The 140,202-nt window shown below is 54.7% G+C and overlaps 1 protein-coding gene and 1 long non-coding RNA gene across 2 annotated transcripts; one reads left to right on the top strand and one right to left on the bottom strand.

Annotated features, from left to right (window-relative positions):
* Positions 1 to 21,141: 21,141 nt before the first annotated feature.
* WLS (Wnt ligand secretion mediator) lies at positions 21,142 to 115,448 on the top strand. Its single transcript, XM_055339667.1, has 12 exons — positions 21,142 to 21,353; positions 63,138 to 63,410; positions 84,791 to 84,915; positions 89,260 to 89,421; positions 90,549 to 90,685; positions 93,762 to 93,930; positions 95,779 to 95,876; positions 96,129 to 96,192; positions 97,904 to 98,047; positions 99,281 to 99,364; positions 105,754 to 105,907; positions 114,493 to 115,448. The coding sequence occupies exons 1-12, from the start codon at positions 21,248 to 21,250 to the stop codon at positions 114,600 to 114,602; spliced, it is 1,626 nt and encodes a 541-aa protein (XP_055195642.1). The 5' UTR covers positions 21,142 to 21,247; the 3' UTR covers positions 114,603 to 115,448.
* A 20,805-nt stretch (positions 115,449 to 136,253) lies between these two features.
* On the bottom strand, positions 136,254 to 140,202 carry LOC129519128 (uncharacterized). The gene is made up of 3 exons (XR_008666354.1): positions 139,549 to 140,202; positions 138,712 to 139,026; positions 136,254 to 138,208 (listed from the first exon to the last, which is right to left on the bottom strand). It is a non-coding gene; the product is annotated as an uncharacterized LOC129519128 (long non-coding RNA).

Raw genomic sequence — 140,202 nt, 5'->3', positions numbered from 1 at the left:
GGCCAACAGTCGAGCACTGGAATCCGGGTGTTGTTTATTAGGATGAACTGAAACCGTACAAAACAAAGAGTCATGTATTGGCTCATTTAACTGAAAAATTCCTGGGTAGGGCTGGATCCAGAGGCCGAGACAAATGCGCCCCGACCCGGCGTCTCCCTCCGAGCGAGCTCTGCTGCACTGGGTGGGCTCTGTTCCCAGGAGGCCTCTCCACGGCTGGGAGCGGGACGTGGCTGGCAGCTGCACGACAGAACCCCGACCAAATGGAAGTCTTTCTTCGCCCACCCTTGAAAACCTTGGAGGAATTGCTTCTGATGGACCTGGCCCTGTCGGCTGCTCATCGCCCACCTAAACGCTGCAGCCACCGGCCTAGTTGACCAGCTGGGAGGCACCGGCCCCAATCGGGAGGACCAGAGCCAGAAGTCGGGGTTCTTGCCCTACTTCACTCACCACGACATCTCTCACGGGAGCATTGACTGCACGTTTACTCGGCGAACATTTGCAATACGCCGGACTCGGCGGGATGCTCTCGTGGAGAAAAAGACGAGCAAGACACGCGCCTTCGCTCTACCCCCAGTCGTGTGGGTCTCGTCAAACAAGTGCACAAACAGGCAGCTGGCCCCCGACCCACGGTCTGAACAAGCTGACTGGGAGGCACGGGGAGGATGTGCCTGGGGCCCGCGGCTGTGAGTTCTTGCTGTGGGGCCACATGTTCAAGTCCGCGGGGAGTCGCTGTCACCAGAAGGAGTAGACACAGGTAAGCCGAGGAGTAAAAGAGCAAACTGAACCGCAGCTGGACAAGGCAGGAAGGACCTGGACGTCCCTTGCGCTTCCCAACCCCACCCGACCCGCCGACCCAAACGGGCAGCTTATGGGAAGCAACTTAGGATGGAAGCGCGTTCGTCTCCCATGAGACGTCCTGCTGACAAGGGGAGAGCGGGCAGCTTCTTAGCCGGAGGCCGCAGGTTCTTGCCGCCTCGGGTTCGATGCTGCTGCTCTCCTCCCACGGATGACGAGGAAGCGCTGCTGCACCCCGAGGCGGCGTCCGAGCGAGCAGAAGGGGGCGAGATGCAGGGAAAGACGTGTTCTTGCCTCCAGAGTTACCCCCAGAGGCTGGGAACACCAGCCCCGCTCCCGGCACATTGGCCCCTCGGGGGCCTGGGGAGCAGCTTTCGGGGCTGGGGCTCCAGTGAGGGGCCTCCTGTGGGCTCAGCGGGGCCGGGGCCCGAGGGGGTCGGCCTGTTCGGGGGGAGCGAGGCCAGAGGGGCCAGCGCCCTGCCTGGGTCACGTCGTGGCCCCGCTCGGCAGCGTCACCCCGGGCCGCCCTTCAAAGCACCTTTGACACACCTCCGTGGAGACGACAGTAACAGGCACCAGCGAGAGCTTCTAGAAGAAACGTCCAAAGGCAAAGGGACTGCTGGCTGTCACCGCGCGGCTCATAGAGCTCATGTAGATTTTAAAGTGTTTAGTCGTGTTCGTTGACGCAAACTCCGATGCCATCCAAAGAAACGTAAATGCTACAGAAGTCGTTCAAAGTGCAAATCTTCCTCTTCCCAGGAGTAACCGCTCTTAACAGCTGGTGCAGATCTTCTCATAGGGATTGCAGAGGTTCTTCTGTCTAACCCCAAAGTGATAGGGTGCCCAGCAATATTTTTTAGCAGGACCAAGGGAGAAGGAATGGCCCGCGGCTCGGCAGAACCCTTCTCGGTCGTTGCAAAGTGACGTGGCTCTTAGGTCGGGAAACTCTGGGGGCAGCCGAGGCCAGGCAGCAGGGGACGAGTTCCAGCACTGGGTAAGCAACGGGGTGCATTGGGCGCCCGGGGGGCTCACTCGGGTAAGCACGTGCCTTCGGCTCGGGTCACGATCCCAGGCTGGAGACCCAGGCCCAAGGCGGGCTCCCCGCGCAGTGGGGGGCCTGCTTCTCCCTCTCTTTCTGCCCCTCCCCTGCTTGTGCACAGCTGCACGCCATCTGTCTCAAATAAATAAAATCTTTCAAAACAACAACACAAAAGGAGAGAGAGATGTGGTGCACCTGTACCCGTCATCCTGCCAACACCTGGCCTGGCTCCTCCGCACCAATTCTTTCCTCCCCTCCACCGCCCAGCTCCCCACACCCAAGCCGCTACGTTCCCAAGGACGCTGCTTCTTTCTGTGTCGTTTCCTGACCATTCAGCAGTGCCGGCCCCGGGCGTTCCTCTACATTCCCAGGGGACTCTGCCCCCCGGTGAGGACAGTGTATGCTGAAGGGCGGGCTCACGTGCACCAGCAGGACCATACGTGTGCCCTATAACCAGTGTCTTTATGGAGACTGGGGACAATCTCAGTGTGTTAAGAAAATCAGTGAGATGCTGTGTAGGAACACTACTGTCTTATAAGCCTTTGTGGAGCAGACGCTTTAGGGCCCTGCTAGCAATGGCCTAGACCACTGGGTTGGTTTTTTGTTTGTTTGTTTGTTTGTTTGTTGGGTTTTTCTTTTTTTTAATTCAAGTCATTCCTAGTATCAAAAAAGAGTAAACAAACTCATACACCATTGACATTAGTGTTAGTGGATCCATAAATTGTGATTTATAAAAAGATCTTGAGGAACGAGGACATAGCAACAAAAAATATTAGACCGAAACCTAACACTCCTAATTCTTTAGAGACTTAGCAAGCCTCAGAGTACAGACCTGAAGTGCCCTGGAAATTTTTAGCATCAATAACAGGATGCTTCGCGATGAATAAGCAAGAATTCTTTTTTTTTTTTAATAAGCAAGAATTCTACAATGTTTTTCTTGATCTCAGAGGGGCTAGTCCTTCCCCCTCCTCCCCCCTTTTTTTGTTTTTATTAAAATGATGTCTATTGTTTTTATTTTTAGTTCTGAAGTTTTATGAAGATATTTCTGGACAAAAAGAGAAATGCATTGAGGAAGCCCCCCCGGGGAGGGCTGCCGGCCAGCAGGTACCATGGATTCCACGGAGGCTGGCCTCTCTTCCCATTAATCCCTCCCCGACCAATGGTAATAGCCAGCTTTGTGTTTAAAAAGCGAATGTCAATTTGAAAACCAATTCTTAGGGAGAGTAGGGTAAACTTAAAGTTTCTTCATTTTCTTGTGATCAAAAGTTTTAAATCAAAGGCAGCTATGGGGATGCCTGGGTGGCTCAGCGGGGAGCGTCTGCCTTGGGCTCCCTGCATGGAGCCTGCTTCTCCGTCTGCCTGTGTCTCTGCCTCTCTCTCTGGGTCTCTCATGAATAAATGGATAAAATCTTTTTAAAAAGGCATATATGTTTTTCAACTCCCCAAACAAGTATCATTTACAAGTTAACTGAAGAGAGTTGCCCTTGAGTTCTGATGCTCTTTTAGTCATGGTTTGGAATCACTTACAAAATAAACAAATGAACCCACCTCTTCCACTGCTCCCCTCCCTGCAAAGAAACCCAAGGAACAAAACCAGTGGGTGTCATTAAGGCACTAACCCTTGCATATTTGTCTTCCTCAGAACACAAACACTTGATCCTTTTCATTCCCTCTGAGCTATTCCTGAATCTCCATTTTCTGTTCAGATTCGAAAAGCTCTACATACAGATGATGTGTGTATATTGATTCCTGGTACTTAAAAAAAAAGGGGATTTGTGAATTGGTATATTAGGTTTGTTGTTGTTGTTATCGGATAAACATTCTAAGCTAGTGACCAATAAAACAAAGATTCCCCAGCTTTTTCAACCAAAATTGGAGACTCTGACCATTTCCTGGCCTTTAATAATGTGTCTTCTATTCATAGGACACCAAGATGGCGTGGGGAATCAGTGAATTCAGAAATTACTTCTCCGTCATTCAAACATATAGAAACCAGATTTATAGACATGTAGAAGCCAAATGATGAGGAAAACAAACTCGAGAAACTCAATCATTTCTATCATGAGGGAATAAAAAAAATAAATTATTTAAGCCACTACACCTTACAAGTCTAGGCATAGCTTAAATAAACGACAAGTATGAGTTTATTTTAAACTGTGAGTTATTCTCCCATTGATAGTTTTCCACAATACACTGAAATAGTCACTTGTTATGTTTTAGATGTGAAATAGTAGGTGACCAACTGCTTCCTCTTTACTTCAAAATTTTTTGACTTACGTATACTATTAAAATTGGAGGGGATCCCTGGGTGGCTCAGCGGGTTGGCGCCTGCCTTTGGCCCAGGGCGCGATCCTGGAGTCCCGGGATCGAGTCCCACGTCGGGCTCCCCGCGTGGAGCCTGCTTCTCCCTCTGCCTGTGTCTCTGCCTCTCTCTATGTCTATCATGAATAAATAAATAAAAATTTAAAAAAATAAAAAAATAAAAAATAAATGAAATAAAATTAGAATTTTTTAATTAGAAGAATAATAAAACATTATAAAGTCAAATGACTTTAGTATTACTAGAATGCTAATTTGGGTACTAAAATGTTGATTCCACTGCTTTGCAAAGTTCCAAAGAAATCTGAAATGTAAGACTTAAGTTGTTCATTTTGCTGTTGTCCTCTACAGTTCAATTAATCTTAGAAATTTTTTGATGAAATCTGTGTTGGCAAAATAATTTTGAAGTCAGCCTAGTTTCATAAAACTGAATATTTCTCTTATGCTGTAAGTCTCAAGGAAGTAACATGAGCCAAATTATTCAACCTAGAAAGAGCCTGAATCACTTCTAGTGGAAGTTAAAATTCATACTTTGGTTCAATTTGGGGTTATACTCATTTTATGAACTTTAGTTCCACCTAAAGAAGGACTGGGTACCTGATTCTGACCAGGCAATGAAGCAAACACTTGGGCAAATTTCCTTAACCAGGGTGAAGTCTCAAATTTCTGACAGTGATACAACCATTAATGCAATTAATTGCAATTAATGCAATTTGTTTAAATGTTTTTTAATGTTTTAAATGTTTTTTTATATTTAAATATAAATGTTTTTTTATATTTATGTTAATGTTTTTAAATGTTAAATGTTTTTTTAAATGCTTTAAATGTTTTAAATGTTTTTTTATATTTATCAACCAGATAATTTCTTTAAAAAAGATGGACTAATGAGTGACATTAATCAGAGGAACTCTACTAGTCAATGAAAATCCCCAAAAGAAAATATCATGACAATCTTCCTCGGTTTAATTTCTGAAATCAGTCAATGAGACTGAAGGCAACATTTGCCTTCATGGCAGAGATGAGTGGTTTATCGTGAACTCTGAATATTCGCAGTCGGTTACAGCAACATTAGACAAAGAATGATCAAAACATGCTACCTTTCAGGGATTTGATTAATTTCTACCTTTAAAATGATTATTTCAGACTAGCATCCCTCCTAATACCCCAATCTCTTAGGGGAAAAGCCTCTGTTGACTTCCTCAACAAATGCAAAATGTATATGACTTTTCCCCTGAGAATTGAGCTAAAAGTTATTAGAAATCTTTTAACAGTAAAAATAATAGGTGTTACTGCAATAAAATCATTCTGTGCGTGTGCTCTACTTTTCACCATTAAAACATAAACATTGGGCAACCCGGGTGGCTCAGCGGTTTAGCACCTCCTTTGGTCTAGGGTGTGATCCTGGGGTCCCGGGATCGAGTCCCATGTTGGGCTCCCTGCATGGAGCCTGCTTCTCCCTCTGCCTGTGCCTCTGCCTCTCTCCCTCTCTCTGTGTCTCTCATGAATAAATAAATAAAATCTTTAAAAAAATAAAAATAAAACATTTTACATAAACATTTTTTTTAAATGTTTACAAAAATGTTTGGCACGAGGTGAGCAGAACAAGCAGCTCACAGTTTCTCAACAAGGAACTGAAGACCTACTGTGGATTTTTTAAAAACTCCCTGTTTACACACGACTCCGGGACTCCTCCAGCTGCCTTTCAAGATCTAGAACACCTAGTCACCGCTTTACTTTGTGTCAATGCCACTTATTTACCTGTGAGCTCCCAATGGTCAGCAAACCAGGCGAGAGACGTGCTCCAGGCTTTGGGCACCAGGCCCGGCCCGACGGCACCGAGTCTACACCCGTTGAACCCGAGGAGCGGCCGAGTAGTGAGCCACACGTGCGTGGCTCACGCATCCCACACCCGAGCCCTGAAGCCAGCAGCCTAGACCTCCCAACAAGTCGCAGACTTCTTCCCCTCCTGTCCTTCCACCTGACACTCGGGCTGGGCCGGGGAGGCCTCCTCTCCTCTCCGCCCGCCGCCTGATGTCTAGTTGCCCACGGGCCTGGAGGTTCAGATTCCACCCGTCTCCGCAGCCCTCGGGGGGCCCAGAGGAGGCGCCTAGGAAACTACCTCACTCAACTGGATGCCAATGTCCCTGAGCCGGTGGCCCCAGGTAGGGGGACCTGCGCCAGGAGGAAGGCCCAGGGACACTCCTGGCCCTGTGACGACACCCTACCTGCTCCTACTCTCTTAGCTCTGCTGGCAGGACGTCCGAGCAGTTTCGGGGTGTTCACTAACCTCACGCTCCCCCACTGACTCACCGACGCCTACCTCCGTGTTTATCACGAGAGTGGGACAGTTACCTACTTCGGTGGCCTCTAAGATAGAGGCGTGGGCGCTGGAGTTCTACTGAAGCCAACCGATAATGAGCGACTGTACCATTTTTTCTATTTCCTCCATTATCCTAGGATCGTGTTTGTGAGGCGATACGAAGTAGGGCTGTGGACTTGTGTTTAAAGTGGAATATTGCCCAATAATAGTGCCGTCTACCATATACTTATCCCCAGCCCTTCTCGCCTAGATTATAATTAAAAGCGAGGGCTGTTACCACTGCATGGTTATTACTTGTTTCATGTTACGGTAGGTTGGTTGATGTCTTCTTGAAAAATAAAGAACTCGACTTCAAGCAGAGGGATTTTTCTAAATACTCCAAAGCAATCCTTGTGTGCTCAAAATTATGATTCCCAAGTTTTGGGGAGAACATTAAATAAATCCAAATGTTCGTGAAAGAAAAATAATGGAAAACAATACTGCTGGGTTACTCTCAATTGAACCAGACCTGAATCAAAATGAATTGCATTTCTTTTTTTTCTTTTTTTCTTTTTTTTGCGTTTATTTTTCAAGCTAGATCGTGAAGAAATAGCAAATCAAAAATAAGTAAAATGCGAGACGATTTTATGCTCTCAACTATTTCTCAGTGAATTTCTGGGCCTTTAAAAACTGACACACACACACACACACAAACATACAAAATTGACACAAATTTCCCTTTGCTTTAGGAAATTATTTTATTACAAAAATAATATAGGTTCAATATTTTTAAAATTAACAGAATAGAAAGGTAAAAAGTAAAATAAAATTCCCCCCTTTCGATCCTCTCTACTCTAGTCCTACTTTCTGGAGATAACCACTGGTAACATTTTTTTTCCTTTTATAGACATTTAAAATATTTCACTTTTACTGTTTGTATTATTTTTGCTAGATTTGCCATAACACAATATCAAACTGGGTGGCTTAAACAACAGAAATTCATTTTCCCAGAGTACTGGGGCCAGAAGCCCAAAATTAAGGTGTTCACAAGGTTAATTTCTTGAGGCCACTGTCCTTGGGTTCCCATCGTCCCGTGGTCTTTCCTCTGTTCTAATCTCTTATCTGGACATCAGTCAGATTGGATTAAAATAGCCTTGTCTCAATATAACCACCTCTTTAAAACGTGATCTCCAAATACAATCACATTCTGGGATTCCGGGCTTCAACACATGAATTCTGGGGAGACACGATTCAGCCCATAACACTACGAAAAGCAATACTACAAGAAAACTGGAATTCCTGTACATATATTCGAAAACTTTTGCAGGTATATGAGAAAGATAAATTTCAAGATAGACATCAAAGGATATGCTCATTAGTAATTTGGAAAGATACTGATACATTTTCTATAAAAGTTTTGTATGATTTCTGTTGTTTAAGCCACCCAGTTTGGTTATCTCCAGAAAGTAGGACTACAGGACTATTTTACTTTTTACCTTTCTATTCTGTTAATTTTAAAAACATTGAACCTATATTATTATTGTAATAAAATAATTTCTTAAAGCAATGGGAAATTTGTGTCAATTTTATATGTGTATGTATTCCATATTTTCTTCTAGACATTTTATGATGTTTGTTTTTCACATTTTAGAATAGAAGGAAAAGAGGAAAATTTAGCTTTATGTTCCTTAAGCATTTGGCCAGTCTTACTGGCATCGTTTATTCAATAGCTCACATTGCCTCATTTACTAAAGTGCAAATCTTATCATTTATTAAATTCTGATAATAAGGATGATTTATGGACTTTCTCATTTGTCTCATTGATGTGTTTGTCTAGTTCAAGGTTAGGGAATCACAATTTTAAATATATTATCTATTATTGCCCTTGTGAATCTTCTCTTTCAGAAATTTTCTTATGTGTATTTTTCAATATGGATTTTAGTATCATTTAGTTCAAGTTTCAAGAAAACTCCAAAATCCTTGCTCATATTTTTGATTTATTGAAAGATAACTGCTGTCTTTTAAAATATTGGATCCTATATCCAAATTAAAGGCATCTTTACATCTATTTAAGTTTTTTATGTACCTCTGAGAATTTTTAAATTTCTGTGCTTTCTTATTCATTCCTTTTTTATTTTTAATTTCAACTTTTTTTTTAAATAGGCTCCACACCCAGTGTGGAGCCCAACACAGGTCTTGAACACACAACCCTGAGATCAAGACCTGAGCTGAGATCAAGAGTTGGGTGCTTAATCAACTGAGCCCCCCCGAGAGCCCCAAATTTCAACTCTTCATAGTAATTGTGAATGAGACATTTCCTTCCATTCTGTTTTCTGAGAGATAATCATCATTCTCAAGTATTTGACTTGACTTTTATATTAAATTTGTGATTACCAAAAATCACATGGGGGGGGCGGGTGTAAAGTTATTATGACCTTGTTATTTTGGACACTTCAGTGAGCTGCAAACTATTGGTGGATAATCTAGATCCACCAACAACGTTTTGAGCAACCCTGGATTTCTGCCTTCCTCTCCTTGTACTTCTACTTTCCCATATGAAAAATGGTGATAATTATAATTGGACAGACCTCCAAGGTTGTGAAGATTACCGAGATATTATCTTAAAATTGCACAGAATTGGTCCTATACAAACACAGGATAAGGTGTTATTATTCTCCATCTGGTAATAAACGTGGTTGCAAATGATAGCTCTTAAAGATCTGTAATCATAATAAGAACATCGCTTCTCCACCTTGTTATGTCCCTATCTCCCATGGCCACAGGTCTCCGAAGCGACAAGCTGAAGACAGACGGACCAATCACCCCTTCGCCGGGTATATCAGCTTTAGAAGTTATGGTTCCTTGATTTTAACCTTGCCCGTCTGTATTTTCCTGTTCGTCTACCGAGAGAATACCTACTCATCTTCTAAAACTCATCTAGAGCTATGTTTTTCTCTAAAGACTTATCTGAACTCCTTTTTTGCAAGGTAAAAAGTCAGCCTCTCTTTTTCAAGCGGCCCAATGCCAGGGTACCCTCATGCGGCAGCACCACTGACTACTACTACTACTACTACTACTACTACTACCACTACTACTACTACTACTACTATTCCTCACTATGGCCGCCCTTAGTGTTGCTGTGTTTGAAGCACTGATCAGATTTCTTTATGTGATTAAAACTTAAAGTCTTGGCATATGAGGTAGGTACTCTGAGAAAGTATAAAGCACAGGCAGTTTATTTTTTTTATTTTTTTTAATAAATTAATTTTTTATTGGTGTTCAATTTACCAACATACAGAATAACACCCAGTGCTCATCCCGTCAAGTGCCCCCCCCCCAGTGCCCGCCACCCATTCACCCCCACCCCCCGGCCTCCTCCCCTTCCACCACCCCTAGTTCATTTCCCAGAGTTAGGAGTCTTCATGTTCTGTCTCCCTTTCTGATATTTCCCACACATTTCTTCTCCTTTCCCCTTTATTCCCTTTCACTATTTTTTATATGTCCCAAATGAATGAGAACATACAATGTTTGTCCTTCTCCGACTGACTTACTTCACTCAGCATAATACCCTCCAGGTCCATCCATGTTGAAGCAAATGGTGGGTATTTGTCGTTTCTGATGGCTGAGGAATATTCCATGGTGTACATAGACCACATCTTCTTTATCCATCATCTTTCGATGGGCACTGAGGCTCCTTCCACAGTTGGGCTACTGTGGACATGGCTGCTAGAAACATCGGGGTGCAGGTGCCCCGGCGTTTCACTGCATCTGAATCTCTGGGGTAAATCCCCAAGAGTGTAATTGCTGGGTCGTAGGGCAGGTCTATTTTTAACTCTTTGAGGAACCTCCACACAGTCCTCCAGAGTGGCTGCACCAGGTCACATTCCCACCAACAGTGCAGGAGGGTTCCCTTTTCTCCGCATCCTCTCCAACATTTGTGGTTTCCTGCCTTGTTAATTTTCCCCATTCTCACTGGTGTGAGGTGGGATCTCATTGTGGTTTGGATTTGTATTTCCCTGATGGAAAGTGATGCGGAGCATTTTCGCATGTGCATGTTGGCCATGTCTATGTCCTCCTCTGAAGCACAGGCAGTTTAAATGAATTTCCTAAAGTCACACAGGAAGTAAGTGGCGAGACTAGGCTTTGAACAGTCTGTCTAGCGCTTGGGTCTATTCGCTTAACTTCTCTGCAATCCTACCTGTCACACTTTATTGTATTTGTTGGCATTAATGTCCTTAATGTCTAGCTTTTTATTTTCTTGAGAAAAGAAACATTTTTTTGAAGTATTTACTCTCTTAAATACAGTAGGTGTTCAATAAATGTTTGCCGAGTGGGTGGAAGGTTGAATGAGTAAGGAGATCTTAACTATCATCCTGGCAAGGTACCTCCTTGTTGATTATCTGGGAAATCTAAAAAGGAATTCCAGAACGAGGCTTTTAGGAGAGTAAATGCCTACTTTTTTTTTTTTAAACGGGTTTTTTTTTTCTAAAGATTTAATTTATTTATTCATGAGAGACACACACACACACACACACAGAGAGAGAGAGAGAGAGAGAGAGAGAGGCAGAGACACAGGCAGAGGGAGAAGCAGGCTCCATACAGGGACCCCGACATGGGACTGGATCCCGGGTCTCCAGGATCATGCCCTGGGCCGAAAGCAGACACTAAACCACTGAGCCACCCAGGGATCCCCCCCCCTTTTTAAATTGCCTACTTTTTTGAAGTGAGTATTCACTTCCAGATTTTTCTGGGTTTCCAGTTGGAATTTTTATTTGACTCTCTTTAAGCCAAGTTTATTTGCCACGTAATCATGGAGAAAAATAGCACGTACCTCACAGAAGGTGTTGTGAGGATTGAATGAAGTAATATCCACAATATATTCAGAGCAGCGCCTGATGCCTAGGAAAGCCGAGGGACGTTGCTGACTGCTGTTTGAACCAAAGGCGGAAGAGAGGAACTGCTAAGTGCATGGACTTTGGTACCACATTGATTGGGTTCAAAGTACAGCCCCAGTGTTTACTAGCTCTGTGATTTTGAGTAAATCACTAATCCTATCTAAACCACAGCTTCCACAGTGTCTAAAATGGAATAATAGTTTGTATCTCAACGGCAGTGAGGATAAAATGTTGTAAGTGGTATGTGCAAGAGCACACTCAACACTTTAATCCTCGCCATAGTCATTTGAGGCATATACTTTTATTTTACTATTTTAGTTCTACACTTGTATACTCATCTATCCATCCATCTCTCTCTTTTTTTAAAGATTTTATTTATTTATTCATGAGAGAGAGAGAGAGAGAGAGAGAGGCAGAGACACAGGCAGAGGGAGAAGCAGGCTCCATGCAGGGACCCCGATGCGGGACTCGATCCCAAGTCTCCAGGATCATGCCCTGGGCTGAAGGTGGCGCTAAACCGCTGAGCCACCCAGGCTGCCCCTATCCATCCATCTCATGGCAAACAACGCTCATTACGTTGTAAATATAAGTGTTTGGTATTATTATGACAACGTATTATTTACGTGGGTTGGCAGATGATATGCTCAGTATCTGTTTATTACACTTATAAAACTGAAGTCTAGGATGATTTCTTGGTTTTCATTTGGGTCTTAGGACAGCCAGTACCTTGAAATAGGTCATACGAGAAGAGGAATGCACCGAATCATAGCTTGTGACACCACCGTAAGGTCGACTGCTCTATCCCTGAGATTGTTATAAGGAGAGGGACAAGAGCTCCCCTGTGAGTTATGGGCAGTGATGTAAGGAGACATGTCTTGGGAGCCTGGGATAATCCAAAGTAGCTAGACCTTAGAGTACTCAGTGAGGTTGTACTAGATACAGGCTTTCTTTGTAGGCAGTGGGGAGATATTGCAGAGTCATATTCAGAAAGTGAGGAAAACAGATCTGTATTTTATAATGATCACACTTTGGAAACTGTACACAGACTGTGTTATCTGTGGTAAGAAGCTAGCGGTGGGAGATTTGATGGGGAAGATCTTTAATCGTCCAAGTAGGCAGGTGGAGAGGATGGGGAGGAGAGGCCCGCCCGGTTAGCAGGGGGTAGGATCTGGTCTGGCTAACGACTGGAGGACGGCCTTGAGATATGTAACTTGTGGGACTGGTTGCAGAGCTGGGCCATTCACTCGGGGAAGGCATCTGGTTGATTTGGACGTGCACGTAGTCTGTCTGGGCAGAGACATCTAGGAAGTGATTGGCTCCGTGAATCTAAAGTTCCGGCAAAAAGTCAAAGCCTGAAGGTACATTTGTTCTCAGAACCCATGGAAAGAGATGAGGTTAAGGAGAGATTGGTTAAGGATATTATTGACTTTCAGGGACAGGACGGAAGAAACAGCTGATGAGTGAGTGAAGGGGATGTTAGAGAAGTAGGAGAACTGAGAAAGCAGAGTTATTGCAGCTGAGGAGGTGAGTTTTTTTTTTTTCCCAAAAGAATGAGTGTTAAATTTCAGAGGCATCAAGGAAGGTGGACACCAAAGAGGCAACCAGTGGGCTTTGTCACAGCAGAGTCAATGGAATGCTGAATCTGGAATCTGGATGGTCTGCAGGGGGTCCGCGAGGAATGGGAAGGGAGATTCTAAAGCCAGTGAGTGTGAACTGTCCTTTTCAGAAGTGTGATTTACAGCTAAAGCAAAGAAGCCGGGGAAGGTTACGGATTAAGGAGGAGGCAGGGCTGAGAAGGATATTTTTTAGGGCAGAGAAGATGTGGGCGGAAGATTGAGGAAAGACACGAAAGAAGATGATTGACGAAGCGAGTCATAGAAGGTGATGGAAGATAATTAAGAATAAAAGCTAACATTTACTGAGCGCGGCGCTGTGCTCAGCACCTTCTCTAGTAAGCACTTGCCATGTGCTAACTCAGTAAACAAAGCACAGGCTCTTAACTGGGAGGCTACGCTGGGCGGCTCTCTAATAGGTCCGAGCGTGGGTGCAGGCGGATGTGCCCACCTGAAGGTGCGTGCTGTGTGCAGGACGTGGGTCACTGTTTCTTCAGGGAGCAGCCGTGGGAAAACGGTCATCAGGGTGCAGTACCTGCACCCTCGCATCAGGCTGCGAGTTTATGCCTGATGGCTCCTTCTTGCCACCTCCCCAGTAGGACAGAACATCTGTTTTGAGACGGAGGTGAAAAGGCAAAAGTCTGCAAGTAGCAAAGCTCTGAGAGAATTGTTACAAAGCCTAAGGTTCTACTAGAATTAAAAAAAAAAAAAGACTTTAGGGGCAGCCCGGGTGGCTCAGCGGTTTAGTGCCGCCTTCAGCCCAGGGCCTGATCCTGGAGACCCGGGTCGAGTCTCACGTGGAGTCCCAAATCGAGTCCATGTCGAGTCCATGTCGAGTCCCCGTCGGACTCCCTGCAGGGAGCCTGCTTCTCCCTCTGCCTGTGTCTCTGCCTCTCTCTCTGGGTGTGTATGTGTCTCTCATGAATAAATTAAAAAATCTTTAAAAACAAAAATAAAAAAAGACTATGTTTCAGGCACTGTTTTCAATACTTGAACAGATCATCCCATTCAATCCATATAACAATCATATATGGGGAGCATATTTTATCTTATTTTCTAAAACTTACTTTTATATTTTTTTAGTAAGTCCTACACCCAACGTGGGGCTTGAACTCACCCCTGTGAGATCAAGAGTTGCACGCTCTAGCGATGGAGCCAGCCAGCCAGGCGCCCCCTGGGGAGGGTAGGATTATTCCCAATTTACAGTCAAGGGCACAGAGCAACAAGAACTGCACCCGAGCTGGCCAGGGCGCGCTCCAAGGGCCGCAGCCAGGATCAGACCCCAGGAAGTCTGGCTCCAGAGCCCGGCAAGCTCTTCCTGCCACGGAGCGCCGGCCCCAGAGCGGGCAGGCCTGTGCCAAGCCCAGCAGAGCGCCTCGCGTCCTCTCCGTTCTCCACCTGAGCTCTCCCCCATGCCACTGGTGCCCGGGCCTCCCGAGGACCCACTCGCGGCTGAGGGTGCTGCTGCTTCCCGCCTTGGCGCACCCGACTCGCTAAGTGCTGCGAGAGCCAGGGCATATCTGGGCTTTTCTATTTGTGTCTCAGCACTTGCCGGACACCTGGCATGTGGGAAACATGAATTTTTACGGAAGAAATGGAAGAAAACATCATCAAGTCACTCAGGCTTCAGATTTCTCGGAAACGTAAGGACGTATGTCAGAAATTGGGCACTTTCAGCCTCATAAATTCTTACCTGACAATCGGTGACATCGATCAAGCAATTGAAGTCTTTGGAGAGGAGGGTCTTTATTAGGGGTTCACACCATGGCAACAAAGGAAGTGAGCAAACAGAAGTACTTTAGGAATCCATTTGCAGGTGAGCTAAGCCCAACCTGATTTTGTGCCCGGGACCGTCTGGCAGCGTGGATGCCTCAAGAAGGTCCTCAAAACACCGAAATTATGCTTAATTACTTCATGAGTCATTTGACTTGAAAATTGATCTTCAGCTTGGAAAAGCCTTAATGGCAAATACTACCACAGAATGAATTGCAGAGATTTAAGGCTTAATTGGTGGGAGTTTGCTCTGAAGTGGGGTGAGGAGATGAGGAGGAAATGGAGCGGACCCTGAACAAAAGAAGGGCCAAAGCCTGTCTCGGATCTGGCAGGAAAGGGGCTTTCTGCGTGAGCGTGTCCCCAGGGAAACGCGGAGGGGGGGCCGGCTGCAGACCAGGGCTGGCCTCCTGCGACCGCCACCCTGCAGGGCTCTTTCCTCTGCCCGGTTCAGGGCCTGTGACCCAAGGGAGGCCGGATGCAGGCTCCCCGGTGTGCTCAGCCGAGGTCTAGGACGCGTGGGCTGCAGCTCCTCCCCTGTGTCCACCCCGTGGGCCGCGGCTCCTCCCGTGTGTCAGGGTCCAGGCTCCTCCCCTGAGTCTGGGCCAGCGGGCAGGGGCTCCTCCCGTGGGGGTGGTCTGCAGGGGAGGGTACGGGCTTTCACAGCAGCGTGGTGGGACTGGGCATGTGTTCGGGGGCTCGGCCCAGGGGGACAGCCCTCTTCCCTCTCTCTCGGGGTCCTCCCCTTTGCCAGGGGCACCTGCCCGCTTGCTTGGATGTGCCGGGAGTCTGCGTGACGTCCTGGCCTAATAACAAGGCCGCTTGCACTTCCGAGGGCAGAGCCCCAGGTCCCCAGAGGGCCACAGAGAAGCCCCGGGCCGCGGGCAGGGCAGGTTCACGGTGTCCCTCGTTTGGGTTCATCTCCGCAGAAGCGCCTTGGGTAGGAGAATAGGGAAAATCTGTCCTTCTTGAAGTGCAGTCTTATTTTCTCTGCCTTTAAGTGTCCCACGGACGTGTTTGTAGTTTGTTTTTTTTTTCCATTTTCTTCCGAAGAATTTATTTGGCAGAGAGAGAGAACATAGGCAGGGGGAGCAGCAGAGGGAGAGAGAGAAACAGACTCCCCGCTGGGCATGGGGCCCGATCCCAGGACCCTGGGATCAAGACCTGAGCCAAAGGCAGATGCTCAACTATTAAGCCACCCAGGAGTCCCTGTGGTTTGATGTTTATTCATTTAAAAAATAAATAAATAAATAAATAAAAAAGAGTGGGCCGCGGCCCCTCCCCTGCGTCCGTCCCCGTGGGACGTGGCTCCTCCCCTGTGTCCGTCCAGTGGGCCGCAGCCCCTCCCCTGCCTCCCTCCCTGTGGGCCGTGGCTCCTCTCCTGCTCCTCTCCTGCGTCTGACCCATGGGCCGCGGCTCTTCCCCTGTGTCCCTCCCCGTGGGCCGTGGCTCCTCTCCTGCGTCCGACTCGTGGGCCGCGGCCCCTCCCCTGCGTCCGTCCAGTGGGCCGCGGCCCCTCCCCTGCGTCCGTCCCCGTGGGCCGTGGCCCCTCCCCTGCGTCCGTCCCCGTGGGCCGTGGCCCCTCCCCTGCGTCCGTCCCCGTGGGCCGTGGCTCCTCCCCAGCGTCCGTCCCCGTGAGCCGCGGCCCCTCCCCTGCGTCCGTCCCCGTGGGCCGTGGCTCCTCCCCTGCGTCCGTCCCCGTGGGCCGTGGCCCCTCCCCTGCGTCCCTCCCCGTGGGCCGTGGCTCCTCTCCTGCGTCCAACTCGTGGGCCGTGACCCCTCCCCTGCATCCGTCCCCGTGGGCCGTGGCTCCTCTCCTGCGTCCGTCCCCGTGGGCCGCGGCCCCTCCCCTGCGTCCGTCCAGTGGGCCGTGGCTCCTCTCCTGCGTCCGTCCCCGTGGGCCGTGGCTCCTCCCCTGCATCTGTCCCTGTGGGCCACGGCCCCTTCCCTGTGTCCGTCCCCGTGGGCCGTGACCCCTCCCCTGCATCCGTCCCCGTGGGCCGTGGCTCCTCTCCTGCGTCCGACCCGTGGGCCATGGCCCCTCCCCTGCGTCCGTCCAGTGGGCCGTGGCTCCTCCCCTGCGTCCGTCCCCGTGGGCCGCGGCCCCTCCCCTGCATCTGTCCCTGTGGGCCACGGCCCCTCCCCTGCGTCTGACCCGTGGGCCGCGGCCCCTCCCCTGTGTCCGTCCCCGTGGGCCGCGGCCCCTCCCAAGCATCTAGGCCGCGTGGGCACTCGCAGAGTTCAGTGCTCACTTGCTCAATGGGTGGTTGACCGAGGCTGCCATGCCGCCGCTGCCCTAGGGTCGCAGCTCCCCGGGGGACGACCGGGCCCTCTGGCCACTTCCTCCTGGTGAAATAACAAACATGCGGGTGCTGGGGGATGGATGGGGTGTGTTGGCCGCTCGGCCTCTGCTGAGCTCAGCGTCTCAGGGTGGTGAGATCGAGCCCACCGGGGCTCTGTGCTTGATGACCAGTCGGCTTGGAACGAGCTCTGGCTCTCCCTCTGCTCCTCCCCTTCATGCTCTCTCTCTTCTCCCTCTGTCTCAAATAAATAAATATTTTAAAAAAACAAAATAAAATGATAAAACAGTACGTACTTCACAGAACTGTGGTGTGGATTAATGGTAGTGGAGGCCCGTCCCTCCCATGCTCCGGGTAGAGGCCCGTCCCCACGCGTGCTCCAGGAGGAGGCCCTCGCCATCCTAGCCCCCTGCCGCAGCCCCTGTCAGGCCCAGGAAACCACAGGGGCCCGGCTGCTCCTTCAGGTGTCAGCTGCCCCCCTGCAGGTCTTGGAACCCCATAAAGCTTTTTACCTGCCCCTTCCAAGTTGCCCTGGTTCAAAAAGCAATTTCATAAGAGACAATAATTAGGGGTTTTATAGTTCTTTTTTCTTCGTCTCGCTCTATTTGGGAACAGAAACCTCCTCCTTTATAACATGTAAAATGTTTGTTGAGTGCCCACCTCATGTCAGACTCCCTGCTAGGCCTGGTGATGTCTGTTTAATGCTCATCAAGACTGTGAAAGTGCTACTAGCATTTTTTTTAAGATTAATTTATTTATTAATGAGAGACACACAGAGAGAGGCAGAGACCCAGGCAGAGGGAGAAGCAGGCTCCATGCAGGGAGCCCGATGCGGGACTCGATCCCGGGTCTCTAGGATCACACCCTGGGCTGAAGGTGGCGCTAAACCGCTGAGCCACCCAGGGGTCCCCCTTAAGGATTCTAAAATACTCTTAAACACAATCACCGTCACCGCCCTCTCTTACAAGAATACCCAGAGGCAGGTAGAGTCACCGAGTCCGGTTTCCAGGTGACAAAGCCCAGCGCCAGAGCGCCCGCAGCCCAGCGCCGACCCAGGGCCCAGCCGGCTGCACGCTGCAGCCCAAACCCGGAAAACCCTTGTGTGGCTATTTGTCTGTGTTGTTCCCTTGGGAAATACAGATCGGAGTCACTTTTAATTTCAATTTTTTAAAAAGATTTTATGTATTTATTCATGAGAGACACACACAGAGAGGCAGAGACCCAGGCAGAGGGAGAAGCAGACTCCCCGCGGGGGACCTGATACGGGACTTGATCCCGGGACCCCGGGGTCATGCCCTGGGCCGGAGGCAGGTGCTCAACCGCTGAGCCCCCCAGGTGTCCCTCACTTTTAATTTTTAAAGAGATCTGATAGAAACTGGGTTTTCCTTAAAGCCGGTGGGGTGGCGACCACGGTGGCACATGTCGCACCCTCAGGTCTGCAACTGCAGGCCCGCTCCCTCATGGCCGACTCTGGATTGCTCTCAGGCCCCGGGCGCAGGCTGCGAGGAGGAGCCGGGCCTGGAGCCCGCCTCAGGCTCTCTGTCCCTCCGCCCCTGCGGCCCCTCATGTGCCTTGTCCCTGTGTCTCTCGTGCTCTCCTCTCAAAAAGACATTGTCCTGTATGGACCTCTTTTTAATTAAGTGCCCTTGGAGCAAAGGGGACCGCATGGGTGGGCGCACAGTATTTTATCTCCAGCCTGTCACTTCCAGATGGGGAACCTGGAGCCCAGGAACTGAGGCCAGTTCCTCCGAGGGGACCCTCGGGGCTGGGGGAGGCAGTGTGTGGCTGTCGCCCACAGGAAAGGGAGCCCAGGAGCTGGGGCTGTCACCTGTGGGAGGTGCGTGCCAGGACTGCTGGATGCCTGAGACTCACCGGGGCACCGCGTGTTTCCCGCTGTGAGCCCCCCATGGGCCGTGGGTGCCGGGAGAGGTTCGCAGCAGGACCTGAAGAGGGGACACAGCAGGCAGGTCAAGCTGCGTGCCGTGGTCTGGCCCTCCAGATGCCTCCCTGTGCCGCATGCCACCTCCCCGCATGCCCGAGACACCTGCGAGCCGAACCAGGTGCGTGAGCGAGGAATCACTGTGCCAGAGCCTCAGGCTGCTCACCGACCTCCTGACCAGAAGGCACGAGAATCACCTGCTGCTGACGACAGGTAAGTGAAACCCCAGAAAACCAAGCGAGGATCAGGGGCAGACGACTAAACACATTCTTGTGGATCCAGTTCACATTTCAAGTGCATAGAAACACCACCTCTTTCTTCTCCTTTTTCTTTTTAAGATTTTATTTACTTGTTCATGAGAAACACAGAGGGAGAGGCAGAGACACAGGCAGAGGGAGGAGCAGGCTCCACGCAGGGAGCCCGACGCGGGACTCGATCCGGGGTCTCCAGGATCAGGCCCTGGGCTGAAGGCAGCGCTAAACTGCTCAGCCACCCGGGGTTCCCTCTTGTCCTTTTTCTTTAAGATTTTATTTATTATTTATTTGAGAGACAGAGCAAGCAGGAGCAGGAGACAGGGAGAGGCGGACTCCTCGCTGGGCAGGGAGCCCTGACGCAGGCTGATGGGATCCAGGACCCCGAGATCTCGCCCTGAGCCCAAGGCAGGCGCTCAACCCACGGAGCCCCCCCTCCACCCCCGGGCGCCCCTCCTTTCTTTCTTAAATAGCCAAACATAGGATCAAGCGGAGGGTGACTCTTGATGTTGCGCCCTATCAGCCTTCACTTAAATTCCTTGGTATTAAGAGGAAAGTCTCACCTAGAGGCATCACTACTATTCCAAGGGGCGGAAGCCGGCAGCCTGCCGAGCCGAGCGCGCAGCCCGTGGAGGGGGCTGGCACGCGGGTGGGAAGGGCATTCGCACCCTTGACGATGCCCCGGAACCTGCTCTCTCTCGTCCAGGGAGACAGAAATGAGGCAAGCTTGCGAGAAGATAATGAAGAGCGGCGAATCGCCGCCGCGGGGTGCGGGTGCTGGGGTGGTGGCACTTGGGACCCCTGCTTGGCCGCCTTCCGCTCGCCCCTCCACCGGGCCTGGGGCATCCGGGGTGAAGGGTGCCGTCACTGCTGGGTGGGTGGGAGCTGGACCCGGCTCCTGCAGGGCGCTGCGGCGTCTTCACATCCTGCCCTGGTCGGGGCTGAGGGGACACAGCCTGGGGCATGCGTCGGGCTCGGTTTGTGAGCCAGCTGCCCGTGAGGAGGGGGTGATTAAGCAGCACCCATGTCCCCCAAACTCTCAAGGCCTGTTAGGCTCCCAGGAGAGGCTCTGCACGCAGGGGGCTGGTGTGTGTCCCCGAGGAGCGTGTGGCCGGGCGGGAGCCTGGAGACGAGTCCTTGCATCCCGGGTCCTCTGCGGCACCTTCCATCCGGGCGGCCTACGTTCAGGAATAGGGGAGAGGAGGGGGGACTGGGGGTGCTCGCGGGGCGCGAGGGGTGCAGGCGCAGGGAGGCGCGAGGGGCCCGGCGTCTAGGCGGTGGCAGGTGGTGGCAGCCTCGTGTGTGTGTGTGTGTGTGTGTGTGTGTGTGTGTGACCGAGCCCAGGCAGGTCGTGCCGCTCCGGCTGCCGGTCTGCGGATGGAGCAGGCACGACCAGGCCCGGGAGGTCGCGCGCGCCTCGGGGGGGACTCGAGCCGTCGGAGGCGGCCGCGCCGCCCTCCTTCCCCTCTCGGAAGTTCCCGGTGCGCGCACGTGCACCCCCGCAGGGCGGCCCGCGCGTGGCCAGGACGCGCGCGTGCAGACGCGTGGCCCCCCCCGCGCAAGTTTGCGGAGGAGCGAGAGGGGCCGGAGTCTCGAGGGGGGCGCGGGGCCCCGCTGGGACGCGGCCCCCGGGCGCCCTCCCGCCCCCGCCCCCGCGGCTCTCCGGGGCTCTCCGGGGCTCTCCGGGGCTCGGCGGGGCTCGGCGGGGACGAGCGGGCGCGCAGAGGTGGCGCGGGGGCGCGGGGGCGCGGGGGCGCGGGGCGCGGGGGGGCGGGGGGCGGGGCGGGGCGGGGCGGGGCCGCGGGGGGAGCGGAGGGCGGAGGCGCGGGGGGCGGGGGCGGGGGCGGGGGCGGGCGCGCGCGGCGTCATGTGATCCGCTCCCGCTCCCGCTCCCGCTCCTTAAGCGGCGGCCGGCGGCGGGGCGGCCCAGTCTCGGCGCCGGCCCCGGGAGCGCCCCGGCCGCGCAGCCCGGAGTCGGGGCGCCCGAGGGCGCGGCGGGGCGAGCGCGCGCGGCGAGGGGCGCAGCCATGGCCGGGGCCATCATAGAGAACATGAGCACCAGGAAGCTGTGCGTCGTCGGGGGCGCCCTGCTGGCGCTGCAGGCCGCCGCCTTCCTGGTGGGAGGCCTGGTCGGTGAGTGCGCGCCCCGCAAACTTTGCCCTGCGGCCCGGCCCGCGCGGCCGCCTCGCGGCGCCTGGCCGCAGAGTCGGCGCCGCCTCCATGAGCTAATTAGCGCCGCTATTGTGCGGCGGGAGCGCGGCCGCCGGCCCCGTGGGGCACCCTCCAGTCTAGTGGCTCGCAAGGAGGCGGCGGAAAAGTTTTGGCCTAGTTTCAGCGCCCACTTGAGCGGCGGCGGCGGCGGGGGCGGCGGGGGCGGCGGGGGCGGCGGGGGCGGGACCCGGACCCGGACCCCCCGCACCCCCGCACCCCCGCGCGCCGCCCGGGGAGCCAGGGCAGGGCCCGGGGCGCGCGGCCGTCTCCGCCCGGGGGGGGGGTGCGCTCACGGTGACCCCCCGCGCCCCGCGGTCGCGCCCCGACACCCGGCGGGAGGCGGCGGGGGGGGGGGACCCGCCCCGGGAGGTGCTGCCCCGTCCCCCGACCCCCCCGGGCCCTCCCCCCGCGCCCCGAGACCCTGCGGGAGGCGGGAGGCGGCGGCGGTCCTGGGGGAGTCCGCGGAGGGCGCCGGGGCCGGGAGGGGGGACCCGCCCCCCAGGTGTTACCGCGCCCCCGGAGCCCCCGGAGCCCCCGGACCCCTTGCCCCGGCTCCCGCGCTCCGCGGTCGGGCCCCGAGACCCGGCGGGAGGCGGGAGGCGGCGGGGGGGGGAGGCCGCGGAGGGCGCCGGGAGGGGGGACCGCCCCGGAGCTGCTGCCCCGCCCCCGGGACCCCCGCCCCCCCCCAAGGCCCCCGCGCCCCGCGGTCGGCTCCAGACCCCGGCGGGACGCGGGAGGCGGAGGCGGCGAACGGGGGAGGAGTCCGGGGCGGGCGCCGGGGCCTGCAGGGGGGACCCGCCCCCGGAGGTGCCGCCCGCCCCGCCCCCGCGACCCCCCCCCCCGGACCGCCCCCTGCGCCCCGCGGTCGGGCTCCGAGACCCGGGCGGGGAGGCGGGATGCGGCGGGGCGAGGGGGGAGGAGAGGGAGAGGGACCCGCCCCCCGAGATGCCGCCCCGCCCCCGCCCGAGCGCGCCCCGGACCCCATCCCCCATCCCCCACCCCCACCCCCACCCGGTCCCCGCCGGGCCCCCCCCGGTGGCCGCTCCCCGCCGGCCGGCGCCTCCGCGCCCGGGGGGTGGGGGGGCCCAGCGGGCTTCCTGGAGGAGGCGTCCCGCCCCGCCGTGGCGCCGCCGCCCCTGCCCGCGGGTCCCGGCCGCACGCGCGCCCTCGCCCCCTCGCCCGGACCCCGACACCTCGGACCGCGCGGCGCAAACTTCGGCGCCAACTCGGCGGCGGGCGCGGGGGCGGGGAGGTGCGGGGAGCCCGGGCGGGGCGCCCTGTGCGGAGCCCGCGCCCCCCGCCCCCGCCCCCGCGCCCCGGGGCACCCACGCCAGGCGCTCACACAAAGGGAGGGGCGGAGCGTCACCCAGGCCCCCGCCCGCCGCAGCCCTGCAGCCCCCCGCGCCCCCGCGCCCCCCGCGCCCCCCGCGCCCCCGCGCGCCCTGGCCCTGGCCGGAGCCGACGCGGCCTCCCCGGTGCCCTCGCCCCCGCCCCCGCGGCGATCGCGCGGCGGTCACACCTGCACCCCTCGTCTGTCTCCCTGATGAGCCGATGCAGGAGGTGCCATCGGCCCCGGTGTGATCTCAGTGGCAGCCCGTAATTAAAATTTCTCGCACCTTGTGCTTTCAGAATTAAATTGGCCTATTATCCCCGCCTGACCTTCATCCCTTTGAGGTCTCTGCACCAGCAGCGAACCATTACACGCCGTGGCCTGCTGTTGGCCGGGGCGTGCGTGTCTTTTCCTTCCCCGTGAAGCTGGTCCCCCGGCCTCGGGGGGCCCATGCCCCGCTGCGGGGCCACCCTCCCAGGGCGCTTGCTGGACCGGGCGCGGCCGCCAGCATCTTCGTGCCGTGGACAGAGGTGCCAGGGCAGCGAGCGGCCGCTGGACGCCCCGGTTGCCATGGGATCGCAGCCGTCCTGTCCTGTGTTCAGAGAGGGGTTTGTCTGGAGGAAGTGGTGCCAAGGGTTGTCTTTCCCACAGAGCTCGGCTGGCCACGGCCATCACCGGCTCAGAAAGTTAGCGCTGGGCCCGCACTGTGGGTTCCTCTCCCCGGGAGAGGGCTGCAGCCCCAGCTTCCCGTAGAAAGAAGGGCCTCGAGTGGGACACTGGTTGGGGGCAGCTGTGCGGGTTCACCCCCCGGGCCCCCTCCCTCCCTCCTTCCCTCGGTGCGGGGCCTGTGCCCCCGCTTGCCCGAGGCTGCGAGACCAGATCCAGTTCACTTCAAGCCCTGCCTGGTGGCTTGGTCAGCTCGGCCCCACCAGCTAGAGCCTGTCTCTCTGTCCAGCCCATCTGAACGGGGGTGCAGGGGGGGCTGGGGGAAATAGGGGCAGAGGCCAGGGGGATGCTTCCCCACAGGACGTCCCTAACATGGGCAGCGGGTGAAGCTGGGCCAGGGCGAGGGCGAGGACCGGAGCTGAGCACTGGGCCGCTGGGACCGGTGCTTGAAGACGCGGTTCCCAGGCTGCCAAGTCGCAGCTCCGCAGAGAAACCTCCTGCTCCACTGTCCCCAGTGGGAAGAGCAGCCGTCACCACTCAGTGCCCCTGCTGAGTAGGAAGCCAGGGTGTGTGTGTGTGTGTGTGTGTGTGTGTGTGTGTGTGTGTGTGTGTGTGTGAAGTGTCTTTTCACCTCAGCTGCAGAGGCCAAGTGAGAAAGGAAAATCCTTGCTTTGAATCGGCCCTAATATTTGTTTCTTTTTCATCACCGTTGTCCCCCACCAAAGGGAAACACACGGCAGCCTAGGAAGGGGGGGATCTGAAGGGCAAAGCCCGGTCCGTGAGAGCCCAAGGCCCCCGCGTGTGGACCTACCAAAAACAGCAACCAGCCACCCCCTCGGTCGCGGCACACTGTGCGCCCCAAAGCCACCAAGCACTGAGCCAACAAGTTTCATTTCCCTCTTTGGTGGAGTTTCATAGCTAGACTGGTATCTGGCTGCAGCCTTCTAGAGTGGGTGGGAAAATGGAAACGTTAGATAAAAGCAAATAGGAGGGATTGGGTTTTCCTTTAGCCGGCTTAAATACTTCCCAGGGGCCTTCTCTGAACCAAGTTTTTGTCTCGGTTTCTGCTTGTTTTGGTCGTCAGCTCTGCTCTTGCCAGTTCTTTATGCTGCAGACCTTTCCCGGTATTTTGTAAAGAGGCTCTAGAAACCAGTACCTTATATGATAGCATTTGGGGTATTCAGAAATTCACAGAGTTATGCCATGCTTCTGTAAAAACTTTGAGCCGCTGTAAAATCCGGCATCTGATTGTTTTCCTACGTGTTGAGAAGGGTTCTTAAGTGGCTGGCTTCTTTAGTATTTAGAATGTATTTAAAAACTGTAAGAACCCCTAAAGGAAAATAAGATATTTTTAAGGATGTAGCCTGATCTTTATCCTCCTTAAAAAGAAGCCTGCAGAAAATGTGAAAAAAATAATTTCCCTTTGATTTCATGCACGGAGAGGCAGCTGCAGGGGTGGTAGGAAGGGGGAGGGGAAGGGGGGGGCCATGTGCCCTGAAACAAGAGTGCAGCCTACTAAAAATCAGGAACTTGAATCCCTGGCCCATTATGTGCAATTTGCTCAGCTTCAAATTAGTCATGTCTGGGGGATATAATGGTTGCAGAAGCAGGTCACCGTCCCCACCTGTTCTAACACTGCGAGGAAGAGTATGGAGATCAGAGCTGAATGAATAAAACATGATTGCATTGTCCTGAGCATGCCGGAAACGAGGCTATTCCAGACTGAAACTCCAGATAAGTATCAACAAATCGCCAACTATTTTATCTTCCGGGAGGATTGCCTTCTTTCCAAAGCTTACCATGAGTAGCCGCCTTTGTGCCTTGATGCCGAGAATATCCCGTATTTATAATCAATATAGAATCAGTTTTCTCAGTTGGTACATGGACTTATTTACTGCTTTTCAGTGATACAGCCCGTGTTACGCTGCTATTGTTATTTAAATGGGAACTATTGATAGTCTTGATTGTGGTCCATTCATGTGGATTTTTGTTTCTGCTACTGTTGTTTACTTGGCAGTTGCAGGATTTTAAGAAACCAAATAAAATGAGAGCTGTGCAGAGTATGTAAAGGTTTGCTTCCCCACGACATTAGGTTTTGAGCTTGCTGTGGTGTATATTTCCGCATATGTTAATAATGGACCGTCTGTAACCCTGCAGTGTTTGGGTATCCGGTGAGAATCTCAAAAAGAACTGATTAGTTGGCATTTGGTGGATGTCAGCCTACATTTTTTTCTGTATTGGAGTCTCCTTTTTGTTTTGCAAAATTTCATACCTGGCTAAACCATGTAATTTTTTTCTCTTTGTTAGACCACTGGAGTACCTGGTGTGGTTTGTAGCACTACTGTGCGATCTCAGAAATTCTGCTTGTAAAAGGTGGGAGATTTTTTTTTTCCCCCAGTGGGAATTACATTATTTGACTTTTAAAAAAAAACTTCATTATCCTCTTGGTTATTGCAACAAAACCATGCTTGTTCTCACAATCTCTCATCACGCTTTCATCTAATCGCTAGCCGCCTGTCTAGCCTTCTACTGGAACTTTCCCTTTTCCTTATTCAAGGTGAGAAACATTTCCTTGAGATAATCATGTCGTGTAGGGCTTTGGAAGGCTTTTCAGATCTCCCGCCTGAACCCAGATCTAGACTCAAAGCCTTTCCTAGCTAGTTGACATTTTGCGATAATTTGGCCTTTGCATTTTTTTTAAGTTCATATAGAATGAGGAAAGATTCTTATCATCCTGGTAAAGGTGTTTCTATGGAGATTTAGAATTCGAGATTCTGTGAAAGTCCTTAGCTCAGACCTCATGTGGGTCTCCTGCCTCATACGCCAACTATTGATGAGAGCCGGCCGTGTGCCCAGGACGGGGCTGCAGTGCCTCCTGGGGGTTAGGAAATTGGAGACTTGAAGCCCGGGTAGCCCAGGAGAAGCAGAGGTAGAAGGGAGTGCTTCTTAACCCAAGTGCACTGGCAGAAGAAGATTTCCTACGATGAAGTTCTAGCATCAAGATAATTCTCGCTTATTTACCGAGAATCTGAGAACGTGTCAACTGCGAGGCCCTGTCAGTTACGCTATCAAATGATCAATCTTTCATCTTGAAAGAAATGTATTGCTAAAGTAACACAGCGGACGTTTAGCATGTTAGTTAGACGTGCGCCGTGAGCCAGACTTTGCCTGGTTCGGTCCATGCAAAGCCTTGGCGGATTGGTAGCCCCGAACCTACCTTACGTGTAAGTAAACCGAGATGACCCAGTGAGTCAAGACTACCCAGCTGGTCGGGGCCAGAGCTCCGCATGGACTCTAGTCGGTCTGACAGCAGAGCCACAGTCCTCAACCATCGGGTTATCCTGCCCCCGCCTTCCAAAGCCTTGAAGATCAAACGAATGCGGTCTAAATCCAGAAGGAGACGATGAGTAACGCTGTGAACGCAGCTGCCTTCTCATTTTACTCATTAGGTGACATATCAAATGGGAAAAATCCGATACGATGATGAGTGAAACGGAGCTCGGCTTTTTATGACTGCAGTGCCTGACCACGGCTAAGGGGAGGACACCTTTCGAGAAGTTCTGCATGTGCCTCTCTGACCGACTTCTTACAGGTTCTAGCTAGTTCCTGTAATTGTCTGAATCATCCAGTTGGCTGAGCAGCCAAGTTCATTATCCATAAAAGCGTGGTTTGGGCTCTACTTTAAGAAAGATTACCCGATTTTATCTTCCCAGGTCGGTGGTTTTAGCGTATTTACACAGTTTATATACATCAGGGCTTTTTCAAAGGAAGAGGAGAGAAGGGATCCACTGGGTGGAGAGGCTTTTAGAGGGTGTGGATTGGCAGCGATGGGAGAGCCTTGAAAGAAGAGCCTTTAACTCAAAAGTTGAAAGTTCTCTTCTCCAAAGGGAAATCTCTGTTTGTACACACGCCCGTGCATAATAACGAGAGAGCATGTCGGACCGGAGGCTTCCATGCTGACACCATGAATAGGTACATTTTGTTCTTTGGGAAAAATGCTGACGGGCTTTCTCTATTCAAAGATGTACCGTCCTCCGTCCTGATGGAGACTCTGGGAGACGGTGGGAGACGGGACACCGAGAGGTGAAATGATTGTGTCTGTTTCATTCACGCCTGTTGTGGTCAGGGCGGCCTAACACACACGTGCGCCCAAGGTGGACGCTTCTGAAAGTGCCAGGATGGGGAGCAGGTGGCAGTGGAGGGGACCTCGACGTGTTGATGATTTCAAACTTTTTTTTTTTTAATGGCTTTTTTGAAAAAAAAAAAAACAATTTTTTTTAAAGATTTTATTGTATTTCTTTGGGAGAGAGAGGGAGCACAAGCAGGGGGAGAGGGAGGGGCCGAGGGGAGGGGGAGAGGCAGGCTCGCTACCGAGCAGGGAGCCTGGGTGTGATGCAAGGCTCCAGCCCGGGACCCCGGGATCGTGACCCGAGCCAAAGGCGGTTGCTTAACTGACTGAGCCACCCGGCGCCCCGATGATTTCAGAATTGATGATGAAATGTTTTGCAATCACTCATTTTCATAATAGGGCTAATGTAAAGGGATTGCTAAATACCAGAAAGGAGCAGCCCTGTGTTTGAGAATACAGAAATACTTGGTTCACCTCTTTGCCTTTTACTGCTACCTCTTCTCCCCTGCGTCCACCATGTTCCACCTCTAATTAAATTTTATAGGGGAGCAAAAGCAGTAATCAGATTGTCATCAGACCAGTAGTGAGGGATCTGCCTACTTGTGATTTGTTGCTTTTTGAGGATTCATTGGGAGGCTACGGAACGTATTTTACACGTTACACGTGTGGATTCCTTTAACCATCATGACGACCTGGAGAAGCAGGTGCTTTCTCCAGTTTTCAGATGAACCAGATGCTCATTTAAGGAGCGTTTCAGAGGTGACCGAGACCGGAAACGAGAAGGCAGGCACGCGAGTGCGTGATTCTCTCCACTGCCTCCTAAGTCGTGCTCTAAGTCCAACGCCGCCCTCCTATTGTTCCTTCAGGTTCTACGGGGACCAGGTGTTGAGCGTGGTAAGATTGGTTCCGCGCAGATTCGGCGCAGGCTGGAAGTCCAGCCTCCCCCTTTTGTGTTTCTGCCTCTTTCCCAAACCACGTGCCCTCGTCGCTGCGTGGGTACTAATCATTGACCTAGTTACTTCCTAAACCAATGATCCTGATTTGAGTGCAGCGGCCGTTGGAAATGCTGACCAGCGCTTGCAGGCCGAGCTGGAGAGAGTGGACCTGAGAAAGTACCACCCCAGCTCCCTCCAGAGAGAAATTCTCCCACACAGCGGACGGGAACTGAGAGTTGTCGTTGAAGATGAGTCAAGATAACCGCAAAGTCCCGGACGCCCGGGATGCCTCCTGGACCCAGCTCGCAGGAGAGGTCCTGAGTATAGCCCCTGAGCGCGGGGGAGGCGAGGGGGGGGGAGGATATGGACGCAGGGAGGGAAACTCCAGGCCCTCTCTTTGGGACACGACTTGTACCTGGGTTTCCGAAACCGATCTCCGATGCCGTCCGCCGCCTCCAACCTGAGCTGTTTCCGTCTCCTGTGTTTTTTAAACCCCGGTCCTCCTTGGGATCCCTGGGTGGCGCAGCGGTTTGGCGCCTGCCTTTGGCTCAGGGCGCGATCCTGGAGACCCGGGATCGAATCCCACGTCGGGCTCCCGGTGCATGGAGCCTGCTTCTCCCTCTGCCTGTGTCTCTGCGCCTCTCTTTCTCTCTCTCTCTCTCTCTGTGACTATCATAAATAAATAAAACATTTAAAAAAAATTAAAAAATAAATAAACCCCGGTCCTCAAGGGCGATTTCCTGCTCCCTCTTTCTCCTTCCTCCCCCACCCGGTTAGACAGGTGTTCCTCCTTCCCTGGACCCTGGGAGTCCTAGGGCCTTCTGAAACGCCCGGGAGTGCCCTGGGTTAACTCAGAGGCTTTATCCGCAACTACACATTTCCAGAGCCGAAGTAACTAAAGAAGAGGCCAAGTTCTTACATTTGCTCTGCAAGCTCAGTTATGATTTTCGTTAGAAGGAAGGTCATGGAGCTGTAAGTGGTTGGTTCTTCTTCTTCTTCCGTTTCTTTTTTCTTTTTTTCTCCCCAAAGCCCAGATTAATAAGCTAAGCTCACAAGGCCTGGTTGGGGCCCAGTTGACTGCTGCCTTAGTCCTGGCTGAGCTCCTCCCAAAGAGGGAGGGAGGAGCTCCCCATGGTGGAGGGAAACCTGGCTTGACCTCGGCAAACCTCCTGTGGTCTCAAGGGTCTCAAGTCACAAAAGCCTCTTGGCCTCCCCCCTCGACTCTGTGGGACGGGGCCCTCCTGCGTCGTGGCGATGGCCGTGAGGAGCCACCCTCTCCGGGACATGGCACCTGTTGGGCTGTCTCACCGGAGCAGGCCCAGCGAAGATGCGATTCCCAGAGGACTTCCTCCGAAGCCGTCTGCCTAACCTCACGTCCTTCTCCGTTCCTGGATCTGGGGCAACTTCCCTATGATATCGTTTATTTCCTATTCCTCGTCTTCCTTGAGTCAGCACCACTTTGTCCAACACCTCCAGATTCGGGAGGTATGGGAATGGCCCAAAACATAGCTGCTTTGGGCTCGAGAGTGCGCAGAGAGGTCATCTTGCTTCCAAACTGTAGTTCCCGTTACCACCTGGGGTCTCGTAGTGAGCCTTCCCCAGATGGTGATGACGTTGTAGATCGTCAGTAAGTCAGAACGCAGGTCTACGTGGTCGTCTGAGGCAAGCGCATTTTATTCCCAGGAGAATTCCTCATGCTTTTATTTGAGGCCTGTTCAGTACTTTTGCTTCATACACGATTAAAAGACATTTACTTAAGTAACTTGTCTACCCGACGTGGGGCTCAAACTCCAAGATCAAGAGTCACACGCCCCACCCACCGGCCCAGCCAGGCGCCCCTGCTTTCTACACCATTTTAATAGCGCTCAGGTGTGCCATCTCCTAAGTCTATGGTCGTTGGGGTGATTCGCCACCCGAATTCACTGGCGGCAGGGAGATGTGGACGTGTAGCAGGTAACACGAGGACGAAGGAAGCAGGCCCAGGATCCTGGGGTCTCTGGGATACAGGCGAGTCGTCTCGCACCTCGGTGGCCCCCGGGCGGCGTCATTGCAGGCCGCCGTGACAACTGTTCTCTCCAGCCGTGGGTCTTGTGACCTGCAGGAGTGCAGCTCGTCGGGTCCACCGAGTCTGTGCACGTGGTGGTGTTTGGCCTGAGTGGAGGCTGTGGGTCTGCTATCAGACTGTAAAGGGGCCTTGGGGACCATCTTGCTTGACCTCTGTCGAGGAGGCATCAGAGTCCCAGGAAGGGGAGGGGCCTCGGCATACACAGTTGGAGGCAGGGCCATGGCTTGGACTGTGCGTAGGGCCAGTCGGCCCCGCAAGCTCGTATCTGCCGAGCTTCAGCGTGAGGCTCACCTGGAAGGCCCTGTGGTTTGTGTGCAGAAACCGCCGCGTGTGGTTCCTAGAGCTCCGTTGACTTTGCTGTTACTTGAAAATGTAATAGGCCCCTGGGGGGCTCGAGGTGCCTGGGGGCTCAGTCGGTTGAGCATCTGCCTCTCGTTTTTGGGTGAGGTCATGGTCTGGGGGTGGTGAGGTCGAGCCCGGCGTCAGGCTCTGAGCAGGGCCTAGAGCCTGCTTGAAATGCTCTCTCGCCCTTTCCCCCGGCCCTGCCCCCTCCCTCTCTTAAAAAAAAAAAAAAGGAAAGAACAACAACGTGAATGTCTTCTCACTCTTGCCTTCGTACACTTGGTATTCTTGGCAGTAGAATTACACCCAGTGCTGCGCTGTTCTACGCGGATTTTATTTATTTTTTTTTAAAAATTTTTTTTTATTTTATTTATCTATGATAGGCACACAGTGAGAGAGAGAGAGAGGCAGAGACATAGGCAGAGGGAGAAGCAGGCTCCATGCACCGGGAGCCCGACGTAGGACTCGATCCCAGGTCTCCAGGATCGCGCCCTGGGCCAAAGGCAGGCGCCAAACCGCTACGCCACCCAGGGATCCCTCTACGCGGATTTTAAAGAAACTACAGAACTTGACAACAACTAAATTCCTTCCCTGCGTGCAGAGTGTGGCCCGGGCCCTGCGTCCTGCTTGAGAACCTGCGGATTTAAAACTTAATGATGAAAGAGAAACCCCACAACCCTGGTCCTTCCTCCTGCCACCTGGAGTTCCGTCCTTGTGCTGAGTCTTAGGACTTCCCCAGTCGCAGGCGTCCTTGTCTGAGAGTCTGTGACTCGCTCTTCTACTTTCAGGGATGTCTGGGGCAGGGATAGATCTGAAGTCGCAGTGGGTCTGGGGGCGTCCACATGCCCTATATTCTTTTGGTCTGCACTTGCTCATTCTTCATCTCCACCACCTCTTTGCCCTGCCAGTAGTCGCAAGCAGAACGTTCCAGTTGGCCCAGTAGGACTTAGAGTGGAGCGCTCCGTGCCTTGAGGGCTGCTGTGCATGTTTGTGATTCCACAGGGCCACGCAGGGTACCGTGCATTCTCCGTCCTCCGCCTGCCCCTTGGTTGGAAGGAGGCAGTCACAAAGACGAGTTTTCCCCGCGTCCTCTGATTTAGCAGGAGAGTACGGACTTCGTAAGTGACGTCTGATGAGCCTGGACCATAAGCGTCCGGCGTGCAGCCTGACGCCTGGGTGCTTGTCCCGCGAAGTGGTCACCATGGAAGTCTGCCTACCATCGGTCACCACGCAAACGTACACGGTGGATTTTCTGGCGATGAGAACTTTTAAGATCTCCTGTTTGAGCAACTTCCGGCTAAGCGCTGCAGTGTGGAGGCTGCGGCCCCTGCCGTACCCTGCACACACCCCCGTGACTGACTGACTTCATCACTGGGGGGTTAGTGCCCCTTGACCGCATTCACCAAGTTTGCCTGACCCCAACCCCCTCCCCTCTGTTAACTACCAGTCGGCTCCCTGTAGCTCTTAGTTTGGTTTTGTGTCTTCATCTGGTTTGTTTTTCAGGTTTAGATACAAGTGACATCATAGGGTATTTGTCTTCGGGTTATTTCATTTAATAGCGTGATGTATTGAGCGGCCGTCTGTGTTGCTGCAGATGGCAAGACCTCACCCTTTTTCATGGCTCAGGACTATTCCGTTGCGTAGAGGCCTCCACATCCGCACCCGTTCATCTGCCGACGACACTTGGGATGTGTCCGTAGCCTGTTGTAAAGAATGTTGCAGTGAACAAGGGGATGCATGTGTTTTTTTGAATGAGTGTTTTCACTTTCCTTGGCTAAATACCCAGGAGTGGAATTGCTGGATCACACGGTCATCCTATTTTTAATATTTGGAGGAAGCTCCACGGGTTTCCCACTGTTTACGTAGTGGCTGCGCTGGCTTCCATCCCGGCCCTGCACAAGGGTCCCTTTTACTCCACGTCTTTGCCAACACTGGTTATTTCTTGTCGTTTTGGTAGTAGCCATTCTAAGGGGTGAGGTGATATCTTTCTGTGGGTTTTGGTTTGCGTTTCCATGCGGATTAGTTCTGCTGAGCATCTTCTCGTGTCTGTTGGCCATCTGTATGTCTTCTTTGGAAAAATGCCTATTCAGGTTCTCTGCCCGTATTTAAATCAGACTGTTTGTTGTTGTTGCTGTCGTTATTCGGCTGTGTGATGTGGCTTTTGTTTTTGTTTTTTAAATATTTTATTTATTTATTCATGAGAAACACAGAGAGACAGGCAGAGACCCAGGCAGAGGGAGAAGCAGGCTCCTTGCAAGGAACTCGACTTGGAACTCGATCCCGGGACTTCAGGACCAGGCCCTGGGCTGAAGGCAGGCCCTAAACCTGCTGAGCCACCCAGACATCCCTGTTTTTCTTGTCTTCTTTTCTTTCTTCTTTCTTTCTTTCTTTCTTTCTTTCTTTCTTTCTCTTCTTCTTCTTCCTTTCTTTCTTTCTTTTTTAAGATTTTTAAGTAGTCTCAACATCTAACTCAGGGCTCAAACTCAGGACCCTGTGATCAGAGTTGCGTGCTCTGCTGACCGAGCCAACCAGGCACCCCAAGTTCTTTATGTATTTTGGGTATTAGCCCCTTTGGGGATCTGTGTTTTGCAGATATTTTCTCCCATTCAGTAGATTTCCTTTTCATTTTGCTGATGGTTTCCTTTGCTGTGCAGAAGCTTTTAAGTTTGACGTAGCCTTGCTTGTTTATTTTTGCTTTTGTCGCCCTTGCCTTTGAAGTCCGATCCAAAAAATCATCGCCAAGACCAGTGTCAGGGAGCCTACCAACTATGTTTTCTTCTAGGAGTTCTGTGGTTTTAGGTCATACATTCAAGTCTTTAATCCGTTTTGAGTTCGTTTTTGTGCGTGGTGGAAGAGAGCAATCTGATTTCCTTCTTTTGTTCAGTTTTCCCATTTATTGGCGAGACCGTCCCTTCCCCCTTGTACATACATTCTTTGCCTCAAATCTTGGCTTTCGAGTCCCTGTTTCACATGCTTGCCTTTAGGTGATCACAACCAAAAGTTGGGTTCCATATTTTATTAAATCCAGCCCTTTCTCAAGGCAAACCGGGTCTTTTTGAAGCCCTGTTCTTTTTACTCTGGGTTCTTAGAGATTTTATCTGCTCTCATTTAGGTTGTAACTTGCCCGAGAATGGAATGCCTTCAATGTGGAAAAGACATGTCCCCACATTCCTTTCTTTTCTCTGTTCTGTTAAGCTCGTTCTGGCTTGTGTGAAATGGGCTCCAGCCTCAGCCCCAGCCTGCCTGGGCGAAGGGAAGGTGTAGATAAGATTTTTACTGAGCCTTTGAAAAGGCTGAACCGCGTGGGGCCAGGCTGCCACTCACAGAACACACCTCTCTAAGCTTAGAAAGGCTCAGCTTCTGGATTCTAAGTAGGGCGTGGGGTGGGGCTCGCCTGCGACTGCGACGGGAATCCGGGACCTTAGGCATCGTTTTGCTCACCCTTCCTCCTCATTTACCCAGTTTGCAGGTCCATGAGCCAGCCAGGGTCACATCCCCAGCATCATCCTTTGAACATGCCTAAACACAAAAGAGTTTTGTACTGAGAACATGACGTTTCTGGACAATCGTTGATGAAAGAGAAACAGGATAATTTGTACACAAGATCTGTAACCTCAAAGGACACTTAAGGTCACTTTTCAATTAGTATGTTTTCTTTCTTTCTTTCTTTCTTTCTTTCTTTCTTTCTTTCTTTCTTTCTTTCTTTTTCTTCTTTCTTTCTTTCTTTCTTTCTTTCTTTCTTTCTTTCTTTCTTTCTTTCTTCTTTCTTTCAATAGGTATCAGAAGAATCCTCCCATTCCCCTCCTCCCTGCTTCACCCACCTGTTTAAAAAAAGGCAAAAGAGAAAATAGAGTTTGGGAGAAGGATGAGCAATCCATTTGGGATCTGAACAAGACCAGCATACGTATATATTTGAGACGGTAATATTTCTTGTCGGGACTTGGGTTACGTCCTGACACCAGCCCCCTCTGGGGAAGTCCTCTGCCTCACATCATAGTAGGCCTCCTGGCTAACCTCAGCTGCTGCGATAACTTTCGACGTTTCCTTTGATGACTTGGGCTTCTGACGGGATTCCTAGGGAACAGTCACTGTTATAAACAACAAGGCAGTTGGTTCAAGGTTTTCCTTATGATGCTTCTGTGTTTCGATAAACGTACTGATCCTTCCATTCAAAGTGATCAGCGTTCTGACTGTCGGCATGTGGTTTTATGGTTGATCAATGGGTATGATCTGGTTTGTTCACAAATTTGGATAAACCATGTAACTTGGATAAACCATGTACGTGCTGTGAGCCTCAGTTTCCTCATCTAAAAATGTCTCCTGGGGCACCTGTCGGTAGAGCGTGCAGCTGTTGATCTCAGGATTGTGAGTTCAAGCCCCACGTTGGTGTAGAGCGTACTTAAAAAAATAAGATAAAACTTCCCCTTTATAGGGAGGCTGTAGGGTTTGAGGAACCTAAGTGACCTACACCTACGTGTTACATCAATCTGTGTGTTTAGCTATTTCCCTGATTTACGAGTTGTCACTAATTAACTTCCCAAGGTTTGCTCTTTGATTCTTTCCTTCTTTTGATCCGTCTTTCTCACTCTCTCTCCTCCTTTCTTTCCTTTTTTTGAGTCCTCCTCTGTCTGGTTAGGCTCATGGCAGAGTGTTTCTGCTTCTTAGTGGAGGATGTAAAGTTAGAAACCCAGCAACCCTGCTTGACAGCCTTCTGTTAGGCACCTTCCGTGCTATAGCCAGCAATTTAAGAAGCATGTCATTTACCCATTTGGTGAATTAGAGCGATTAACTTTTTGAGCCAGTTAGTGATAGTTTTCACCAAGGTCTAGTTTAAATCCTTAAATTTTTGCCTTCTTTTAAAATGCCAGACCAGTTTTCATGGCTCTTTATAGCATGGAGAAGCTCAGGTAGCAAGACTTTTAAATGGATATCACTCAGTACATGGGAAGAGGTATAGTCCATCCATGCTTGCTGCAAAATTGAATCCCAGTTGTTCTGTTTTAAATTATAAAATTGAAGTCCTCATCCATTGGGAAATTTTCTGCTTGCAGATAGGATGTAAATGACAAAGACCTTTGAAAGTCAAACTTCGAGGGAAAAGAAAGTGATGATCTTTTTCTTATAAAATATTAACTACTTCTGATACATTAGCTAGACTTAGAATGCTGTAAGAAATCGTAAACAAAAAATAAAGGTGAACATCTCACCTCTATGAGACCGTGAGCTACATGAGAGCAAGGAAGGGCCTAGTTTGCTTACCTCTGTCTTGAGGGCTTGCCACAGTGCAGCGCAGCTTGGGTGCCCAGAAATAGAGAAGGGAGGGAGGGAGGATGGGAGAGAGGGAGGATGGGAGGGAGGGAGGATGGGAAGGAGGATGGGAGGGATGGAAAATAGGAGGGAGGAAGGGAAAATGGGGAGGGAGGATGGGAGGGAGGGAGGAGGATGGGAGGGAGGAAGGATGGGAGGGAGGATGGGAGGAGGATGGGAGGGATGGAAAATAGGAGGGAGGAAGGGAAAATGGGAAGGAGGATGGGAGAGAGGGAAAATGGGAGGGAGGGAGGGAGGATGGGCCTCCCCGGTCCCTTCGACTGGGCCTCCCCTGAGCTCGGGCCCAGGGTCAGGGAAGCCCGCCGCGGGGCAGGGAGCCCAGGCTCCTGACTTTGGTCTCCAGACTGACCATACGATTGAGAACGTTGAACAGTGTTGGCAATTGTGTGCTTTACTGTCTACGTTTCCTTCGTAGTAGATGCGTTTCTTCTGCCCCAGGAAGGCTGGGTTTCAGGGGCTTCTTTAAGAAGAGCACATGGTTTGTGTGACGTCCTGTAAGCTCTTCAAGCTGGGAAACTCCCCTTGCGCAGTTTGCCCCTAAGAACTGTGCAGACGCTTTTGCAGCTCCTCGGAGGGATGGGTGATGCGGAGGGATGGGTGATGCGTCAGGATGGCCGCCCTTGTCCTGCCCTCGACAGGAGAGCCCGGCGCTCAGGTGGCCGCCTGTGTGCGGGCAAGCGTCCCCCGCCTCCCAGCCCCGGCCCGGGCCGAGAGGGATGGGGGCCTGCTGACTTTCCAGCGGAGCAAGCGGATGTGGGAAGAGACTGAGGAAGCCGATGTGGTCTGACAGGGACGGAGACAGAAGCCAAAGAGAAGCCCCACGGACGCTGGACAGGGACGGGACGTGGGATGGGACCGGGATGCCGGACAGGGACGGTTCTCAGCTTGGGGGGTGGGCGGTGCTGGGAGAGCTGGAGCCGGAGAGCAGGTGCGAGCAGGTGCCGGGCCTTCCTCCCCAGCTGGGTCATCGTGGCACTGTCTTCCTCTAAAATAACGAAGATTCTCCTCCCCTCCCCCTCCTCTCCCCTCCTCCTCCCTTCCCCCCTCCTCCCCTCCCCCTCCTCCCTCCCTCCTCCCTCCCTCCTCCTCACAGTGCCCCATCCAAGGCTCCAAAACCGCACTGGCTAGGGGGTTGCGGTTCTGGTGTGCGCCAGAACTGAGGGGTGGGGAGCACCGGGCGCACAGGCCACCCCCCCTTGCGGGGCCCCCGCGGACACCCCACCCCAGAGCCTCAGTTGCCTGGTCCCTCAGATGGGTGAATAGGGCGCGGGAACGCGCATCTCCAGACCTTTCCGCGAGGATTAAAGGGCCTAGTAAGTGAAGAAGATGAAGCTTTGAGACAGGACTGGGCCCGGGCCGGGGACGTGCGGGGTGCGAGGTGCTGCTGCGTCGTGGCTGGTGGGGTTTGGGCCGGGGGGAGGGCCTGGGGTTCCCCACCACCCTGCGGCCTGGGGCCGCCCCGACTGCTCCGCGGGGAGGTAGGCGCTTCCAGGGTCTGCTGGGGGTGCCCTGTGGACATCTAAAATCTAGAGATGAGGGTCACATATTTTTGTTCCCTCCTCCTCCTCGTTTTTACTGATGTTTTTGAACAAGAATACGAGGCTGGTAAAGGCATTAAAAACGAAGAGAAGGATCCTCCGGAAAGCCACCATTTCAGTACAAATCCGTGTTGGTTTTTTATTCTTTTTCTGCGACTGAACGTTTCCAAGTTCATATAAAGAAGCGGAAAAGCCCAGCGGCAGAGGCTGAGGAGCTGGCGGCTGGGGCAGGTCAGCAGTCGCCCCCGCCCTCCGCCGCCGCCTCTCCTCCTCCACCCGGGCTGCTTGCTGAACCGCTGAGCCATGGGAAATTCATTTTCAAAATCGGCTTAATTGCTGTGAGACTTTTAATTTGTTCTGGGTGATGGTGCTAATGTCTGGGAACGGAGCGGAGCCTCCGAGGTGGCTGATTCAGCCGGCCGGCGGGGGGGCGCCCAGCTTCCCACGGGGCGTCGGGCCCCTCGTGGCCGCCTGGGCCCGGAGGGACGGGAGCCGCCCGCCGTGGGGTCGGCGCTCGGGGCGGACTCCCGGGACGCTGTCCGCGGCCCCCTCTGGGCTCGCCCGGCCGCCGCCGCCGCCGCCGCCGTCTCGGGTTCAGGTGGGGCGTCCGCGCCCGGGGCAGGTGTGGTGTCTGCCCACCTGCGCCTCTGCGGGGACCCGGGGGTGTCGGCGCGACCCCGGCCGTCGGGGCCCCGAAGCCGCCGCGCTTCTCCGCGGCGCGACTGGTGAAAGCTCGCTCTGTCCTCCTGATAAATTAGCTTGTTTATTCCTCTTCTGCTTATTTCCATCCCGCTGTTGATTAGCGTAATGAAGCAGAAGCGCATTGTGTGTGTTCACTGGGTAGCGCTCCTCGGGCTCCAAAGGGGGTAATTGAGTAGAAAGGCAGAGGCTGTTGGCGCCGGGAGAAGTTAACACCGCATGAGGTCACGGGCTGCGGGCTCTAATCAGCGTGGACACAATGCGATTGAGGCTTTGAAAGGGGTTTGTTTACGGTGTGCGAGCAAGGGTCAGTAGTTAATCTGAAATGCTGTAGGTGTGTTTTCCTTGAACCGAGAAGGTACAGAGCATGTGTCACGGGGGACTGTAAATATCCTCGAGGGAGGGATGTAATTGGGGTAGAGGTTTAAAAAGGACGCCGCGTCCGCTCCAGCCTGCTTCCCATTGACCCGGCGCGCTGCATTTAAACGTGCACCGTCCTTCCAAGCGGGAGGGAGGCTGTCGGGGGACGCCGCGGAGGCCGGGAGGACCGAGGAGCGGGCCGCCGAGAGGCACTTGTCGTCGTCGTCGTGGTCGTCGCCCCGACCAGTGGTTTCCGTGGGGGGTATCGGGAGCGCTCGGCCTGCCACCCTCCGAGCCCCGTGCGCGGAGACCACAGGCACCTCCCCTCGGGAGCCCCTGGCCTCGGGGACCGTCCCCGCCGGCAGCCCGTCCTGTCCCCTCTCCCCTCGGCGTGGCCCTGCCCCTGGAGCCCTCCGGGATTCCGTCCCCGTTCCCACGGCTGGGAGCGCCAGGCCTCCAGGATGGCCCGGGGCCTGCTGGCGAGGGGACGCCGGCGCTCAGTCGGGTCGCAGGGCAGCCCTGAGGGTGGACCCGGCTCCTCGGAAACGGCCGGGTGGGGGGCGTGTAGCCCACGCGGGCGCCCGGGCACTTTGTGGGCGCGTGTTGCGTTTAGGCGGTGAATCCCTGCCCTCGCCACCTCGCGCCTTCAGACTCCTCCTTCCTCACAGCGCGTCCTTCGGCCTCGGAAGGGGCGTCGGGCCTCGGGTGGCGGGTTGGGGCCTCGGATGGCGCCTCAGACCTTGCTTGGGTGGCACGTCGGGGCCTCGGATGGCGCCTCAGACCTCGGGTGGCACGTCGGGGCCTTGGGCAGCACGTCGGGACCTTGGGCGGTGCCTCAGGCGGTGGGTCGGGCCTTGGGCGGCGGGTTGGGCCTCAGGCGGCACTTCGGGCCTCAGGCGATGGGTCAGGGCCTCGGGCAGCACGTCGGGACCTTGGGCGGCGGGTCAGACCTTGGGCAGTGGGTCAGGACCTCGGGTGGCACGTCGGGCCTCGGGCGGCGGGTCAGGGCCTCGGGCAGCACGTTGGGATCTCGGGCGGCGGGTCAGACCTCGGGCGGCGTCAGGCGGGCCACTGAGCACAGCCGCCTTCTAAACCCCCGGGAGCCGAGGGCGCGCGGCCGCGTGGCGGGGAGTTGGGCGACGTCTCACTCGGTGCGACCGGCCGGGTGGAATCACGGGGATTTGCGGTCCAGCGGCCGCCGAGCGTCCGTGAGGCTGCGGAGGGTGACCTGTCACGGGAGCCCGTGTTGGCCGAGCGTCGGGCTGCGAGCTGCCCCAGGGAAGGTCAGGCAGGGCCTCGGCGCTCTCTTCTTGTCACCCTAACCTGCTGGGACACGGAGATGCCCCATGAACAGTTGCCGAGTACGAGGAACGGCCCTTTGAAGGATCCGCTAACTTCAGGTGTCGGGGAACATCCAGATGTCTCCATCTTTCCTCGGCAGCATCTGGATCCTCGGAACCTTGTGGTAAATCTTGAGGAGGAGCCGGGAGCCCCCGGCTGGAGTGCGCTGACTCGCTGGGTTTAGCGAGCGGGTGGCGTGTGGGGTCCCCGCTGCGCTGACCCGTGTGCCTTCTTCTGTTGATGCCGCCCGCCGTGTAGGCGTCCGAGGGCCCTTTTTGGTGCTGGTGTGATACCCGTAGAGTAGAGGTCCTGTGGTTAGGTCACTCGGGGTCCTGCAGCTGGACATTGATCTTTCCCTTTGGGGGGCGGTGTGTTAGCAGTACTGGGGACATCCTTCTGGTAGTTGAATTCTTGTTGATACCCTTGATTATTTCCTTAGAAATTTCATTCTGGGCCCCTGGGTGGCTCAGTCGGGAATAAGCACCTGCCTTCGGCTCAGGTCACCATCCCGGGGTCCTGGGGTGGAGCCCCATGCCTGGCTCCCCGCTTCCCTGCTTCTCCCTCTCCCTCTGCCGCTCCCCCTGCTTGTGCGCTCTCTCTCCGTCAAATAAATAAAATCTCAACGAAAAACAAGAAAACAAACTCCGTTCTGTGAATTTATCTTAGGTCGAAAGTCGTACTTAAGCGGTCCCTGGGTGGCTCAGCGGGTTAAGTGTCCAGCTCCCGATTTCAGCCCGGGTCTTTATCTCAGTGTTGTGAGATTGAGCCCTGCGTGGTTGGCTCCACGTTCAGCAGGGAGTCGTCTTCTCTCTTTCTCCCTCTCTCCCTCCCCCTGCTCGCACATACATACTCTCTCTCTAAAATAGGTAAATAAATATTTTTTTAAGGCATGCTCATTTTTAAGGGTTTCGATGGAGCCTGCCAACTTGCCTTTTGGATCCCTGATAACCACTGTATAACCCATTGGTCAAGTCCGGACGTGTCCATCTCCCTGCATCTTGGCCGGTCCTGGCATTGTTATTATCTTTAAAATTTTTCTGATGTGCCGAGAATATCTTGTAATCTCCATGTCTTTGATTACTAGTGAGGATGAATCTCTTTTCGTATGCTTTCTGGCTGTTTGTACTCTTTTGTGACTTGCCTGGTTATTTCCCTCTTTATGTCCATCCCTGTGAATACAACTTCTTAGAGATTAGGGCAAGAGAGAAGACTTCCCGGGGAGGATGGTTCAGCCTAACCCTGTCCGTGGCAGGACCCTGAGTGTCCGTGTTGCATCTCCCCCTCCCCACTCCTCAACTGTGTGGTCGAAGAGAATCTTCACCTGCGTCTCCGGTGATGAGCACGTAACCAGGCCACAGTGAGCTCACGGCTCACGGTAGTAGTCTACTCGGACTGAGTTCTGAGGCTTGTCGGAGGCCACCACCACGACAGGTCTCTTCTTTTTCTTCCTGACCTTGAACCTGGATAATGGGAGCCCAGAGCTGTTGGAGTCCCTCTAATGAAGCCCAAGAATGAAGCTAATAAGATCTAAGGTAGAATTCAGGGACTGTAGAGAAGTGAGATCTGTTCACAGGATGCCATTTCTCAGAACAATCACTCTCCAAAGACCACTCTGTCTCTCGACATTTTTCAGCTTCACCTTGTTAATCGGTTGATTAATTTTTGCTAAGGCAACTTTGAGCAAGATTTCCATCTCTCTTGCAACCCGAAGACCCAGACTGATGCGCTTTACTTGCATTTTGGTTTGAGGATAAGTTGGTGGAGACCATCCGTATACTGCAGGAGGGCGTATTTAGAGAGTTTGCTCATGTTTTATGCAGTAAGTTCTATGCAACATGTAACAATAAAAAATAAAATCAGGTATGGAACCAGCCTCTGTGAGGCGTAGCGCGTCCAACCAGGGTAGCGGTTGGAATGATGTGTGTATGTGTGCGTATTGTGCACTGTTGGAGCATCAAGTCGCTGGTGAAGATCATTAGTGACAATTCCTGGAGCTCGGCCAGGCTGCCGGCTTTGAAGCGAAGCTCATTGCAACACGTACCCCTGCTGAGCTGGATGTCTGTGTGAAATGGATGGCAACAGGATGTCCCAGCAGCTAAAAGGAGGTTCTCGAAGGCATCGGAGAAGCTTTAATGACTGCCCAAGCAGAGCTGTGTTTCTGGGGATGGTTGGGAAGCTCGAGGAGATGCTGCAGTGGCTTGAGGTTTCTTCAGGACACCCAGGAAGGAGTCTGTGAAGCAGAACAAAGACCGAACCAGCACGTGTTACCATCGTCCCTGAACCCGGTTAGTGACGGGCTACAGACGGACGTGCACACGTGGCCCTTGTCTTCGAGCAACTTAAATTTGATTGGAGAGGCAGGATCGATAACATGAGACGGTTTGTCGTTAAGGTCAACGCCGGGTGAAATAGAGTGTGTTCTAAGCACTTTTTAGATCAGATAAAAAGGTTTTTTTTTTTTTTAAGAACTAGAGGGTTTGACCCGGTCCTGTAAAGTACGGGGTGGTCATTTGAAGCAGAACTTGATGTGCGTAATCCATGACAAGACTCCCCTCATGTAAGGCACCGAATGAAAAATTGAGCTAATAGAAAAAGCCATGAGCAGATTATCCAGAGATCTGACTCTAGCCCCTTTTGCCCCCTTGCACGGATCTTTCAGTCCCCCTGCTGCTTCTTGTCTTTATTGTTTGCTAAATGGACCTGGTAATGCTTTTCCTTGGCAAATAAAAACAGAGCCTTGTCTTTCTCAAAGCCAAATAGGTTGGCTCTTCCACCCATTTCTTTTTATTAGAAAGTCCTTAATAAATCCTCAGAGCCTTTAGGTTACCCACAGTCTGGAAAACCTAAACAAATTTTAGACGGCGATCAAGGTATATTTTAGTACGTTGCTGAATTCCGAGGAATATCAAGAGCCACAAGAAGGGATCACGCGCTCGTCCACGGAAAGAAAGCACCGGATGTGAAATGAACAAATTTGGGAATCGACCACTTGCCCGCTGTGAGACCAGGTTCGCGTCTCGTGTCCCATCCATCACGTGCCATAGACCGGCAGGACCTAGGATGATGCTGCGCAAGAAGGTGTAGATGATGGTGTAGATGGCGCTTACCCTTTGGAATGGATCGAAGACCAAGTGGCGCTGCGTTCGCTGAGTAGATAGGCAGGATGTGAACAAGACTGTCCTTAATAAACGAGCAGCGTAGGACGAAACGCCAGGTGGTATTAATTGGAGCATTTACCGCGTGCCTGCAGCATGCTAAGTGTTTGATAGGTGTTCTCTCAACTGCTAAGGTGCGTTGAGCTGGGAACTAGAATCTTTGTCTCACTTTTGTTTTTATGTCTAAAAGTCTTAGAGATAGGAGGATCCTTAAAGCCGTGGTTTGGACTTTCTCAACTTGTTAACTGGTATTTTTTTTTTTAATTCTTAATTCTAAAAGCAAAGGAGGGATCCCTGGGTGGCGCAGCGGTTTGGCGCCTGCCTTTGGCCCAGGGCGCGATCCTGGAGACCCGGGATCGAATCCCACGTCGGGCTCCCGGTGCATGGAGCCTGCTTCTCCCTCTGCCTGTGTCTCTGCCTCTCTCTCTCTCTCTCTCTCTGTGACTATCATAAATAAATAAAAAATTAAAAAAATTAAAAAAAAATAAAAGCAAAGGAGTTTGGGGGACAAAAATCTGGAGGTGGTTGTAAATCGACCAGAGGGTTTGCAAATGCCCGTGAGGACAGGCATTATGTTAGACATTGTGGGCAAATCCATTCAGCCCAGGGCCTTCGGTGGGTATTTTCCTTTGTGGACTCTTTTGCTGAATGTCCCATCGTCCTTTGTGGAGATGAGGTCCTGTTCATCCTGTCTGCTTTCACGACATGAATGTTTTAGGAACTCTCCACAGACTGGCTGGATTGTCTCTGTGAGCTCTGAACAGATTGTGTGGGTGATGAGACAAGTAGGAAAAGACTCAGCGGTCAACAAAGCGGGTGGAAAGCTCTTTCTCTGGCTTTCAGAATGGAGCTTAGACACAAAGGAAACTTCGTTAATCATGCCTCCTTTGTAATCAGAGTGGTAGGGGCATTTTTTTCAGCCACTATTATTTTGTCCTCTGTCTCGTCTGAGTTAAGCCAATTGTTAATAGCTAATTGAGGGGTTAAAATTTTCCCAGACACAGCCGGGCGGAATCAACTTCCCTTGCTAAAGGAGCGGGACGGTTCTGGTCGGAAAACCAAACCAGGTGTAGGGCAGGTTTCCCGTGGTCGGGGCCCGGGGCCTGGTAGGCTGCCCTCGTCCAGGGTCTGCGTGGGGGCAGCGTTGTGCTTCGATGATGATGAAAATGTCATGTGTGCGTGAGAAGTGGGGAAGAGATGGGTAAGACTTGGGGGTTTGGGTGAGTTTACAAGATTCAGTCACTTTTTAGCACTGAGTCTCTAAAACAAGCACTGGGTGGAAAGCTCCAAGCACCTCAATTACTGAGCAACCTTGGACAACTCTAATCTTTCTGTCGTTGCTTTCTTAGAAACCAAAGGAGGATAGTAATCTTTGGTACCCACTTAACCAGCATTGTGTGGAGTAATGAGACTGTAAATGCCTTGAGTGCCCTGGAGATGAAGAGATAGGGAAGATTCTCTCAAGTGTTATTCATATTTAATATGGAAAGATGAATCAGTATAGGTCTTTTTTTTTTCTTTAACCTGTTGGGCTTTCAGCACCTCCCTTTTATAAGAGAATGTGTGCCTGAGCAGGGGCTGACTTTGTAAGAATTCGGTCTTCCAACACAGGCCCCGCAAATTTTTTTTTTTAATTTTTATTTACTTAGGATAGTCACAGAGAGAGAGAGAGAGGCAGAGACACAGGCAGAGGGAGAAGCAGGCTCCATGCACCGGGAGCCCGACGTGGGATTCGATCCCGGGTCTCCAGGATCGCGCCCTGGGCCAAAGGCAGGCGCCAAACCGCTGCGCCACCCAGGGATCCCCAGGCCCCGCAAATTTACGACGTGGGTTGGTTTTCGAAGAGGCGAGTTTGAGGGTAGCCCTGTCCTCCCCATCCCCCGACTCTACTGGTGAGGGGTTCTCTCTAACGATCTCCTGGTTGAGCGTAAACCAAGGGCAGTGATACCAAGGCGATCTTCACGTTTACAAGAGAGCTAATCGGCTGTTACTCTAGCGAGCCCCTCGCTGTGTGTCTGCTACTTTCTCCTAATGGACTTTTGAGGCCAGAATAGTGAGGAGGTGGCTGCAGATTCCAAGGAAGAGGCAACACCGTGTTTTAGGGCTGGAAGCTGCCTGATTCCTGCTCTCGCTTTTCCAGCCCTGGTGCCCTATGTCTTGGTCGTCTGTCTAGGGCAGGAGGAAAACGTCCCCCGCAGAGCCTTCGCCTCCTGTATCTTGTCTCCCCTAAATGTTTGCTTCCCAGGCGTGGCTGGGGTTCACGCCTCCCCTCGCGGGGAGCGGCCATGCTGGCGCTTTCTGCCCAGTGGAGATTCCCACCGCCCGTCCCCGCCATTTTTCTGTTTCCCACAGGAATCGACGATTTCCCAGTTCTTCAGAGAAGCAGGTGGTTCTTTTGTAGGGTGCATGAGCCTTTATCCAGTCCGGCCTCACCCACCCTGGGGTCTCCCCACAGGGACCACCTCCCTGCCATCACCTTCTCATTCCAGTGATGAGTTCGTTGTTCTCCAGGCAGCTTGTTTAACTTTTCAGTCCAGTTGAAACACTGGTGGTTAAGTGTCCTTTCTCATCACTTAGTGGAAAACGGAAAACTTCCATTACCACGTCGTAATTTCCGTTTACAGATCCTGGATTTTCCTTTTGAAATAATCTAGAACACATGCTCCCCTTCTGTGGGATGGTGGCCTTTCAAATACTTGAAGACAATGACCATTTCTGTCCGATGACTTTCTATTTTCCAGGTAAAAAAACGTTCCTCATCCGGTTTTGACTCCTTCCCGAACTTGCTGTCCCTCTCGGGTGATTGTATTCCCAGGCAAGATTAAGTTTATCTCGGCTACTATGGCAACTAGCTATTGCTTGTCTCTACTCAGAGGAAACCACCATTTTCCTGTTTTCAGTAGAAAATCCGTAATTAAAAAATCGACGTGTTCATAACGTGCTTAGAACAAGGCATTTACGTTGCCGGGTATTGCGGAGATCCGTGACTTCTGCAGCGGTCTGTGCGCCGGCCTCCCCATTCTAACTCCCGTAACTTACCCTAAATGCATTCCCCAAATCTCTCTCTGCGGTGGTTTTCTCATTAGGATACATCGTGTGGCATGAGTCAGAGAGAGACTGTAGGCTCCGTGGAATTTAGGTTCAAACCCCAGTTCAGCCACTTACCGGCTGTGACCTTGGAGGAGTCATTTACATGTCGGAGCCTCATTTTCCTCATCTCCAAGGGAGACAGTAACTACTACTTCTGTGTTAGACGCAAATCAATCGAGTTAAATCCCTAGGCCAATGCTTGGCACATAAGAAATTCCCAGCAGACGGTGGTTGTTATAATCCTTTATAGCGTGTAGGTGACAGCCTGATGCGGGAAGTCCAGCAGGTGGGCAACTGCAGTGGTCATGGATGGTTGAGACTTTGGAAGCCCTCGAGTTGTCAGCCCTGTACAGGGAGGGTCACGGAATGGCTTGTGGGGTTAAGTATCTCTTCTAAGCCTGGGTGGTTGGGATAAAACGGGTTCTTAACCAGGAGCAGTTTCCCACAAGGGGACATTCGGCCATATCTGGAGACGTTTTTTATTTTCACGACTTGCGGGAGGAGGGCGGAAGATGCTATTAGCAACCGGCGGGAGTGGCACCTAGCATCCTGCGATGCACAGACGGCCCCCAGACAGTTCTCTAGCCCCGGATGTCAGTGGCGCCTAGGTCGAGAAACCTGGGATAGAAGCACGGGGGCGGGGGGGGGGGCGGCAGGGCTTCCAGGATGACTAAGAAGGACCCGGCAGGTGCAGCTCTCTGATGGTGAGGGGCCCAGACTTTGACCAAAATATTGAAATAAGATAATGACTTAGCTGCAGCTCTAACCTCACGTATGTAGTCTAGCCCCATAATCCTAATGTGCCTTTCTAAGATGTCCCTCCTTTCCAACTTCCAGTGTCATGGGGTGATTAAATAAATCCTGCCAAAGGCTTATATGAGAGGTTTGTGCCTGCCGTCTTATGTTTTTATGTCGCCCCTACTAAAGGTGTGCCTGACCTAATTGGTCCAGTCTTGAAGCACTGATTGGGTCACAGAAATGGACAATCAACCAAAAACCAATTCCAAATAATTCCATAACTTCAGTTCTTTACTTACATTGCCAAAACCTGGTAGGGAAGACCTATAGTTTGTAGCAATACTTCTAGACAACCTCCTTTCCCCTGCCCTCCATTTGATACTTCTAGCCTCTTCCAGAGTCTCTCAGAGACCTCCTCTGAGAGAACGGTCCCCCCAGCCTTAGCCCGTCTCCTCTGCTGCTCCCTTTGTCTTGATTGTGTCTCATGAAAACCCAGAGGGGCCGCATCTAGCGACAGCTTAACTCTCATGGGGTGGGGGGTGGCTGGGCAGGTGAGGGCGTGCAACAGAAGAGGCAAAAAGCATCCCCTGCACCTGTTGGGAGGAGGGGAAGTGAGCAGGGAACACCCACGTAAATACTTGGGACTCTCCTGATTTTATAATTTGCGAACACAGTTGTGGAAAGAAGGTGTCATAGACCCATTTCACTGAGGAGAAAACTGAAGGCTCATTCTCGTGTTCCCTCAAACAACAGGTTGCTTAGGATGTCCCGGGGGTATTTCTCAGGGAACGGCGTCTTAAACGTTCAAGTTAAAGTTCTTCAAGAATCATCTCTGATTGTGGGGGCTCTTGGCTGAGAGACAAGGAGACCTAAGGTCCCCAGATGCAGACCTTCTAGTTCCCTACACGTTGGCTTACACGACCCTAGGATAGAGAACAAGGAGCATGGTGCCCGCTTCCACCACATTATCCTTCTCCGTGTGTTGGCTGCACCGTTACCGCTAACATTTAGGGCCTCACTATGTGCACGGTGCTGTAACAGGCTCTTTCTATCAATTATCTTCGCTAGAAACCTATGGGGTGGGAGCTCCTAGTGGGATTTCACAAAGGGAAGCTGGCCGCCTATGAAGCTGTGCGAGTTCCCTGACTGAATTGCTAGTAAGTAACAGAACTGGGATTTGAATCCCAAGGTTTTGGGTTTTTTTTTTTTAATTTTTATTTTTATTATTATTATTTTTTTGTATCTACAGCTTTTGCTTTTAATTTCTTCTCATTCTGATTTCATAGAATACTTTGGTTTTTTTCCAGCAGCACAAAGAGCCCTTCCTGTAAAAGCAGTTCATTCCCTTGTCGCACTGTGATCATGGTGTCTCTCCTACGGAATATTTTTTTTTTTGTAAAGGGTAATCTGGGGGTAAATTTTGAAATATATTCTGAATCCCGCAGTTTAGATGAAAATTTGAATGTCGTGAATTGATGTCTCATTAGCAGATTGTGTCAGTGATCTTTTGGCTTAGGGCAGCGTGTGCCACGACTTCCATTTCTTCTGAATTAATAGACTCGGCTCTGGCGAGCTTATTTCTATCACCCTGGAAAATAGAGGTTGGACTGGCTCCAAATTATTTCATTGTATTGGAATGTCTTTGTGTTGTGTTACGCGGTGAGCGTACGGGCCATTGGCTGGAAGCTGGAACGGAGTTTTGCTTTTTTATGCCTTAAATGATTTCATTATGATTGGATTAGACCCACCTTCCCGTGGTTTATTTTATGGGGAAGCATTTCGTCATGCCGAATACATCAGCATATGAAGGTTTACATTTGCTCTGGTTTGCCCTTGCTTCCAGAAGAGTTAGTTGGTCTCACCAGCTGTTGAGAGAGAGAAAACACCCAGAGCCCCCCGGGACCCCTAAGAGCACCGGAGCAGAGTAGGAGGGTTCAGACCTTTTCCTCTAACAAATGTGAACATAGAAGGAAAACGAGGGGAGAAGGAAGGGGCTTCCATGGACGAGGCTTGGTGGCCTCTACTCTGGGTGTATAAATTGACCCTGACTTAAAAGGTTATTTTTTAACCTTAAAAGAATGACTTTTACCGTAACCTAGAGTATATACATTCCCCTAAGAGGCATGGGACTTCTAAGTTAGGAGGGACCAACAGGTAAAATACTGCCTTTCACAGCTGAGAGACCTGGGGCCCCGTGTCAGTTGATTGCCTGCCTCGTCGTGTATCCTGCACTAGACCCCGGCGGTCTGACGTTGTGGGGTGATCCGTGCCGCCCAGATCTTCCCAGGGCGCAGGAGTTCAGGAGTAGCAGACGGATTGGTGGCGCGGAGGTGGGGCTCTGCATGCACGAGGGGTGGTCACAGTGATGAAGGGAGCCCTAGAGGCTCTTGTCCTCCCCGTCCAGTGCTCAGATGTCCTCTGCTCGCTCTGCCCTCCCCGAGGGGTACAGCAGGTGCGCCTCACTCACGGCGTGGGCAGCGCAGGGTCCCCAGCTCGGGTTGACTTTGGGTCCTCAGATTGTACGGGCCTCAGATTTCCTTCCTTGGAACTTGCAGCATTGGGACTATCTGGAATAAATCTAATTCTTCTAACAGATTTTTTTAAGTTATTTATTTATTCACGAGAGACACAGAGAGAGAGAGAGAGAGAGAGGCAGAGACCCAGGCAGAGGGAGAAGCAGGCTCCATACGGGACTCGATCCTGGGACCCAGGGGCACACCCTGAGCCGAGGGCAGATGCTCCACCGCAGGGCCCCCCAGGGACCCCCCAGCCAAGTGTTTGACCTTGGATCTGTAACCCGTTCCCCTCCGCCACCCTCCAAGGAAAACGTCCAAGTCCAGCTCTCCGTTAACAGGCTCTGCGGCCTCTGCAAGGGCCCGATTCTCCTCTCATTCCTCTCCCTAGCAGTGACGCTGCCCCCTCTGCTCCCCGGAGGACCCTCGGGGACACCCCTCCCTTTCTCACTCACATCCCCAGGAGTCAGTAGGGTCTGCAGACTCTTCCTCCTGAGTAGGGCTTCCCTCCCAGCACGTCGCGTCTACCTGTCACCAGCCAGAAGTTCCATGTGTCTTCTCGAGGCTTCTGGTCCCCGTTCCGTGCTCCATGGTTTCTTTCTTTTTTTTTTTTTTTTTAAAGATTTTATTTATTAATGAGAAACACACACAGAGAGAGAGAGAGAGGCAGAGACCCAGGCAGAGGGAGAAGCAGGCTCCACGCAGGGGGCCCGACGTGGGACTCGATCCCGGGTCTCCAGGGTCACGCCCTGGGCTGCAGGCCAGACCGCTGAGCCACCCGGGCCGCCCACCACGGTTTCTTCACACCTCGTCCTCTGCTGCTTTTCCGCGCTGGTTCTTCGGGAACTTTCAGACGTGAAGCATTCAACCAGAGAGAAGAACGAACGCCTTTAGAGCTGCGAGGAAAATGGGGTCCTTGGCCCGTATTTCTGTCTGAGCCTGTTTGTAGATTTGACCTCAAAAGTAGGAATTGATGTCTTTGGGGGGGGGGTGTTTGTTTTTCTCTCTGGTAGGACGTGTTTAGAGGATATTAATGAAATGGCCTGAATTCTCCCTCTGCGTGTTCTGAGCAATATAGACTTTGCCGTAAAAACTTTAGAGGCAGCCGTGAATTATACTCACTTAAGGCAAAGGTGCGAATATTTTATCTCACGTTGTCTCCTGTTTTCTCTGCAGCATGTGGGCTTTGATCTCCTTAGAGGAGTGCTCCAATATGGTAAATAACTGTAAGTCCTCCTTTTGAGAACCTCAATTTCCAGAAAACATTGCTCAACAGTAGTTACCTAAACATGTTTCCACAATTTTAATGTTGGCTGCAATCCCTTTAGGGAGGACTTTTTTCAGAAATTCCCATGTTTTTGCTTGCCTGTTGTCAGTCTCCTACACAGTCTTTTGATGTGTAAATTCACTTTATTTCCTGTGGATTGGGATGATAGCATTTCAGTTTAGGAAGAGGTCGTTTTGTGGTCGTTGAAAGTTTTTTTTTTTCTTTTAGCAATGTTTATACCCATCTTGGATCAGGACCCCAAGATCAGGGGTCACAGGCTTCTTCTGACTGAGCCAGCCAGGCACCCCATTTTGATGTTCAAAATTTAGTATTCAGTATATGTGTAGGTCGGGACAGTTCTGGAGGAACCATCCTAAGTGGCCGCCGTGAACCTCAGCTGGGGAACAGGTGTAGCACTGAGAGGTTGGCATCATGGAAGACAGCCACGGCGTCTCCCCAACTCTCTCTGAATGCCTGTCTCGGGTGTACTTCCATGTAGGCAGGCTATGGATCTAATCCACTGTGGCATTTTTATTTTTTTAGATTTATTTTTAAAATTTCCTTTATTTATTTGAGACAGAGAGAGAGCATGAGCGGAGAGAGGGAGAAGCAGACTTCCTGATGGGCAGGGATCCTGACGAGATCACGACCTGAGCCGAAGGCAGACGGTTAACCGACTGAGCCACCCAGGTGCCCCGCTATGGCATCTTTCAAAAATGCCTTTTAGGTGTTTGATAAAAGCTTCTTAGGTAAATCAGCATAATTTATTATTTATTTATTTATTATTATTATTATTTTTTAAGACTTTTATTTTTTAAGATTTATTTATTTATTCAGAGAGAGAGGCACAGACCCAGGCAGAAGGAGAAGCAGGCTCCATGCAGGGAGCCCCATGTGGGACCCGATCCCGGGTCTCCAGGATCACACCCTGGGCTACAGGCGGCGCTAAACCGCTGAGCCACCGGGGCTGCCCATTTATTATTATTTTTTTTAATTTTATTTTTAAGTGATCTCTACAACCCAATGTGGGGCTCGACCTCACAACCCCCAAGATCAAGAGTCCCGCCCTTTTACTGACTGAGCCAGCCCCGACACCTGTAAATCAGCATAATGTAATGCTAATGTGCTCATTAGGACGGGGGGACTTGTGTTCGGGTTTGGAGGACGGGCGTGTTCAAATCTTTACGCTTGGTGCCATCAGGAAGGATAAGATGTGGTCCCTGCTCTCCGGAGCCTATAGTTTTGTAGCGTTCAGAAGCTGTATCTGCAAATAAAGTGGAATCTGCAAGGCAGACCCGGGCCAGGTGCTCTTGGCATCAGAGGAAGTAAGGATCATTCGTTGCTGAGGGGAAATTGGTGAAGGCCTCACGAGCTGGCACGGTGGAAGCCCTGAACAAGTGGAGGGAGGTGGCCTTGGAGCTAGAACCTATAACTGATGAAAATATTAGAATATTCACCAATACATAGTGATTTTGCTTTATTTTGTCATTTCAGTGTTTTTGTAAAAACAGTTCCTAAGTGTGTGGCTGTTAAAATTGCAGTTCACCCTTAAAATTTGCCTCTTTGCCTCCAGTTCTAGGGAATTCAGAAGTCCTGAGGTCTCACCTTTTCTTTGAATATTCAGGGAAGGACACATGGTGATTCCTGGCATTTCTGAAATTCCAGATCAAGCCCTAAATGAGTCTTGCTTGACCTTGGCTTCAGCCTGAATGATCGGGCGCTGAAGCTGTGGCCCTTCGGCCCATGTGTCGGTCCTTTGATTGCTTTGTCTGTTGTTCTGATGTTCTGAGATGGGTCAGAATGTGGGGAAAATAAATGGGTAAGTTGATGGCGCTTTGTAGTGGGTCTTTCGGCCTCCGTTCCCTGGCACCTCCCAAGTGTGGTGTGCGTCCTGGTTGCGGTGGCCCCAAGGAAACCTTGCTTGGTCAGGGGCTCGCGGCTCGGCTGGCTAAGGTTTCCGCAGTGGCCATCGCCTCCCCCGAGTGTGCCCCACGAGCAGCGAGGCCTGGGTTAGGCTCCTGGAGCTGGCGGCCGGCTGCTGTGTCCTCGGGTCTGGGCCCGGTGGGTCCGGGACAGCAGCCCCCGGCCTCCAGGGAGGTCGCCGCTGTTTGGCAGCACGTGACCCTGGTGTCCCCGCGCGGAACCGCATCCCCGAGCGAGGCCCCGGCGGCTGGCCGGCGGTCCGTGCGTCCTGTGAGCCGATCCCGGGCCGGGGCAGGGCAGCGCGGGGCGCAGGGAGGCGGCGGGGATGGGAGGTCGGGGTGGCCGCCCGTGACCTTGGCCCCGGAGAGCGCTCTCCAGGAGGTACGTGCGGTCCACGGGCGGCATCTGTGCTTGTGCCAACCCTGGCAGTGCCAACGCCAGTGGACTCTCATGGCTCCTAAGTGAGCGGGAGCAGGCAGCAAGCGGGGCCAGGCGGGCCGCAGCGGCCTCTGAGCAGAGCCTGCCTCCCGGCCGGGCCGTCAGGGCCGTCGGAACCCGCGCTCCTAAGGCTGAGGTGCCGGCGGGCTTGCTCGCCAGGGAGGGCCGGCCGCCCCCCGTCGCCCCCCACCCCCAGCTCCGCCGCCGGCTCCGAGGCCTTTCCCACGCTGGCGGCCTGGCCCGCGCGGCCTGAGATCATGGCCGTGGAGCAGACGGGGAGGTGCGGCACCCGTGGCCGTCGGTGGTCTTGGCTGCGCTCCCGGCCTTCTGGCTGCAAGGTGGCTGGTTTTGAAGCCTGGCCCAGACTCAGAACTTCGGCCCAGATACTGGCTTGCGAGCAGTGAGCAGGAGCGTCGGCAGATGAGCCGTTTGGTTTTTCTGTGGAGGTCTTTGGTGTTTACTTCACGTGCGTTTGATTTTTACTGTTTTGAGTATTTCTGGAGCGATGGAGAAACAGGAATTGCAGGCATTTTTCAGACACAGAGGTTAGAATTAGTAATTTATTTATTTTTTTTTAAAGTTTTTTTTTTAATTTTATTTATTTATGATAGTCACAGAGAGAGAGAGAGAGAGAGGCAGAGACACAGGCAGAGGGAGAAGCAGGCTCCATGCACCGGGAGCCCGACGTGGGATTCGATCCCGAGTCTCCAGGATCACACCCTGGGCCAAAGGCAGGCGCCAAACCGCTGCGCTACCCAGGGATCCCTAGAATTAGTAATTTAATGTACTTCCCTTGAGCTTCCTGATTTAGTCCTGTTTGCTGCTAGATGTTAAAGGTGAAGGTCATTTTTTTTTAGGATTTTATTTATCTATTAGAGTGTGTGTGTGCACACACGGAGGGAGAGGGAGAAGCAGACTCTCCACTCAGCAGGGAGCCCAACGCAGGACTCGATCTCAGGACCCCGGGATCATGACCTGAGCCAAAGGCAGGCGCTCCACCGGCTGAGCCACCCAGGCGCCCTGAGGGTTGGTTTTTTTAATCTGCATTCAGGATTTGAGGTTTTTTCCCCCAAATAGCATATCTAATGGCGGGCAGATTTTATGTGCCCTTTTGTACGGGGCCCTTTATGTGCATTTTATTATTTTTTTCAAGAAGATCAAAAAAAAAAAACCCAAAAAACTAACACCAATCTTGAGCTTAAAGTAATTTCATGTTTACCCCAGCATCTCAGAGACGATGTAAGAGTTTGGCTCTGTGTCCCACAGCACTCTTCATTTTTCTTTCCCTCTTGGTTCCAACGCTCCTCATTTCCACGGGATCCGAGCCAGGCCAAGTAATGGAAGCCAAGTGGCGCTGCTTGCTTGCCGCGTAGATCCTGACAAATCTAGAGTAATTCTTCTATTCTTCAAAGCTGTCACATCTCTGCCTCCAGAACAATTGGGGTTCCAGGCCACGCATTTAAAATTCTCATCAGCCTAATATGCAAACATTAATATTAATAATAATGTTTATTATTTAAAATCAATAATATTTTTCAATATTTTTTTTTATCAGAATGAATCACACCAGTGTTTGCTACGGTTTCTGAGACTTCGCCGTCAGAATGTGTCATTTATCCTTGAATTTGTCATGTGGGGAACTACTTTCAAGGGCTTGACTTGTGTGTGTACGGCACGAGTTACTTTGCGTTCGACTCTGCCGTGTGTGTGTGTGTTTTGGTGCTAGAAGTTGAGCGTAGAGGAATGTTCTGTGTTGGAGAATTTAGCTCTCCTAGAACAGATGTTAGCATAATTAAGACTCGCTGAAGATCGCTGGCGAGAACGGGTTCCTTTCACTCGGCAGACCCCGTTACACGCGCTAGGGCGCAGCGGGGACCATTCGGAAAATCATTTCTCCAGGCCTTGGCCCTGCGAACCCACTTTCCGTTCCCCGGTACTTGAGATTGAATCGTAAAATACTATCTCACTTAGTAACTTAGTGGGGTCGAATGGGTATGGTTGACAGATGGGGGGGTTCCCTCTTCCAGGCCAGTGGCAGAGGTGCAGTGAGCGCCTGCCCCGTACGGCTTCAGCGCACTGTCAGTAAAGGAATTAGCAGACCGAGTCGGTTAATTAATTCCAAAGCACTAAGTCCGTTTAACCCAAGTATTTACACTTTAGCTGAAAAATCTGAAGCGGTCATTCTACCGGGACACCCTACAATGTGCAGCCTGCTGGAGCAGACACCAAGGAAGCCTCTTAGAAAGGACTGACCTGGAGGGGACAATACGCAGACTCGGCTCAAGGAATCGCTAGTCGTCTAAAGCCTCGCAACGCAGCCAGATAACACGACCTGGCTCCTTCATTCGTTCCGTGAATCCCACGCGTTGCCTTTTAACCAGACATAAAGCAGGAGGCTTTTGAGCTTGAGAAGGGGAGGCAGCGTCTTTGAGGGAACTCCGTTTAATACATTAAAAGCCAATCTCTAAACCCTGCCGAAGTTTCCTTTATGTGAAATAAGTGCTTTTGGGGGCCTTTGAGTAAAAAGCGTAGTTGTATAAATAACAGAAATTCATGTGGTCCACGTGGTTTCTGCCACCTGTGTTCCTTTCCCCTCCCCGAGGCACATCAGAAAGTCCCAAACAAACCCTGCAATCGTGCAAGGGCCCGGGAGCCCAGTACGTTTCGTACAGGTTCTCATTAGGACAAACATAGATGTTGGGAAGGAAAGGCCTGGGACCCACGTGAGTGTATAATCTCTAACGAATCAGCAATCCCGCTCATTGTGAGGCCGTGGAAGTTGTGTCCACGATACAGAATGAAAAGTAGCTTTTAGCGACCTTCAGCTTTGTAGCCCATGTGAGCGTGGTGGGGGCTCCGGCTTCCAGCTTTTGTCCTCCGCTTCTGTAGCTGTGGACCTGGGCCAAGCCATTCTCCGTGCCCTGCCCCCCCCCACCCCCGCCCCCAGCAGGAGTCCTGTCCTTTCAAATCAGCCTCAATTCTTTTTTTTTTATAAATAAAGTCTAAAGTCTACTTTCTAGTAACCCCAGATCTTTTAGGAATGAGCTAGAAAGTAAACAAATGACATTAGAAGAGATAGGTAAGTAAACGAAGCATCAGTGTGTCTACAGGTGCAGGGACCGCGGCAGCAGAACCTTAAGTGAGCCTAGAGCGCGCGGTTAGAGCGCCGTGGTTAGAGCCCCACCGTTAGAGCTCAGCGGTTAGAGCCCCGCCATTAGAGCTCAGCGGTTAGAGCCCCACCGTTAGAGCCCCGCCGTTAGAGCGCTGCAGTTAGAGCTCAGCGGTTAGAGCCCCGCCATTAGAGTGCCGCGGTTAGAGCTCAGCGGTTAGAGCCCCGCCGTTAGAGCGCTGCAGTTAGAGCTCAGCGGTTAGAGCCCCGCCATTAGAGCTCAGCGGTTAGAGCCCCACCGTTAGAGCCCCGCCGTTAGAGCGCTGCAGTTAGAGCTCAGTGGTTAGAGCCCCGCCATTAGAGCTCAGCGGTTAGAGCCCCACCGTTAGAGCCCCACCATTAGAGCGCCGCGGTTAGAGCTCAGCGGTTAGAGCCCCGCGGTTAGAGCGACTCCCTTGCTGAGTCGCTGGAAGAAGTTCTGTGGTAGCAGTCGCCCGTGTGTTGTTAAGCCGGGCGGCGGGGCGGGGGGTTGTATTTTGTTTCCATCTCTGTTAGCTGATTGCTGCGGCGAAAGTGCAAGTCTCTCAAGTGTTTCCGAACCGTTTGACCATTTTTACTTAAAATCATTACTTTTTCAAGTGAGGGTTTCTGATCGTTAATGTTTGTAAACGCGCCTCTACCCCCTGATGGTCCGTTCTGCACGTCCCTTCCCCTCGCAAGGCCGACATGGATCACGTCTTTGTCGCAGGAAGACGCGCTTTCTCTGGTTTAGGTGACCCAGACTCCGGAGGCTCCTTGGAGGCCCGGTGGCCAGAGTAGGAGGCAGAGCTTCGCCGTCCCCCATCCCTGCCCCCGTCCCCACCCGTTCCCTCCCCACGGCCCCCTTGCTCCTCCTCCCAGGAGCCCTCACATCTGGCCTTGGGGCTGCCTGCAGGACAGAGGCGGGGGTCTGGGAAGGAAAGCTCCCCTAAGTACAGGTCGGTGGCCATTTGCAGATCTCGTTCGTCATCTTCTCTCCGTTGCTTTGCAGCATGGAGCAGAGGCCGCAGGGAGGGGGAAGCCGAGGCGCCTGCTGGACCGCCGCCGCCGCTTAGAGAGCAAAGTTGGGGCGGCGCTGCATTTTCAGCTACCGAATGGTCCCTTCATAAATTCTGATACTCAGGTGCAGGTGTTTCCAGAACACCCTGCGCCCTAGGTGTCTGTGGCCTGGCACACGCTCTTCCCCGGTGTCCCCCCGGCCGGCCGCCCTGTCCCAGCTGCCTCCGCCCGGGCAGGTTGCAATCCGGAGGGACGTCCTGCACGGCTGTGAGCAGCTCGGGGCCGGGGCGGTCATCGTCCCTGCAGGTAGAGCGGTGCCCGCGGCAGCGGCACTCCTGGGCCGGCGTGCGGGAGGCCGCCTGCCTCGCCCCGGGGCGAAGGAAGGGCTGGCCTGGGCTGACCTGAGCGGAGACCATGTGTCATGTCAGCGTGTTGTTTTAATTTTATTTTAACTTTTCTAGGAGGCGACTAAGTCTCGTCTGTCCGTCCGGCTCTTTAATGACCGGTTCTGGAAGGGGTGGGGGCTAAGGATTTGCCGTTGACTCAGCTCGGCCGGACGGGGCCGCGGTCGCCTGGCTGGCAATTTGCGAGCGGGCGGCCTCTGGAGATGCTCCAGCGGGAAGCGGCCCGGGGCCAGGAGCGCTCCAAAGGGAGGGCAGGCTTAGTCATTGGTGCTTACGTTTCCACTCGAGGTTCTGTTGTCACGACTGGAATTTCTACCTCATTCTAGTGAATTCGTTTCTCTTAGCTCCCAGGCGTCTTCCTGGTGCCCTTTCTCAGGTGGCGTCAGGATGAGATGCGGAGGCGAGCCTCTGTGCCGCGGGGGCCCCGGGGTGTCTGCAGCGTCTCAGGGCCCTGAGCTGGAGGTCCCGCTGGTTTCGTCTCCTTTAGCATCCAGTGTCGACGGGAATCGCGTCTCCCGATCGCCGTGCCGGGGGGGATGGGTGCGGGCCGAGGACACGCGCGTGCAAGTGCGCGAGGAAGGCAGCAGCCCACGTGGCACCCGGGGAGAGAACTGCGCTCCAGGGAAGGGCTCGCGGCTTTATGACCCCTGCGCTTGGCGGGAGCCACCGCGAGCCACCGCGAGCCACCGCGAGCCAGCCGGCCCCGTCCTGCGCACGCTCCTCTCCGGCCACATTGCCCTGACGACTCCGTCCTGATGCTGGGGGAACCTCTGGCCCATCTTAACCCCTAGTTAAAGGCTTTGGGTGGGCAGAGGGGACATTCAGGACGCGTGTGCGGCAGCGGGTGCAGCGGGTGGTGTCGCGTTACTGTCCTGTCCGGGAGCACTGAGGGGTGGTGACTTTGAGCTTTCACCTGAGCAAACATGACTCAGTTTGTTGACCTGAAACCATCCAGGCCCTTCCTAAATACACAAACTCTACTAATTCCCGGAGCCACGCTAGTGACTAAGTAGGGCCTTCGTGACCTATACCTGCTCGTTAGTTGCTTGTGGTGTCTTCAAAGGTCGTGGGTAATGTCAACATTTTCCATTTTATTCTTTCCTCTTACAGTAAAACCCCTCATACTTTTTCTTTGTTATTGTTGATTTAAAGATAGAAATCAAGCTTGCTTTTTTTTTTTTTAATTTTAGACACTGTTCTGTGATCCGTGTAGTCACAATTTTGGCTATAGCTAGTGAAAACACGGCCTCCTAGCTAGAAGCTTTGTTTTCAGTTGACTTTGATGGACTTTTTCTACATAAAGAAACATCCAGGAATTCACTTGTAGCTGGTATAGGAAGTTGTCTTAAGTTGTAAATATAGGGGCGCCTGGGGGGCTCCGTGGTGGAGCGTCTGCCTTCAGCCCAGGGCGTGACCCCAGGGTCCCGGGATCGAGTCCCGCGTCGGGCTCCCTGCATGGAGCCTGCTTCTCCCTCTGCCTGGGTCTCTGCCCCTGTCTGCGTGTCTCTCATGAATAAATAAATAAAAACTTAAAAAGTTATAAATATGTTATTGGGAGAGCATCAGCTGTCCATGTTTGAATATCAGAATATTACTTTCTCAAAAATTACAGGCACTGCTGGAAAATCGAGAATGTTGAATTATCTTTAGGTTTTGAACCTATGCTAAAGGTTTTTGAGACTAGAGACTAGAGGGCTAATTTATTCAAGTGAAGAAAAATGTTTGTGACTCCCATAATACGGCTTGAGATGCACTTGAGGCTTCTCCAAGTTCGCTGCCATGAGATTTATGAAAATATTAGTATTCCTGGGATTTTTTTTTCTTTATGCAAGATACACTAGACTAACGAAAGAATGAAAATAATTCAGGCTGCTACAAAGGCAGGCGTTCACTGTGTCCATTAAAAATGCAGCCTTTGTGCCCGTAAAGTGTGCAGCTTCTCTGTTATTAAGTTTGGAATGTGGTTTTGGAGCTTAGCTGAGGAACTCGGTTATTTTTCATTTTGGTCTAAGGAGGGAGAGACTTGTTTTTCAAAAGTGGGGAGGGGAAGGAAAGAAATGAAAAAAAGCTTCGTTTTAGAAGAATCGAAGTTTTAAAATGTAGTAACTATTTTCTGCAGCAAATAGTCAGTCTGAGTATGTTAGCCAAAAATAAAATTCATGAGTTTTGTCTCCCTGTTTATTTCTCTAGCTACATTAAAAAGGGTTCAGTTAAATGGACCATTTGGTTTTTCCAACGTCAGGGGGCGGTTTGGCTAGGTCGGGATAACCAAACTTTGATGCATTCATATTTCTAAAAAGCCAGATGTCTGATTTTAGGTGGATTAGGTGTAAAATGTCTTTGTGATACAGTTTTGAGTTTTAAAGAAAAACTTCCCTTGCCTGGATTCCTAGTGGTTCTGTGGTGCCCGAAGGACTTTCAGCTAGAGCTTAGTGGTGCTGTGTTTCCTGATACATTTTAGTAGACTTTGCCACACCTTTCTGCAAGCATAACATTTTGCCAAAAATTTACTGCTAGGACAGATATTTAGGGATAGAAAAAATATGTATTTGAGCATTAGAAGCAGGGCAAATATTAATAATGCACACTTTTGCCTCCTTTTTTTTTTAAGATTTTCTTTTTTTTAAGTGAACTCAGTACCCACCAAGGGGGCTCGAACTCACAACCCCGAGATCAGGAGCTGTGCAGTCCCCTGACTGAGCCCTCCAGGCACCCAGACCGCGGTCTCCTAGGTGACCTTCCTCCTGCTTTATTATTTCTCTGGTTGTTACCTGATGTCTATTACATAGGAAATGATTTCTGTTCATAAAAGGTGTGAAAGCACAGTGTGCCAGGGATCAGATGCACAGAAGTAAACGTGCTTAAGCTACCATAATCTATAATGTTGTCCTTTCCCTGTTCATTTTCAGAGATACATTTTATAAATCTATTTTTTAAGGTTTTTAAAAATTTATTTATTAATGAGAGACACAGAGAGAGAGAGAGGCAGAGACACAGGCAGAGGGAGGAGCAGGCTCCATGCAGGGAGCCCGATGCAGGACTCGATCCCGGGACCCCAGGGTCACATCCTGGGCCGGAGGCAGCGCTAAACCGCTGAGCCACCGGGGCTGCCCTATAAATCTGTTTTAAAAGTATATTGTACTCGCAGGACCTACAGGAAGAAAATTGTGAAAATTTTCAAAGAGATATCAAAATGGACTCCAGCTCATGGGGAAGGAATCGCTGTTCTTTGACAGGAAAACTAAATGTTGGGAAAGGATGTCCATATTCATTTGTAGGTTTAGTGTAATTTCAGTCAAATCCCAGCAAAAGGATAAAAAGGGTAAATTTTAAATGGATTGGGGGGGGGATTCACTCTATCAGATATTGATAGAAGCTAATTTATAGGATTTACAGGATTCAGCACAATGTTGTCATGAAGTGACAGTTCAATACATGAAATCGAGCAGACTGTCCAAAAACATCTATAGGTATACATGAGATAAACGTGAGGTCATAAATCAACAAGAAAGGAGAGTCTGTTCAGTAAAGAATAATGTAAATGTTTAGCAAAAATAAAACTTGGGACCTCGATTCGTCTTTTATATCAAAACAAATTTCAGATGGACCAACTATGTAAATATCTTTAAAAATTAAGTCGTAAAAAAATAGAAATTAATTACGGTGGCTGTTTATTGGATTTGGAGATAAAGAAGGTCCAAGCACAAAAGCACGGGAAAAACCTAAAGCTAAAGAAATATTCCTTTTTTTTTTAAGATTTCATTTATTTGAGAGAGAGAGAGAGAGAGAGAGAGAGCAGGCATGTGAGAGTGGGGCAGGGGCAGAGGGAGAAGTAGGCTCCCTGCGGGGCCGACCCCAAGACCCTGGGATCAGGACCTGAGCCAAAGTCAGATGCTTACCTGGCTGAGCCACCCAGGTGCCCCAGGTAGAGAGAGATTCTGTATAAAATCTGGAACTTTGGGGATCCCTGGGGGGCTCAGTGGTTTGGCACCTGCCTTTGGTCCACGGTGTGATCCTGGAGTCCCAGGATCGAGTCCCACATCAGGCTCCCTGCAGGGAGCCTGCTTCTCCCTCTGCATGTGTCTGCCTCTCTCTGTGTGTGTCTCATGAATAAATAAATAAAATCTTAAAAAGAAAAATAAGTAAAAACACGCGTTTTTTTTTTAAAAACTGTATCAGGTGTGCTCCTGTTTTCTAGAAATGTACATTAATGTTAGTATGTATTATGAAGTTACAGACTGTAACTCATTTATAAATTTTATCTAATTACACCCTCCTAGAAAAGACAGTATTTTGATATTTTTCCAACAGCGGTTACTTCCCTCTAGTGGGATTTTGGGTAAATGTTGTCCTGAACTTTAAAATTTCTGTGTTTCGCAGATTTTCTTTTATAATCGTGTAACCATTTGGTAATCACAAAACTGTGTGTTCTTGAATGTTCCGTAGTTAGATGTGCCGACCTCTTTTGCGACGCACAGATGAAGTGCGTGGGTTAGATACTCCCGAAGTACGGCCTGTGCTTCAGTCCTCCCGACAGCTGCGTGCCACACGGGGCCGGGGTCGGCGTGGCTCTTTCTGTCCGTCGGATGCAGCGTAGAGCTCAGGAGCGTCTTGGAAACCAGCTGCCTTGGCCGGTCTTAGGAACGGACCGTCTTGCTTCTCAGATGAGGGTCCTGAAGCCACCAGATTAGACCTGCTTGCCCGAGACTAAGTGGCGGCGAGCTGTTCACGCGGGCTTCAGGCCCTGTGCTCGCTGAAGTCCCGGGGCCTCCAGCCCCGAGGTGGCTGGGAGCTGCAGCACGGTCGGTCGGTCGATTTTTGTCACATTTGTTTGGAGGAAGAAAGTAACTGAACCAGGGATGCACGGGTGTTTTGGTGGTTGAGCGTCTGCGTCTGGCTCAGGGCGTGACCCCGGGGTCCCGGGATCGAGTCCCGCATCGGGGTCCCTGCAGGAGCCTGCTTCTCCCTCTGCCTGCGTCTCTGCCTCTCTCTGTCTCTCATGAATAAGTAAATAAAATCTTTTTTTTTTTTAAAAAGGAAGTAACTGAACCAGAGTGGTTACGAATATATTCTTTCAATCAAAATGACAGTGATTGAAAACTTAGTGCGAAGACTCTTGGAGAAACTTGCTGACACCTGTGGAGATCCCTGAAGGATCCTCACCTGGGTTTGGGGGCTCCCTGGGGACTACGATCCCAATTATAGAAGGCAGTGTGAAAATTGGAGGCAAATGTCAGCCAAAAAAACGAACATTTCAGTGGGAGATTTTTCTAAAACAGGAAAACATTTTCTTTTCAGCTCCAGGACCCACGACGGCAGTGTCCTACATGTCCGTGAAATGTGTGGACGTCCGTAAAAACCATCACAAGGCAAAATGGTTAATGCCTTGGGGACCCAACCAGTGCGACAAGATCCGGGACATCGAGGAAGCGATTCCAAGAGAAATCGAAGCCAACGACATTGTATTTTCTGTCCACATACCCCTGCCCTCCATGGAGATGAGTCCTTGGTTCCAGTTCATGCTGTTTATTCTGCAGCTGGACATCGCGTTCAAGCTGAACAACCAAATCAGTAAGTGTTCTCTCTCCTCGTTCCGTTCCTGCCTTGGACGTTTTTCCTCTTCAGGTTCACGTCCTCCGCAGTTCAGTGAGGTGGGTCTTACTATTTCTTCCTGTGGTTAGAGACCTTGGGCCCCCGCGAGGTTGCTCAAGGTCAGAGGCTTCAGAGAGTGGAAGGGCTGGCGTTCACACCCAGGCCGCCTGGCTTCCGAGCCGTACCCTAACCACCGAGCTTCATCACCTTCGTCCTGTTTAGATGGAGCTCAGCCCAGCAGAGCGATTTGAAGGATTCTGAAAGGTCCCGTGTTTCAAAATGTCTTTTCCCGCTAGACTTTGGGAAAAGGCATCCTCTTGGTCAGGGTCCCTGTCAAAATGGGAGTGCCAACCCGTGAGCACCCATTTTCCCATAAGACAGGGGTTGGGGTTTGTTTTGTTTTTGTTTTTTGTATCTTACTCGGTTGTGGCTCAGGGTTCTGAGGCCATGGGACATACAGACAGCTCATGAGCGGGAGAAAAAAATGTTTGTCTCAACCTAACGTTCCCTGTACTGTTTCTCAGACGCAAAAGTTAGGTTGAGACCAACTTTTTTTTTTTACTGACACAGGATTAAGGGTGAGACGGAAAGAGAAAGACGTGTGTGTTGGAGGCCTCCCTGCCCGGGGCCTGTCCTTGGATCAAGGCACTTTTTCTAATTCTGATTTTCCTGTATCGGCAATAATCCCCATATACAATCAGGAAATTAATTTTGCTTAGGACTTTTGCTAGTATTTGTGCTTGATTGACATCTTATTGGGAACAAACATATGCTGAGATAATTTCCAGAATGAAGCGCCCCCCCGCCCCCCCCATCCATTCATTTAGGGCACCCCGTTGTTCCAAACCGTTTGCAGTGCCTACCACTGCCAGGCCCTGTGCTGATGGCCAGACATACGGAGACGGGAAGGTACGACTGCCCTTTAGGGGTTTATACTCAAGTGCAATGACGGGCAAATAAACGATCATGCCAGTGTGATGCGCAGGAGGCTGTGGAAATAAAAATAGGCTGTGGAGCATGGTGAGGGAAGATTGCCTTGGTACACGTGTGAGCAGGTGTGTGTGCACGCGCCTGTGTGTGTGGAGCTGAGCAAATCGATACCTGGAGTGAGCCTTCCGGAGTGGAGACCCTGGGGGCACCCGGGTGGCTCAGTCCGGGTTAGAGCCAGCTGGGAGCAGTCAGAGGCACTTTGCATTTCACATGTCCACATCCTCGTACCTATTGTCGCCTCTGTTGGTTGTGTAACACACTCATTCACTCATTCAAACCTTATCATGTCTCAACCGTATGTTAAACACGAAGTACTGAGGATGCAGGACTGAAAAAAAAATGTCCTTTTAAGGAGTTGGGAGAGACAGTGGTTGGGAAATAGACGCTTAAACTCACCGAACTATGTATGTGTGCATACACCTGTGCTATAATAAGGGGAATAGGCAGTGTTGTGATAATGTGATTTATAGGAAATATATATTTGGTCATCCAGATCACCAACACGTATTTCTCCTATATTTTGGGTTTTACCCACAGTTCCTGGCTCATGGTTCCCAAAACCCTTAGAATTTCCGGAGTGATGAGAATAATGGGAGCATCTTTTGTTATGATATTTGGTCTCTTGTCCTCAGTTCCTGAAAAAGCGTCAGAAGCCATAAAAGTGAAATGGGTGTTCTTGTTCATAACAGGCCCCTTTCCGCCGCAACTGGGCTTGTGTTAATGAGGTGACTTTTGGAAAGCACCTAAGGGGTGGGGGCTGGTTGCCAGGGGAACCAACCGTGAATAGAGGGGTGGCACTTTCAGTTCCACTCCTGGTTTTCAGGGAGGGGAGAGGGGCTGGAGGTCCACTCAGTCACCAGTAGCCAAGGATTTAATCAGTTGTGAATATTAACGAAACCTCCGTAAAAATCCCAAAGGAAGGGAGTGCAGAGAGCTACCCGTTTGGGAAACCAGAATGCTTTCTTATGCTACCCTGCCGGTCCCAAACTCTGTGAGGAAAGAAGGAATTTCTTTGTTTTAGATTTTCCTTATTTATTTATTTGGGGGAGAGAGAGAGAGCGAGCAAGCACACGCACATGGGCAAGTGGGGGGGTGGAGAGGGAGAGGGGGAAGCAGACTCCCCGCTGAGCAGGGAGCCCGATGCGGGGCTCCAGCCCAGGACCCTGAGCCGAAGGCAGACGCTTAACCAACTGATCACCCAGGCACCCCAGAAAGAAGGAATCTCATTAGGGATCTTGTCCCAGGGATCTCTGACCCGGCTGTTGGTTCATATCCTTTGTAATAAATCAGTAATCCAGTGAGTTCATGGGTTTTTCTGAATTCTTTGAACTGTCCTAGCAAATTAGACCCAAGCGGGGGCTTTTGGGAACCTCTAATTTTAAAGCCAGTTGGTGAGAAATGCAGGTAACGCCCGGGCTTGAGATTGGCATCTGGAGCGGAGTACAGTCTATGGGACTGAGCCCGTAACATCTCCGGGTAGACGGTGTCAGAACTGAACTGTGTTGTAGGACTCCGCTGGTGTCCGAGAATTGTTGGGTATGTGGGGACCCCCCTCCCCCCCCCCCACCCCCACACCACATCTTACTGGGTGGTCAGAGTGATCACATGTTTTAACAAATGAATCACTTCCCAGCAGATATTTGTTTTTAGATATTGTGTTTGTTTATTTGAGAGAGTGAGCCCACACACGCAAGGGGGGGCAGAGGCAGAGGGAGAAGCAGGCCGCCCGCTGGCAGGGAGCCCAACGAGGGGCCGGACCCCAGACCCCAGGATCATGACCTGAGCCGAAGGCAGATGCCCGACCCACTGAGCCACCCAGGCGCCCCTACTTCCCAGCGAATATTAATCTGAGACATTAAAAATGCCTTCCCTGGTGAGGCTTTAACTAAAACATTTCTTTTTTTTTTAAGATTTTATTTATTTATTTATTCATGAGAGACACAGAGGGAGAGAGAGAGAGAGGCAGAGGCACAGGCAGAGGGAGAAGCAGGCCCCACACAGGGAGCCCGACACGGGACCCGATCCCGGGTCTCCAGGATCACGCCCTGGGCCGAAGGCGGCGCTAAACGGCTCAGCCACCAGGCGTCCCAACTAAAACATTTCTATATGTAAATGAATTTGAATGTGTCTTGTATTTTCTCTCTCAAGTATGTACTCTGCCTCGAAAATATATTTTATCTTCATCTAGAAAAAAAAAGACCGTACTAAAGATTCTTATCTTAAAACATTGTTAAGTTTCTTGTACTAGGAGGGCCCATACCTCATAGGGGCACATTAAAAAATTAACCAACAGCTCCTTCAGTTAATGTATAAAATAACTGGCACCGTAGAGCCATCAAGAAAACCAGGTCAAAAAAGTGCTTTCTGGGGGCAGTAGCTGTGGGTGGGAGCTGTCACCTTTTACTATGAGAAGGCTGGCTACGTGTCAGGTTTGTGGGAATATTTTTTTCCTTGAAATTTATTCTCTGTGCCTTTGTTTATGGACAGTGAGGGAGGCACCCATTAAATTAAATATTAAATAGGGATGGTGCGTCTTTGCTCACAGAGAGGTATTTTTAATCATAATAACATTCATTAGGCCCCGTAGATCTGTTTTCCTCGGATTCTTATGTTAAGAATGCATGAAAGTTCTGTTTATATTTTACCATTAGTCTGGATGCCTTTCTGGCAGCAGTAAGTAGGACAGGAGGAAAGAGATCAGGAATGTGGTGAACAAGATCCTATTACATGCGGTCGACTTCCTGTTTATCAGAGGTTGAGCCATAACAGTATTATCTCAAGTGTAAGGGAAAGTCAGGACCGATTCTGTTTCTTCTTTGAACTTTCTTAGGCAGTCTGTGAGATGAATTCCTGATTTCAGATAATGAGAAGAGATTGTTCATTTGGGCTATGAAATTAATATTGAGATTTCCAGATAAACATAAGCATGGCCAGAGTTCCCAGCTGCCTTTGAAGGGCCTTTGAGCAGATAAAAGAACCTAAGGACTATGTATTTTAAATGACTTTAGTCCTTGGGTGTTAAATGTATATTTTTAAGCTTTTCCATTTACATTGATACAGGTTTTGGCTGGAATTTGAGGTCTTGACAAACCCCAGAAAGCAGAAATCATTGGTTGACTCTTTAAAAGCTTGTCATTACTTAATCAGTTCCACGATTTCATCACATCGATGCCTTTAGGGGGGGAAATGGTGATATTACCGGGAAATTGTCCTCAAAGTGGTTAGGGAATGTGCAAATTATATTTGATTGTTGACAAAGAAGATAATCCCATGTGTGTTAATGTAAAAAAACATAATCCTTGTTTGGAGAAGCAATTGTAAACAGAACCTCTACTTTTCACCATTAAAACGTAAACATTTTACACAAACATTTTTTTTTTTAAGATTTTATTTATTTATTCATGAGAGACAGAGAGAGGCAGAGGGAGACGCAGGCTCCATGCAGGGAGCCCGATGCGGGACTCGATCCCGGGTCTCCAGGATCACGCCCTGGGCTGAAGGCAGACGCTTCACCGCCGAGCCACCCAGGGATCCCAAAACATAAGCATTTTAAAACCGACAGTTGTCTTTAAGGGAGAAGTATAAAGAGTGGCGGGTTGAACTTTGAAGCGGTGACAGTTTTAAAACCACAGGCTGCAGGAGCCGGGGAGGGGAAGCCCGTTGGAGGGGATCTAGACTCAGAGATGCTTGGAAGCGGGAGTGACCGACCTGTTGGTGAGTAGCAGTGACCGGTCCCGAGCAGACCCCTCTGTCAGAATCTGTGATTGGGTCAGTGCTCACTTTTTCCTGACTATTTCAAAGACTTGGAATTAGCCTGTCTGTCGGGGCCCTAACGTGGTGCTTCCGTAGGGTCGTAGGAGTGCCCTGAGACGGGAACAGTGGGCCGAGCCCTCTGGCCTCTGGATAAGGGGTTAATCCCTGGGGGAAATGAATGCTTATCTGTGTGATGGGCATCGATTTTTCTGTGACCCCAAATTCTGTTACTTGAAAATATCTTCTAAAGTGGATGTACCTCGGGACACCTGAGGGCCTCGGGTTGAGCATCTGCCTCTGGCTCAGGGTGTGACCCCGGGGTCCCGGGATCGAGTCCCCTGTCGGGCTCCCTGCAGGGACCCTGCTTCCCTCTGCCCGCGTCTCTGCCTCTCTCTGTGTCTCTCATGAATAAATACATAAAGTCTTAAAAAAAAATAAATTGGGTGTACCTTCTTTTTAAAGTGTATTATCATTCAGTTTATGTATTTTTCTGCAAAGGCAGGTTTGGATTGGCTAAGATGGTGCCTGCTCCTAAAAAGGAATGTCACTCTACTAATTACCACTGCAAGTCACATGCTTAGCATAACCTCAGACTCTCCATGGGGCTTCTTCTGAGGAACCTGGGCGCAGAGATCAAAGAAAGTTGGGTTTTTCTGACCTGTCTCTACCCAGCTTTCACATCTACAGGCCGTTGAAATAGCAGCCCCGAGAGTCATTGGCGGAAAGCCTCAAGATGGATTGATCTGTGTTGGGCAGTAAATCTAGAATTTTAAGGGGTTGAGAAATTCCTTAGTCTGAAAAAAATACTGGAAAATGCTGTGGGGTAGGAAAAGCCAGCACATCCATTCTGTTCTTAGGTAATGAAGTCATCATGTTTTGCCTTGAGCCCTGTGCTGTACGTTACGATGGAGTATTAAGTCTTTCTTGGTGGTTTCGTTACCGCAAATGACTACATGAAATGATGGAATCATTTCTATAACTGACAAGTGATTTTTTCTTCTCTCAACATTTCTGTAAAACAGATTTCTAGTCAAAAAAATAATTACAATGATAATATTACCCCCTTTTCAAGTTTCATAGCTGAGAGTCCTAACTCTTTACAACGGGATTGTGCTTTTCCATTTGTACGTCTATGATGGAATGTCAGGCACCACATGAAGACAATTGGGATAAAAAAAAAAAAAACCAGTCTGCTAACTGTAAAAAAAAAAAAAAAACAAAAAAACCCAAAAAACAAAAAAAACTCTGTCATGTTATCTAAAATGATTAGGGGTGAATTTACAGGAGGAGGAACGTCTGTGGACTTTTTGACCATTAGCAAGGGTTGTTGTTCATTTTTCTGTATTTTCAGATGCCTCTTGGGAGGAGTCCGCGCGCCTGCTAATAACGGCGCCAGGCCATGGGTAAAATGGCATTCATGCGGCTGGATTTCCATGCTTTATCAGACAGTCCTTTTTAACAAAATATGTTGAAGCAACTACTAAGAAATCTAACCGTATTCTCCCAGTCCCTTCAAAAAGACACCTTTGAGTCCTGACCATGTTACGGCCTCTGTTTATAACAAACATTTCTGATCGGATAGGTTTTTTGTTGTTGTTGTTTTTAGGTTTACTTATATATTTGACAGAGACAGAGAGGACGAGGGGGGCCCAGAGGGAGAGAGAGTCCGTCCGGGGCTGGTCGCGGGGCTTGACCTCATGACCCTGAGATCACCACCCAAGCCTCGGAGTCCAAGGCTTAACCAACTGCACCACCCAGGTGCTCCTGGTTGGAATAGTTTTTGTTACAGGCTGGTGTCACCGATATTTTTAAGTTATCTATTAAATCTCTTTACCTAAATCAGAGTCAATATGAGCAGAAATGACCTCACATTTTCCCTTTGCCCTCACCTCCCTCCCCTAAAACGATAAACTGAAAAAGCTCAAAATCCACCAGAAAAGATCCAGGAGACTTAATTAAATGTGGCAGGGTTTGCAGCGGTGGGCAAAATTAGGAGGGTCGTCGGTGTTTGAGGTGGGCTTACGGGGCCAGTCTGCTTTCTTCCTATGGAGTCACGTACCCCTTCAAGCCCGGATGGGAACCTGGAATTTTCGAATGTGAGTCAGTTTTACCTACTGACTTGGGTTAGGAAGAAAGTAAATCACAGGAGAAGACTATTTTGTTGATTAACCCAGGAATAGTGGAGATAAGGGACATCATGTTTGTTTGCTTTCGTTTATGGATTATCTTTCCCTTTGAGGGACTCTTCAGGCACAACTATGGAATCAACCATTATGAGCAAGTTCATGTTGGCAGGAAAATGGGAACCTTCGGCTTTGTTTTATTTGGGTGTGATTATTGGTAAGCTCGTTATTTGGCCGGCATCACTGTAAAACCCTCAGGATCTCCATCATCTGGCCAGAGGGTTTCGTGTGAGGTCATGTGTATCCAAACGAAGAAATACAGCCTAGAGACAGGGTTGGGCCCCTCTGAAACCTTCCCAGGATTGCTAAACTAATGTTTAGACTTTGGTATATCCGGTCCCTCCTACTTCCTCCCAGTCATCCATTGGCTTATGGGTCAATTTAACGTTGGGTCGGTCTTTAGTCACAACAAATCGCTCACCTGTGGTTTGAATGATTTTCAGTAATTGTTATTAAACACCAGCTGTGTGATTGCAGACCTCGAGCACTGAAGGAACTTGAGAGTGCCTTAGTCTGGAGATCTTCAACCAAGAAGCCCGGGCGGGGGGTGGGGGTGGGGGATCCCAAGGGCCAGGCCAGCCCCCTGGTATTCTATGTAAAATTTCGGTCATATTTATTATATGTATTTTTGGAGTAAGAGGGTTTGTGGCTTTTGTCAAGGTTTCAAATTGGCTACTTAATGCCAGAATGTTAAAGGGACTGATCCTTTAATTTACTGGGTAAGGAAACCTTATACCCCGAGATAGGTGCGCACCGTGGCACAGCTGGCGGAGACAGAGCGGGACCTTGTCGCTGCCGTTAACCACGTAGGTGGGTGGATGGTCCATAGCAACAGGCGCGCTCCCACATCCAGGTCCTGAGCCTTCCACCCAACAGCACCCAAATATTCCTGGACAGAAGTTGCACTGGTCTTTCTAAAATGGTGTATTTTCTGTTTTTCGTTTCTAAATCTCCCAATCTGTAGTTGAGGGAATGTAGTGCAGTCTAGAATCTGTTTATAGTGCCACAGCTGCACATCACCCACGTGTCTGATTTCCTGCTCTGAGTTTGGAATATAAACGAGGAGATTCTCTTTGCATCCATAGCAAATATATCCTGGTTACTAAGATAAATCCTTGTGACATCAGTGAAGAATGTGAATAGCAAAGCAGCAGCAGAGTCCTTGATAGCACCCCCACTGTACGTATGAGGTGGTTTTAGGGTTGTTTTGTTGTTTTGTTCCTTTTATCTCCTCCCCTAACTTGGAGTATTCCTGTCAGTATTTAAATGCCAGTCAGTCATCCCATAGCTAATGTGAGGTTATTTTACTGAGAAGCGTGCGTATCTTTATTTTGGTTCACTTAAGAACATGTGAAGAAAAACTATTTTCTGGATTATGCTTTTCAAAGCAAAAATAAGTGAGGTGGGGGAAGGAAGATCCTCTGATAAACAAGGCAGAGCAGAATTCTACTTGCAGAAGTAACAGGGACCCTGCATTTGGGAAAAAAAATTCCCCTTAGTATCTACCTGTAGTTTGCGCACTGATGCTAGACGTGGTTCCAGTTCCTCTTTTGCTTTGGCAAGTTGGTGCTAATTTGGTTGGAGGGCAGTAGCAATTTTTTAAAGCAAGAGGAGGTTCTGATTTTTAGATTTTTCTGGGTTTAGGTTATTTCAAAATAATTACCCAATCAATGTGTCTTTGCTGCCTTAACTGTTCATTCGTGTGGCCATCAGGAAAGCCCAGGCCTAACCTAACAAGCAAGATTGTTATCTTCTTTAAGGAGGTAAGGTTTGGGGGGGGGGAAGATTGAGAATATTTAAATGAAGCATCTTGGAAAAAAAAAAAGGTGCTGTCGCATGGTTGGACTTGTCCCTTCAAGTACGGAGCAGCTTGTCACGGTGGGTATCAAGCGAACGCTGATTGGGGTGGAGAGTCCAGGATGACCACAGTGATAGCCTATGCTGGGCGGCCCTCTCTTTACAAAGTACTTTTTTTTTTTTAAAGATTTTATTTCCGTGTATATATTCATGAGAGACAGAGAGAGAGAGAGAGGCAGAGACCCAGGCAGAGGGAGCAGCAGGCTCCATGCAGGGAGCCCGACGTGGGACTCGATCCCCGGACTCCAGGATCACCCCCTGGGCCGAAGGCAGGCGGCTTACCTGCTGAGCCCCCCCCGGGCGTCCCTGCAAAGTACTTCTGTACCAGAGATGCCGATGGTTGTCTTTGTTGCCAGCCATTTGCTTTGGCTTCACACCATGTTCTCGCAGCACTTGCCCCCTGCCCTCCCTCAGAGTGTGGGCCTCCCCGTGCCTGCCCCCCCCCCAGGTGACGGGATTAGGACGGGGCCTTCACCCAAGGAGAGCCAGCAGGGTCCCGCGTGCCCGCTCGGGCCTCCGTATTTCCAGGCCCCCCTCACTGGCGTGTGCGTGGGAAGTCCCGAGGGCTCCCCGGGCGGCCATCCTTCACCCCACGCCTGGAGAAGCACAGAAGGTTGTTTGGCAGAGCGGGGGAGCCAGGGCCCACGGACGGGTGGAGGTGGAGTGCGCGGTTACTACGGCCGACAACAAGGTTCCTCAGGTTTGGTAGCACTTTCTGCCCCCAGATTTCTTGAGATATCCGTCTCCGTCCAGCTAATTTCCGTGGGAGCTCGCGTGGGTGGAACCTCCCCACCCACAACCAAACCGTCTCCGATTAAGACGACTTGACTTTTGTTTCAACCGATCATCTCAACAGGTCCCCCTGGCAGAGAGCGGAGGTGGAAGACCAGAGAGGTTCCCTGACCTGTCCGGGGTCTCACAGCTGAGAAACCGAGGGATTAAAAGCAAAAGCGATCTCGGGGCTCCAGTGCCTTGACCCCCACCTACCCTGAGTCTGTCTGTAGTGCCAGGGGCGTGCCCCTCCTCTGAGTAGGAAATGGCCCCAGATGGCCCCTCAAGTCCTGCCTACTCCAGCTCTCTTGCTGCGAGTCCATGACTCACTGCAGATTCTTTGGTTTTCTCAAAGCCTGTGAGTATCCATCCCTCCAGCTTTGTAAACAGGCGGCTTCGCAGACCCTCAGGTATGAGCCATTTTAGAAGATGCCCGGCCCTAGTGGGTGAGCCTGGTGTGGACGTGAGTGAGCTTTCTAGTATTTTCTTTTGTTACGTGTTTACCTTGTGTTCGTTTCTAGGCCTCGGGTAGGCAGACGGGGCTGGTGTACTGGAAGTGTATTTTTAGTCTGACATTAAAAAATGTATCATAGACACCAACACAGGAAGCAGTTTTTAGGTGAGTCAGTGTATAAATAACCTCAAAGAGTCTTCATGAAGGGAAGGTAGACCTTTTAATTCAACAGCCCGGCTCCTGAGGCCCTCTTCCCAACTTCCTTTATTCATTCAGGGGTCATTTATTGGGCTTCTACTATGTGCTGGCATTTTTTTATACTTTAAGTCCTTACCCTTTACACTACAATGTCAGAAAACTTCAATGGCCCTTTTTGTTTACTTCTCTCTATCCAGCAAGACTGGATTCTGAGAGCGGGGCCTGTATCTTGTTCTTCCTTTTGTCTCCGTACTTAGCGTAGCCCCAGGCTGTATAAATACTCAAGGATGTACTCAAAATAATTAATTAGGAGCTCACAGTCTAGTCCAGCGAGAGACAAAAAATCATACCAAAGTGTTCAATGTGTTCAGTGCTAAGTGCCCAGAGTATCGCATGAACAAAGAAGGGGGAAATGATTAACTTGTACTGAAAAGGCAAGTTTTCTTTTTCTGTTTCTTTTTCTTTTTTTTTTTTTTTTGGTTTTTAAAAAGTCTTATTTAAATTCGACTTTCCAACGTACAGTATGACACCCAGTGCTCATCTCATCGTGCGCCTTCTCTAACGCCGGTCGCCCGGTTGCCCCATCGCCCCCCACCACCCCCCGCCCCCAGCCCTTTGCTTTCCAGAGTCAGGAGTCTCTCATGGTTTGTCTTCCTCTCTCATTTTTCAGAAAAGGTTTTTTTTTTTTTTTTTAAATTGAGTTTTGAAGGGTGGAATCTTCTAGGAGTTGTTGAAATTCATGACTGCCTAATGTATGACGGCCAAGAAACAGTCCCAGAGTAGCTGTATTTTGTTCGGGGAAACCAGAGTGTTTGGGCTAAATTCTTGTCCTGACACTTGTCGATTTTGTGAGACCTCTGGTAAGTTCATGAACTTCCTCCATTTCTTCATGTATGAAATAGAGATAATTGTAGGGCCATCCTTATAGGATTGTTTTAAGGATGAAACTAGAATAGCATGTATGTGGCTTTTTCATAGAAAGTGCTGGTATGTGGTAAATGCTCAATAAAGGTGAGTTATTCCCGGACTTGGGCAGAGAGGGGGAGTGTGAGTTCTGGAGAGAATGCAGAAGCCTAGCAAGGCCAAGCGTGCAGAACAAGGACCTGGGGGGTTGCTGGGCATCGGCCTTTCATTACTTCAGGACAGTGGTTCTTTTTTTTTTTTTAAGATTTTATTTATTTATTCATAAGAGACACAGGCAGAGGGAGAAGCAGGCCCCATGCAGGGAGCCGGGAGCGAGACTCGATCCTGGGACTGTAGGATCACGGCCTGGGCTGAAGGCAGGCGCTAACCGCTGAGCCACCCAGGCGACCCGAGGACAGTGGTTCTTAACTTTGGATCAAGGACCTTGACCTTGGGGGAAAAATGTGCGTAGGTCCCATTCAGATGTTTTGGGTTCATATGTCAGCTGAGTCCCCGAAGGTCATCTGTGGGACCCAGAGGTTTATGATTCTCAGGGTAAGGGCTCCAAGTTCCTGAGATAGGTTGACCCCGTGAGTTTCAAGTTACACATCGGTCAGCACTTAAGCAACTGGAGATTGCAACTGTAAGAAGATGTGGAAAATTCTCCGCGTCCTGGAGACTGTGCCCAGAAGGCATGGCTTAATCACGCGGGACTGTAAACACGTTAGCACGGAAGATAAAACGTCTTGGAATAGGATGAGAGTAGAAGTGTCTGGGACACGACCTCTTGAAGCTCTGCAGACTGAGCGTGTGGCAGTGAAGTGACTTCTCCAGGGTCACGGGGTTTGCACGCGAGAAAGGGCCCAGGTCCCGGGTTTCCTGAGTGAAATGCCGTGAAAGAACCCGTGGTAGGAGGAGGACAGCGAGCCCGCGTGTTAGGCTGCAGAAGAATTCCCTGTGGGTGAGGAAAGATAAGCTCCTGACACACCACGGGGGCCCTGGGACTCGCAAGATGGCCTGGCAAAGAAATTGGAGTCTGATCCTTAAAAGGAATTGATCTCGCGGGTGGAGCGCTGAGGTACGAAGTGTGGAATTCGGGATGTGGGCCTCAGGGCCTGCTCCTTGTGTTGGGCCCTCACTGGCACCCGGGCCCAGCCGCGGGCCTGCCGGCGGGAAGGCTGCTGAGCCCCGAGTGGGAGAAGTGGGCCGCGGGGTCAGGGCTGCGGGGTTAGGCCGTGGGGCGCCTCGGGCGGCGGGGTCAGGCCACGGGGTCGGGGCTGCAGGATCAGGGCTGTGGGGGTCAGGCCATGGGGGTCAGGGCCGCGGGGTCAGAGCCGCTGCAGGGTCGGGCCACGGGGTCAGGCGGCAGGGTTGGGGCCGTGGGATCAGGCCGTGGGGGTCAGGGCTGTGGGGGTCAGAGCCGCTGCAGGGTCGGGCCACGGGGTCGGGCGGCAGGGTTGGGGCCGTGGGATCAGGCCGTGGGGGTCAGGGCCGCGGGGTCAGAGCCCCAGGGTCGGGCCGCGGGGCGCCCCGGGCGGCGGTGGAACCCCAGGCCCCTCAGCTTGGTGAGCCCGCGTCCGGGGCTGCCAGTAATTGTGGGTTTAAGCCACAGAGGACAAAGATGAGAGAGGAGCAGGGCTGGTTTTTCCGCAATTAAATGTGGCCTCCCGGGCTTCCCTGGCGGCAGGGATCCGAGGGGTCAGGAACCGCCGGGCACATCCTCTCCCTCCGGCGCCCGCCTTCATCTGTGTCCCCTCCTCGCGCGGGGACGAAGAAAAGGTGCGTCGGGAATGAAAGGCCCGTAAAGGCCCGCGCTAGCCCCCTTGCTCCTGCGGAACTGGCGGGAAACAAAGCTCTCCCGGGAACGCGGCGGAATCCCGCCTGGCAGCTGCCTTTCCTGCGGGCGGGGGGACGGGGATGGGCACAGGGATGGGGGACGGGGACGGGGCCCATAGAGCAGGTGCCGTCCCGGGGCCGGGGTGGCTTTCAGCCCCCGACATGCTGCGCGCCCGCCGTCTGCGCGGTGGCCACTGTGCCCGCTGCGGAAGGCCGAGGCCGCCGCCGTGGCCCAGGGTGGGGGAGGCCGCCCGCGGCGGGGTGGGGGAGGCCCTGGCTAGTCCGCCTCAGGGCCGGAGCTGCACGCAGAGCCTCTGCCCCGAATGCCCGCCGCCGCCGCCTCGCCACACATCCCCGTGCGAAGAGCACCGGCCGGGGCGAGCGGTACCACAGCGGCGGACGCGGCCCGGCCCGGACCTGGGGTGCAGCGCTCGACGGGACCTGGCTGCAGCGGCCCCAGGGCGGCCTGCCGGGCCCTGACCCCCCAGGGTCTATCCCCGCCGGGTCTGTCTCCCCCCAGGGTCTGTAACCCTCCAGGTCTGTACCCCCCCATTTGTCTCCCCCCAGGATCTGTCCCCCCCCAGGTCTGTCTCCCCCCAGGTCTCTACCCCCCCCGGGGTCTGTCTCCCCCCGGGGTCTGTACCCCCCCAGGTCTGTCTCCCCCCAGGGTCTGTCTTCCCCCAGGTCTGTACCCCCCCAGGTCTGTCTCCCCCAGGGTCTGTCTCCCCCAGGGTCTGTCTCCCCCAGGTCTGTACCCCCCAGGTCTGTCCCCCGAGGTGTGTCCCCCCACCAGGTCTGTCTCCCCCCAGGGTCTGTCTCCCCCAGGTCTGTCCCCCGAGGTGTGTCCCCCCCAGGTCTGTCTCCCCCCAGGGTCTGTCTCCCCCAGGTCTGTCCCCCGAGGTGTGTCCCCCCACCAGGTCTGTCTCCCCCCAGGGTCTGTGTCCCCCAGGTCTGTCCCCCGAGGTGTGTCCCCCCCCCAGGTCTGTCTCCCCCCAGGGTCTGTACCCCCCCGAGGTCTGCCCCCCAGAGTCTGCCCCCCCTTCTACCCCCCCATCTGCTTCCTGCCCACAGGCCTTCCCTTGCTTCTTGAAGCCCAAGGCTCGTTCTCTCCGTGGGTGGCTCAGAATGAGGAGAGAAACTCAGACATTGTCGGACCAGGAGAGGAAGAGAAATGGTCGCTCCGTGGGGCACCTGACCTCGCCCTCCCCGTCCCGGCTTCCCTCCGGGGTCACGGGCAGCCCCGGGAAGGCGGCAGGACTGGGCCGCGGTGGGGGAGGGCGAGGCCAGGTGCCCCACAGAGGGGGCCTCTTCCACGCAGTCCGGAGCGGGCGTCGATGGCTGAGCGCGTGCGGGGCCGGTGGTGCGGGAAGGAGTCCAGGGGCAGGCACCCGGGGCCGCCCGGCGGATCTGGCCAAAGCCTTGGCTGCTTTCATCAGGATTTGGGGAGGGCCGATGGAGGGCCACGGGGGCCCGCGCCCCTGCAGCCCTTTGAAGACCTGCCCGCTGGGTTTCGTGCAGCCGGGACGGCCTGTGCGCCGTCGGTTGTCGGTTCCGCAGTTGTTCAGGGGTGGGCGGCCGGCGGCTGCGTCCAGAACCTGCCGTGGGCTCGGGTTAGATGGAGTGTGAGTGAAGCCTCCCCTGACTGCGGGGGGCGGGGGGCGGTCACGGAGCTGTTCTGAAGGCGCTGGCATTGGGGTCCCGGGGGAGCAGCAGAGAAGCCCGGGCCTAGGCCTCCTTGGGCCGCAGGTTTCTTTCCTCTCCACATTTGTGTCGATCATGGTCAAATGGGCAATCTCGGAGCCCCGGGCCCCGGTCGGCGGAGATCAGTGCGCCGCTGAGTTCAGACTCCCTGAAGACAGGGAGGGCGGCCGGCGATAGTCGCCAGGAGGGACAGTCCTCTTGCGCTTGCTGAGAACTGGGTGGGCGCCGCGGTGACCTCCAGCCGCTCACCCTACTGCCTTCCCCGACCCGGTCCCTGTCTGCCTTTCACACACCGGCCGGGTCTCTGCTCCGACATCTCTGAACAGGATGCCCCGGCGTGGGGAGCGGGCCGGTCCCCCTGCCATCACCCCCCGCCCCACCCCAGCGTCGTCCGTTCTCTGCACCCCTTCTCCCACCCTCCGCCACGTGGGAGCTGGTTTCTCCGACTACGGGCCGCTGTTGACGCTTCCGTGTCCGTCTGGCCTGTGGTTCTTTCTCTTCAGTACCCAACGACCTTACTCCTGTGCGTCAGTTAGACGTCACCTCCGAGGGAGGCCCCGGGGTCCCCTCAAGGAGCCACTTTGGCCCCAGCCGGCGCTCGCCGTGGTCGTGCTCTCACGTAGCGCCAGCCCCCGTGGTTATCCCGATTCGGGTTGACGTTTGCCGTCCCTGCTTCACCGTGGGCAGTTCAGGGCAAAGTGCCTCGTAGGTCCTTGTGATCCTCCGCCATTGGTGCTTAAAAATACCTGGTGGGAGACAAAAGGCATCGGCCTGGACGGTGCATCCAGTATTAGAGGTTTCAGAGGCATCTCGACTGCGTCCTGGCAGCACCGGCTGTTACGGGCCCCGGGATCCTCAGGGGCCTCCCTTCCCGCCTGGCCCAGGAGGCCTCGGTGGGTTACCAAGGACCCGGCAGCTAGAGCTCGGTGCGGTCTCTCCTCTGGAACCTCTTGCAAGCAGTCGGTCTGTTCCTCATCCTACAGACTTGGACAGGCGCGACGTATCCCTCCTAGGGCAACCCTTTTACTACTTTGCTTGATCCTTAAACTGGGAGACTTCTTTGATCTGTAGCCTCCGCGTCACACCTTGTTTCCTCCTTTGCCCTCACGAGCCCTCTCAAGCCGAGCATTAGTGCAGCCCCGTATTACAACTTAGGGGGAAAGGGGACAGCACCTCCCTCGGGATCACTTCCCTTAAAAGCCCCCCTTCCCAGTCCCGGGGAACAGGCGCGTTGTTCCTTGACGGGACCACTGGGCCAACCTCGAGGACACCGCCTTCCTGAGGGGTACGTGTGTACGTAGGTGTGCAGTGTGCGTGGGGGCGGGGGACGACAGCAGGCCCCGGGGGAAGAGCGAATGCCGCCGCGACAGCCAACGGCAGACCACACGCGTGGGGTATACAGGTAATGGAGTGACAGAAGAACTCTGGGGTTGTGAGGTACCTGGAGGAAGACGGATGATGGTAATTTGACAGTTCATGACCGTCCCATAAAGACGTGAGTGAGGATAGTTGTGAGCAAGACCGAGCAGTCCCTGGCTTCCGGGAACCTCTCCGTGCACGGGGTGGTGGTGGGGAAAGGCACGGTGAGGTGGTTGCACGGCTGGGGGGTACTGGGGGTACTGGGGTTCGTGCGACAGAGCTGGGTGCGCCGGGTACGGAGGGGTGAGAGGGGCGCTGGGGCGAGGCTCAGTGCGGGGAGACGGGAGTGGGCCGGGGAACCCAGAAGGTGAACGGGGGTCTGCCGCGAGGGGGTGCAGGGTGTTGTCTACGGCCCACAGGAAAGGGAACCTTCTGGTGATTCAGCCTAAGGAGACACCTGTTTAAAGCTTGGGGTGCTAGCGGAGACCCCGAGTGCAGCCAGCGCGGGTGACCCCGAGTGCAGCCTCGAGGACCGCCGTCCGCATTTACTGAGTGTTTGCTGTGTGCCGGGGCTGTGCCGAGCAGGTCCCACGTTAGCTCCTTCAACCCTCACGGCCGCAGGGCGTGGCCGTCGCCCGTCCCCACCCGTAGGTGGCAGAGGCACTTGCCCCCCGCTGCGCACGCAGATGTGGCCCCGTGGGCTACCGGTCCGGGCCGTCTGCCCCCGCACAGCCTGAGCTCTCAGCGTGTCCCGAGGCCGCGGGTGGGGCGCCGAGCTACGCTCCAGTGGAGAGGAACCCCGAAGGTAGGAGCCGGGGGTGCCAACCGGGGGCCCCATATTGAAGGATTGAAGGAGTTTCTGCGTTAAACATTCTGAGGACCCACGAGGGCATCGGCAGTGCTTTCCGAGTCCTCTCCTGGCAGCAGCGCAGAGGGACAGGAATGGGGCCCGTGGCGGGCTGCTGAGGCCTAGAACGCTGGTGGCCGTGAGCAGGAGCGGGGTCCACGGCTTCGGTGGGGAGTGAGCAGGCAGCTTTGGGACCCAGCAGGGGGACCTGAACTTGGGAAGGGGGCCGGTGCCCCAGCGGCAGGTGAGACGGCCGGCGGCGTCCTGGGCAGAGGCAGAGGCAGAGGGAGCCGCTGCACAGCCTGCTGAGCGGCGGCCGCGGCTTCTCTGTATCCTGCGGGGCCTCGGGTCCGTGCGCCGCGGAACAGCGGACATCCCCTGCGGCTTCCCGGAGGGGCAGCAGTGACAGCAGTGAGCGGCTGATTTCCCGGGACATTCCCTTCGCGAGTGGCCCGGGGTGAGGGACGCTCCCCTCACGCTGCCCCGGACGCGTGCTTCAGCGGGGGCGGGGGCGGGGGCTTCCCCGCGGGCAGGGACCACGCTGAGGACGCTCCGAACCTGCCTCCTCACACCTGGAAAATCCTGCTCCCAGATGCAAGCGCTTGATGCGGTGGAGGAAAACCAGAGAGGCGCCGTGAACTGAACTGCTAGGCCGGTTCGCGAAATAATCGAAATGATCCTACTCCTTCATTTTTCTAGCGGTGCACACCCAGGCCCCGAGGGCGTCTTAAGAAAACAGCCAGGGCCAAATTTATAATTAGCCGAGCCCATTTTCGCCAGGCCTCTCCGTGGATGTAGGACGGGCTTGGTTTTGTTATTTCCTTAATTGAGGGCGTCAAGAAAACACCAGCCGGGTCAGAGAGTGTTTGATCGGGGGGGGGAGGAACGAGGGACGCTGGCGGGGGGCTGGGAGGGGGCTGGGAGGGGGCTGGGAGGGGGCTGGTCTGTGCGGCCTCCCCCGAGCTTACCCACACACACAATCCTTGGTGACTGGCAGCTCCCCTGTGGAATGTGCGAATGCCTGTGAGCGTCTGGAAATTAATTTTCTTCCCAGGGCCGGGGCCTAGGGAAACCCCAGGTTTCTCAGGGAACCTAAAAGCTTCTGACAACCATTAAAATGATTCTTTTTTTACTCTTAACGCAGCTCGCCCTCCCCTTTGTCCCCTTTATTTCCAGTTAATAGGTCAACCCGACCGTCTTGAGCCTGGATGGAAGGGAAACTAGTATTTTCAAGCACTTAGGGTATCAAATGGTCCCATCGGCCTTGGGAAGTAGGCCCAGCGATTTCCATCTCGCATACAGGGAGGCTGGGGCTCCTTCGAGGCCGCTCACCCGGAGGGTCGCAGACACACAATCGCAGAGCATCTCTTGGCCTGCACGCTCTGCTGTCCTGGCCGGCAAGTGCCAGTTTCAGGTCCAAGTGAGAAGCATCCTGATGAGCGCGCCGAGGCCCCACCTTTCTCTGCGTCGCCCCCCGGGGCCTGTTCTTACTGTCAAGCAGCTGCCCTAGATTCTTGGGGCGCTCAGGTTCTTCCCGTTGGGCTCCCCCACCTCTCCCGGCTGATGCAAAGCACTTGCCCTCCTCGTGGCTTGTGCTGGTCGTTGGCACAGTGGGCAGCTCCAGGGACAAGGTCCCGTGCTTCCCAAGAACGTGACGGTCGGTGCCGCGCAGTAGGGGAAGGCACGCATCTTCCCGCCCGTCTGATCCTCCGCCCTTGCAGCGCAGAGCTCCTCCCGCCAGAGCGCTGCCTCGACCAGGACGGCCGTCCTGTGTGCAGGACCCTAGTGCCTTTCCACAGCTCCTTTCCCCGTGTTCCGAGTGGATTTTCCACCCAACTGAAGGGTGTCTCCAAAGCCGTTTGAGAAATGTGGGCCTTGGGTAGCGCACAGTAGAGCGAGCTGCTGGTCTGGGGCCGTGAGGAGAGCGGCGCCCCGGGTCTCTGCGCGCCCTGCGTCCCTACCTTAGGCCTCCACCCCATGGAACTGGTGGAACCAGTGTCCTCGTTTATAGGGTTGGGTCTTCCAGGTGCCAGAGGCGGCCCCGGCCTCCTGCCATTGTCCCAGGGCCGGCAAACTGGAGTCTTGGCTTTCATGAGGTCCCGGTGGGGGGGGCCTGTGGCCCACATGGTACCGGGGGCACGAAACCAGCGTTTTATTGCGCGCAACACAGTCGTTAAAGCTGGACTTTCAGTCCACTGGAGGCCGGACGGAAGATGACCCAGGCGGCTGACCTCACAGCTCGGGCTCCCCTGCCCTGTGTCCGAGGTCAGTGCCCTGGGTCGGGTGGGGGCGTCCCGGGGCCCGGGTGAGGCTCCCGCTGCAGGGTTCCCTTCGTGTAGAGCCCAGGCCGCAGGGGCTTGCAGGGAGGTCTGCCTCGGCCCAGGCCGTGACCCAGGGCCCAGATCGAGTCCCGCGTCGGGTCCCCGTGGGGCACCTGCTCCCCCTCTGCCCACATCTCTGCCTCTCTCCGCATCTCACGAGTGAATAAGTAAAATGTTAAATAAACTGTGGGTCCCAGGTTAAGGGCCCCTCCTGCCGGCATTGCGGCCAGTGGTGCTCCGAGCCCCGGGCTCCAAGGACTGATCCCCCCTCGCACAGCTTTCCAGGCCTGCGCTGAGCCCCAGGTCCGAAAGGCCCAGCCTGTGCGCCGGACCGGGAAGGCCGCAGCCCGTGCCTGTAGCAGAGCGCAGAGGCCCGATGGAGCGGCGGGTGGGTGCGTCCAGCAGGAGGCCTGTCGAGCAGGGTGGCCCCAGCTCCTGTGCTTGGCCCTGGGTCCCTGCGCGGCCCGGCGACCTCCGGCCCAGGTGGGAGGATGTGCAGGGGCGGCAGGTGCACTGACTCCGGCGCACACTCTGGCCCAGTCACCTGTGACCAGCACCTCGCCTGCCTCTCCTCTGCGCCAACGCTGTGCTCAGGTCCCGAGGGCCCTGGACGGCCGGAGGACGGAGGGTTCACTCTTCCAGGAGGTCCCCTCCCTGTGGCTGTTGGGAGGTCCTGCCTCAGCTACTTCTCATTTTCTTAATTCTTTGTTTTTTTTTAAGATTTTATTTGTTTATTCACGAGAGGGGGGGGGGCACAGACACAGGCAGAGGGAGATGCAGGCTCCATGCAGGGAGCCCGCCGCGGGACTCGATCCCGGGACCCCGGGGTCAGGCCCTGGGCTGAAGGCAGGTGCTCAACCACTGCACCACCCAGGCTGCCCATCTATTTCTCATTATTTTTAAGCAAGTCGTTGCAGTCTCTGGTCTGCCTGTGTCATTACCATTATTTTGCCCTTGAGATTTAATATCCTTTGTTTCCTTTTACTGTTTTTTGTTGTTGTTTTTTTCTGTGCTGTTGCGGGAGGGAGAGGAAGAAAATGGGAATGGCCATTTCACCACGTCGGAGGACTGAAGTGGTACCAATAGAGTAGCAGGGTGCAGGTGTTGACTGAGGGTTTCATCTGGATCCAGATGGCCTCAGATCTCGCCTTTCCTGCCTTTCTTGCATTCTTGTGCTCTCAGAGGACGCTGTCAAATTGGCTTTAAGTAAGTCACACTGGGCCAGTGGATAGAAAGCCCGAATTCTCCAGACAGCACCTGTTCTCCGTTCCGCCTGTGACCCGTCACGCGCTCGGGTGCCGGAGCCTAGAGCTGAGCCCGTCGCCCAGCCCCAGTGGCGGCTGCCTCTCCACTTTGGAAATGTGACCCGTGCCCTTTTTTTGCCCCATTAACACTCTTCTGTTCTTGGACTTGCTCAGCCCAGTAAAAAATAGACAAAATGGGTAGATGTGATTTTATTCGTCGAGTCTCCTTAACACCCACCTACGGCCCTTACTAATAGGGAAGTCCATGTGAACGTCCATTTCCCCAGCTACGTGCTCGTTATCATGTTCTTACCCGTGTAGAAGTCTTTGATTTTGGAGAAACCCTTCATCTTTCACATGAACTTTCCCCACAATTCGCAGAGGGGTTTTGAGCTTTTGAGAAGCAACAGGTCCCATATGGAGAGCTGCTTGGGGAGTAACTCTTAGAAGGATGCCTCGAGACTAGAGAACGTTCAGGAGACAGCACGGAAGTTCTCGGTCAAGTCATGTCTCTGGGGGGTGGTTGGAAAATTCTTGTCAGAAAGAAGACCCAGGAGATGAAGCGTGGGTTCCAGGTACGTGGGGCACTTTTGTGGAGGAAGGACCTGCTGTCCCGTGTGACTCCGAGGGGCAGACCTAGGACCCGTGTTGCAAGTCCCGGAAGAGACGTGTCGAGCACAAGTCCCCGTGTGCCCGTGTGAGCCGCTTCAGAGCGGGTGAGAGCCTGTCTCCGGAGGCCTTGGGGGCACCGGCCTCCACCCTGGACGTTCACCCTGCGACTTTAAGTTTTCAGATTTGGAGACTTGGATTTGGAGTTTGTTAGGAACTGCTGTGTTCTGTTTGCCTCGTTGGGCTCCAGGGCAGAGCCTGTGAGAACCTTTGAGCTACTTCCCCATTACCTTCCCAGATACCGTTTCTGAGTTGTGCCCCTTTGTCTTGCAGGAGAAAATGCGGAAGTTTCCATGGATGTCTCCCTGGCTTACCGTGACGATATGTTTGCTGAGTGGACTGAGATGGCCCATGAGAGAGTGCCCCGGAAGCTCAAATGTACCTTCACATCCCCCAAGGTAGGACGCCTCGCCGTCTATATTGATGGGGTTTCTCTTTGGGTTCCAGGTACAAGAGAAGATTCACTTTACAGATCGTAGATACGTTCCTTGTTCCTAGTGTGCATGACCGCAGGGGTCGGTTAGTCGTCGTCGTCTTTTGTCTTAGTAGAGAAAAGGGGGATGCAGAGATGTTACGTCCCTGCACAGGGAGGAGGCCGAGAAGGATGCCTGTCTGAAGCGATGTAGTAGTTTCTCTGAACTACCTCCATAAAAACAAACTCTTGGTTCCTTGCGCCGAGAGCGTCTGAAGAACGTTGCTAAGTTATTTTGAGGTGCAAGGATCTGTTCGTATTGGATCAGTGCTCGTATCTGCTTCTCTGTTTCGTAGGCATCCCTGTTGCCAGAGTTAATGTGCAGGTGCAAAGACTAAAACTCCCAGCGAACACCGCACACGAGCAGAGGCCCTGAGGAAGGAAATCCAGTTTCACTGGAGACCTGGGTCTTCCAACCCATTTTTAAGGCTCTGTCTTCTCTGATTCTTCCAGGAGCTCTCATTCAGTCACCCAGCGGAAGGACGCTAGGGAAGGAGGTTACCCTCTTGCGTTGAAAATAGTCAGAGGTCTTTAATTTCAGGATTCACTGAAAATGCAGAGATTGACTCAGGGACCCTCAGAGGACAGTAAGATTTGATGGTACGAGGACCAGGTCACAGCTGGCCAGGGGCCGTTTTCCCTGGCGGGGGCTGTCCTCCCGCACACGCCTTCCCGAGATCCCGACCCCCCCGACCTGCACTTACTACCCAGTTTTGAGAGTTTCTGTGAAGATGAAGTGGAGCCGCCGTCAGTGTTACTCCTATCCCTCAAGGGTGTTGACACGGGGCAGCAGCAGCTAGGGGACCTCTGACGTCCCTTCAGGTACAGGAATGGTCTCATTTTGTGTGTGTGCGTGAGGTGCACCGAAGCACATTCTTGATCTTGTCACTTGGCATCTTCAGGTCAGTTCCTTTTTTTTTATTTTTTTTTATTTTTATCATTTTTTTTGGTCAGTTCCTTTTTAAAGGATTTGGACAGCTTGGTAGTGCCTACTCCACTGATGAATTTGGTTCCTCTTCTCTCCTAGCAGTGGCCTCTCCTGACCTCACCGTGGCCTATCCCTGCAGAACTGGGGTTCCCTAGGAGTGGCAGGATAATGTGCGGGTGAAAGTGAACGGTCGAGAGGAACTGGAGGTAGCGGGAGAGAGGAACATCTGACGTTTTCAGATCTCTGTATGCAATAGGGGAAGTTAATTAAAACCTTTTCAACTGTCACTGCAAGCTGATTGTATCTTCCAGAGGTGAGATTGGTTGGATGCCTAACCTAAAGCATCTGAAGCTCTGGCATATGGAATTTCATCCTCGGAAAGGGGGAAACTCATTTCTCACCTTACTTGAACACGTGGAGGGTGCCGAGAAGCAGAGCAAGGAGGAGGTCATTAAGAAGCCTGCAACTGCTTCTTAATGATGGCTGCTTAATTATCTTTAGGATGTGTTGATCCCTTTCAAGAAAGATATTAAACCTTGAAAAGTGTGAAGGAAATGAATCATCAGATCTCTGCTTTTTGATTGCACTGAAATTTAGTCTTGAGTCTGAAGATTAAATGAGAAATTGCTCTAAAGCTTTTTAGTCCCTGGTGGATTGTGAAGTCGAGAGGGAAAAAAAAAAAAAAGTCAAGTTGCCACCTGCTGTAATTTGTCCTAATTAGACAGGCTCATGCTGGAGTTGGGGGAGGGCTGAGGGGGATGGGGGAAAAGGGGGGGGGGAGTGTCTTTCTTCTTAAATGCCCTAAATACTGGCAGAGGCTGAACCTCTGCATAGGAAGAGTCCCTGACAGGATTCAGCGGGTTTTTCCCTGAGACAGGTAGGTCGGGCCAGGGTCCCAGGAGCTGATGTATCTGATCTGTTGAGCTTCGGTAACGTCTCATGGAGTGGTAGTGTTACCCCCCCGTGAGGACCGAGCAGTGGGGGACGCCCCGGGGACCGTCCTGGGGAACTGGAAGGAACCCCAGGGATCGTGTTTTACGTGGAGGACAGCGAGGCTGAGTGAGGCAGGTGACCTTCACAGCTGCCCAGCCGGGGGCAGATCCAGGCCTCCCTCGTGCCTGCCGTTGGCATGTCTGAGGCGGCATCACTGTCTCCTCCCCGATGTACTTGAGGGTCCTCTTCGCCGTCAGAGCTGGAGGCTGGACGTGGAAGGCCCCTGTCCCCAAACCAATGTTGCTACAACTTTGGGACCTCGGGCGAGAAACGAATCAGTGGCATTAACACTCAGTTTTGGTTCCCTTCCCTCTCAAAACTCTCAATTCGTAGAAATAAAGCGAGACCCTCAATGGAGACACGTTAGAAAATCTTTTTCATGCCGTTTCCACGGAGGGTAATCCGTTTCCTCGGTGCAGCTTCATCTGGAGCCAAATTAGGGCCTCCAGTGTATTGTCAGCAGTGCCTGCAGGGCCCGGCCCGGCCCTGACTCAGACGGACAAAAGGAAGGAGCAGAGGGGAGGGAAGGAATCTGTGTGGGAAGGTTCATCCAGTCTGCAGCTGAAGTTTGGGGGAGAAGCAGGAAGCTTTCTACAGGAGAATTTTTTAGATCTCGCAAGCCAAGAGTCGTCAACTGCGACTGCTGAAAGAGCCCCTCGAACCTTCGACGATGAAGAACTATCGCGAGTGACTAGTTGTGGCTGCTGTGAGTGAGGAATGGGGGGATGGATGTGTAGATTCAGCTATTAGTCTGCTGAAATTCTGTGTGTTGCCCTCCAAGCTCTGAGCGTCCAATAAAGGATCCCCCAAGATCCTAAAAGGAGCAGAGACCCTTCTACGCACGTTGGGCAGCAGACTCCTTGTAGAGTTTCTCCACTGGACTTTTTACTCCAGAGACCTAAAAATATTTGTGTGGGTCATGAGAATATAGGTTTAGGAACAACAAATTACACTTGCTCAAGAGCTGCATGCCAGCAAGCACTGACGCTGGCACAGAAACCCTCCGCTGATGGCAGACGCTCCTCTCTTCCCAAGGGGGAGTCCCTGGCTGCTAAAGCTCCTGCCTCCTCACTCCCACATGTACCCCCACCCCCAGCTCCTTGGCCGGGGCGCATGGCCCAGGGTCCTGGGTGAGTCAGAGCAGAATTTAGTTTTCAAAAGCAACCTGTACCCCCCCTACTCTTTAATAACCAGGCTCTGGGCAGTAGCTCTTCAATCATTGGCAGGAAGTCTAAGACTTTTTCTCAAAATTGGGCTAAATTTGGTTTAATTAAAATCTCTGGGCAGCCTGGGTGGCTCAGCGGTTTAGCGCCTGCCTTCATCAGGGCGTGACCTTGGAGACCCCGAATCGAGTCCCAGGTCGGGCTCCCTGCATGGAGCCTGCTTCTCCCTCCACCTGTGCCTGTGCCTCTGCCTCTCTCTCTGTCTCCTCTCTGTGTATTCTCATGAATAAATACTAAAATCTTAAAAAAATAAAATAAAATCTCTGCTCCCTCCTGCCACCTTACCTCTTGGGCAGAAAACCCCAAGTGTGCGTCTCTAGCAGACTAACCCCATCATTACCTTTTGCCCTTCCGGTCTTCCCCAGATTCTAAGTGCTCCCTGACTGACTGCTTTTTCTGTCAAATCCGTAGAAAGAGGGTCGTTTCACCTTCTTGTAGCTTCTCCTTCGGGCCCAAACCGTGAAAATAATTAGCCGTCATCGAAAAGTGTGATGAACACCAGCAAAGGCTTCTCCCTGAATGTCTTAGAAGCTGACTGGTCTACGCAGCCGTGAGGTCTCCAGGGATGTGATGTGTTGTGCGTAGAAAGCCCTTGCGGTCCTCGTAGACCAGCTTAGTCTGATGTGAGGCTTATGAGGACTGGAGAACCGCGGAAGTGTTACGAGATAGAGGAGAGTCGCTTTTTATCTAAAATTTCTGGTTCTAGGGATCCCTGGGTGGCGCAGCGGTTTGGCGCCTGCCTTTGGCCCAGGGCGCGATCCTGGAGACCCGGGATCGAATCCCACGTCGGGCTCCCGGTGCATGGAGCCTGCTTCTCCCTCTGCCTGTGTCTCTGCCTCTCTCTCTCTCTCTGTGTGTGTGACTATCATAAATAAATAAAAATAAAAATAAAATTTAAAATAAAATAAAATTTCTGGTTCTACTTCAAATGTGGCTGGGTTTTGGGGGGCGGGGGCAGGAGCAGCCAGTGGACGCCGTGCCTCCAGCGTGCCCTGTCACCTGGAGCTCTGCGGTGCACCGTTAAGCATTAGCTCGTGAGGACGGGGGACACGAGGCCAAGGTCAGAGCGATCCCACGTAGCCTGTGGGAATCGTGATTGTGCCTCAAACCCTCTGCTCTCTTCCAGACCCCAGAGTATGAGGGCCGTTACTACGAATGCGATGTCCTTCCTTTCATGGAAATTGGGTCTGTAGCTCACAAGTACTACCTTCTGAACATCCGGCTGCCTGTGAACGAGAAGAAGAAAATCAACGTTGGGATCGGGGAGATAAAGGATATTCAGTTGGTGGTGAGTGAATCTCATGGACCCAAGCGGCATGTGGCCCCGGGACGCTGGCTCAGGACACGGGGGTGTGAGCAAGGATATCGGAAGGGGGCCCCGGGTCACCCTTGGCACCTCCGTGTGTCAGCTGCTCCACCTGAGAAATAGGAATAATATCCCCACGATGACTGGGGGCTTAAATTTACACGAGAGACTACAGAAGTGGAAAGCAGCTCAGTTACGTGCCCGTTGAAGATTTTATCGTAATGGTCACGGTGACATCCTAACACCAGGATGAACTTTGTTTTTTTTTTTTTTTTGACATATCTCACCTCACAAGCACAAGTGTTAAAGCAGTCGTTTTAGGTTCTTTCCATTTTGTTTAACATGGAAAGAAAAAGTAGAACATGAAGCAAAAGGCTTTTTTATGAATCTAAAAAAAGTGATATGAAATTTGTATTTACTGTAGAAAATTAGGAAGACAAGCATGTAGAAGAACATAAAAATCAAAAAACAAAAGAAGAACGTAAAAATCAAAAAAAAAAACATAAAAACTACCTGTAAAACGTAGAGAAAGAATCATTGTTGAGGTTTTGATGTCTCTCCTTATAGATCTTTTTCCTGCATAGATAGATGGAAGCATATTTTTTTTTTTTACCAAAACCAAAAAAAAAAAAAATCACACTCAACTGATTTGTTCCTTGCTTTTTTTCATTTAATAGTATATTTGAGAATATAATATACTTGGCAATGCTGCTTAGCGTTCCACTGAATAGATTTGCCTTAATGCATTTTACCAATCCCAACATTTTGGGCATCTTAAAATATCTCAATTTTTCAGTTAAAAAACCTTAGGGAGAAAAAAAAAAAACTTAGGAAAAATCTTTGATCATGTTTGTAAGGATTCCTGTTGTATAGACTGGGTCCATTTTTTGTTTTGTTTTGTTTTGTTTTTTGCCTTTTAGTTAGATTTCCGCCTGAGGGAGGGGCTTGGGAGAGCGTGAAGAGGGTCCATGCCATGAGTGCTAAAGCTCTGGATTGAAAGTTCAGCAGAAAATAGCTCCTTTCGCGTCTCCCCAAGATGCATTTATTTGCTGGTAGAAAGCGGCACTAAGATACATTCACCTTCAAAATTATGGTTGGTCTCTGTCCAGGGGATCCACCAGAATGGAGGCTTCACCAAGGTGTGGTTTGCCATGAAGACCTTCCTCACGCCCAGCATCTTCATCATCATGGTGTGGTACTGGAGGAGGATCACTATGATGTCCCGACCCCCCGTGCTTCTGGAGAAGTAAGAGCTGGTTTCAGAGCCCTCGTAAGGCTCCGGGCACCCCGGGTCGGCCCGCCGCGGGCCTGGTGTCCCTGGGCTCTGCCTCCAGTGGTCCGTGTGTTACTTGGGCTGGTGATTGGACCCGGTCATCCTGGACTCTTCTTACTCCTTCAGGTTTCACATGCAAATCACCGTTAAAGCCCGGGGATCGTACACCGCTCCTGTTCTCTTTGCTCGTCGTTCCCGTGGTCTGAGTCAGATAACGGTCTCTGTCGCAGAGACAGGGGACACACGCTCTTGCGCCTGAGTCCGACCCCCTCACCCCCGGGAGGACAATACTCTCGTCCACACATTCCCTTTCTGTCCCACGTTCCCGATTTTTCCTTTCTGCCGGGTTATTCTCATTACCCTACAAACATGCTGTATCATTCGCTTTCTTGGACAAGACTCTGACCTTTCCTACTCCCCCCGGAAGCCACCGCACCGTTTTTCTGCTCCTCTTTACACCAACCCTCCTAAAAAGAGCCTCGTCTGCCCTCTTCTCTGCCGGTCCTTTCTTGAGCCCGCCCCACCCCTCATTGAGCCTGCTCTTGGCAGGGTCACCCGTGACCTTCACGCTCCTAATCCGATGGTCGCGGCTCAGCTCTCACTTCTCTAGACTCGGCCCCAGCGTTCAACGTCTTCGGTCACTTCCTTGTTGTCCACGGAGCCTCCTCCACCTTCTCACGGTTCTCCTCCTCCTCCGCTGGCCGTCATGGTCTCCGGAGCTGTGTCCAGCCGGCTTCCCGCCCCCCTGAACTTTGGAGCCAGGGCTCAGTCTTCGGACCTCTTCTCTTTATTAGCTCTGCTTGTTCCTGGAGTGGTGTCTAGCCTCATGGTCTTGAAAATCATCTAGTGTCTGATGACCCTTCATTCTTGTCCTTACCCTCAGCCTCTCAGCCCTAAACCCAAATATTCCAGCTGTTAATTCAGTGTCTTCACTTTCCGAAAATGTAACACGTGCAAGGACAGTGTTCTCTGTCCTCCTGCTTCTAACTGGCTCCTCTCCCCGGCAGCCCCGTCCACTGGGGATGGAAATGGCAGCTCCAGCCTCGCAGGGGCTCGGGTTAGGGAGTGGGAGTTCATCTTTGCTTCCCGGGTTTCTCCCCGGCCCTCATCCAGCCCAGCAGGACGTCTCACCGTATCCATCGCTGCCCCCTAATCTAACACCCCATCACCTCTCCCTCCGCACCTGGATCATTGCACGCGCCTCTCCACTGTTGCTGCTTCCGCTGTTTTCCTTCCTGTGGTCTGTTCTCACAGCAGCCAGTGTTCCCTTTCTGGTGTAAATCAGGTCTTGTCACTCCTCTACTCAGAGCTCCCGGTTGGCTTCTTACTTCCTTTGCTCTGACCTCTAAAGCCCTTGATGACCTGGACCCTTGCTACCCCTGATTTTGTGTGCTGTCCTCTGTGCCAGCTTGATGATGCTCATACACGTCTGACCTGCTCCCACCTCGGGGCCTTTGCACTTGCCGCTGTCTTCCTCTGAATGCTCTTTCCTAGCTACCTCTGTGGCTCAATTTCCTTCAGGCCAGCCGTAATGTCTTTTATCTTTAGCCATCTTATCCGCCTCCTATAAGAGAACACCCTTTCTCTCTCCATTCTCTTACCTGGCTTTACTTTCCTTCATTATATTCTCAGTTCATTAGTTACCCTTCCTCTCAGACCCCTGTCCCCCTCTTTTGAATGCAAGCATCATTAGACCAGGATCCTGCCTGCTTTGTTTACTGCCATGTCCCCAGTGTCTAGAATAGTGACTGGCACATAGTAGGGGCTCAAGAAGTATGGATTTATTTAATGAACGAATGATGCCACCCCGTTGTTGAAACTTCTTACTGGAGCCTCTGTTTTTTCAAGATAAATTTCAGGTTCTCTGATGGGGCGGGCACGCTTCTTCACGAGCTCAGCCTTTTTCTACTTCTCTGGTGCCGTGTCCCGTCATTTCCTCGATGTCCGGCTTGCAGCTGTCCAGGCTTCTGGGCCTCATGCAGGCTCTCCCCTGCTTGGAAGGCCCTTCCACGCCCCCGGTCTTGACCCACGAGGCCTCCCAGTCTCCGTGTCTGTCGGGGGTAGAAGTCCCCGTGGCAGCCTGTGCGCACTTTGCCAGTATCTCCGGTCACTCTTCACGTGGCTCAGCCGCCGCCGAGTCTTCCTCCATGGGTTGAGGAGCCCTACGTCGCCCAGTTATGGGAGGCCCTCCCCAAGTGCCCAGCCTGAGATCCCTGCGTGGTCAGCACTTGCATATCCCGTAGGTGTGATTGAAAGTAGGGACGAGTCCCTTAAACAGTGAACGGTATTTGGTAGAGCGGTGGCAGTTAGTCGTGCAACACGGGAGAAAGCAAGCGCAAAACTAAACAAGCCGCTAAAAGATGTTGTATTTCTTGCTGTTGGGGGTAATTTATTACTGAAACCAACGTGCTCACCTAGTTCATGATTGCCGAGGCTATTGTCGTCATCGTGGATGTTGTGAATGATCAGGTTAATGATTATCTGAAGACGTAAAAGAGCATAATTATGTCCAGTGAGGTCTGTTTAAGGAGGCAGAGGAGGGGATGCCTGGGCGGCTCAGCGGTTGAGCGTCCGCCTTGGGCCCAGGGCGTGACCCCGGGGTCCCGGGATCGAGTCCTGCATCGAGCTCCCTGCAGGGAGCCTGCTTCTCCCTCTGCCTGTGTCTCTGCCTCTGTCTGTGTCTCTTGTGGATAAATAAAATATTTAAAAAAAAAGAGAGAGAAATGAAGGCAGAGTTGGGGACAGCATCACAGAACTCCTGACCTGATGTGGGCCCAGAGTGCAGCGCAGGGCACAAGGAGGTGAGCCTCAGTTGTACAGGAGGGTTAGTGTCGCACACCTTCATTCCGCAGGGGACTGAACAACGTGGGGCACGTGGCCTCAGTGTAGAAACCCACGGTGAGAGCTGAGGACTCCGTCACGTGGCTGTGGTTTCAATATGTACCATCCTAATTCTCAAGCGACTGGGTTGGGAGTTTTTACATTTTTGTTTTGAAAATCTGCCTTTGGGATGAATAAAATGGCTTCCCTGGTATCTTCTCATGATCAGAGTCATCTTTGCTCTTGGGATTTCCATGACTTTTATCAACATCCCCGTGGAATGGTTTTCCATTGGATTCGACTGGACCTGGATGCTGCTGTTCGGCGACATCCGCCAGGGCATCTTCTACGCGATGCTCCTGTCCTTCTGGATCATCTTCTGTGGAGAGCATATGATGGTAAGAGCTCCCCAGGATGGAAGGGCGGGCCACGGGCCGGTAAGCTAGTGGCTGCAGAACTGAGCCGTGGAGTCGGGACAGCGGTTCACACTCTGACTCCACCGCTTGTGACTAGGCAGGTGGCCTTAGGCGAGTGACTGTGGCTCAGAGTCTCAGGTTCCTCATCTGTAAAATGGATTTTAAAGGCCTGGCATAGGGCTTTCGTGAGATTCAAGCGAGACAATGTGAGCATTTCACAGAAGGTCCACACACTTCTGCCTTGGCTTCAGCTCTGCTCATCCCAGGACCAAGGTAACCCCCGGAGCATGTGGGTCTGACTCTTTCCAGCTGGCGGTGTGTCCAGGCGGCCTAGTAACCCCTGTGCCCCTGACATACGGACCTCCCTGGGCTCCGCCTGCACAGGCGTCACATCCTATTTCAGGAGGCACCGAAGGTACCGTGGATAAAAATAAGAGCGGTGCCGTCATCACGTCGTGGCTGCGGTGATCTTTGCCAGCTGGAGCGGGGCCTCCCGTCAGGCAGCCGGCCTCCTGGCAGCACACTGCTCTTGAATTCCGTCGGGGTGGGTCATCGCGTCTGAAGTCTCGCAGCCCTTCTGGGGGAGCCGTGAGGGGAGACAGCTTGGCTGAGAGCTGGGGCAGCCGGGGTGGGCGTAGGGCGGCTCCTGCAGTGATGCACCCAGAGCCCCCGGCGGCAGAGGTGGGGGCCCGGGGCCTCGGGCCCGGCAGCAGCACAGCAGCCGGGTGGGCGGCCCGGGGGGCCTTGTGTGCGCCGTCCCACCCGGGCCCCAGCCTGGATGCTGACGTTTGTCTTCGGCCTTTCCCCGTTTCCTCGCTCTACATTCCTTCGTCTTCTGTCTCTTAGCGTCTTTGTGTATCAGAGGAACCACGCTTGTTTGCAGTGGAGATGCGGGGAACGTACGTGTAGTTTCCTAACCATGACACACACTGATGTATCTTTTGACATATTTTAATGCCTCCGACTCTTTATTTTGTCCTCTGGGCATCGGCGGCCCGAACAAACACAAGTGACGATTCACATAAGAGTTTAGTTCTGGGGGAAAAATAAATAAATAAATAAATAAATAAATAAATAAATAAATAAATAAATAAATAAATAATAAAATGAATTAAAAATCAAAAAATTAAAAAAATATAAACAAATAAATAAGAAAGAAAGAAAGAAAGAAAAGAAAGAATTTAGTTCTGGGGATGCCTGGGTGGCTCCAGGGTGGAGTGCCTGCTTTTGGCCCAGGGCGTGACCCCCGTGTCCCGGGATCGAGTCCCACATCTGGGCTCCCTCCATGGAGCCTGCTCCTCCCTCTGCCTGTGTCTCTGCCTCTCTCTGTCTCTCATGAATACATAAATACAATCTCAAAAAAAAAGAAGAAGAATTTAGTTCTGGGGGCAGCTGGGTGGCTCAGTGGTTAAGCATCTGCCTTTGGCTCAGGTCACGATCCCAGGGTTGTGGGGTCAAGCCCATGTCGGGCTCCCTACCGGTGGGGAGCCTGGTCATTCGGCCTCTCCCCTCAACCCCCCCTCACTCATGCTTGCATGCGCGCCCTCTCTCAAATAAAATCTTTAAAGAAAAAGAACTTAATTGTGAATGCGTGATCTTGCACAGAGCTTGGGCTGCTAAGGGTGCAAGGCCCTTTGTGTCCGGGGCATCCTGTGCTCACCCTGTGGATGGGCCGAGACATCCTCCGTCCTTTGGAACGGGGGTTTTGGACTTGCTCTTGGCCGTGTGCTTGGTATCGAGCAGGTGGTCCGCAGGGGCTGTGGGAGGGCCTGACGCACCCAGAACGGCTTCGCTGTCTCTTCCCTCATTTTCCATGTTGCTTTGCCTCAGGATCAGCATGAGCGGAATCACATAGCCGGGTACTGGAAGCAGGTGGGACCCATTGCCGTCGGCTCTTTCTGCCTCTTCATATTTGACATGTGTGAGAGGTGAGCAGGTGCCGGGGGCCTGGGCTCAGTGTGCACCCCGGGTCCACCGCGGCTCTGGGAGGAGCATCCTAAAGGCGGGAGGCTGGCGGGAGCCTGTGGGGTCCAGGCATCGGCCCCGCTGCTCCTGAGCCTCAGGTTCGGTCCGGCCGAGCTTAGACACGGGCCGGCCGGGCGGAGGCGCCGAGGGGGTGGACGGGGCGGCTCCCCTTTGCCCGTGGGCTAATGCTCCTTCCCGTCTCGTTCTCTTCGCAGGGGGGTACAGCTCACGAACCCCTTCTACAGCATCTGGACGACAGATGTTGGAACGGAGCTGGCCGTATCCTTCCGTGACGGCTGCAGGGCTTCCTTCCTGCCGCAGCTGCCTGGTGCCCCAGGACCACTTCTGGGTCCTGCTGACGTTGTCCGTGCGCCCAGCCGCGGCTCTGATCCTCACCCAATGATAATGGCACAGTTAGGGCCAATGACACGAAGAACGAATGCTCGCTTTTAAGCCGGGCCAGAGCGGGCGAGGCGCGGAGGGCGCGGCGTGTCCCCGGGCAGGGTGGTGGCTGCTGGCCTCGCCGGCCTCGCCGTGACCTGCTGGCCGCCTGTTGGCCGCACGCTCGGGCGTGCCTGGCTCGTCCCCGGAGCCGCGGAGCCCCCCGGGCCCCGTGGGCGGCCCGTTTCCGAGGTTGGGCGCGAGCAAGACTCCTTCCAGCGGCCTCGCGTGCTCCTGGCCGAGCGCGGGGGTGAGGCCAGGGCGCGGTGGGGCTGGCGGGGCCCTGGGTAAGCCGCGAGCAGCATCTGCGCGGGCCGACGCCAGGCCGCCTGTCCCCCGGGAGGCTGGATCCGATGTTCTGTGTCCCTGAGCGAGGTGTCCGTGCTTGGGGCGGGCAGCCGCAGTCCTGGTCCCGGTGGTCCCTCGCCGCGGGCCGTGCGCCTGTCCGGCCGTGCAGCCTGTGCAGGCGCCGCGGTGTCGCAGGCCCGGGGGAGCAGGAGCAGGAACAGGAGCAGGAGCAGGAGCAGGCCGATGCGTCGCGGCCTCGCCTGACGACAAGTCCAGGCCCCCCCACCCCCGCGACTGTGGCGGCCCCGCGCGGGGAGGACTTCCCACGTGCTGTCCTCCGCCCGTCCCTCGCGCAGAAGCCGTGAAGTCCCGGGAGGCAAATAAAGTGTCCTCCCGGAGCGAAAGGCGACGTGTCCTTCCTTCGGGCCGGCCGGCGTGAGGAGAGGAGGAGCCGCGGCCCGCAGGCCACCTAGTGAGCCGCGCCCTGAGCTCACGCTCGCTCGTGATTTGGACTAGGCGGCTCGGGGTGGGCGACCGCGGAAAGGACTTGGGTCGGGCTCAGCGTGCCCTAGGTCTGCGTGGTCCTCGCCTGGAGCTTTCTAGGCGGCTCCTGCCCCCACCCCCGGGCCCCGCTCTCCGTTCGGGCCACGGGCTTCCCCGGTGCTGACCGAGAAGGGCAAGCCCAGCCCCACCCCGGCCCAGCGTCCCCTGCCGCTCCCACCCCCGGCGTCACCTCCCGACGCCGCGGCGGCTCCGGGGCCTTATAAACGTCCAAGGGGGGAGCCCAGCGGTCCTCAAGCACGACCATGCTCGGTTTCCTTGCCCTTGGAAGGCCCTGGAACCTGGGCCGTGCGCTGACCCGGCTGCTGACTTGGAGGCAGCGTCGGTCCTACGCGAGCCGCCACTGGCATCCAGCACCCAGGGGTCTGGCGCTTCCCCAACGTGCGTACAGGCCTCCTGGGGATCTTGCTGAGAGGTGGGTGCTGACTCGGGCGGCCTGGGGTGGGCCCTGGGTCTGCATTTCTCATGAGGCGGCTCCCTTCCTTCCGCTTCTTCCTGGCCTCGGAGAGCGACGTGGAGCGTCCCCTCTGTTGTGCTTCAGTGTCAGGAAGGCCCTGCCTCTGGCGCTGCAAGGCCAGGTGCTAGTGTCGGTCCCCCCGAAGGCTCCGAACCGTTGGGAGTCGAAGGGCGCCGCAGAGGCGGAGCCGAGAGGCGCGTGTGCCGACAGTGAGCCTGCACTTTCCTTTACTGGACGCCTCAGATGGCCTTCATCATCGTGGCCGGCATCTGCCTGTGCCTCTACTTCCTGTTTCTGTGCTTCATGGTGTTCCAGGTGTTCCGCAACATCAGCGGGAAGCAGTCCAGCCTGCCTGCCATGAGCAAAGTCCGGCGGCTGCACTACGAGGTGAGCAAGCCCCCAGGCTGAGCGGGAGGGTGACCCAGCATCCCCGCTGGCGTCGACGCACAGCACGCACCTGCACCGGCGGTCAGCACCCTGCGTCGGCTGCACCCGAGAGGCGCTCCCGTCCCGTAGGACGACCTCTGGGCCAAGTAAGAGGCCAGCCCCGACCCCGAGAGGCCGCAGGCTGGCTCCTGTACATGTTTTCTGAGGTTTACAGTCTCTCCGTCCTCAGAAGGGGGCAGCTTGCTGGACAGGTTCTGCAGCTTTGGGGTGGAACGTGGTTGATACCAGAAGGGAAGCGGGCGAGGGAAGGGTCAGGGCCCGGCTCAGGGAGGCTTTAGGCAAGGTTCCCTTGCTGAGAATCCGCCTGGAGCCCGGGCTGCAGCCCAGGTGGTCTGATTTTCAGACTCTAAGAGGCCACATTTCCCCAAAATGCCCAGCAGGTGATCAGATAAAATTCAGTAATCTCCTTTTTTTTTAGATTATGTGCCTCATGCAAGGGAAAGCGCTCAACGTCCTCCGACCTCTAATGCAGGCAGCGCAGTCTTAATTGTTCAAGGATCCCTTGGACTCACGCCTAAGTGGCTGTCCTTGGAGACGTGGGCCTAACTCCTCTCGTGAAAAGACACAGAAAGTGCCGAACCCTGGGGTCTTTTATATGCGGTGGATCTGCAGCTGTGAGCCCCTGAATAGGACGTGTCTCTCCCCGCAACACAGGTTGCCTTAAATCCTGCTCTCGGGAAACCCTGGGCGCCTGCTGAAGCTTTGCTGTCTCCAGAGCTGGAGTGACACACGAGAAAACTCAACCAGATCCACTTCATGTTGATTAATATGCACGTTTCTTTTTGTTCACTGGAGCAGAATTTTATTACAACCGCAGAAAACTTGGATTTGGTGACTTTGAGCCCTTGCAGAGAAGCATAACCAGCTTAGCAGGGAAATTAGCAGCCTCACGACGTGCCGTGAATGTAATTTCCCAGGCTCTGGTATCAGTGTTCTGTGGGAGATAAGAGCCCGAGAAATACTTGGCCGGTGAAGGCTTCAGCCGCCCTCGCCTCTGCAGGGGAAATGTCTACTACGTGGAGTCACTTTACTAGTCGCCCTGAGGGGTGTTGTTTTATGGATTTCTTTAAAATTAGATTCTTTTTTTTTTTTGTAGATTCTTATATCAAGGAAAGGATCCGTGCTGGTGCTAGCCAAGAGAGGGTCGACTAAACTGTGTCTCCTTCCCGACAGGGGCTGATTTTCAGGTTCAAGTTCCTCATGCTGATCACCTTGGCCTGTGCTGCTATGACCGTCATCTTCTTCATCGTTAGTCAGGTGAGTGGACCCTGCAGGGTCGGGGTGGGATGTCCCTGGAGGCGTCTTCTGTGCCTCGGCTCTGCACAGAAGGCTCCAGAAGGCCGCTCAGGGCGCTCCAAGGCCCCGGCCGGTGTGCTCCTTGGAGGAGCAGGAAGTCGCTGCGTAAATGAAAAGCCTGCAGCCAGATCGCAGCGCACTTGCCCGGTTTACTGAAGAAAACGCACTTTTCAGGCCCTAACGCGGAACCCTGACGAGCCTGTTAGCTTGGCTTGATCCTCATCCCGCCTTCACGGAGATCCTTTTACAGCCCGTCGGCCATTCTCGGTAATGATTCTACTTCCACTGAAGTGGGATTCAGAGGTCCCCTTGCTGGGATCTTACCTTTCCGCTGGTGATTGCCCAAACTCAAGATCTGGCTTCTCCCTGAAAACCGTAATAGTGGTGATAATCTAAAAACGTCGGTGCCTGGTTTTAGGAAGCGGAAAGCCCCGCGTAGATCTGACATACGGCCTGTCGTTCACTCGAGCTTCACAAGGATCCTGCGGGTTCAGCAGGGCGGTAGGGGCGGTTACCCCATTGCTCGGACACGGGATCTAGAGGTCTGAGAGGCATGTCCCATTTCTGCTGTTTCCCGGCTCGGGGGGTTGGGGGCGAACACCTTGCTCACCGGCCCCGAGCGAGGTCTGCTCTTCTCCCCCGTGTCGTGGACGTGATCATGGCACGGCTGCAAGAGGCGGGCGCGAGGGCCCCAGGAAGCCAGGCCTGCAGAGCGACTGCTGCAGGGCGTGAGGCACACCGTGAGCAAGGGTGAGCGTTGGGCCAAAGGACACCGAGTGGGTCGGGGACCAGAACCCGGTTCCTGGGACCGTGCCGCGCCAGCTGTCCTCTCCCCCTGGTGGAGGCCCAGCACGGGGCTGTCTCCCGTGGAGCTCGTTTCCCCCTAGGGGAGGGGCTCCCGTGCTTCCCTTGTACGGCAGACGCCTCGGGCCTGCAGTACTTTGGGTTTCAAAGATACGAGCGGTTGTACGTGTTACAGACGTCACGGGTCTGCGTCGTGACTTCTGCTGGAGACAGAATCACAGGTGGTGCCGGTGGGGGTACAGGCAGCGGTTTGTCTTCTCCGTTTGTAAGTGAAAGAAACACAACTTGAGTTGGAGGCTGGTGAAGGTAAAGCTACAGCTCTCCTCACTCGGCTCACGGACCCCGTGAATGCGACGCGCGGCCGCCCAAGGGCGCCCCGGGCCGTGTGAGGGTCGGGGTTGGAGGCTGAAACGAGCGTGGGGGTAAAGGACCCCTAATCATCGTGTCCTCGTGGGTTCCGCTCCCGCGTCTGCCGGGGCCTCACCGGGGCTGTGCTTGCATCAGACCCTTTATAGAGCCCTGGAGACGCCGCCCGCCACTGCGAGTGCGAGTGCGAGTGCGAGTGCGGCAGAGCATCCCGGCTCTGAGCGAGCGCTGCTCACCCGGCTGAGGCTCAAGCAAGGGCGTCTGAGGCCTGTCCTGGGGCTGATCCTCCTGTGACCAGCGTGTCCGGCCCTCCGATGCTTGGGAGAGCGCAGTGGCGCCAGCAGGGCCAGGTGGGGCGTGAGGGACCGCGGGGCGCCGGGCTCGGGCGCACAAGCTTCAGGAAGGCTGGGCTCAGGGCGGAGAGGTGACCCCAAGGCGCGTTCTCAGGGGCGGGAACGAAGGGCACTTTGGGTCCCAGCACAGGTGTCCGGCCCCTGAGCCAAAGCCACGCCCCGCGGCACCGCAGCCCCCGCCTTCCCCCTGGCCCCGCGGCGGCCCCGCGGCACCCCCGCCCCCCGACGGCTGGCCCCACGGAGCCGTGCTCCTGTTAAGTAACTGGTGCACCACTTGGAAGCGGGGGACGCCAGTTCTTCCAAGGAGCAGAGTCGTCGGTGGCTTTTCTTTGGAGGAAAAGATGAATGTCGCATTGTCCCAGTATTCTCTACCAGGGCTCCAGCCCGTGGCTGGCCTTTTATATCCGCCGCGACAGTCGGCCCGAAGTGGATTTCAGCTCCAAGGGGGTAGCAGCGAGCTCTTTCGGGTTCCATTAGGTCCTCACATTCCTCCTGCTGGGCTATTTTTTCCCAAGGTTTATTTATAGATATCTAAGACGTTTTCAGGCATGACTCTCAATGTCCCAGGTACTGTACTAATATAGTCATCAGAGGGCTCATTTTTTTTTAATGTCATTTTGGAATGTCTCAGCAATGAGCTCACCTGAAAGAAAACCCATTGGGTGACTTTTTGAAATAGATCCCAGCCTTAGGTAAAAGGGATGTATTAAAACTCCCATTATACTCGCGGGCTTGCTGAGAGAGCTTGCATTTAAGCCCCGTGAAATATAATGCGAGGGGATCTCGCCAGGATATTGAAGCTCCGAGGCCGGGAATGAAGGACCCGCAGGGAGCTGTGGGATGCGGCGACCTTGAGGCTTTGTGGCTGGCCCTGAGGGGCAGCGCTTTAATGCGGGCATTTTAATGGCCTCAGTCGTAGCAGCCAGGGGATGGCACACCACAGTCTGGTATTTTAGCCCCTTCCGTCTGGAAAAGAGGCGTTGCGCGTGGAGGTGGCGGGCAGTAGGGGACAGAGGTGCGGGGCGGGGGAGGAGGTCGCCAGCCTCCGCCAGGGGACCCCCAGGTGCCTGACGCCCGGGTCAGGCCTCATGCCGCAAACTCCCGGCGAGCCCGGCCAGCCCGGCCAGCCCTTCGCTCTTCGGTGTGGGATCGCTGCCTTCCGTTCCTCACAGAGGAAATGTCTCCAGGGAGGCAGCCTGTGTCTGGGATTCGGAAATCTTGTTGTTAAGTGGAATGTTGGTTGTCAAGACTACTGGGTGTAAAGGGATTTGACCTGCACTTGGCTCCAGGGCTATAATTGGGTGGTTTCACACAAAAGTAAATTGTTCGAATGTTAAATCAGGAAAAGCAGGGACTTTTAGAAATAAGACTTCTGCAGAGGGGAGAGGATTTTCTTTTTTCTTTTTCTTTTTTTTTTTTTCTTTTTTTTTCCTGGTTGGGGCTGATTTTTTTTTTTTTCCCCCTCCGGGAGTTAAAATGCGGGGACTGTCCCCTCGCCGCCGCCTTGGCTCTAATAAGATCTCGAATTTCCAAGGCCTGCTCCGGTGAGGCCTTGGCGTACTGTGGCTCGTGGTGCTGGGAACGGGCTGTGAGCTCAGGGGGTCCCAGGCGGGACGACCGAGAGGGGAGGTGGACACCCACTGACGGGCCGACGCTGTGCGTACGGCTCCTTCTCACACGCGGAGCCCTCTGCCCTCAGGAGATGGTGCACTTGGAGGTTACTGAGTAAACAGAGCGGGCAGTCCTGCAGCTCGGTGCTCCCCGAGGTGCCCGTGTCGCACGGCAGACGTGGGATGGGGCGTGAATCCGCCAGTGCCTGGAGCCCTCGGAGCGCCGGTGCGCGCCCCGCGGTGTGAGCCTCTCGTGGCTCCTCCGGGAAGCCGTGGCTTACGTGTACGCCCAGCTTTGAGCACCACCATCCCTACGTCTAGGACCTCTAGGGCGCATGTACTACTGGATTATATATGGATTTCGGTGTGCAGATCTGCGTGTGTCCGTGTGTGTGTGAATCTGGACACGCTGGACAGTACGGGGCGTTGTGGTCAATTAGGTCGACCTTGGAAGGAAGTTTGGGCTCCGCGGTAGCTGCTTCATATGCCAACGTGACAGACTCCCCCCGTGGAAGACAACGTCCCTACTCTTACGCCGCGTAACGGTTAACGACACCTTGTCTTGGGGTCAGAGCCGCGACTTTCCGACGGAGCAACCTTGGGAAGGACAACGTGCCTCACCGCGGCGTAGTTTCCCCACGTGTTGAGCGGGAATAGCACCTGCCGTAATACCGTCCGTGTGAAATCCCTGCTATGGTGCTTGACGTATCAGCGTTGGATAAATGTTGACTATCGCCCCCCTTGTTATTAGGTTAAAAAGTCTTAGTTTTGCGGATATCTGTGTTTGCAATATCTAAGTGAAATAACACGGACTGCCCATTGGCTTACTTTAAAGGACGATTCTCATTATTTACCGGGGAATACAGTATCTTCACTTTGCCATCAGGTACTTCCTCAGAGTCCCTGTCTCTGTCCCTTTCTACTGCCGTGCACCTGCCCTGGCGTTCCCGCCCAGCCTGTACTTTTGTCCTTGTTCATCCAGCTAATACCGTCTGTCGAGTACCACGGTGACCAGGTGGACATTCCCTTGGGCTGGTTATGCCAGTCCCAGTAAGGGTCCATTTCAGGAAAATTCAGTACCGAGTATTCCCACTTTATGTCATGGGAAGTAGGGTCTCTTGCAGGAGAGAGACCTACTGGGGCCCTACTGCCTTCACAGAGAAGAGGAAAGTTAACCTGGAGCCTCCCAGCCTCCCCCGCGTCACCTACAGATCAGGTCCCTTTGTTGTGAAAGCGGGTACGTGAATTTCCAGGAATTATCTTAAGACTTCCTCTCCTCCTCCATTATATGCATTAAAAATCATTTTATTTTATTTATTTTATTTTATTTTATTTTTTTTAAAGATTTTATTTACTCACAAGAGATAGAGAGAAGCAGAGACACAGGCAGAGGGAGAAGCAGGTTCCACGCAGGGAGCCCGATGCGGGACTCGATCCCAGGACTCCAGGATCACACCCTGGGCTGAAGTCAGGCTCTAAACCACTGAGCCACCCGGGGATCCCTAAAAACCATTTTAAGCATGCCCTAACTACTGTAGTTTTTATATATATATATATAATATAAAGTTAGGATATTCTGTTAAGAAAAGTGACCCTTGGCGACCTTTCTAAGAAGTTAGTTCTAAGTAGCTTGAACCTCCACACATGGTTCCAAAACCAGTGATGGCCATAAAATTCTTCTTCTTCTTCAAAAAAAAAATATATTCTCGAGCACATTATATCCAATGAACTATGTTTGAAAATAAGGGTCCGCGATAGTGGTTTGTGCATCACAAAAATGAAAAGTTAACGTGTCACCAGGGCCCAACTAAAACGGGTTCGTCTGCAGTTTGTTGACCTAATCAACTGAGGCTCCAGGTCTTTCCGAAGGAAATACCTGTGCTTCCAGCTTTCTTCCGCCTGGGGCCCCAGGGGGTCGTGGGCTACGGGGGAGGTGTCAGGTGGATCCAGACTCATGAAAGCCACCTGCCCGCTGAGTCATTAACATCGAGATACAGCTCGGGGCCCTTACGTCCTCCATCGTCCTCCATCGTCGTCGTCCATCGACCTCTGTCTTCCGCTGTAGCTCCTACAAGGGGCTCCTGGAGACGCTTTACGTGACCCAGCTCATGTTCTCACAGGGGAATTTGGCCATCGATGACGCCCTGTGGTTGGCACAGGTGGTCGGAGCCGTCCCACTCATCTCAGAGCTGGCACAGATTGTTAGTCGCCGGTGCTTGGCGTGGTCCACGGGCCGTCGGCCCTGCCAACCATGCTCAGGTCATGAACGTAGACAAAAGCAGCCTCACCGCGGTCTCGGAGAGCTGTGAAGCGTACGAAAGCCTCGCGATTACCTTCGTCAGCGACATCCGTATGGACGTAGCCTTATTAAGGGTTTCCCGAGTGTCAGGAAAATTCTAGAAGCATTTTTACCCGATTCCCCTGCAAGTTTCTGTTTTGTACTGAAGGAGACCGCAGTTCGGAGTCTTGGTCTCTTCCTGCGTTAAGCAGAGAATGAGTGGTGGAGTCTGCCTCCGAGTCCTGGCCTCCGCCTCCAGGGCCGTGACTTTCCGCTTCCCGACTTCCCCGCGAGGGGGGACTGCTCACCGGGAGGCGTCCCCTGCTTGTCTCACCGGCCTGTCCTCACCGAGCCAGTGCGACGCGCCGGGCGCCGAGGGTTGGGCAGTACACGAGTCAGGGGTGGTCTCTGCCTGCAGGGACGCTACGTCCAGCTGGGCGGCGGCGGCAGGGGGTTACGGCTGTGGGTCAGCGGGAGATGCAAGCACAGTTTCTGTAGGTTGGGGTGACCTTGTGCTGTTATTTAAGAGAGAGATGCTCCCTGGGTGGTTCTGATGCGCACACAGCTCGGGAGCCACTGGCTCGTACCTGGCACAGGAGGCCCTCAGAGAACCTGATTCATACTAGTGTGATTTAGATTAAAAAAGGAGTCGTGGCGGCACCTGGGTGGCTCAGCCGGCTAAGCATCTGCCCTCCGCCCAGGTCACGACCTCGGGGTCCCTGGGGTCAGCGTCAAGCCCAACAGGAGGCGTCTGCTTTTCTCTCTCCCTCGGCCCCTCCCCTAAGTAAGTAAATAAGTAAGTAATCTTTAAAAAAGGAGTCCTACAGGGCCCTCTCCTCGTCCCGTATGGAGAAGGCGGCTGGTTTCTGTGTCGGTTGGTTCCGGTCTCGCTGTCGTCTCTTCTTGGTTCCAGCTGAATGTTGTCTCCTTTCTCCGTAGGTGACCGAAGGCCACTGGAAGTGGGGCGGCGTCACGGTCCAGGTGAACAGTGCCTTCTTCACAGGCATCTATGGGATGTGGAACCTGTACGTCTTTGCTTTGATGTTCCTATATGCGCCGTCCCATAAGAACTACGGGGAGGACCAGTCCAATGGTGAGTCGCAGTCTCGTCAGCACAGCTTCGTCAGGATAAGTAGGCTCAGCCCCTGCGGGGTTCACCCAGCAAAGGCTCTGGGGTCCCCAGTCAGGCTCCCTCCAGGTGTCCGTGAGCACCCCCCGGGGACTGGGGAGCCATGAGACGAAAGCCACCACAAGGCAGATGCTTCTTTTAAGTCGTCGTCTCTCTGTCTCTTTCTTTCTTTTTTTTTTTTTTGATTTTTAAGCATTCTAGTCTGAAGTATGTGCCCGTTTTATTTTAAAGCTTAAGTTTCCTTTCCTCGATTTCTTGAGCAAAATCGACTCTCAGAGATTAAGCCACGTTTATTCTTCTGGTTTGAAAAGCATGATCTCAAGATACCAGGTGGCCTGGGACCGGGTCCTGAGACTGAGGACTGAGCCGGCTTCGTGGTTCTCCTGCTCATTCTTGTGCAGGGCTGTTGACGCGCCTCGGGCCGATGGCTAGTCCCTGCCCCCGTGGCCTCCTCCTCCCGCGGGGCTACTGATGCCTCCAGGAGCCTCGGGGGACCTGGCCGGCCTGGTTATTTTGTAGATGGGGACCTGGGGCTTCTCCACCAGCCGTGGCAGCGGGAAACGGCTGTCACTGCCTAGGGTGTGCCCTGGATTTGGAATTGGTGGCCCAGGAAACGACAGATCGGAGAAGCTCCTTTTCCTTTGACTACTCAGCCCTGCGCTGCCTGGCTCCACCCCTGCTTTACCCGAGCCGTGTCCTTGCTGTTCTGAACGAGTGGATTCCTATCCTGGGTCCACCTGGGCCCTAAAAAAACCCTCCTCATCCTCTGGGCTCACTCAGAATTCTTCCTCTTTCTTGGAACCTGTTCCTGATCGCCCTCGTTGGAGTCCAGCAGACTGTATCCAACCGAATGTTGTTGCCGTAGGATATTGATACGTCTGAGTAGTCAGACGACTTTGGGAGTCGAGTCGTTGGGTTTTTCATCAGCATTAATGAGGTCTTTCCTGCAAGACGTCTTAATGCCTTCAGCACTTTAATTCGTACCATAGGCCTTTTTTAAATGGGTGGGACGGACAGCTTTTCCCCAAATCATTAAATCATTTGGCCCTATACTCCTTTTTCCAGGCAGTGTTTTGTTTTAGGTTTATTGGGGGGTTTTTTTTCGTTTGTTTCTTGGAAATCGCGTTCTAAGGAACAGCCCTGGGGAAACACGATTATACCCTCCAGATGACCCCGTAAGTGTCGTAGATGAGGTTCCCGTGTCTCCTCTGCTCCGCCGGAGAGCTAACTCCCGAGCCAGGACAGGTCCTTGAGGGCGCTTGGGAAGTGTTGATTGAGTTGAGGCTTTAGAAGTCAGAGTTCGGGCTCAGTTTTCAGATTTCACAGATGCGCCGGTGATGTTGAGAGTTGAGGTTAACATGAGGGGCGACGGCATGAGACGGTGTGGGAGGTAGAGGGCCCGTTGCTGAGGGTTGGGGCCGCGGCCAGCCCTCAGCCACCCTCCACCTTCCGCACCGCGCCCGCCACTGCGTCGGAGGGTCCTTCCGGCTGCTTGGCCGCCACCCTGAGCATGGAAATGGGGGCACGTAGCCTCTAAAGTGGGCCTCCTAGCACCGGCAGGAAGGGATGCCGGGCTTGTGATCAGGAGTCGCGGGTTCGTGTCGTGGTCCTCCTGTCGGAGCCGACCAGCCACGTGGGCACGTTCTTGAGAGTATCCAGCAGGAACCCAGAGGTGAGGTGCTTCCTTCCAGGGAGATGCCACGTGAAGCCGTCGCCGGACTTCCCGGGAGGTTGGGATGACCCTGCCACCGGGAACAGTCCGCGGACCCTGACTTTACGTACACTCCCCTGTGGTGCCGCCTGACCTCTGCGCCGCGTCTCCCAGCGGTGCTGTCCCGGAGCCTTCGGGGGCCGTGCAAGTCCGTAGCTGTGTTTCTCCTCATGGCCAAAGGGCAGGAGAGAACCTCGGCCGGGAAGTGGCAGCCCGGGCTGATTGTGTCACGGCTCGGGGGTTTCCAGCCGCTGGTGAGGACCTGCCCGTCCAGCCCTTCTAGGCCGTGGGGGCCGGGGCTGCGGCCCGCCCTGCCCAGGCCGCCTGACCGCTTGCCGCCCGCTGGGCCAGTCGCCCGGGTTGCAGGCCAGGGTCGGCCCCTCCACTAGGACGGACCCTACTCTGCACCACAGCCACCCCCGAGGCTTGAAGCCCTGCGGTTGACGATAGCACCGGGTCTGTTCCCCGCAGGTGTTTCTTTCGTTGTGCTTTTTTGTTTCTTGTGTGTTGTTTTTTGTTTTTTTTTTTTTTTGTTTTCTGGTTTTTTTTGGTTGAAGGCAGCTTGACCTGGAGTTTCACAGAAAGCTCAAAAGCTAGTTCTCACCAGCAGGTCCCATCCCTCCCCCAGACCCCCCGCCAGAGCTATGCATGCCTGCTTGGTCTTGGGTCTGCCGCTGTGACTGGGAGGTGCCCCTGGTACTTAGGGCCAAGCAGGTAGACCCCTTGGGACCCTGTCCCGGTCACGAACACACGTCACACACCTTAGCAGCTGTGCGATGGTGACACCATCCGCTGTGACGGCGCAGCCGCCCCGCAGCCCCCGGCAGCTCGTTTGCCGTCCCGCTCCCACGTGGTTCCGTGGCCTCGTGCATCTGGAGGCGGCTGTGCCACGTGGGCTCCCCGATCCCGCTCCCCTCCTGCCCTCCTTCACTTTTCGTCTCCTCGACTGGCGCCAGCCACCCAAGGCCTCCCAGGAGCTGCGGAGCAGTTGCCAGGATTTTGAAGCTCCTTGGAAAGAGCTAGTTTGAAATATTACATGGAAACCTAGGAAATGGACTCCTCGGGGGTACACTGTATTTTTTAGATTCTCTGGGCCTCTGGATGACATCCCTTCCCCTCCCCCATGCTCCTTTTCTTTCTCATGCAAAGTTCTTATTGTTGAGTTGGCTTGGGCTCCCCTGCTCCCCTGCTTTTAAGGTCCAAGCCAAGAATTCAGGTCTTTTGCTGTGGAGGATGAATCCCAGGTGTGTGGTTTCTTGCCTTCTTGAGGTGGGTCCTGCGCCGACCTCTGGAAAAAGCTCGTCTCCGGGGACTTGGCAGGTGGTTTCTGATGCAGCCAAAGGGGACGAGGAAATAGAACATGGAGGGGGTCGTTGTGTTTGGATGTGGAGAGAGATGCCAGGAGGGGGCAGGAGGGGCAGGGGCAGGACGGAAACGAAAGCAGCGGAGACTCCGGCGTCTCCCTTTTGGTCAAGGAACGGACTGAGAGAAACACAGCGGACGGCAGGTTCTAGAAAGGGTTGTTTTCCCAAAAGCGTTTTGTTTTGTTTTTATTTTCCCTTGTACGTCTGTGCCTCTTTTCTTGTGTGGATCAGACAGTGACCCTTAGAAATGAGCCGCCGAGTACCTGGGCCCGGCGTCAGGCTGGGTGAGACGGGGTGGAATGAAGCCCGAGGGAGGGACGAGGCCCCTCTGCGGCGGCTGCTGGGTGCTCCCAGGCCGCGGGGCTCTGGGTTCCGTCTTGCTGGTGATTTACCGGCTGCTGGTACCGTTGTGGCCACGTCAGTTATTTCACACATACGCATGTGTGTCTATGGACGCGTCTGTTTACTTTTTCATTTATTATTTTTTAAAGATTTTACTTATTTATTCATGAGAGACATAGAGAGAGGCAGAGACCCAGGCAGAGGGAGAAGCAGGCTCCACGCAGGGAGCTCGAGGCGGGACTCGATCCCGGGACCCCGGGGTCAGGCCCTGGGCCGACGGCAGACGCTCAAGCACTGAGCCGCCAGGGGCTCTAAATAGGATCGTGTCCTGCGTGTGTGTAGGGACGTTTGTGCACACACACGTCCCAGCACACGCAGACTTTTGGTTCAGCAAAGATCACTTCGACCTCTTTCTCTTAAGGACCATTCACATCTGCTCTGTTCCTCCTGCCATTTCCTTCAAGTCGTTCCTTTCAGCGTCGCCGTAAGCGGTCTGTGGAGCACCCGGGTGCGCGCCGGGCAGGCACCGGGCAGGCACCGGGCAGGCACCGGGCAGGCCGGCGTTGACCTTAGGGCCGAGCGACCGCAGCGTCTCCCCGGGCTCGGCCTCGATGCGCCACACGCTCAACACTGCCCAACCCCCGCCCACCGAATCGTGGAGGAAAAACGTCGGAGCTGCTTATGAAGTGGGACATTTGTTAATAGCAGGCTCTCATCTCCGTGCCTTCGTCTGTAGACTTCTGGTCAGAAGGTTTTAGGAAAAAAACCCTGAGCCACGGAATTCCTGACTGGATGACGATGACGAAGGGACCAGGAGACACCCATTGCCAGCCGGTCCCGTTCTGTTTCTATCGAGCGGGCCTTTCCCCGGGCGTGTTGGGGACCCGGCCCCGTGGTGCCCGCGAGCGCGATGCACGTGGTGGGAGCCCGCGGACCCGAGGTGGCCCCTGCCGGAGCCGCTTCCCGGTGAAGGTGCAAGTGGGTGGCCCAGTCCCTGCTGCGGCCCTGTGGGTGGCGGCTGCCTCGTCGTCTGGGGCACGTCGCGCCTCCCGAGCGTGTCCCATGGCCGGGCTCCGTCAAGCACCGCAGCCCGGGGAGCTGAAACCGCGAAGCGTGGGCATGTCCTCACGCTCCAGAGGCTCGAGGCCCCAGACCGAGTGCGTCCGGCTTCCCCGTGGCTCGTAGGCTGCGTGTTCCCTCCGTGCCGTCACGCGGCCTCACTGCTGGTACCTCAGCGCCCCTTCTCATGAGGACGCAGGCCAGGCCGGACGAGGGCCGCCCCGTGACCTCATGGTGACGTCCTGACCTCCTGCAAGGCCGCGTCCCCCAACAGTCACGTCCCGAGGGCTGCCAACTAGGACTTGAACGGCTACATTCGGCAAGGCTAGGGTTCGGCCCATGACATTAGGATTTCACTCAAAACTTGTAGGTTTGGTTGTGCCCACCCTGTTGCAGGCACCAGGGACCCGGTCCCTGGAGGTCCTCTGGGGGCCGGGGGGCAGTGGCTCACCCCTCCCGGAATAATCCACCTCAGTGGCCGAAGGCGACCGAGGGGCGGCTGGCTGCAGGCCGCTGCGCCCGTCCCTGCAGGGCTGGAGCTCGCCGTGTGCGTGCAGCCGGGAGGATCTGGACCGGCCTGTACCCGGACGGTCGTGGTGGGGGTTTTAATGAGCACTTACTACCTACCAGATTACTGCACTGGCTATTTACGTTCTTTGGGAAAAAAAAATTTTTTTTAAAGATTTTATTTATATATTCATGAGAGACAGAGAGAGAGAGGCAGAGACCCAGGCAGAGGGAGAAGCAGGCTCCATGCAGGGAGCCCGACGTGGGACTCGACCCGGGACTCCAGGATCAGGCCCTGGGCTGCAGGTGGCCCTAAACCGCTGAGCCACCCAGGGATCCCCTGAAAAAAGTTTTTTTACAGATTTTTTTAACACCCACTGTCCGCTGTATTTTTCACATCCCAAATGTAGGAAGGACGTAGCCTCAGAGTAAACCATAATCCTTTACGTGGAAACCATCTAGCTTTACAAACACTACCCGCTCCTCGTTTTTCTCATCGTGCCGTGAACCGGGCTGGACTTTATCAGTCACCGTTTGAGCTTAGCTTTGAGGGTGAGTAGGGGTTCGGTCGGTACGAGACTAGAGGAAATTCCGCAGGGAAGAACGGGGTCGGGAGTGTTACAGGAAGGACGTAAGCTCTGGGGGTAGACACAGGTGGTCTGGAATCCGGCTCCAGCAGGTCCTGAAGAGCCGGGACCTCGGGGCGTGAGAGCTCCCGGGCTTCCAGATGGAGGCAGTGGGGTGTCCGCCTGCTTTGGGAGCCCCATAATGGCCGGAGGCTGCGGGTCTCCCAGACCCCTGGAACAGCCGGGGCAGTTCTCCTCCCTTCTCCTGCGGTAGCCGCGGACGCGCAAGGGACGGACGTCGAGATGCAGCCGCGGCGGGGAGCTGCGGTCACTGCTGCCTGCCTGTGGGGCCTCCCTGCGGGGCCTTAGAACATTCCGGGTCTCCAGGAGGCGTTCAGCCGCAGGTGCCGGCAGGTAGCCGCGTGCCTGCGGACGCCAGGTCGTAAATACGGACCCAGCGATGGTCCTCAGTGATGGAATCGGATGCCAGAGGTTAGCCTCCTTCCACAACAGCTGCACATCAGCCGACAGGAGCCGACACCAGAACCAGGGAAGGAGACGACTTCTGCAAACTGAAGGATTCCTTTCTTCACCTTCCTCAGTCGTCTCCCCGTTTATTCTCACCTCTTCCCAAAATAAGAGACATACCGCATTTTCGAAAAGGTGTTTTATTTTGTTTTTAGAAAAGGTTTTAAGCCCTTCTGTGCACTGAGTAGCAGGATCCAAGAGGGAGGGAGAACGGCAGGTGGAGCGAGACCTTGGCAGAGGTAGGGGTTGATGGCATTTGGAAGAAACGGAGGGTCCCCACTCCTGCCATATTCCCATGTTCTCCCCCTAAAGGGGGAAGAGTTGGCCTTCAGGGCACAATAAAACCACAGTTTGGCCGCTTGGGCCTCCTTGGCCTGGGTCCTCAAACGGGATCCCATTAGAGAAGCTGACTGCTAAGCCTCCGCGTCTTCCCGTCTTCTGAAGAGACGCGGCACGCAGAGCCCCGGAGCCCGCCCGCGGGGCAGACCCCGAGTCCCAGCTCTCGGGACGTCAGGGCGCCCGTACGGCGCGCTCTGGATTCTCTCTCATCGGATACAAAAGCAGAGCTAACGTGCTGAGCAGTTTGTCCAGACCCCCGCGTGCGTTTATGGCCACGACCCGCTGCACGCGGGCTCCCGCGTTGCCGGCAGACCCACTGGACCTCGGAAACCGGGAGGTTTACAGAGTCCGCATGGCCTCAGGGCTTGAGAGCCCGGCTCCCGAGCCTTGCGGTGAAGCCTGAATCCCACATCCCAGTGCACCAAGCCGGCCCTTGGTTGGGCCAGTGACTGACCCCTCTGTGCCTGTTTTGTGCGTGAGTAGAGTGGAAATGGTGACAGCGTCTCTGTCCAAGTACTGCTACGAGGATTGAGCGCGTTCGTGTCTGCAGAGTGTTTAGAACGGGGTCAGCACGCGGCAGACACTGGTGCGGGAGCTCATGAAAACAAGCTGAAGTCATTTTGGCCCAAGGGAGCCGTAGGATCCTACACATTTTGTAGGACATGCTGAGGAGAGTCAACATTGTGAGCCTGAAGAATTAGCATCTTGGGTTCGAAGCCTGAGCAGAATTCCATTCTGGTGTCCGGTTTTGAGTCTCTGGTGAAAGGGATTCTTCGGGTAAGCACTTGGCGGTGCTGGTGGGCCCACGGGGGTGGTCAGGCCTCTCTTTGGAACTGTGATGACTTACACAGACATGCAGATTCTGACGGCGGCTTGGGGTTTCCAGGGCTCACCCAGATCCAGAACCGGCTTCGCCTGAGAAACTTGAGGCCCCGGCACAGTGCTAGGCCCGGGAGTGGGCTAGAAGCCGCCGCAGCGAGAAGGCAGGCTGGGGCCCTGCCTGTTGTGTACGTAGTGGGTCAGCGTGGCCCTCGCGCCCCGCTGGTGTGCGCCCCGGCCGTGCCGGAGGCCGGGCTGCCGCCTCCCGTTACCTGCTCTGCCCCCCAGCCTGTGGATTGGACCTGGTGCACAGGGCCCCAAATCCTATCAGCAGTCCTGCAAGAGCCGAGGACCTCGCTGCTGAAAGTAGGGAGGCCTGGGTAGAGCGCTGCACGCTAGCGTTCGGTAGGGCCGCCTCGGCTGCGCCGCTGCTGGCAAAGGGGTCTGCAGGGGAACCCAGGCGGCGCGTGGCACGTGTGAAGGGCACCGGCCCTGCAGCCTGCGGGACCAGTGTCCGGGTGACGCCCGGGGGTCTGAGCCCGTGCGATGCACTGATGCCCGCCATCGGCGACATTAGTGGCAGGCGTAGGGCCAAAGCTCTCTTCCAACTTTCCACCCCAGTTGAAAATACCACTTATTTCCTTAATCCTGTGCTTTGAACTAGGAAAAATCTTAGTCCCAGAAAATAGGTGTCCACAGTATAGATATAAAACCACAAATATAAACTGTGACAATACGTGATACTGTGTAGTATGATAAAAATACCTAATACAAATGTGAACAGATCGTGAACGTCGCAGACCCCACCCTGACCTGTACTCTGCAGCGTCGCTCCCTGTCTGCAAATCTGCAAGTGCACGTGCGCCCCACACGCGCTGTCGGAGGACGGCGGCCTCTTGGTTTTCCATTTCCCCTCTGCCAGTTGTGCATTTGTTTGATCTCTCTGTGGTGCACCCCCCACCCCCGCCCCGGGTCGTGTCCTCACTGCCCTCCCTGTTTCCTCTTGCGTGTGGCCCTGGGGGGGCCAGACACCACCCCCCGGAAAGCACCGGGAGCCACGTGGTCCCAGGTAAGCCCTCCTCATGCGCTCCTGGTGACCGCGGGGACGGAGCGTGGTGCAGGCGCATGGTCGCTGGGGTCTGCTCTCTGGGGGACGGGAAGGCTCCGGAAGCCCTGCGGGGTGCGAGTCCGAGGGTGGATGTGGCCCGCGTTGGCGCCCGCCGGCGTCTGAGGCCGGGAGGGGGGAGGGGGCCGGTCCCGGGCCGCCGGCACGGAGGCGAGTGGCGCCCGTCTAACGCCCGCACCCTGTTCCAGGTGACCTGGGCGTCCACAGCGGGGAGGAAGTGCAGCTCACCACCACCATCACCCACGTGGACGGCCCCACCGAGATCTACAAGCTGACCCGCAAGGAGGCCCAGGAGTAGGAGCGCCGCGCCGCGCCGCGCCGGACTGTCCCCACGGCCCCGCCAGCTAGTGGGGAGCGTGCCAGCGCGGGGCCGACGGCGCGCGGGGCTCCAGCCGTGGCTTCGTGGGCCGGTGGCCTAGACGCGCGTCCGCTGGCCTCCCGGCTGCGGTCCCGGAGGACGGTTCCTGCGGCCACTAGGGCGTGCGTGTGGGAACAGCCTCCGACGGGACACGCTCTCTGCTCGTCGTGAACTAGTGACGTAGGAGCATCCGTAGCAGGTGCTTAGGGAGCCTCTTGCGCTGGGGTGCGCTCTCCTCGGGGGATGGTTCGGGCCGGAGGGGTCTCTGTGGAGTGGAATATTGACTCTTTTTCCTGTTTTAGATTCTAGGATAGATTTTAACACCTTTGCAGGCCGGGGTAGGCTGGTGGCTTAGTCTTCTCAAACCTAATCTGTGACCACTTGGGTTTTTTGGTTCTTTTTTTTTTTTTTTTTGGTCTCTTTTTTTTTTCTATTTATATCACCAGGTAGCCTGTTGAGTTAATATTTAAGTTGTCAATAGATACGTGTCCCTATTTTTTATGGCACAACATGAAATAACTGCATTTCATGAGAAGGTCTGTTACGCCAGGGGCATCTCAGCTTTGAAACCAAATCTGTGTTTCCAGGACTAACCAGTCTGTCGGATGTGGGTTTTGCAAAACTGTTTGCTGAACTACCCAAGTAGGATTCATTGTATTAAATGGCCTTTGGGTCTGAAAAGCTTTTTTACCTCTTGCTTAAAATGTGTTTTCTTTGCATAAGATGCTTCCCACAGCCTCCCAACGTGTAGATCCCACCATTCGAATAAACCTGTCTGTCCATGCACGTCTGTATACGCACACGTCGTCCTCCGGCCCCAGCCGCACGCCGGCCCGCCGAGGCTTTGCCCTGCTCACGCTGGGGTGGCGGGTGGGCGGGGAAATGGGGTCGTGGAAAACCAGAGTGTTTGGGGGCCGGGAGGTCTTTCTGGAAGCCGGGTAGTGTTTTCTGTGCCAGGTGCTTCATCTGCCTAGGCCGGCAGGGAGTGCTCACACGGGAGGCCCCAGGCGCGGGGAGGACGCGGGGAGGACGCGGGAGGACGCGGGCAGCCCCCCCCCAGCTCCCTTCCCCAGCAGCCCGTCCTGTCCCATGGTTGTACCCCCGCGTCCCTCACAGCGTGACCTTGGTGCAGCCTCCGGGCCGGGCTGTCCTCGCCTACTAACCGGTTCAGAGACTTGACCCGCTCCGCGGGGTTGCGGCCCAGTTAAAGGAGTCCGAGTGCATGGAGATGTTCCTGAAGCTCGAGGCCACGTAAACGTGTCCTTCCGGGAGTCGAGAAACCATTTTGTGAGCATTTTTCACACGCCGCAGGCCCGGGGCGCGTGCCACGTAAGGTGCCCGCTCCGCAGCTCCGCCGCTCCTTGGCCCTGCTTTTGGCTAACGTGGCGCCACGCCACGACGGAAGGAGACACGTTGGCTTTGGCGCTCGGCCGGGCCTTTCCCGGCCCGGTCAGCACGTGATGGCGCAGGAGCCCGTGCCCTCAGCCTCTGCTTTCCGATCGGCCGCTGTGGTGCCAGGGATGGGGCGCGGCCTCGCTTCACCGTCGGGGACGGAGGGTGAGCCCGAAGCGTGACTGATCGCCCCGTCCCGAGGGATGGACAGAGGCTCTCCTCGGGGGTAGGAGTTTCCCAAGACCAGCGGGCAGAGGGGACGGCAGGACGGCAACCCTGGGGACGTTACGGAGACTGGCTGGGGCTGGCGCCCGGGCCTGGCCGCTCAGTACGCGGAGTCGACATCCGTGGGCCCCGTGGCGCCGTGAGCCACGACGAGGCGGGGTTTGGACTCCGTCCGTCGATGGGCTGTGGGGCCTCACCTAAGGCTCCGGGCGGAGAAGCCGTACGGCCACGGCGACCCCTGGAGCCTGGAGAAGCTGGATGAGCACCGCAGAGAGGTCAAGGCCGGAAGCAGGGTGGCCGTGGAGGACGTGGGGAGGAAGGGGTTACCTGGCGCTAAGACAGACATGAACGGGAGCCTGGTGGGAAGGGTGGAGTCCGGCCTCCAGGCCCTGCTGGGTGAGGGGACGGCAAGGCCCAGACGGCGAGAGCTTCCTAGAGCTGGCTCAGTGGGTCTGTTACTTACAGGCCTGCGAGTGGGAGGGGCCGACTCCAGCAGCCTTGGCCAACACAGGAAGTTGCCCAGAGTGTTCCCGGGGTATCCCCGGGTCCGGGGAAGAGAGGGATTCTCCAGAAAGGTGAGCAGCTGGGCCACTCGCTAAGAGACCCCGCACCAGGAATCACGGCCCCGTCCCCCAGCCTTGCGCCCAGCAGCCACCCCCAGTCCTCGTCTCGGGAGAATGAGCCGCTCAGCCCCGGGCGGCTCCTGTCCCTTCGCAGTCAACTGTGTTCAGATCAACTCCAGTAGCTGCTAGTGGCTCACCCCGTGGACTGGGGTCAGGGTCTAAAGAACCCGCTTTGAGCAAACACCCCGGAAAGCTCTGCCACGACGGGCAGGACGGGGAGCTTGGATTTGCCGGGGCTGAATTTTAGAAGCCATTTGTGGGGGAGGCGACAAGCAACCATCGGAAACCAGAGAGAAAGAACGTGGCGCGCTCGGGGCGGGACGTTGGCACCGTTGGCTGCGAGCGACGACGGGGCCTCGGAGCCTCGGGAGGGGCAGTGAGGGAAGGAGGCGGGTTGCCCGGAAGAGGGCAAGTTGTCCAAAAAAGCCAGAGAGAGAGCCGGGTCCACGGGGGAAGAGGCTAGGAATCCCGAGGGAGCTGCGGCGTTGAGGGGATGAGACCTGCTGGATCTGGTGGTTTGCACGTCCGTGACCCCGCAGGTGGTGGGGGGCACGAGCTGGACGGGTCATGTGGGCAGGCGGGAGTTGGGGGCTGCTCCAGGAGGCGCCCACCTAAAAGGAAGGCTGCGCCCGTACTCGGAGGAGACCCGGGCGGGTCTGTAAGGCCGCGGACGAGAGCCCGCTGTGAGGTCAGGGTGAGGGAGGCCCGAGCCCCAGGGAAACAGATGTGGGATCAGGGGCGCTGGCGGGTGGGTCGGTTCTGAGGGAAAGGTGACGTCCACCCTGAGGACCGGAGGGAAGGAGCGACGTCCGGGGCACCCCCTCGGCGCTGCCTCTTGTCCACAGACGAGGGCCGCCGGGGGTTCTGAGGGCGCCCTCGCTCCAGGGGCGCAGGCTGGGCACCGCCAGTGACGGGAGGGAAGTCGAGAGGCTCCCCAGAGGTCGGGGAGCTATTCCTTTTTGTTTTTAAAAAGTTTATTTATTCATTCATGAGAGACCGAGAGGTGGAGACCCAGGCAGAGGGGGGAGCAGGCTCCCTGCAGGAGCCCGACGCAGGACTCGATCCCGGGACCCGGGGTCACGGCCTGGGCCAGACGCCGACCCCAGCCAGTGAGCCAGGCGCCCCGGGGAGCTTCCACTAAGGGCCGTGGATCCGGGAGGACCGTGGCCTCGCTGCCAGTTCTGCGGGGGCCCTGGGTCTTCCCGCGGCCGGAGGGAGGCCGGCCAAGGAGCCACGGGGCCCGCTCACCTGCTTCCCTTTTGCTCGGCGGACCCGAGTGGCCGTGGCCGAGGCGCCCCTGCAGCTCCCTCCTGGTGCCCACCACCTGCGGTGCTCTGACCCCCTTGCAGACCAGGGTCGCCAGCCCTGCCTTCCCGGCGAGGAGTGTCCGTCACCGCGGTGCTGGGACTGCGTGGGCCGCCCGGTGACCCGACACTTGTCCTGCGGAGCCTGCGGCCCAGCCTGATGCAAGTGCTCAGGAAGATCCTCTGCTCGTGCAGCGCGGGTGCGGCCGCGGTGCCCGTGATTCACACACACACTCATCCAGACCGAGGAGCCTCCCGCAGCTCGGCATCGCCCCGTGCTCACCGCTCTTCACGCACGCGGACACAGGCACGCGCACAGACACGTGGAGCAGACGCACACACATGCACACACGTGCACATACGTGCATGGACACGCATGCACAGGCACATACACGCACCCACAGATGCACGCACACACGTGCACATACACATGCACCCCCACACGCACGTGCACGCACACGGCCCGGGCTGTTGCGCTCCCCCTCGGTGGCTCCATGACGAGGAACTCCGTGATGCACACACTGCCCTAATGTCCCCTCGACGGTCCTGAGGACAAGGTCCTGCGTCACATACTAGGGAGCGAGCCTGGGCCGTGACGTGACCTGGTGGGGGCTGAAGAGGCCTCCGCTCGGGTCCCCGCGGGGACGGCGAGTTAGCAGCAGGAGCCGCCCAGGCCGTGGGCCGCAGCTTCCCCCGCGGCCTCCTCCTCCGGTTCTGGGAAGCTCCGGCCCAGGCTCCATCCGCGGCAGGTGCCTGCCCTCTGCTGATGGTGGAGGATGGCGGCGGCGGACCCGGAGCGGGGACCTGCGGGGGACACGGGGCGGGAGGCGCTGCTGCAGGGGAGCCTCACAGACCGACCCCCGCCCGGCCCGGAGCTGTGCTGTCGCAGGCTGCCAGGCCGCTCACCGCCCGCACTTCCCTCTAATCTAGAACTTCCCCTCTTCCCCGGGAACTCCTCTCGGTAGGAAGCTCAGGCCCGCCCCGACCTGCTCCCCACGGCCTGCCCCGCCGTGCGCGCTGGCCAAGCGGCCCTCCGGCCCTCCTCCATCGGGACGCGGGAGCCGTGGGAAGGGCTGGGCGGCCATCGGGGCTCGGTGCCCCCCCCCCCCCCCCCCCCGCTCTGGCACAGCCCCAGCCCCAGGGCACAGCCCCAGCCCCAGGTCAGCCATAGCCCCAGAGCACAGCCCCAGCCCCAGGGCACAGCGACAGCCCCAGGGCACAGCGACAGCCCCAGGTCAGCCACAGCCCCAGAGCACAGCCTCAGCCCCGGGGCACAGCGACAGCCCGACAGTAGCTTGCGCTGGCCCATCAGGTCCCACAGCAAGTTCACTGCGGCAGGGAGGCCTCGGTCAGGGACGTGCGCTGCCCGTGTCTCCCCTGCAGCCGCAGAGCAGGTGCCGTCGGGGGTGAGCCTTGTGCTGGCTCCAGCGGGGCTGTGACCACGACGCTGAGAGCGGGGACAGCGGAGGGCAGGGGCAGGACGGACGGGGCGGGGGTGCAGGTAGGGTGGGCCTGCGGGGGAAAGGGCGTAAACCAGGTGGGGCCGGAGGTCCAACTGCTGCCAGTCATTCCAGGTGACACGCAGGTGAGTGTGGACGGCTCAGGGGGAGGGTCCCCGGGTCAGGACGGAGGGTCCTTGGGGGCTCAGGACGGAGGGTCCCCGGGGTCAGGATGGACAGTCCCCTGGGCTCAGGATGGAGGGTCCCTGGGCTCAGGGGGAGGGTCCCCGGGGTCAGAATGGAGGGTCCTTGGGGGATCAGGACGGAGGGCCCCCGGGGTCAGGATGGACAGTCCCCTGGGCTCAGGATGGAGGGTCCCCGGGTCAGGATGGACAGTCCCCTGGGCTCAGGATGGAGGGTCCCCGGGCTCAGGGGGATGGTCCCCGGGTCAGGACGGACAATCCCCGGGGGCTCAGGACGGAGGGTCCCCGGGGTCAGGATGGACAGTCCCCTGGGCTCGGGATGGAGGGTCCCGGGGGTTCAGGGGGAGGGTCCCCGGGGTCAGAATGGAGGGTCCTTGGGGGATCAGGACGGAGGGCCCCCGGGGTCAGGACGGACAGTCCCCTGGGGTCAGGACGGAGGGTCCCTGGGCTCAGGGGGAGGGTCCCCGGGTCAGGACGGCCCCAAGTCCCCGCGAAGCGCTGCGCCGGGCCCTGCGCGCCGTGGCCTTTGCCGCCCTCTGCCGGCGCCGGCGCGTCGTGGCGCCTTGGGGAGGCGGGTGCGGCCGCGGGGAGGCCCGTGCGCCCCGATCTACTCCCCCGCGCGGCCGCGCCCTGGACTCGCTGCCCCAGGCCAGGGCCCAGGACACAGAACTTGGGTTGGTGACACTAGTTTCTTTTTTAAAGGATTTTATTTATTCCCGGGAGGGGCAGGCTCCCTGCGGGCCCCGATGCGGGACTCGATCCCGGGACCGGGGCGCCCCCCCCCAGCCCGCAGGCGCTGCCCCGCGGAGCCCCGGCCCCGTGACCTGCGACACGCACCGCGTCCTGCTGTTCCCAGCGAGGTGGTCACCGACCCTGTGGCCCCGGAGCAGCTGCGGCCCCAGAGGCCGTGGGTCCCGGGAGCCCCGGGCAGCAGCAGCCCCGCGGAGCTGACACCCGGGCTCCGCCTCGGCCCCGGGCGACCACGAGCCAGCGCCGCCCCCCCACCCCGTGGGGAGCTCCGGGCTCCAGCAGGTGCGCCCCCCCACCCCCTGGGGAGCTCCGGGCTCCAGCAGGTGCGCCCCCCCACCCCCTGGGGAGCTCCGGGCTCCAGCAGGTGCGCCCCCCCACCCCCTGGGGAGCTCCGGGCTCCAGCAGGTGCGCCCCCCCACCCCCTGGGGAGCTCCGGGCTCCAGCAGGTGCGCCCCCCCACCCCGTGGGGAGCTCCGGGCTCGGCAGGTGCGCCCCCCCCACCCCGTGGAGAGCTCCGGGCTCCAGCAGGTGCGCCCTCCCACCCCCTGGGGAGCTCGGGGCTCCAGCAGGTGCGCCCCCCCCACCCCCTGGGGAGCTCCGGGCTCAGCAGGTGCGCCCCCCCACCCCCTGGGGAGCTCCGGGCTCCAGCAGGTGCGCCACCCCCACCCCATGGGGAGCTCCGGGCTCCAGCAGGTGCGCCCTCCCACCCCCTGGGGAGCTCCGGGCTCCAGCAGGTGCGCCCCCCCACCCCCTGGGGAGCTCCGGGCTCAGCAGGTGCGCCCCCCCACCCCCTGGGGAGCTCCGGGCTCCAGCAGGTGCGCCCCCCCACCCCCTGGGGAGCTCCGGGCTCCAGCAGGTGCGCCACCCCCACCCCATGGGGAGCTCCGGGCTCGGCAGGTGCGCCCCCCCACCCCCTGGGGAGCTCCGGGCTCGGCAGGTGTGCCCCCCCACCCCCTGGGGAGCTCCGGGCTCCAGCAGGTGCGCCCCCCCACCCCCTGGGGAGCTCCGGGCTCCAGCAGGTGCGGCGCCCCCAGGGAGAGCTCCGGGCTCCAGCAGGTACGCCCCCCCCACCCCACCCCCGAAGCGTCTGGAAGCTGCTGCGGCCCGACCCGCGGCCTGGGATTCGTGCGTCTCCCCCGGCGCAGTGGGCGCCCCCCCAGGCCGGGACTGGACGGGACGGGGCGGACCTGACGCCTCCCGGCTGGGACCAGAGCCCTGGGCAGTGGGACAAATGGCGGGCCTCGGGGTGCGCCCAGGGTTCGGGGGCCTCCTCCACCTGGGGGCGGCGCAGCCCCAGGCTCCGGGTGCCCGAAGACGACGCGCCTCCACTGCTGACCTGTGGGCGCCGGGGGACGCGGGGTGCGGCCAGGTTCCCATGGGAACAGGGGCCTGGGGGCGGGGGGGGGGTGGCCAGCCCGGGCCGGGGACCTGAGGCTCAGAGGGGCGACCATCCCCGGGCTCCCAGGGCGGGGGGGGGTAGTGGTCATGACTCAGTACCCCCCTCCGTGCACAATAAGTACTGGGGGGCATGACTCGGTTCCCCCACTCCGTGCACAGTCAGTACCCAGGTGGGGACCATGACTCGGTACCCTTGCTCCAGACAGTCAGTACTGGGGGAAGCATGACTCGGTATCTCCACTCTGTGCACAGTCAGCACCTGGGTGGGGGCATGATTCGGTATGCCCCCTCCGTGCACAGTAAGTACTGGGGGGCATGACTCGGTTCCCCCACTCTGTGCACAGTCAGTACTGGGGAACATGACTCGGTACTCCCACTCCGTGCACAGTCAGTACCCAGGTGGGGACCATGACTCGGTACCCTCACTCCAGACAGTCAGTACTGGGGGAAGCATGACTTGGTATCTCCACTCTGTGCACAGTCAGCACCCGGGTGGGGGGCGTGACTCGGTACCCCCGCTCCAGACTACGTCCCCAAGGGAGGGCAGCACGGTAAACTGAGGCGCTCGCCTGTGGGACCCAGGGCCCCCAAGTAGCTTCCTGAGAAGCGGAGCAGGTGCATCCCTGGGTTCCGTGGGGCCCTGGGCTGCGCGGCGGTGGGGGGCGCCTCGGAGACGAGCCCAGGCGGGTCCCCGGGATGCAGACCAGCAGGTGCCCGAGGCCGGGCCGCCCGGGAAGGGACCCCGAGGAGACAGGTGGGGGCGGCGTCCCCCGCAGGGCGGGACCCTCAGCGGCCTTGCGTGGGCGCGGGAGGCCCCTGGAGGTCCGCTGCGGCCAGCGCGGCCGGGCCCAAGCCGAGCGGTGCGGGTTAGTCCTGCTTGCGGTCTAGCCTGCCCTCCCCCGCGGCACCCACTGACTCCGGGGCCAGCCAGCCCCCCGCCCGGCGGCGGCGAGGCCCTGCGTGGGCACCTGCCGCGGGCTCCTCCGGGGCGCGTGGGCACCTGCCGGGTCCAGGGCGGCAGCGGGAGGGAGCCCCGGCACCCGGGCGGCGGCCCTGCGGGGTCTCGCGCTCCAGCCCCACCCGCCTCGGCCTGGCGCCCTGGGCCGGCTCCCAGCTCTGGGGACGGGGACCCCGGGACCGGGAGCACCCCTAGGGCTGCTCTGGTGTCCGCCACTCACCTGGCACCTGGATCTCCGCGCCACGGTTCGCGTAAAGGGGCTGAACCCAGGAGCCAGGCCTGTGGCTCCGTTTCCTCACGTGGGACCTGAAATCGCTGCTCAGCGCAGGCGTCGCGGGAGGAAAAGGGGAGTTGGGGCAGCGCTGGCTCCTGGGGGCGGAGGGGCAGCTGGGCCCGTCCTCCCCCCAGGTCCCCCCCCCCCCCCCCCCGGCCTCCGCAGCCAGACGCCACCTAAGAGGCGCCCAGCCGCCCGGAGGAGCCCCACCCTCGGCCCAGGACACGCGTCTGCGCAGAAAACCGACGGCGCGGCCCAGCCGGGAAGCCGCGGGGGGGGGGGGGGCCTTGACGTCAGCGCGACCCCGGCTCCTCCTCCTTGCCCCCGCGGGGCTAGGGGCGCGCCTTCCGCCAGCCCCCGGGGAGCAGAGCTGGGCCCACGCAGCGGACGGCCCGCAGCTGCGGCGACCCGGCGGGGGCACCTGCGTCCGGGGGCTCCCAGCGGCCGCCCAGGTGCCGTTGTGCGGCGCGCGCACTGCGCACAGCACCGCGGGGCGCTGCCCGGGGGGGGGGGGGGGGCTCCTGAGCGGCCCAGCCCCCAGCCCGGACGCGCTGGGGAGGACCTCGCCGGACCCGCAGTCACCGGGAGCCCTGCGGCCTCGACGGCCTCGACGTCCCGGCCGGGCCCGCGGGCACCTGCGAGGCGGAGGCGGACGTGTGCACGCGGACACCGCGGCCCGAGGCGGGCAGGGGGCCTAGGCCGGGGACAAGCGCTCCCCCCTCGGGCGGCGGCACGGGGCTCCCCAGGTGTGCCCCCGCCCCCCGACGGCCCACGCAGCCCCCTCCGCGCCCTTGCTCTGCCCCCCGGGGCCCCCCAGCCCTACCCCCCCCCCCCGCCTAGGCAGGCCCTGTGCTAGGGCCCTGAGCGCGGGGCGCCCCCCCCCCGCAGGTGCAGGTGCAGGTGCCGCCCCCAGCGCCCTGGTGCCTCAGTCCTGAGGGGCCCAGGCTCCTCCGGGGGGGGGGGCACCTGCGCCCAGGGGCTCCCCTGCTGGCCCCGCGCCGCTCCCCGCACCCCTGCATGACCCGGGGGCTCCGGGGGTCGGTTACTAGCCAGTGATGGGTTACAGCCCCAGAGAGGGGTCCTTATGCGGCTGTGAACGTTCCTGTGAGCAATTAGAGGAAATGCGGAAAGCCCCCCAAAGCCTGCGACCTGGGGCGCCGCGGGCAGGTCGTCGCTGTCCCGCCCCTGAGCTGCGGGCAGGTGACACGGGGAAGCGCCCAAGGCTTCCTCTGCTTTAGTTTTCCTTTGCCTGATTCCTCTGTTGTATCACCTACTTAGGGACGTTTAAACGATGTATTGTTTGTTTTGGACATTAGGGAAAGATAATAAGCTGTACCAACTACTTTTTCCTAAAATCCAAAACTACCTGAAATGCATCTTGAGTTGGTCATATAGTTTACTCATTTCACATTCTTTTTTTTTTTAAGACTCTTAAAATTTATTTGAGAGCGGACAGAGCTAGCAGGAGCAGGAGCAGGAGCAGGGAGGGGAGGGAGAAGCAGCCTCCCAGCCTCCCAGCGAGCCCCAAGGTGGAGCTTGACCCCAGAGACCCCGGGCGGCCTGAGCCCCCCACACCCCTCGTCCCGGCCTTCTTCTCCCACCGCCTCCTCGCTCTATGTGCCGGCGTTCCCCTAGTTACACATTGAGGAGTGGAGCTGATGGGTCATAGAAAATGCAAGTTTTCAACTTTATTAAATGCTGATCGTCTGGAAAATGATTATACAGATTTCACTGCTATTAGCTGTGCGTAAAAGCTCCCGTTAACCCACATCCTCATAAACACTTGCCTTTGCATTAATTTTCCCCAATCTAGTGTGTAATCTAGTGTGTAGAATAGTATGTCATTGGTCCTAGTTTTCATTTTCCTGATCACTGAGATTAAGCATATTTTCATATCTGTATTTATGTTATTTCTTCTGTAAAATGCCTATTTGCATTCAGTTTCTATATTTTATTGTGTTGTCCTAATTGATTTGTAGAATTTTTAAGAATACGATGTGGACGTAATTCCTTGTCAGGTACATCTGTGATATCTGTTATGAATATCCTTCACCAAGACATTTGATATTTTTCACTTTCTTATGGTGTGTTTTGGTGATGTCAGGGTAGTCGATTTATCAGTTTGAGGGGTGGTACTTTATCTTTTAATAGATCCTAAGGTTATAATGTATTCAGTTTTTTTTTTAAAGATTTTATTCCTTTATTCATGAGAGAGAGAGAGGCAGAGGGGGAAGCAGGCTCCGTGCAAGGAGCCCGACGCAGGACTCGATCCCAGGTCCCCAGGATCACGCCCTGGGCTGAAGGCGGCGCTAAACCGCCGGGCCCCCCGGGGCTGCCCAGATATTCAGATTTTCTTCCAAAAGTTTTGAAGCTTCACTCTCCGTGTGTAAGATTTTATGCCATCAGAAATCAATTTTTGGATATGAGCATAAGGGTTGTTTGTCTTTCCTTCCTATCACGCAGCCAGCGACCTCGGCCCCGTGTATTTCGTCCGCCCGTGATTCCTACCACCTCCTTCCTCCCGGAACTTACCGTGTTCGTGTAGTTCTGTGTCTCTAGGGTTTTAATTACCTTCGCTCTGTCGTAAGTCTCGCAGTCTAGAAAATCCAGCTCCTTTGTCCTGTTTGTCTTCAAAACGTCTTGGCCCTTCTGGGACATTTGCTCTTCCATCTCATCATATGATCATGTGCCAGTAAAACTATCTGAACTTTTTCTTTGCAGAAAGATTTTGAGCTACTGTTTCAAGTTATTTCGTAATGACAAGGCTATTTAGATTTTCTGTTTCTCTTTCAGTTACTTTCAGAAGTAATATTTTCCCAAGAATCTTTTTTTCATTTCTTTGAAAGTATCGGGGTGGATACTTTATTCTATTCCCACCTTTTAAAAACTTCTGCCTATCTGTGGATATGGCCCTTTGTTGATGTGTATTCTTACCTTGTCTCTTCTCGATCTTACCAGAGATTAATCTATTTTTATAATCTTCTCAAAGAACTTTTACTTTGGTAGTTTTTCTCTATTTTATCTTAGTCCTATTACACTAATTTCTCTATTATGTCCTTCCTTCTACTTTACTTGTCTTTGTTTTACTAGAAAATCAGGTTGATTCCAAATCAGCTTTTTTTTTTATCAACAATTGAGGATTTGGCTTTCTTAGCTCTAATGGCTATTATTACTTGTTCATCTGCCTTCCATTTTGTAAAAGTTTGTTGCTATTATGTTTTCTCATATTCTGCTCATCCTTGTGGGTTTATAGCAATTAAAAAAAAAAATCCCACTACTGTAGTTTTAATGGTTTGGGGGAAAGGAATAAAATTAGATACATGTTTTCAATCTGTTATTTATATCTGGAATATTTTTTATTAATTTTTATTTTATCTGGATCATTATGTATTAATCTTTCTTATTTATCATCTTCTAGTCCTCCCTCAGATATACCTTGTTTAATTTCTTCAACTCTGTCTTTCATTTCACAAAGTCTTCTTCTGTTTAACCCACCCACTGGGTTTTATTTGAATAATAACAATTTTCCTTTATAAAAGTTATGTCTAATGGTCTTTGAAATCTCCCATTTTGATGGCATTGCATGCTTACTTCTGTGAGTTTACATTCTATTTAACGATTTAATCCATAGCTATTTTGCTTTATTATATTTTTTTAAAGAAAGTTTTTTTAATTTTTTTTTATTTATTTATGATAGTCAGAGAGAGAGAGAGAGAGAGGGGCAGAGACACAGGCAGAGGGAGAAGCAGGCTCCATGCACCGGGAGCCCGACGTGGGATTCGATCCCGGGTCTCCAGGATCGCGCCCTGGGCCAAAGGCAGGCGCCAAACCGCTGCGCCACCCAGGGATCCCTATTTTGCTTTAATATGTGATTATTCCACTACTTAAAGTCCGTCAAGATCTAAACTAGGTGTTCTTTGTTTCCTCTTCCTCTCCTCCTAGTGGTTTGGCTTCTTGTGTGTTTGGTTATATTTTCTGCAGAGCTGATATTTATTTTATTGATCTTAATCAGTGACCCTCCTAGAAAGCCAAAGTGAGGAAGCTCTCCCCTAGACAGGGTTTGCATTTGCATTTGCTTTTGCTCAGAGCCAGAGGGTGCTCCCCACCTGTTAAAAACTTCGAGCCCCGGCTCGAAGCTCAGGCTTAATCTCTCTGCCTTGTGACTTAGCTTTTGACTGTGGTTTTAATTAACCCCAGCGTTTGCCAGCGGGGCCGCTGCGGAGAGCTGTGGGTGAACTGCTCGCACCTCCGCTTCTCACGTGTTGCGGGGTTCTGGGGCGGGAGGGGAGGAGTCCTACATCTCTTCCCGCAAGCCCGGAGATCGAATTAAAAGCATGGTTGGTTTCGGGTCGTGTTGGTCTTATGGTAGCAAGCGCTCCATCGAACTAGTTCTCCGTCGTGTCAGGATGCGTTTTAATCTCGGGGTTCTACTGTCCTGGGGTTTCGGCGTCGATGTTCGCTCAAGACAGAAGTTCTCTGATCTTCGCAGTCATCTCTCCCTCCCAGCCAGTGCTTGAGCACCTTCAAACATTCCCATTTCCTCCCTTTATCTTCCTTTGGCTTTTCTCCGAGTTCACAACCGCCTGGGTGTGCTAATTTTTCTAATGATACAAAAATCTCCCCCAAATTTTTCAGTCCTCTGACTTCTGTTTTACCTTCTCCAGAGAATGAGCCCATAGCCCTGAGCTGTTCAATGTGGTAGCCACTAATTCCATGTGACTACTTAGTTATTTTTCTTCTTCTTCTCTCTCTCTCTCTCTCTCTCTTTTTTTTTTTTACAGGCAGGGGGGGAAAAGAGTGGGGTGAGGAGGGGGAGAGGGAGAGAGAAACCCTAAGCAGGCTCCACACCCAGCACAGAGCCCAATGCGGGGCTCCATCTCATGACCCCGAGATGGTGACCTGAACCCGAATCAGGAGTCAGCCACTTAACTGACTATACCACCCGGGTGCCCCCCCCCATGGGGCTGATTAAAATGAAGTAAAATAAATCCACTTCTCGGTGAAAAAAAGATCTCAAAAGAGGAAGATTCTGAGTGACTCCGTTCTGCATGTTGATGGGTTCCTTTGAGTTCAGCTCACCACCTGTTAACTGCCCGTCTCGGTCCCATCATAGCGGAGAAGGCAGCAGGGGAGACCCTGTGGAGCCTAGAGACGCGTGGGACTGTTGGTAGGGGTGAGCACTGGCTTGGGGGGCGAGGGCAGTGGTGGACACTCCTCGAGTTCTCTCTGACCTGCTCTGCTCCTCAGTCCTGGGACATAGCATGATGACCCCCACTAATGACCCCTTCTAGAAGACGAGGGATCTGAGAAGTGAAGGGAGTTGACCGCAGCCGCGTAGTTATCACGTGCAAAAGCCAAGATTCAGAGCCAGGTCTTTCCTTTAAGGGGCAGCTTTGTCCAGTGAGCTGGGAACCGGCCGTCCCGAGTCCTCTCCATCCCGAAACCCAGCCGGCGAGAGGCTCGGGAAGCCAGCGATCCCGGCAGACGCTTAGCGCGCCCGCGGCAGAGCTCCCGGGGCCGAGGGAGCGGATGGAGGGCACAGCTGCCGAGTGGACCCGTGTCCAGTACACGTAGGGGTCATTATCAGCCATCCTCAAGGTCGGCCAAAGCCCCGTTGAGCCTGGCTGCGGGGCTCACCAGGAGCACGTTGGCTTTAGTGTTATTTCCGCCAGACTCCATTTGTCCCCCAGAGAGCCGGGTACAGAGGGCAGGGATGCTTCTAGGCTGGCTTTCTGCAAAACTGTGGGACAGCCCTTCTCTGCATCGAGTTCACCTCGGAGCCCGGGCTTCAGGTCGGGCGCACCTGGGTCCAGGTCGCCGTCCGGCCACTTCCCAGCGCCGCCGCGCCTGTGGTTGGACAGACTGGGCACCTGGCTCACTTTCCACCCGTGTGAAATGTGAGTCCTGGGACAGTTCGTGCCATATAGGTTTGCCACGAGGGTGGAAGGTCCCCGGCCCGAGGCGTACCAGCGACTGTGTGAGGCTGGTTTGCTTTGTCTCCATGTGCCCGTGTGCATGTGCGTGTGTTTCTATGTGTGTAGAGGACGCAGGCATTTAATGCCTGAGAAACACAGAACTTCCTGCCCTGAAACCTGGGCATTGTTGAGCAGCTGGTGGTGAGGTCCTAGATTCTCCAAGTTTCTGGAATAGGGTTGGGATTAATTTTCCTCCTGGATGAAATAAAGCCACAGCCCGCTATCCCAGGCAAGGAAGGGTGGGTTACGGGCCTGAGGCCTGAGCCTGGGGTTGTACCTCTGCCCAGGGGTGCAGTCTTCATCCACTGCACTGCACCCTAACCCTAACCCTAACCTTAACCCCTAACCCTAACCATAACCCCTAACCATAACCCCTAACCCTAACCCCTACCCTACCCCAAAACCTAACACTAACCCCTAACCCTAACCCCTACAGATACCCCTAACCCCAACCCTAACCCCTAACACTACCCCTAACCCTAACCCCTAACCCTAAGCCTAACCCTAACCCCTACAGATACCCCTAACCCCTAACCCTAACCCCTACAGATACCCCTAACCCTAACCCCTAACCCTAACCGGTGCAGGGGCCACACAGAGTGCTGGGAACCCGGAGACTACTGTCTTCCAGGCACACTTTGAAGGCCCTTGGGGTCTCCTCGTAGCCATCCCTGCCCGTGCAGACTCCACGTCTTGCTGGAGCCTTCTCCCCGGCCTCCCCCCAGCCCTGGGGGCCCGGGGCCTTCACTAGCCCCCTTCACATTCTTTAGGACTAAGTGCCTTTTAGTAAGTCACCCGAGAATGCACGTAGTGTTGATGTACCTACGTTGTAAATGGGCAGCATTGCTATGGGAGTGGCCGTTGTTGCTTTTGGCGGGATCCTTTCCAGGCACGAATCTACGCCAAGGAATTCTAGAATTCCAGAGCCATGCGCTTGGTTTCCTATAATCAAACGTGGACAGCAGTGCCCAATGTTAAGGTCATTATTCTGAAAGAAAATGGCAGGAAGGTGATGGCGTGTCGCCGTCTTTTCTGGCCTCCCGTCCCTGGCAGCTGGACACCCAGCCCGCGCCCCTTGCCGTGGGGGGCGGCGACGCCTTCCCTTTCCCTGCCGCGAGGTCTCCGTGCGCCGCGGCCTTCCGAGTGGAGGCCTGTCCCCGGCGACGCACACTCGGAGCCCCGTCCTGTCCCGCCTCCTGTTTCCTTAGGTCGGGCCCACGCGGACTCTGCTCCAAGGCCGAGGTGACTCACACACCCACCCTCCAACAAACACGTCCTTTCTGGATTTCTAGTTTTACATGGCAGCTAGTTTCCTAATAAATCTGAGCAGAATTCGGAGAAAACTCGGGTCCCTTTCCCTCCGGGACTCGGACTTGCTGGATCCCAGGCCCCCGCGGTGATTTCTGCCCCGTCTCCCTGTCTAGAATGGGCAAAGTTGCTGCTCAGGATCGCTTGGTCCTTCCTGGATTCTTTCTCTGCAGCGAGGCAGCCCCGGGTTCTGCTCGGTGGCGCAGAAGTAGACTCTCCGTGGGAGGAGCCTGAGCGACTATTTAGCAAATGGGCCCGTTCTAAGGGACCCTGGAGTGCTGGTAAAATCAGGGAGCGCAGCCGGGCCAGACAACGGAGGAGGATCTGCAAAAGGCGGAGGCTCAGGTGGGAAGTCTTGTCCCAAACTCCTAAGCTCTTACTTACCTCTCACAAGGGCAACGCATTACCCGGCAAACTGTGATGCTTCCACTGATTCTAGAAAACGCGAAACTGCTCAGCTCCTGCCTTTCTTCCAGCTTTTCTGTCAAGGAACCGGAAGGAGAGAGGATAGCCATTGACAAGGGCCAGATAGACATTTAGCCTCCGAAACACGCTGGTCCGGATAAATTCGAGTCGAAGACACGGGGCCACGCAGATGGGATCAGTTATCCACGGGTGGTGACCGCCTGGGGCCTCCAAACGGGGCGGGCTGCCAACGAGCCCGAGGCGGGATCGCTCGGCCGCGTGGGTCCTCATCACCTCGATCTCAAATCTTACAATGCTGACGCTCAGCTGATGAACTTGACGGTGGAAGAAGCCACGGGGCCACAGGGCCCTGGACTCCCACAGACTCGGCGCGGGCGCGGGGAGCTGGGTGCTGGTGCGGCCGCCGAGGACGACTAGCCCGGGGCCGCTGTGGTCCCGCGGAGGCCTCGTGAGTGACCGCTGGGATACACCTGCCACGGGCCAAGGTAGAGTTCAGCCACATTGGTGGAGGTGTTTCTGACCCCGGGGTCCTGGGATCGAGTCCCACGTCGGGCTCCCGGCATGGAGCCTGCTTCTCCCTCTGCCTGGGTCTCTGCCTCTTTTTCTCTCTGTGTCTGTCATGAATAAACAAAAAAATCCTTAAAAATAAATGAATAAATAAATAAATAAATAAATAAATAAATAAATAAATACAAATAATTAATAATTAACAAATGAATAAATAAATTCTAGTTAACAGCAAGGTTATATTGGTTTCAGGTGTAGAACTCGGCGACTCTCACCGACATAAGCACCCAGTGCTCATCACCACTCCCTCCTAAACACCCACCACCTGTGTCACCCCCCGCCCCCCCCCCCCCGCCCTCCAGGAACCTCAGGCTGTTCTCTACCTAAGAGTAAGAGGCTGTTTCTGGGTTTGCCTCCCTCCCTCTTTTATTTTCCTCCTTATGTTCATCTGTCTTGTTTCTTAAGTTCCCCCTGCGAGCGGAATCCTGTGGTGTTTGTCCTCCTCTGGCTGCTTTCACTTAGCGTAACGCCCTCTCGCCCGTCTGGGTCTTTGCAAATGGCAAGATTTCATTCCAAACCCATTTTAAAATGAGAAGAGTCCTTGCAGACGTTCTTTAATCTTTCCCTTCGCCCTGGGGGCTGCTGTCTACCCCCCCCACCCCCACCCCGGCTCTGCTCAGTCCCCTGATTCCTGAGCACAGAGGGAGGATCTGCACTATTTCATCTTTCTAGGTTTTCCACCCACGAGGGGGGCACCAGGGCAGTCCCCATAGCTCCCTCCTTAAGCCCTTTGGCTTTTTGTTTTGTTTTTTAAGGATTTTTTATTTATTTATTCATGAGAAACAGAGAGAGAGAGAGGCACAGACAGAGGCAGAGGGAGAAGCAGACTCCACGCAGGGAGCCCGACGTGGGACTCGATCCAGGATCTCCAGGATCAGGCCCTGGGCTGAAGGCGGCGCTAAACCGCTGAGCCACCCGGGCTGCCCACCCTTTGGCTTTTTGGCAAAGCAATGGAAAAACCCTTTATAAGGACCGTGGACACATCACGGTGGAAGCCAGTCCGTGACGGTTCCCTCCTCACCTGCTTCCCAAAGTCAGCTCAGCCAAAGTCCCTTTGAAACAAAAAGCACAAATTACGGCTAATTTAGGGCAATTACAGGATTTACAAATTAAATGTATCCGCGCCGGTTTCCCTAGCAACCATCTCTGAATCACAAGATGACGAGCTTGAACTATTGTTCTATTGAACGGACCCCAGTATGGAGAGAGGCCCGCGTGCCTGACCGCCGTGAGTGCCCACCTGCGTGTGGGCAAGAGGGGCCCCGCGCGTGGGGCAGGACAGTAGGGTCAGATCCAGACCCGGCCGCATCCCAAGACGCTGGTGGGGCATCAGCCGCAGAGAAAGGGGCTTGAGCGGAGCTTGGCAACGGAGCAGGCCAGGCAGGGCCCTGCGTCCTGCCGCCAGCGCCTGGCCGGGGCTGGGGGCACACCCCGTCTCAGCTTTCCACCTACGCAGCAAGGGGCTCGAGCTGGATCCTTTCTCTGGCTTTTCCAGCTCTCTAAGGAGCATGACTTTTCTGGTTCTGGACCAAGATGTCACATTTACAGTCACCAACGGTGAATGAGGCAACTTTAGTGCTGGTCATGCTGGAGCCCTCCAACGGGACCTGCCACCAAGGGCTGAGTCTGGACCCCCACGGGGCAGCCTGGGGGCAGATGCATGGGGGGGGACAGCCTTCCCGAACCCATGAATTCTGGAGAAAGAGGCTCTCTGGACCCTAAGCTGGGATCCAGCCGTGTTTCCCAGGGGGCAGCAGCTGCAGCAAAGAAGTGGCTCCAGCCTGTGCGCAGCCACCTGAGAAGAGGGCACCCCAGTCGGGACCATAGTGGGCGCTCACGGGAAGAGGGTCCCTCCCTCCCATTGGAAGAAGCGAGGGAGAGGCTCTCGGGGGCCCGTGTGTAGACCGGCAGGAGTGCGGGAAAGTCTCCTGAGGTCCCTAAGTCAGGGTGGGGCTCCTAACCCCGGGGCAGGTGCAGAACGGAGGCCGAAGGCGCACGTGGGCCGTGGGGGCTCCTCCTTGCACCTCCTTACTCCCGGAGGACGGACGTCCGGCCAGCACACCTCTGCGTGGAGACCCGCGAGGAAGGCGGACACTGCGCCCGCACCATCCGGGACCCAGTCCCCGAGAATGAGCACCTGCCAGGAGATGCTTCAGCTCCCCCCGTGACAAGTTTGGGCGGGCGCAACTCTGGAGTCACTGAATTCTAGTGGGTTTTCTACGGTTTCTCAGCATGAACCAGTGGAGTTTTATGATGTTTAAGGGGATGTGCTTATGAGCCTGCAGTTTGCGAGCCCTTTGCTGCCAATCACGCGGGACTGTCACCATTGGGAGCGTCATCCGTCCTCGCTGCACTCTTTTAGGTTCTTCCGTACGATACTTCAAAGTCCCCCGCTTGGGAACCAGCACATACGGAGGCAAGAGCCCTGTGACGTGCTTCGCCCTGGACGGCGGTGGGTGACTGTCCACGGGTCAGACGCGGGAAACACGGCGTTCAGGGACGAGCTGCCGCGACCGCCTGCACTGGGTGGGGTGGCCGACCCGCGGCCATGGCCACCCTGCTCCCCGCGGGCCTGAGTGACCGGCCCCCAGCCTCCGTCCTTCCATCCTGTGGCCTCCGCCGGGAACGGGCTGTGGAGGAGAAGCCGCCGGGTGCCACCTTCCGGGGAGGAATCCAGGCCCCTGGTTTTCAGAGTCAAGGAAGGGTCTGCAGGGTGGAGGGTGCTGATGGCAAAATCCAGCGCCAGTGACGTCGATCGGCCCCTGCCCTGCGCCAGGCGTGGTGCTCAGTGCTTCGCCTTACGTCCCCGACCTCGTCGGCAATCCCGTGGCAGGTGGGGCACGCGAGGCAAGGAGGCTCCGAGGAGCTTGTGTGCGGCTCCAACTAGAAGGCGGAGGGACTCGGCCAGTCCAGCGTTGGCTTTCACCTCCCCGCCCGCCCGTTCCTCCCGGCCGGCCCCAAGTGACAGGTGCGTGTAAAGGAAACTCGCCTGGAATTGGGATGTTCCTTAAGTGTCTGGGTCTGCGGGGCACCCACACTTGACCGATTGTGTTCGTTGCTCTCCGGGCTTGAGAAGAGACGGCAGGGTGAGGAGGAGGCGGGTGCTGGAGCAGCCTAGATGCGGGGGCTGTGGGCACCGGGTGGGCCATCGCGGGGACCCCGCACCCCGCCAGCTCTGGCCACGGGGACTCGCCGGGGCAGCGGGACTTCCACCGCCTGCCTGCAGATGTCCTCGCTGCAGCGCCAGCCGGCTGGAACTGGGAGCACCCTAGGCTTCCCCCAGCACCCTACAGCATCCGTGACAGAAACTGCTAGAAAGGCCGCTGTTTTCCCTGAGCGACCGTATCTGCTTGTTCCTTGGCAAATGCTTAGGTGCCTACGCAGGAGGCTGCTGCCCCTGCCGCCCAAGCACCTGCTGCCCCTGCCGCCCGATGATGCTCCCCTAGGCCCGTGTGCTGGCGGCGCTAGTGCCCCCGGCGTCCTGCTTGCAGGCCCGGGGTGGCTGCACACGGTGCTCCGCTCCGGGTCCCAAAGCTGGCGACGGGGGAGGCAGGTCACCAAGCCATCCAGCCCCAAACTCCACGGACTTTACCTTGGTTTTGCTCGGAGACCATGGGCTCCCGCGGCTGCCCACACGGCCCCATGAGCACCGGCTTGCTCCCACCTTTAGCAAAAGGGCGAGCCCCGGGGTGCGTGTTCCAGGTACGGGGTCCACCTCCAGCACCCCCGCCGGCCTGTTTTCCTCCGATCCTTCACCCCACCCAACATCCCCCCCTCCGGGTACGTCTGTTTGCACTTTTACCGAAACATCCTTCTCGGATGAGGATAAGAACATTTAGAAGAGTAACAAGAGTAAAGGTGATTCGATGACGTGATTCGGGATCTCCCCAAGCGGCTTGCCGGTCCCTCAGCGCTTGTGCTGAGCTTGCACGGCCGTGGGGTGCGGGGTGAGGGAGGCAGCCCTGCGGCGACCCGACCGGGGGCAGGCTCTGGGCCGGGGCGGCAGCGGTGCTGGGCAGTGCTGGGAAACGTGCGGAGGGTGGGGAGCCGACCCCCACGTATTAGGGTGCTCTTGGGGCTCACTGGACGCACGACGAGTCTGCTGACGTGCCGTGGTGAAGGACACGGGCCCACACATCCAAATGCTCCCCCAGAGCTTCCTCGAGGTGAAGCATCTCTCCAGCTCCCAGAGCCCAGCACCTGACTGCACGCACAGATTTTTAGAAGGATGTCGTACACGGTCCTCAAATGTGCTGAATTTTCCAGGAATACGACTCCCATGCAAACCAAGGGAAGACTGCACTTTGCTCGAGAGCTTTACCAGGAATGTGTCATCCCCTCCAAATGTGCCGCCGTCAGGGACCCTGCTTCGGGCGTGGGAGTCAACAGCACAATCCACCTGTCGCGTCTGCATTTGCGCGGGCGCGTCCCCGACGACCCTGCGATAGGTACACGCTCGCTCGCGTAGCCTTTCCCTCTAAGTGTGCAACATGAAGAAAGAGCCGGCGATACACATTGTCTGAGCGCTGTCTTGCATGTCCTACCACCCGGGTTACGCACCGTAAGGAGGGGCACGCGTCTCCCAGCTCCACGATGTCTCCGGTGTCCTCCTGCCTGAACACACACGTTCGGGTTGAAATACATATTCTGTTTTTTATTTTTATTTTTTTATTTTATTTTTTATTTATGATAGTCACAGAGAGAGAGAGAGAGAGGCAGACACACAGGCAGAAGGAGAAGCAGGCTCCATGCACCAGGAGCCCGACGTGGGACTCGATCCCGGGTCTCCAGGATCGCGCCCTGGGCCAAAGGCAGGCGCCAAACCGCTGCGCCACCCAGGGATCCCTTTATTTTTATTTTTGTTTTTTTTTTTTGTTTTTTTTTTTTACTGGAGCATAGTTGACCTGCAGTATTAGCTTCGGGAGTCCAGCCTGCTGGTTCAACAGGCCCACACGCTCGTCTCTGCTCGCCGTGATGACCGTGGCTGCCACTGTCGCCGTCCGACGTCGTCCCGGCATCGCTGGCTATGATCCCTGTGCCGACCTCCTCCTTCCCGTGACTCCTCTCTGTTACAACCGTGCGTTCGAGCCTCTTCATCGCCTGTTTTGCCCCCGACCCCCCAACTCCCTGCGCTCTGGTGATTTCTAGTTAGTTCCCTGTACTTATGATTCTGTCTCTGTTTAAATTTTCTTTTTTTTTAAGATTTTATTTATTTATTCATGAGAGACACCGAGACAGAGAGAGAGAGAGGCAGAGACACAGGCAGGGGGAGAAGCAGGCTCCCTGCAGGGAGCCCGATGCGGGACTCGATCTCGCGACTCCAGGGTCACGCCCTGGGCTGAAGCCGCCCGGGCTGCCCTCTGTTTAAATTTTCATGTAAATTCTAGTTCGTTGACATACAGCACGATACTGGTGTCAGGAGTCGAATTCAGTGATTCATCACTCACACGCAACACGTGCCCTCCTTCGTGCCCGTCCCCCACCTCCCTCCATCAGCCCCCATGAGTGATTCCCACCCCTCCTCCCCCTTCCCACGTGTTCCTCTGTTTCGCTTCTTAAATTCCACATATGAGCGAGATCACGTGGCATTTGTCTTTCTCTGACTCACTTCACTGAGTGTGACCCACTCTCGTTCCATCCACGTCACCTCAAATGGCAAGACTTCGTTCCTCCGATGGCTGACGTTCCAGCGTGTGTGTATCTATGCCCCGCATCTTCTTTGCCGTGCTGGGAATGCCCCGCTGACCGTGGGGACGGCTTATACTGAGAAATAGGCTGACGATTTGTTCTTGTTTATTCCGTTTTATTTTTTATTTTATTTTTTAGGCTGACGATTTGCACACTCCTCTTTGTGCGGGATACATTTCAGTAATTTAATTCAAAAACCAGTGCTGCCTTAGATCGGTCGCAAGGAGCTGTTTGCTTACGCTACCCGTGATAATAATGTAATAGTTGATGTGACGGTTTATGAGCAACATTGATGAAATAAAAGGGGGAAATCCTCCAAGATCAAGAATTACTAATAAAAGAAGTACGTTGAACTCTTGGGGAAAAAAAAAAAAGCCACACACAGAATGTAACTTGAACGTTTTGGCTCCGGGCGCGCTCTCCGGGTTGGGAGATCGAGGCCCCGTCAGGCTCCATGCGGGGTGTGGAACCTGCTAACGTTCTCCCTCCCCCTCTGCCTCGGCCCCACTCACCCCCGCGTTCTGCGAGGGTCTTGCTGATTTGCGCCCAGCCTGCGTTTCCTCTGGTCCCGGAGGCACTTTGGTCTTGCCCTTGGTCTACCCGACGGCGGAGGCTCTGCACACCGACCGGCCAACGGCAGGACCAGGACGGGAACGGCTCCAACAACACGGAGCTGCATGATCCACCCGAGTGAGTGCAGCCTCGGGAAGCTCCGCTGCAGGAGGAACAGGCTTGCCAGCGCCTCGGTGCGGGCCACAGGCTCCCCCGTCTATCTGGGGGATACGGAGATTTGGGGCTTAGGTTTTCACCTGAGTGTACGGCTTAGTAACGGGGCTGTTCTCCCCTGAGGGGCTCGGTCTTGGCCGTTGCTGCTCTCGCTGTTGCATAAGAGAAAGGCGAGGGGTGAATGGATAGAGACGCTGTGGTCCGCGCGTACCCTGGGATGTTCCTCAGCCGTTAGAAGCGACAAATACCCACCATGTGCTTCGACGTGGAGGGACCTGGAGGGGGTCATGCTGCGTGAAAGAATCGGAGAAGGACACACATTATACGGTCTCATTCATTTGGGGAATATAAATAATAGTGAAAGGGAATAAAGGGGAAAGGAGAAAAAATGAGTGGGAAATATCAGAAAGGGAGACAGAACATGAAGACTCCTAACTCTGGGAAACGAACTAGGGGTGGTGGAGGGGGAGGAGGGTGGGGGGTGGGGGTGACTGGGTGATGGGCACTGAGGGGGGCACTTGATGGGATGAGCACTGGGTGTTATGCTATATGTGGGCAAATTGAGCTCCAATAAAAAAAAATTAAAAAAAAGAGAAAGGCACGGGGCAGGGGGAAAGCGCCCATTCCCTTGCCTGCGTTTCGAGACCCTTATAATCCCCCCTTAAGCTGACTGAGAAGTCAGCGTATCCCCCACTGATCCCTCGCTGGTGCCTATTAACCAGACAAAAGCCACCACCGCAGAACACGGTGTGCTTTTTATGTTTAAGCTTCTGTCTAACTGGCCCACTTATACCTGGATGAATCAGTTCTGCCTTCGGGGCTGAATTGAACGCGGCGTCCTCTGAAAGCTCCCCGAGCAAGCTCTTCCCCGTGTGCTGCAAGGGCTGCGTATTGGCTCTATTTTCCACGCCCTCAATCGAGGGCATGGGCTGCAGAGGATTTGGCAACCAGTTTTGGGTATGAGTAGCTATTTCTGAGATGTTTGAAGGTGGAAATACTGGAGTCTCACACGTCAGCCGTTTCCCTACTATGGAAGTGCATTTCATATCGGGTGGGCACTGGTGTTAGACGCTCATATACGTGATTTCCTTGAATCCTCATGAAGATCCTGGAAGGTACATGTTACTCCATATTTGCCCAGGGTTATTCTAGAAACAATGAATTGCAGGGCCAGAGGCTGTCTGATTCTTCAGGACATGCCCCCCCCCCCCGCCCCCTGCACAGAGCTGCTCACAGGTGTGGGGAAGGGCAGTGGCCGGGTGGCCGGGTTTAGGGCGGCGGCGGCGGCCAGGATGGAGAGAAGCGGGGGCAGGTGAGGCTGCGCTGGCCCTGGGGTTCGTCCAGGTCAGATGGGTGCGTCCTGAGCCAGAGCTCTGTCCTCAGGCAGCAGGAAGAGCCTACGTGTGAGGTGTGAGTCAGAAGGCTTCGGTGACACATCTGGAAATACGGGGCCGGCAGCCGCTCATTGTTTCAGAGCTGGTTTAGCCCAGTGGCTGCACGCACAGCCCCGAGAGCCACGCCGTACGCATTTCCATCCTGGTCGCGGGCTCTGACGAGTCACTTGCCCCCTTTGAGGTCACTCTCAGCACCTGATTCTTTTCATCTGCAACATGGAGACGACAGGGCTTACCTCTCCGTGCTGGGCCCGACCAGTCTACAGAGTATCTGGCCAGCAATGTTCGGAGCTCTGGAGGTCAGGGACAACAGGGAAAGTCTGCGAAACTGTCACAACCAAGAGGAACGTAAGGAAACACGAAACCTGCATCATAGACAAAGGACATTAGACAAGGAAATGAGGAAATCTGAATAAAGAACGGAGTTTAGTGAAAAATAATTGTACCAATATTGGTTCATTCATTGTAACAAATATGTCATGATAATGTAAGATATTTGTAAGAGGAGCAACTATGAGATTTATAGGGACTCCCTGTACTGTCAGTGCTGGTTAATTTTATGTGTCCGCTTGGCTAGGCCATGGCCCAGCTGTTTGGTCAAGCACAAGTCTAGATGATTCTATGAAGATATTTTTTAGAAGTGACTACTATGGAATCAATAGACTCTGATGAAAGTAGATTACATCCCAAAACGTGGGTGAAAAAAAAAAAAAAAACGTGGGTGAGACTTATCCAATCAGTTGAAGGCCTTAAGAGAAAAGCTGAGGTCCTCTCAGCAGAAATCTGAATAAACTACAGACTTGCATTCATAATTATGTATCAATATTGGTTCATTAATTGGGACAAATGTACCCTACTAATTAAGATGTTAATAATGGGGGAAACTGGCT

This window comes from Nyctereutes procyonoides, unplaced genomic scaffold (assembly GCF_905146905.1).
Source record: "Nyctereutes procyonoides isolate TBG_1078 unplaced genomic scaffold, NYPRO_anot_genome, whole genome shotgun sequence".
NCBI lineage: Eukaryota > Metazoa > Chordata > Mammalia > Carnivora > Canidae > Nyctereutes > Nyctereutes procyonoides.
Note: the sequence above shows the minus strand (reverse complement) of the source record. Positions and strands in the feature narration are given on the sequence as shown.

Excerpts from the sequence above, each read along its gene's own strand:
- WLS (XM_055339667.1), top strand. The coding sequence starts at position 21,248 with ATGGCCGGGGCCATCATAGAGAACATGAGCACCAGGAAGCTGTGCGTC. Across the intron at positions 89,422-90,548 it reads TAAAGGATATTCAGTTGGTG|GGGATCCACCAGAATGGAGG; the intron begins GTGAGTGAATCT and ends GTCTCTGTCCAG. Across the intron at positions 105,908-114,492 it reads CGGGGAGGACCAGTCCAATG|GTGACCTGGGCGTCCACAGC; the intron begins GTGAGTCGCAGT and ends ACCCTGTTCCAG.